Source organism: Chelmon rostratus, chromosome 15 (genome assembly GCF_017976325.1).
Source record: "Chelmon rostratus isolate fCheRos1 chromosome 15, fCheRos1.pri, whole genome shotgun sequence".
In the NCBI taxonomy this organism is placed as follows: Eukaryota; Metazoa; Chordata; class Actinopteri; order Chaetodontiformes; family Chaetodontidae; genus Chelmon; species Chelmon rostratus.
In genome coordinates this window covers 5,730,552-5,852,447 of record NC_055672.1, presented here as the reverse complement: position 1 = coordinate 5,852,447, position 121,896 = coordinate 5,730,552, and the positions used below count along the sequence as shown (strand labels likewise).

The 121,896-nt window shown below is 43.4% G+C and overlaps 6 protein-coding genes across 9 annotated transcripts; 2 read left to right on the top strand and 4 right to left on the bottom strand.

The window, feature by feature from the left end:
• Positions 1 to 684: 684 nt before the first annotated feature.
• stard9 (StAR-related lipid transfer (START) domain containing 9) lies at positions 685 to 41,529 on the bottom strand. Its single transcript, XM_041953993.1, has 32 exons — positions 41,332 to 41,529; positions 38,541 to 38,610; positions 35,429 to 35,545; positions 25,093 to 25,209; positions 24,863 to 24,895; positions 24,704 to 24,765; positions 23,938 to 24,050; positions 21,119 to 21,261; positions 20,936 to 21,003; positions 20,644 to 20,741; positions 20,273 to 20,476; positions 19,588 to 19,685; positions 19,421 to 19,498; positions 19,076 to 19,153; positions 18,350 to 18,529; positions 17,332 to 17,383; positions 16,812 to 16,937; positions 16,204 to 16,286; positions 15,923 to 15,984; positions 15,257 to 15,450; positions 14,642 to 15,122; positions 7,680 to 14,534; positions 7,329 to 7,532; positions 6,985 to 7,168; positions 5,991 to 6,137; positions 5,769 to 5,868; positions 5,396 to 5,562; positions 5,184 to 5,248; positions 4,811 to 5,013; positions 3,656 to 3,735; positions 3,085 to 3,243; positions 685 to 2,803 (listed from the first exon to the last, which is right to left on the bottom strand). The coding sequence occupies exons 1-32, from the start codon at positions 41,376 to 41,378 to the stop codon at positions 2,702 to 2,704; spliced, it is 10,770 nt and encodes a 3,589-aa protein (XP_041809927.1). The 5' UTR covers positions 41,379 to 41,529; the 3' UTR covers positions 685 to 2,701.
• Positions 41,530 to 41,877: 348 nt separating this feature from the next.
• On the bottom strand, positions 41,878 to 55,548 carry cdan1 (codanin 1). The gene is made up of 28 exons (XM_041953546.1): positions 55,456 to 55,548; positions 54,243 to 54,958; positions 53,956 to 54,156; positions 53,411 to 53,601; positions 52,989 to 53,108; positions 52,799 to 52,877; positions 52,560 to 52,680; positions 51,884 to 51,993; positions 51,588 to 51,677; positions 51,385 to 51,460; positions 50,972 to 51,177; positions 50,463 to 50,595; positions 50,077 to 50,220; positions 49,806 to 49,972; positions 48,343 to 48,424; positions 48,104 to 48,193; positions 47,956 to 48,010; positions 47,645 to 47,781; positions 47,446 to 47,549; positions 46,890 to 47,039; positions 46,136 to 46,199; positions 45,923 to 46,001; positions 44,830 to 45,056; positions 44,193 to 44,300; positions 44,029 to 44,092; positions 43,646 to 43,857; positions 42,952 to 43,059; positions 41,878 to 42,818 (listed from the first exon to the last, which is right to left on the bottom strand). The coding sequence occupies exons 1-28, from the start codon at positions 55,531 to 55,533 to the stop codon at positions 42,696 to 42,698; spliced, it is 4,035 nt and encodes a 1,344-aa protein (XP_041809480.1). The 5' UTR covers positions 55,534 to 55,548; the 3' UTR covers positions 41,878 to 42,695.
• Positions 55,549 to 56,607: 1,059 nt separating this feature from the next.
• Positions 56,608 to 72,109, bottom strand: ttbk2a (tau tubulin kinase 2a). The gene is made up of 15 exons (XM_041953992.1): positions 72,089 to 72,109; positions 70,312 to 70,459; positions 68,856 to 68,929; positions 67,706 to 67,846; positions 67,168 to 67,272; positions 66,349 to 66,414; positions 66,104 to 66,196; positions 65,868 to 65,993; positions 65,587 to 65,744; positions 65,259 to 65,466; positions 64,935 to 65,158; positions 64,281 to 64,827; positions 63,046 to 63,384; positions 61,296 to 62,260; positions 56,608 to 60,567 (listed from the first exon to the last, which is right to left on the bottom strand). The coding sequence occupies exons 1-15, from the start codon at positions 72,107 to 72,109 to the stop codon at positions 60,120 to 60,122; spliced, it is 3,663 nt and encodes a 1,220-aa protein (XP_041809926.1). The 3' UTR covers positions 56,608 to 60,119.
• Positions 72,110 to 78,945: 6,836 nt separating this feature from the next.
• tmem62 (transmembrane protein 62) lies at positions 78,946 to 89,143 on the top strand. The gene is made up of 14 exons (XM_041953833.1): positions 78,946 to 79,134; positions 79,290 to 79,494; positions 79,905 to 80,016; positions 80,181 to 80,318; positions 80,859 to 80,904; positions 81,374 to 81,515; positions 81,868 to 81,992; positions 82,342 to 82,464; positions 82,954 to 83,109; positions 83,380 to 83,539; positions 83,799 to 83,997; positions 84,228 to 84,323; positions 84,531 to 84,649; positions 85,530 to 89,143. The coding sequence occupies exons 1-14, from the start codon at positions 79,097 to 79,099 to the stop codon at positions 85,848 to 85,850; spliced, it is 1,980 nt and encodes a 659-aa protein (XP_041809767.1). The 5' UTR covers positions 78,946 to 79,096; the 3' UTR covers positions 85,851 to 89,143.
• Positions 88,121 to 92,193, bottom strand: ptgr2 (prostaglandin reductase 2). Its single transcript, XM_041953834.1, has 8 exons — positions 91,946 to 92,193; positions 91,708 to 91,826; positions 91,295 to 91,486; positions 90,937 to 91,107; positions 90,373 to 90,582; positions 89,927 to 90,136; positions 89,761 to 89,800; positions 88,121 to 89,668 (listed from the first exon to the last, which is right to left on the bottom strand). The coding sequence occupies exons 1-8, from the start codon at positions 91,980 to 91,982 to the stop codon at positions 89,604 to 89,606; spliced, it is 1,044 nt and encodes a 347-aa protein (XP_041809768.1). The 5' UTR covers positions 91,983 to 92,193; the 3' UTR covers positions 88,121 to 89,603.
• A 664-nt stretch (positions 92,194 to 92,857) lies between these two features.
• On the top strand, positions 92,858 to 120,055 carry mideasb (mitotic deacetylase associated SANT domain protein b). Of its 4 annotated transcripts, none has more exons than XM_041954354.1 (13): positions 92,858 to 92,877; positions 98,583 to 100,396; positions 102,575 to 102,847; positions 103,430 to 103,778; positions 103,990 to 104,056; positions 106,193 to 106,335; positions 107,307 to 107,410; positions 110,204 to 110,279; positions 111,528 to 111,616; positions 112,775 to 112,918; positions 113,394 to 113,513; positions 114,997 to 115,196; positions 116,625 to 120,055. In XM_041954354.1, exons 2-13 carry the CDS (start codon positions 98,849 to 98,851, stop codon positions 116,860 to 116,862), a joined length of 3,351 nt encoding a protein of 1,116 aa, XP_041810288.1. In that variant the 5' UTR covers positions 92,858 to 92,877; positions 98,583 to 98,848; the 3' UTR covers positions 116,863 to 120,055. The 4 variants fall into 4 exon arrangements, with proteins under 4 accessions (XP_041810288.1, XP_041810286.1, XP_041810287.1 ...); XM_041954352.1 differs by lacking the exon at positions 92,858 to 92,877 and adding an exon at positions 92,919 to 93,100; XM_041954353.1 differs by lacking the exon at positions 92,858 to 92,877 and adding an exon at positions 96,064 to 96,084.
• The last annotated feature ends 1,841 nt before the right edge of the window (positions 120,056 to 121,896 follow it).

The window sequence follows — 121,896 nt, the reverse complement described above, 5'->3', positions numbered from 1 at the left end:
AATTTCTCCATTGTGAGATTCATAAAGTCTTATCTTATCTTATATATTTCACAAAGAAGCAAAAATTAAAGTCCAAAAACTTGTAGCAGAACTTTTCACCCATTAAATCATCTCACAACCCCTCAGATTTACTTTGTGACCCTTTGTAGGAGCCCGACACCTGAGCTGGAAACCGCTTACACAGAACTGTATATAAAGTGGCTAAAACTAGCTCCAGCGCTCGACTAAAAACAGTAAAACAATGCTAACAAATGGATACCTAAGTATTAAGAGTATGACAATGAAATAATATATTTCTGTTGACACTTTAAGTGCATTTTGCTGATAACATTTCTGTACATGTAATAAAGGCAGGAGTTTTAATACAGTATTTTTACTTTTTACTGTATAAAGCCCTACATTTAATCACTTTAAGGAAATACTGCAGTACAATAGATAAGTTATATTTCTCTATTATTTGAGTTTGTTTTCGATAATAGTGCTGATGCAAAAATGTGATTTTAAACATCAAAAATGGAAAAGAAACTTTTTCCATACCTTTGAGGGAAGTTGATCCGGTTTTTTTTTTTTTGGTTTTTTTTTGGTTTTCTTTCCACTTTTTTTTGACACTTCAGGATACGTCTAGAACAGTCCTTCAGATAAATGATGAAGAATAAAAAGGGGAAAAACAACAACTCACTTAAAATTTGTGTATTTATATTTTAAAAAAAGGCCAAACACACGGTCCAAATGACATCGTATTAGCAACAGGAAGCAGGGTGTTTATAATAAAATACATTTAAGACTTATCGTCAAAACATAAATAACAAAGCTTTTTACACAATGAAATGAGCACTGAAAATATATATAGACAACAAGAAGTCAGTACAAAAAGTTGTCACTATGTTCCTTCACTCTGTGTCTTCAGTATTGTCGTCTCTTCTCTTTGGTTCCCCCGGGAACATCGTTAAACACAGTCCTGACCCTCAGCTACTGTAAATAATATGGCTTCATATCTGGATTGAGCTGATCCAGCTTTGACTGAGAACATTCTGCTTTTCATCAGCTTCTGCATAGTTTCAACACTGTACAAACAAACAAAAAAAAAACATCATTTTTTTTACTACGTAACATCAATGAATGCATCAACAGTGCAAGAAGCTGCAAAACACAGCCCCACGCTTTGTTCATTAAAAAAAAACAACAACTATAAAACACATTCAAGAGCATTTCAAACAGAAGGCAAGAGGAACAAAATAAATAGGACAGACTTCAGAAACAGGTGACAGCAAAAGGCCTTAAAACTGAGCTTATGCAGATTTGGGGTACCATACTGTGTCAATATCTTACCGCCGCTTTAATAATGGTATAAAGGGAGGTGAGAGGTCAGGGTGTGCTGCAGAGCCTCATCCCTGCAGCCGGTGGGACACTTCACTACCCGCCCTTTGACTTCTTGTATCCAAGAAGTCCTCGACTTTCACCCCCTCCCTGTTTCGCTACAAAACTTTTTCTGGACAAAGTGCAGCTGAGCCGTTTGAAAATGTGCCTACACAGACAAACAAAGTGTAACTAAAATATCTCATAGCTTTCCTTCAATACACGACCGTACTATGCCCAAACGAATGAAAAACGTATGAAAATGACTAGGGCTTCCCCTTTTCTGACCCCATCCCCCCTAAAAACTCTTACACAGTCTCTTACAAACTCATTTACTGCAGAAAAGATCTTTGAGTGGTTAAAACACGAAGTGCCTGAGGAATAACGTACGTACATGTACTCTAACAAATCAGGGCTGAACGGCATTTACAAATATTTCCTTCATATATGTTTAGATGTTTCTCATAAATAAACTCACCTTCAAGTAACTTTGTATGTTAAGTTGTGTCTCAATCTTCCAGCTTTCATTTAACTGTCATATCAGATATATCCGCCCCATCATCTACCTAAGCAGGCTAAAAAAAAACAAGGCATTTAAGTATTTGCAAAAACTGCTTGATGCAGATCCGGAACAAAGCGATGCTGCGTTCTGTATGTCGTCTGAGTCTCAGGGGTGTTTACATGTCCTTGTAGCTCCAAAACTGGCTGCATCTATCTATCTCTGATAGATAGAAAGTAAACACTGGCGAAAACACACATGCATACTAAATATACATCAAATCAGAGTAACCTTGGATTATCTATTGACCGACTTTAAAGTTTAATTCAAAGGTTCTCTAGCTATGATATTGACCTTGTTAACTAACATATTTGGCTGTCCTCATTACAATATGATAGAAATGAATAGACACCATATTTCCAACAGGCAGCTAAATGGCTGATACTTATCAGGTTAGAATGGAATAATTACCCTCTTTCATCAAATGAATAAATGGATAAGGTGGGAAACTTTGCCGCCTCTGATAGTTAATTATGAAGCTGTTTTAACCTAAGTGAAATACACTAAATGTGCCCAGTCGCTCACTTCGACTTCTAATCAATCTTTGGTAAAATAGGAGTATGATTGTTACAAGCATAAAAATATAAAAATACAGTTTCAATATCTTAGAAAAATACCTTCATACAAAAAAGCTGCTTCAGCTTTGTAACAATATAACAGTGCTCTTACAATGAAAAAGCAGTCAAGTACATACATTTCAGGTGCAAATTCAAAGGACAGACTAACTCCGTGCTGGATACAGGTCAGTCTAAGTGCTCACTGCTAATGCGTCGTCATCCTGTGGATTCACGGCGCGAGGAAGACGTCAAGATCGGCGATGACAGCTGCCTGTCGTCTGGCAACAGCGTTCAACAGGCGGTGGGGAAAAGATGGCGTTCCAACATCCACCTGGAGGAGAACAAAAAGGATGTGGCAAAGTCAAACATTGTTCATTACACTGTATACAGTGACAAGCACTGTGTGTACAGACGGATCCATGTTGAATCCAAGCAGAATTAAAGAAACCGCCATTACTATGATGGTAAATAATTCCTGATCACTGTGATGAAAGATTTGACTTTTTATCTGCTGTTGACTAAAAATACAAGCAGGAGATCCTGTCTGGCTGGCAGTTAAAATGTGCCAGTAACATCAGCCTGACAGATTCGTTTAAAGCAACCATATCTCACTTGTAGCAGGTAGATGACCCTGGTGACTTCCTGTCCACTACGTCTAATTGGCTGCAGGACCCAGCAACTGGGCATCATCTCCCCTCGGACGGCGTCCACACTGGGACGGGGCAGAGACTCCTCGAACACAGACTGCACCGCCAGCACGCGCAGGCCAGCCTGAGGCGGAGAGAGGGCGAGAAAATCATCAATAAAACAGGCAGTGCAGACTTTTGATCAGCCAAGAAGCAACAGTACACTGACGCTGATAACCAACAGCTGACAGGGTGTCTTCCACACCCACTGCCTCGGGGTCAGCCTCGTTTACTCTCAATGCTTTTTCTGTAGGCTTGAGTAGCGTCTAAATAGTATGTTCTACATTTTGTGGATGAAAAACTCCATGTCACGCTGTTCATCATAAATTGATCTTAAGTCTAAAAGACTGTCCGATCCTGCTTTCCTGCCGCACTAATGCAACAGCAAATGGAGTTTTTCGATTTTCCTAATATGTGTAACTATGCTGCAAGTGCTCAGTGGACCTTGCTAGCAGCAATCTTCACGACCGGCTGGATGACTTTGCAGCCGCGTTTACCTGTTTGGACTCCGTGCTGATGCAGCAGAAGTCTCGCGGCTGGCTGAGGTGGCAGGTGGACGGATCTGTCAGGATGTAAACTGAACAGAAATACAGACGGGATGTGTCAAATAGGAAAAACTGGTTGATGAAATCCTGCAAAGGGCGATGTAGCACTTCACTTTCCAACCTTCAGGCAAAAAGAAATCAAAATCCAACATATTTGTATAAAGATATGATCTGTTATAATGAGCTCTTTATCTGTGGGTGGACACAAATGGACAAAATGTAAACTAAAGCAGATAAAAAGCAGAGTAGATGTGGCCCAATGACGTTGCATCATCATCACACTGCAGGTGTTAGAATGGAGTTGGTCATGCAATACAATAAGCTGGCTAGTGATGGATGAGACTGTGCACTGTACTGTACTATACAAAACTGATGGATGCAGACTCATCATCTGAAGCAAATACATGTGCAGGGTCCTTAAGCGCCTTGCAGAAATATAAATAGTCTTGCAGCAAAGACAAAAATATAAATTTGTTTCTATATTTATGTTCCTTCAAAAATTCAAATATTATTTGCAAGGTGAACTCTTTCATCACATGAAGCTCACATTGCAAAAAAAAACTACAGCAGTATTTATCAGAATCTTATAAACTGCTATTCATCTTGATAAGTATCTCATCTTAATGTTTCAGGTCTACTGTTGGCTGAATACAACAATCAACTGGGATTTCAGAAAATTTGTACCATCTCACATTCGAGCCACCCTGTGGTAACCAGAGCTGGAGAAAGTATTCACATCCTTTGATTGAATAAAAGGAGCGACACCACAAAACAAATAACAAATACTCTGTTATAAGGAGGGCATCCAAAATAGTATATATATATATATATATATATATACGTATATATATATATATATATATATATACATACATCATATTATGAATTATTGCATATCAATTAATATGTTGGCAAGAATGGAGCTAATTTAAGCTATTTTATAACTACAATTACAATATGTATATTTATAATATGTATGTCTGTGGTGGAATTCCCTCTGAATTGTAGCAGAGTGAATTAAAGTACAGTTCTTGACTACATGTACTTCATTCCATCACTGGTAGAAACCACGTGAGGATTAAAACGAAGCAGAACACATTAGCTCACCCAGCTGAGTGCTGTCATCTAGTGGTCGTGTCCAGACAGAACGGACTGACTGATTATACATGTGGCTCTTGGACAGCTGGCATATTATGTTCCACAGACTGTCCAGTGGTCTGTCGAGCTCCCCGGCCCCGAGGAAACCATGGACAGATGGGCTGGAGGAGGGCTTGTAGTAAGCCTGGATACCTCGTTCTTCTCCCTGGTACCTAAATAAACACAGACTTAATGCATTAGCAAATGAATGATATTTACAAAGTCAAGCCTTCACTTTGCAGCTCATTAATCACCAAACGCAGACAGAGAGGAAGTCCTGAACCACACCACCTGAAGGCAGATGACTTTGGGTGAGTTTATTAAAGAGAATGACGGAGCTCACCTCCAGCCTGCTGTGGCCTTGCCCATTAGCAAGTTTCCCAAATCCCCAGAAGAAGCTAGTCGCACCTGTGGAGAAAGAAATTTACAATTCATCCTGCGACAAATGTCTGAAAGAGTAGATTAAATCAGGGATAATTATTCTAACAGTCAGCAACAAACAAAAGCAAAGAAACGTTTTCAGCTTTCGTATAATCAGCTCAGGTCTATTGTTACCTCAGCCAGAGCTCGACCGAGGAGACTAGATGTGATATCCTGATAGGTTGTTGATATGGAAGAGGAGGATCCAAAGGAGGCGGTGCGTTGACGTGTACAAGATGGGGGTGATGGAGATGAGGCCATCAGGGGCTCAAAGCCGGTGACAGGAAGGTCAAGGTGGACATCTAGTGAAACACAGGGATGGACTTTCAGCACAGAGGATGTAGAGGGGGGCGAAGCGGGAAAAAACACTTAAAACTAATTTATTGGGAATCAGGATAATAGCTTCTTCAAAATGAAGCCAGTGATTATTTGTATTCATCCGTTTTTTTTATTAGAGAACATGTGACCTTTTGAACACAGTGTTTGTGACTCACAGTCCAGTCCTTACCGTGGGCAGAAAGCCAGGCTCTCTGTGTCTTCACACTTTGAGGACCACATATAGGAGGACGTGCCCTGACCTTCAGCCCTTCATCCTGGAACCCAGCGATCTGAACAAAAACACGACTATTAGTGTGTTGCTCACACAAAAAGACAAATGGCAACAAATACATAAAGATGACCTATTTGCGCTATAAAAATAACCCAAAACATCCCACATTAGTGTACAGACCTGTCCAGCCAGAAGGGGTCTGTTGCCATGCTGATGCTGGGCGGTGTTGCCGCTGTTGTAGCCTGATGTCGGTCCAGAGGAAAGACTCAGGCTCGATCCTGTGCACAAGGTGCTGTTGCTGATCCTCGTCCGGTGCTTCAGGTCATCCTGTCCCACACAGGCATGGAGACATCAGCAAATCATTGTGATCAATTGCTCTCTGCACGTTAGAGTTGAAGATATGACTCTTCAGCGTCCTATGCTTCATCGTGCACCTTATTTATAGGCGGACTATCCAACTAGCCAATGCCCCCACTTACCCATTCATGAGTCTCTCTGCTCGTTCATCTCAGTGTCATCTTAGCTGTATTCATCTACCTACTGTTATTGTACTTGTACCTGTTGTCTTTGTATTTGTACCTGGCGTCATTTTATCTGCATCCTATTTTTTTTTTTATCCATCCATCTATTGGTGTTCAAAACCCTAAAAATCCACTTCTAATATTTTGTATTAAACATATTTATTTATTTTATATCAAATTAGTTGGACTCTTTAGTGATCATACGAAAAAAAAAACATTAGGATTGACAGGCCATCAAATCTATCTAAAATAACTTTAAATTCATTGCGTTTATTGAGTTTAAGTAATTTATAAAGAAAGAATTCCTGCTTCAAACTTGTCACAAGTGAGAATTTGCTGTTTGCTCTCTCTTTCATTTGATTGTTAGGTTGAATCTTTGGGGTTTTAAATGTGGGTCAGACACAGTCACACAGTCAGCTTCCTCTGGGAACTTGTTAAGGATATTTTTCACTATTTTCTGCTGTTTTATAATTGAAAAACTATTTAAACATATTAATCAATGATGAAAATGATTGTTAGTTGGAGCCCTTAACTGGTGCATTAAGTGAACTGACATGACCACAGAGATTTATCAGGCTCTTTCTGACACGGGTCTGAACTAAACTTCATGTTGCGGCACTTAGTTAAGATACTGCATTGACAGAAAAACCAACCCTGATGTCCTGAGACAGGGCCTGCTGCTGAAGCCTCCTCTTCTCCTGCTCCGTCCTCTCTCGCAATCGCTCTCGCGCCTTCGCAATCTCTGTCATGGCCTCCTCCCGGGCTCGACCATAGTCCCGCAACAGCTGCTCAATGTCAGATGGATACTGGTCCTCTCCTCGTGGAGGGTCTGGTATTCTGTCATTTACATAATTAACTGAGTTGCATTTAAACCAAAACTAAATCTGTTTTGTTTTCACACTTTTTCAACACTAAACCTAAAAACTCTTGCGTATTAAATTTAAGACTAATACGAGCAATTTCTTTTGCTCTTGGGAGAGAGCCAGTCACGTCTTACCTGGTGCTGTCTATCACCTCTTGGCGAAGCTGCTGTAGGTATTCTTTACGCCGACTGGGCATGGCGGCAGACACCTTGGAGGTCGAAATGGCCTCCTGAGGAGAGGAGCGAGGATGTTTGCTGGGACTCAGACTACGAGCTCTCCTGTAAGTCTGGAGACGTTCCTCCCTCTCCTGCCTCAGACCCTCGATACTCCTGCGGTGTCTGAGAGGAAAGATTCACAGAAATAGAAAGTAAAAAACACACTTTTTGTAATTTAGGTCAGGTCACCTCATTACATATTTGTATTTTCAGTTTAAGACCACTGTGTTATGTTAAAATAAGGAGTATTTGGGTCTTTTGTAATCTTACCTATCATACAGCTGCTGTTTGGTTGGCGCAGAGGTTGGTGGCTCCAGCTCTTCTTTGGACCTCGGGGTCAGCATCTTTAACAGCGTATCCGTCTCTCCGAGGCCGTAATGCAGCTTGGCTTCTGTCAGCTCTACGGTCAGCGGTGTTGGGTTCATGTTGAGGTTGACCGTCGCCATCACCTGCTCCCTCTCCTGTCGCAGCCTCTCTATCTCTCTCGCCCTTCTGTCGCTCTGTGCCATGGACTCTACATTCGAGCCGTAGCTCTCTAACTCGCCCCACTCAGCGCAGAGTCTGCTCTTGTTGTGGTCTTTGGTAGGAAATGTGGCCAGTTTGTTAGAGGGTTTTGATTGCTGATGGCTGATGCCAGTCCAGTTGGTGAACTTGTTGTGCATGGGCAGATCCTCTGGGACTACCCGGTGGTCTTGACATGGGGACACGTTGGTGACAGGTTTAATGTTCACGAGGACATCTGTGTTACACTCGCTCGGTGCCAGTGACACCATGTCGTCCTCTTGAAGCTGAACAGTCCTGTCACTGACCGGGGATGGATTGTAGGAACCAGCGCAAAAATCTATTGAATCAACTGCAGGTCTGGCGTAGCTTGCTGTTTTATCAGGTCTGGCTTTGGCCTGCTGTTTGTGCACATCAGCTGGTCTTAATATGGGAGAGATGTGGTCCTGCATAGTGAAAAGTTTTGTTGAAGTCCTCCACTGCTCAGAGGTCTTCTGCCATTTGGGCCCCTTGTCTTCATCTGCAAAATTTCTAATGTCAGTGTCTGTGTATCTATCCAATGATGAACTAAGGCTTATAGAACACTTATCAGAGCCTTTAGGGGTTGAGCAACTCATTTCACTCACCTTCTCAAGTGATACAGACTCTGATTTACAAGAAACATCGCAGTCCTCTCTGGACATTCGATCGTCCTCTGAAACAGCTGTGCATTCTGATTGTTTGCTAGAAGGCACAGTGAGGCTGTCTTTCTTTGAATTGTTGTCTTTATTTCTATCCTGATGTTTTCGAAAACACGATGTTGACTGGCTTCTTCTCTGATTCATGCGTAATCTTGCTCCCACAGTCAGAATTGGAGATGATGCCCGGTCTGTATATGTAGCTTGCTTCTTTAAAAGTGACAGGTCATTTCTTAAAGAGGGGCTGAGACTTTCTTGGTAGCCGTTTTTTGATGATCTGCAGGTGATTTCAGATACTGCAGCACCTTTGTGGGACAGTGCTTCCGGTGGACTTCGCTTTGAGCCTCTAGAGGATGCAGATCTTACACGTCTTTGACATTCACCGGCGGTCTTTAGAGGGCTTGTTTTAAGAGGGCCACTCTCTGCTCGGGACGCTGCAGCGGAGGTGTTAAACCTCAGGTCGGGCATGCTCTGCATCTTTTCATCTGCTGTCCTCTTCACAACACAGTGAACATTATTGTCTTGAGACACGCTGACCACCTCAGAACCGATCACTTTGACGATCACACTGACTTCATGAGACTTGGACCTTTCACCGGGTGTCTGATTAACAGCGACTTGATTCTCTGCTAGTACTGAAGGCCTTTCTGTCTGGATCCCAACATCTACTGCTGTTTGAGTTGAGCAGTCTCTCTTGGTGCAGTCATTAGAGTCACAATAAGAGGTGCTGATATTTGACACGTTGGCACTCCTCCTCGCACTGGACTTGAGGGCTTCGCCTGTTCTCATTTCCTGGACGTCCCCCAGCAGGTCTGAGGTGCTGTCGATCAGCTTTGACAGGTGAGCCGACATGCTTTCCATACTGGCCCACGTAGCAGATTCTTTTACGTCCACTTTGGTTTTCTGCGCTGTAGGAACATCAGTGACGCTCCTTCTGTGCCGCTCTTTCCTCTTTGGAGCACTACTTCCATTACGAATATTTACCATCTGAAGACCACGCTCAGTTTGCGTGCCCTCGTCACACGTCCTCCTCCTTTGGGTTTTGCTTTCCTGGGACTCTTGTTCAGACGAGTACACAAACATAATTTCGTCCACCTGACTGGAGCTGTTACCAAAGCCACCAGGAACATCGTTACTTGAAGAACTGCTGGTCACGGTCAGATTGGCTAGATGATTGTGAATATCAACAGATGCTGGTTGGCAGGGCGTAAGCTCAAATGTTTTCTTTACTTGTTCTTTATAATCCTCTACACTGCTAAGTGTACTGGAGAGGCCCTTGTTGGTGGCATAAGTGCTCAGATGGGAATTGAAAGGCGAATCCTGCCCGTTCAAACCATTGTCAACACTACAGCATCTTGTTATGCGTTTCTCAGTGCTGTTCAAAAGAGGAGATTTACAGGAGAGGTCAGCAGCACTTCCGAATGCTGGGTTCTTATAACAGTGTTGGTTTGGGTCATCGTCTTGCCACTGGTGAACAAAAGGGTTGATGTCACTGGAGGCAAAATGCATCATGGACTGAGACATCAGCGCATGTTGTTGTTCACCTTTCTTTGCATACGAGATGTATTTTTCAACATTTGTCTTTTGTGACGTTGATTGAGGGGGTAAAGAGTGTCTTTTCTGGGTGTGATCTCTAACTTTAAGCTCGCTTTTACCTTGAGTTCCAGCAGAGCAAGTCTTCATTTTAGATCTGCTCGCTGACATTGTAGTAGAGGTATCTGCAGCATTACTTCTAGCCTGTCTGGCCTCTTGTTTGCCATTACTCTGAGCGCCAAGCTTTACCCATTTCGATGAGAGCCGGCTATGATGCACTCTGGTGGTTTTGTCATCGTCCTCGTCCTCATCTGATGACTTAAGAGAAGACTCAGAGGAAGAGGTGGGATGAGTGTGGATCTTAGACCTTCTGAACCTCTTAGACTTGGCCTTCTTAGATATAGGAGAAGAATTATCCTGTTTATCACCAGATGTGTTTAGCGCAACCTGTTTGGACATCATTGATCCACAGCAACTTGCATTTCTGATGGCATTTCCAGGTGGTATTTTGTGTTGTGGCTGCACAGAACAAGAAACACTTGCTTCATATTTGGACGCTGCAGAAATCTCTGGAACTTGTGCTTCAGATTGGTGGGGCAATGTCTCTTTGTCATTTTTCATGTCACAATACTGGCATCTGTTGTTGTAATTCAAATTGACAACACAAGTCTGAGTCTGTGGAGAAGTGAACTGATCCTGGGCTGTGACACAAGGTTTACCTCCTGTTGAATTCTCTGTTTCACCATTTCCATCGCAGCCAGGAGTAACAACAAACCCTTTCACAGAGGCGTTCTCATCAGTGGGTGTGTTCTGTCCATGTGATCTGAATTGAAGACCTCCTCCATCAGATAATAATTCAATGACTCCAGATGTGTAAAGACTATTTTGGAAACGTTGTGTTGTCCCTGGCGAGTTTTGTTTGTACAAACAGTCTTCAGCAACACTGGATGTGGCATCCATGTCGACATCCTTTACATGATTACAGCCACAGTTTTTTTTTGTATCACCCAGGGTGAAAGGTGATTCATGGGGTATTTGGTGAAGTTGAGATAAATCAGGATTCACAGCAGGGACATCCAAACAGCTCTGAGTGTCCAATTCATTGAAACATGTATCATTGATGATCAGATTAAGATGAGATGTGACTTTTTGTTTACCTAAGTTATTCATTTTCTGAAATACAGCATCTTTCTCCACTGTGTTTAGAGAATCAATGCATTTTCTTCCTGAAGAGGAATCACTAGGAGAAAACGAACTGACTGGTAGCAGAATTGGGCTGCCAGAGTGCCCACACTTTCCATGACTCTCAAGTGGAAGATCTGATTGAAAGTCGCCGTTTCTGGCAGATTTCAATTTTATATCAGAAATGTTATGAGCATGGTCAATCTGCGTCGCCTCAGTAGATTTAAGCATGTTGCTCTCTTTGCTAGTCCTCAATTCTGCTGGCAGATCTGACGTCAGGTGCTCTTTTTTGTCCACTCTATTATCACTTGTCATCCTTTCCGGTGACAGGTGTTCCCCAAGGACTGGTCCATCTTTCACCTGAGCACTCATTTCCTCTCTCAGCTCTCTTTCTATCCACCTATTACAGCCAAAATGACATGCGGACGATGACAAGGTGCTCATGCTTTGACTCCTGCTCTTTTTGTCATCATCTCTGCTAATCACTGACAATCTCATGTGCTCTTTCACCACTTCTGAGATTCTCAGATCAATGGCGCTACATATGGCATCTGACCTGCATAAATGTTTTCTACTTTCTTGATGTTTTACGGGGATGTCATTTTGGGATTCCCCCCCTTTTGTTTCTGCGGCTACTACCTTTATTGTTACATCTCCCTTTTCAACTACTTTTCTCTTTCCCGCCGAGGTACCACTCTGAGAACTACAGTCATGATTTTCATAGTCCTCAAAGGTGTGACAGCTACCTCCAAGTTTCTTGCATATGGGATCAGAAACTGGCGATACCACTGAAGCCACTGTGTCGTGTCTAATGCTGCCATCAACACAAACAGAATCAAATCCGGGGCTGTCAGCTTCCACAGAAGATTGTTCCCCTTTTGAGTCACTCGTGTTATTATTGTCATCAGGCCAAGTGTCTTCCTGGCTGCCAACTGGTGCAGAGGGGAAAGTTACCAATTCTTTGCTGTTGCTCCTTTTTGGGATTTTCAGGCTGCCAATGAAAGCATCCTGGCGTTCTTTGTTCCTCTTCCTGGAATTTTTACAAGCAGACTTAACAAGCTCCTGTTGTAGTGCAATATACTGTTCAGTGCCTTTGGTTTCAATCTTATCTGACGTTCTGTCCCTTGTAAAAGATACATATTTGGTATTTCCAAACTCATACTGCTGTGTATTTTTCAACTTCTCTGTTGCACCATCAAGATTGCATAGTATTTCATTTTCAGTGGGAGGTCTGAGGGCACTTGCAGTGACACACATCTTGTTCAATACTTGGCCTTGGTTTGTAGGACTTATAGAGAACTGCATCAGTGATTGATGATGCGACGTACACATTTCAGTGTCACATGACTTTGTAATGTCAGCAGCCACCATGTCATGTACATCTGTGAACACCTGAAGCAATTGTCCTTGTGATGCTTGTTGTTTGGTGCGGTGGATTTCAGAGGGTGACACACAAGAGGTTTGATCTAAGGTCAGTAAGGATGGTGGACTTTTGTTGTTGCTGTAGCCTGGAGTGTCTATACCTGCCTTCCCCACATTTTCAATGTGTCCCTCTGATTGCTCACCACAACATCGTACATCCTTCAGGGATTCACCGGCTGTTTTTACAATCTGAGAGTCTTGAAAATCTAATGTTTCTGATGTGCCCCTTGAAAATTCAAGACTGTGTTCCTGCACTGTTACATTTACACCTTCGGTGCTGGTGGATGTTGAGCCACATCTTCCAGATCCAGTCTGAGGGTCTGAAAGGTTCATACTGGTTGGACTGGGACTGCTGCTGTTGCTGCTGCTCTCTATACCTCTGAACATCATTTTTCTTTGGAAAGGCAAAGAATCTCTGTGAATCCTGGGACTGTCTGCTGCATCAGTGGAGGACCAGGCATCTGTGAGCGCCAGGAAGTTTTCTGAGTCCCTCACACTGCAGCTGCTCAGAGAGCGTGGGCTGCTGGACGATGTGGTCTGCATGTTCCCAAACTCCTCAATCAATTTGTGTACAGCGTCTCTGCCTCTGGAATCTGCTACTAATGGGTTTTGGGAAGGAGGCCTCCTTGTTGCACCACTGTGTCTTGATTTTGGGGAGCTTTGCTGGCTCCAATACGCCTCTGCTGAGATTACCTGAGCTTTCTGACAGCTGTCCCAGTCTAAACTGATTTCTGCTGTTCTATTGTGCTGTGTGGACGAATGGGAGCAATCTGTCATCAGTGAGTAAGTTGGCACCAGTGTTTGGCTAAGCCTCTCCACTGCTGAGTATTTCCCACTGCTATCCACAGCCAATGAATCTTTCGACATCTGACTGTCTTCGCTCTCTGCTTCGCTCTGAGCTGCTTCCTCGTGTCTCAGCTGCTCTGCTAGGGCTGTCGCATAAGCAGAAGACAGGGAATCGAGAGAGAAAAGACTCTCACAGTCTGACATTCCTTCATTACCGCCTTCTTGCTCCTCCTCCCATCCCACCAATCCCTGCTGTCTCTCGACCCATCTGCTAGTCTTGTTCATCAGAGCCTCGGTACTATGCCACCGCCTCTGTCTAATGTCCTCAAACTGAGTCCTTTGGTCAAGCTCCTCACATGAGACGGCTGTTTTCACAACACATTTGCCTCGGCTCATCTTGGTATCTTTAAGGCTCCTGTCTCTTTGTCTCCAGCGAAATTTGCTTGCTATCCTCCCCAGAGGTTTGGGGCCTCGTCCTCCATTTGCAGCTGATGGTGGTTTTCTGAATACTTTGGACAGGGCTGTTTTTAACCTGGGCCCCACAGAACGAGAGAAAGTTTTCCTGATGGTTTCTAGTCTGTTGTTACCTGCATGGGGTTGACTTATCTCATTCATGCAAGGGACAATCTGAGAACTGGGGTTGTGTGTTGTGGGTCCTTGTATATTTTCTTTGCTGACTGGCTGCAAAAAAGTTCCAACTGGTGACTTGAGATTAACTGTTGGGCCCTGATCTGATCTTTTCCTAAAAGACAGGTCTCGGTTTGGCAGCAGGGGTTTTCTTTCTGGTCGTTCCCGGCAGGAGTGAACTTGAGGCTCCTCTCTGACAGCTTGTCTGATATTTTCAGAGGAGCTTACTCTACTCCTGCAGGCTTGACTTCGTCCTGAGATGAGTGTACCGGAACAACTCTGGGTTCTTTCCCGAGGAAGACACTCGTCCGACACCCACTTCCTGCTACCAATGGAATCTGAAATTGGGGAAGAATTTGACGTCAGCTCCGTGGATCGGTTTCTCTTGAGGAAGTGTCTGTCGAGGACATAAAAAGAAAGATTATTCAAGATATAAATTTGGGAAAATATTTAGATAAAAAATAAAACAGCTGAAAATTTTAGGTTTTATGACTGTGTGCTTACCTGAAGATAGGGGTGTTCTGTGGGTAGAGTCGGGACAGAAGATCTGCCGAGAATGAGTGTCTACGAGAAACAAATTGTCTTCCCCTGACCTTTGAGGGGGACCCCAGCTCAGGAGACTCTGGGCTGTCTGGTCCCGGAGGAAGGGCCCTTTCCAGCCGCTGCAATTCCCTCTTAGCCTCCAACAGATGCCGCTTGCGGGCAATTCTCTCCAGCTGGTAGTGCAGCTTTTTCCGACGGATGCGGCTCTCAGCACGGCAAAGGGCGTGATGCTTAAGCAGCTCCTCCTGCACAGCCTTCTTCCTTGCCCTTACAACTGGGGATGGATGATCCACTGTCCCACCTTTCTGGTCCTTAGAGGCTTGACTTGTCAGGCGTTCCAGAAGCGGTGCAGGGATAAGGTCTGTTTGGACTCCAGACTCTTGGGTGAATCTCTGCTCGACAGTCGATAGGCGCTGTTTTTCCTGCAAAATCCACTGCTGGACTGTTGGGAAAAGATTAACAGAAAATTTAATGTGGTTGTCCATTTTGCTACAAAACTTTCCAGAATTTGGGCTTGGATTTTGAACATTTCGAAAGCAACTGTATTTCTTTATGTGAGAGCGTGTGACTACTTACTCTCACTGTGCTGCTGTCGGAGGTGGGCCTGCTCCCTCTCAAGCTCTCTCTCAGCCCGTCTCTGTTCAGCCTGAATCTCCTGTCGCAAATTCTCCACGTAGCGCTGCTGCACCTCCAAGTGCTGCCTAGCAGGAGGTTCCTCACTGGGGGAGAGGCAGGCACCCAGCTGCCCTTGAAGCTTCACTTCTTCGACACTATAAACACAGACACAGATCCGGGATAAAATACAGACTGAAACACTGATGGAAGATAAGCAGAGACAACCAGAAAAAATAAAATAAATCATCTCACCTCACCTAGGTACAAATTCACTGCTATAATTTAGTAGTTTGGTGTTGGCAGGATTTAAGTAAAAGCTACTGTTGTTAGTCTGTGTCTCAGCAGTAACCAAGCAACAGCCGAGCCTATCCTGTAAACAGCTAACTGGGATTGTTCACGAGGGTGGGGGCTAATGGAAACACATGCCCTCTCCACCAACTGAATTGAAACATGCATGAAGCATTGCCCTATTTCTACAGCATGAACACTGGTACAACACATGTACCTCTTATTAAATATGCATGCTGTGAGTTGGCAGAATGAGCCCGCTGTACACCACACACATGTACACAGAGGGATGAATATTGTGTTGGTCTATGAATTTGTTCTTTTGGAGGCAATGCTTACCTGTGGTCAGGGGTCAAGGGGCAAAGGTCAATGTAGGTGCAGCTCATAGCACCTTCACTGGCCTGAGAACAGTAAAAGAAAAGATCAGTTTTATATTCACCAGAAATAAAAGTAAACAATCACAACTTTCACTATTCTCAGAACAGGTATACTATAGAAACTGATCAGAAATTATTTTGTGGATAACTTGCATTACAGTATATCAACCACAGCATCCCAGTCACCTGCTCATCATCAGTATTATCACGACTACTTTTCATTTTTGGCTGAGCAGCACCCACCCGTCTGCGTTCCCGGAGGACTGCTGCCTCTGCTGGGTGGTTGAAGCGGAACTTATGCACTCCTCCCAAGGTGATCACCGTCCCTGGAGACAGAGAGACATATCCTTCGTCACAAGCTGTACTCATCCTGCAACATTTTGTTGATGTAAGCTGAAGAAAGCTGGTGAATATGTTGCAGTGTATGAATGGGGCAGGCTGGGTGTGAGTGTGTATGTTTATCTTGTGAATAATTTATCTGTGCACTTTTAAGTGTGTGTGCATATACATATAATTGCACATTAACCCATGTATGTTATCACAACGTATCTGTGCATCTTTAAGTCAGTGTGTGTACATAATTGTACATTAACCTATATGTGACATATATTATAGTACAGCATAGTGCAACAATCACATGACAGGCTTTAATGCTCAGTGTCAAGTGTTGCTACAAAGACATCTTTGATAAACACAAATTTTATAGAAAAAATATTTTATCTTTACACTCTGTTTTATTTATGTTTTACAAAGCATCCCAACTTTTTTTGGAATTGAGGTTGTATTTTGCAGTGTGCATGATCACTTGCAGCGTCTGTGAACAAACTGTTTCGTTGAGGACAGGAGCTGACCTTGAGCCAGTCTGCAGGGCTCGGTGACCTCTCGGTCGTTGAGCAGGCAGACGCAGCCCGGCAGCGGCCTCAGCGTTACCACACCTCCACGGTTTTCAATCTCACAGCTGGCATTGCCCTGCAGAACTACAAACAGAACGCAGAAAAACAATTGCATATCGTGGATTTAGAAAGTTGTGCTGATGCAGCTATTGTACTGCTTAAATTCAGCACTCAATGCAGCATTTAATGAGACGTGAAGTCGATTTTAGGATGTTTTACTATGCATTCTCATTTAATAGTTACAATCTGCTGTTTTTTGTTGGATTTGTGTATCCTCCCCAATACTCCATGTTTTATGATGCATGTTTTGTCTATAACTTCCAGCATGCTACTCTGTGATAACACACGCTTGCAAGATACTTTGAGGAATTCCACTCCTATAAAGTGCAACAGTTGAGATAAAATCTTATTACACAGTTTGAAAAGGATTATTTGCTGCTGGAAATGGAAAAATGGAGATCAAATGACTAAATCATACCTATTTGTGGTTCTTCAAACTGTTCCTGAGGTCCAATGTGGGTAACTCCTTCCTGTGAGAAAAACCATTAAGTAAACATAGCAGCTATATTCAAAATCTACATAAACAAAAATATCAAAACAACTATTAAGCATAGTTAATGCTTATACTTAAGACACGAGCAATAGCGGATACAATGACTTTTACACAGTGATCTGAGAATTATTGCCCTTTCACATAGCTGACAGGAAAAACATCATTGTTTACTCTGAAGTCTTATCTAATGGGATTAAAGGCTTTCTTATATGGTGTCAAGACCACATGTGCTCTCAGGTGGGCTCAGCTCTTCACATGCAGGAAACAGTGTAATTGTCAGGCCTAAGGGTATGCTTGTCATTGTCAGAATCAGGACAGCTTTAGCTCCCCTGAGTCCTAGCCTCAGAACTAAGAGCCTCTTATCCAACCAAGCTTTAAGCATTGCAGAAGGCACACACACGCACACACGCACAACACACACACACAGAAACGAGAGATCGACAGGACAGTTGGAGGGTAGAGTGAAAATAAAAGACAGTAGAAACGCACCTTTTCTCAAGAGCTTTTCTAGCAGAAGAGAGAGAAAAAGTAAGAGGAGGAGAAGGAAGAATCTAGTAGGAAAAAAAGAGATGGTTTCAGTGAAGACAGATGACAAATCAGTGTCTTGGAAGTTGGGGAAAAGTAGAGCAAATGCAGAGAGTATCACTTTGTGGGATTTTGCATCATGTTGTTCATGCAAATGTGTATTTTTAGTGCACAGCATATGTTCAAATGAATAACACCAGGAAAATCAACTACCATGTATTACACTATTAATACTAACTTTTACACCTATTTAGTCATTCTGATACCTAACTAACATGCATTCTAACATTTACATTCATAACACTAAAAGTTCATAAAGAAAAGACTTCATGTAGGATGGTCCATTAAATAATACCAAAACACAACAACATTACTGTTTATGGACACGGCACATCTATTTTCCTTTTTCTCTTCATACCCTGAGGTGATAGAAGACGACCCCAGTGCTGAGAACGTCTCTATCCAGAGTAACCAGGTGTGGCTGGAGGGAACTGATGAGGAATCCAGCCCGGTCCCTGTTGATGTCCACACTGTACTGCTCCAACAGCTCCTTCTTGTCTCTCCAGCTCTCCGACCAGTCCTTCGTCAGCTGCTCCACCTGAGGAGGAGATGTGAATGAAGACGATGGAGGAAGGTAAGTAAGAGAAAAGGGCTGAAACCAGAGTGATGAATATCTGTGGTCAGGGAGATAAAGATGATACCAATAGCCAATACTATTACTTGTTACTTGTTGGAAAAAATGTCTAATGTAACTTGAGTTAACTGCTCCTTTAAGGGTATATCATGCACATTTACAAATAAATGACATACGTCTTTTTCTTTTTTTTTGTCTTGTGTTTCTCTTGTGACTTGACTGAAGTTTAAAATTCGAGACCTGTCACTTTAAATAATGCTTGGCCGCATTTGTGATGATGGACCAATCAATAGGTCAATGAGGTTAAAGATGTCAGAAGCAGTAGTTTTTGTGGGGTGAGGCTTTATGTCAGCCCGCCTTCTGATGACGTCTTGCCCTTCTTCTGTTGTGGTGAAACGTGTGTCAAACTGATGAAAAATGTTCAACTGATTATGAAAGCAGACTGGCTTGATGTGTTAAGATCTACTGTATCTGTCAGGCAGACGTGACCGTCTGTATCGACCCTGTTACCTTTAGTTCATTCTGCAGCACAATGTCAGAAAGGTTTCCATCCCTCTCATCGCTCAGGGATGGACTGGGATTACGCTGCTGTCAGTCAAGAGAGTAAAAAATGATCAGTCAATATACTGTGCAAGTGGAAAATGTCACGTTCGTTACAACGCAATTCAAGTCACCAAGGGGATTAAAAATGGCACCAAGACATATAGCACTGTATTAAGTCTTTGCTACAAAAACTTGTAATGTGAGAATCTCTTTCCTTTGAAGCTTTACAGTGCTGAGAGGGTAAACCCAGCAGTGTGTATCCCTGGGAGTGTTAGCGCTCGCTATGATGTAACGGTAAAAAGGTTAACATACCATTTCAAAGCTGAGCAGCATGCTCTTCAGCCTGTCAATCTCTTCCCTCAGTTCCCTGATCAGCCGAACATTGGCATCCTGTTCAGAAATTAAAGCACACATTAACCTACTAAACACATTGAGCTCAACTGTGACATCTAGCCATCAGACTCTAAACAGCCACTGACCTCATTAACCCGAGGCTTGTTGACAATATTTCTGGCATGGGCAGCGTAGCGCAGGGTGCTGAGGGTCTCGTTGTAACTGTTGGCGGAGGGTGAGACCGCTGCAACGCAAGCAAAAGACATACGTACAGCAATTAGCACTCACATTACAAGAAATATGCATGTAAGTTTCCTGAGTGAAACTGAAGGGACCATACCAGTGGTTTGGCCAGTGTGGTCACATTAGTGCAAATTATTTTCCAAAGCATGACCATTACTTTTTAAAATATCTTTTCCAACCTTCCAACCAGCCATTAGGTTTCATACAATATAAAAAACTAACTTGCCTGGGACAAAGTGCTTGTTCTCAATGAACATTAAGAAATCAGTGTCCACATACATTTATTTTCAATCAAAGTTGCATTATCTTGTTGTGACACTGCAGCAGCTACAACGAGCAGAGGCTGTTTTGAAAAGTCTTCAAAAGGATACTTAGGATAATTTTCATTTTCACAACCTATTTCCTTTTCCTGTGTTTGCCTTTAGGGTTTGATACTGATACAAAGCAGCTCGTGGCTGCAATATCATTCAGTAACCAACTCTAAACCTTCAGTTAAAGCTTATATAAGCATGTACAATTTATAATTGGTATGATGTGCAAAATCCAAAGCCACGGTGCTTCCACAATTTTGAAATCTGTTCAACTCACTTGCAATCATGATGGTCTTGGAGTTGCCGCCCAGGCTGTCTTTCAGTAGCCAGGTTAGTACAGAGTCTCTGTATGGGATGAAGCAGTGTCTCCTTCCTCCTCCTCCAGACAGGGAGCTGCTGTGGCTTCCCACCGTGCTGCCATCGCCCTCAGAGGCCATACTGTTGATACTCTGACAGCTGCTTGACATCTGGGAGTTCTGGGCTGTGGAGGCAGTGGGAAGAAGAGGCAGTTGAGAGATTTATGGAGAGAGTGAGGGGAATACTGTGAGGATAGAGGAAATGTGGAAGGAGAAACAGGAAGTTCACACTAGATTAAATTTCTTTTTCACCTCAACTTCAAACTGAATCATAAAGAGCATCTTCATTTACCAAGAGCAGATATGACGATGCCCAAAGTGACCAGCGACTTGTTGATGTTCGAGCCCTCTGTCAGTCTATCCCTGCAGTAGTGGGGGTCTGCTCGCTCACTGTCAGACACAACATAAGCACAACATGAGGTTGTGTCATTCGCAGTGATTAAAGACACAGATCATCTAAGAAAAAATGTGGAATTAAGAATTTAGAGAATGTCAGGGCAATAGCAAAGATCCACTAGGGGGCAGTTTTGTCAGTGGCTCGAAATATATTGAGAAAAAAAACTATAACACAAAGAAAGTCTTACCTCCCAGCCAAGTCCACCAAGTTAATCTTGCTAACAGTTTCTGAGGGGAGGTTATTTTCTAGGATTGCCTGTCAAAGACAAAATCAGTCAGACAACTTATTTGCAAAAATAAGACATTAAATGATTAGCAGATTGACTCGGTAACAGATGAGGGTAGCTTGGAGGGCTGAGACAGATGATGACCTGTGTGTACTGGATGGTGAAGATGGCGTGGGATCTGCTGCTGGCATCATGGTTGTGGGTTGCTGCCGTGATCCGGTTGGCAATGCCTTCCTCCAAAAGGTCCATGGCCTGCTTGCAGTCTGAGACCACATGCTGGGACAAGTCTGATTAGAGAGAAACAAACGGGAGGAAAATGCCGAGAAAACAAAAGAGTGCTGTGGTTTTACATGAACCACAAAATATTTATTTATTAATTGACCTAATTCTCACAGTGGGAAGTAATTCCCTGTGAGAGTTAGTACAGCACATTCAATTCAAGTTAAGTAGGGCTGTGCGATATGACCAAAATGTCCCAGTACAGGTAATTTCATATCCAGGTAACAATATATATCACGATATAGCAAATTTTCTGTAAAATCAATGAATAAATAGTTTATACAAAATGGAAAGGCCTATTTCTTATTATATTTTGAATGACATACTCAAATAAAAGTTTGATTTTGATTATTTTCAGCCTTTCATTTAGAAACTTTGCGCAAATTTTCAATTAGAAATGTAACAAAACATTAAATATTAATGTACAAAATACAAACAGCTAAATAGACAACACTTCTCAACTATAGTTGCAGACTAAATGACTACAGACCTAAAATGTGAACATGGTCTGACATGATGCTTGCCTAGGTGGTAAAAGAGGTTTGTGGTTGTAGTCTGTTGTGTGGACCGGTCTGAGACATAAAACTTAAAGTAAATAGTAAGTAAAGTACAGTTTTCTGATCCGTGTCAGACTTTTCATACACAAACCACATCCATGCAACAGAAGTAGCCCCCCTGTTAGGTACGAGATCCTCGTTTAGTCTACTAAGCTGGTCTGAGTCCTTCTCCTGTTTCCCGTTTTGTGTCAAGCTAACTCTCCTCCATGTTTGTTTGTGTCACCTTTGTGCAAATTTCCTGCCTCCACACGGGATTCACAACGAAATGAGCAATATAGCATAATATGAAACGAAGAAGAAGATCAAAGAGTAAGAAGGATAAATATTTACATTTAAGGTTATGTATGGCTGCCCTAGGTTAAACTCATATATTGAGTAAAAGTAAGACACTGATGACACTGCAGCAAACAAGTAAAAGAGATTCAGGCAAAGAAGTAGAGGGACAGAGATGTGAAAAAGACACAAACAGGAAATATGTCTCATCAATACTTGCTCACATGTTCTGTAATATTTTCCCACAGCATTTAGCAACAACAAAAAACCCTCTAACAATGGTCAACTTCCACTGTGTGTGGCTGTAAAACACACGCACACACAGATTACCATAAAGGCTCGTGGTGATATAACATGTGGATACTTTTTCCTTGTTTTGAATATAAACAATTAATACAAGTATTTGAATTATTTCTAAAGAAAATGGGTGACTGTTAGACACTGTTTGATGGACACGTGTAGATGGAGGAGACGCTGGGAGTCCTAAATGTGCTCTGTGTGTGTGGTAAAGTGTTCTCCTTGGAACCACAAGGAAATGACTTCACTTCCTCTGGTCAACTGGGATTTCTTCTGATACAGACAATGAGTGGATGTGGGGCTTTAAACAGAGAGAGGCGAGCAGATGAGAGGGAGAGAAAGAAAGAGCGGAAAAAAAGGATGAGGAGATGGAGGGAGAAAGAGAGAGATAAAGTAAGACAAGCTAAAAGAGGAGGCTGGATAAGAGCCAGGACGGGCAATTCTGGATCCGATCAAAAGCTTACAACGGAACAGAATTCCACCTCTGACCACACACCACAGTGACTTGTAAACGAAACTTACATGACTCAAAATACTGCAGGCCGTGTTTCACATCAAAGTCAGAACAGAACATGTTCCTCTGGTATCCACTCTCATCTTCATTCTCTTCATACTAAGCATTTTAGATTCTTTTTTACTGTACTGCATGTCTGTATACATTTCACGTTGGAGACATCTTATAGCTCTTTGAAAGCACCTAAACATAAGAGCATAAAATTCAAATACGCAAAATCCACTGAATGTCTGAGACATAAGGTCGCTGCTAGGCTATTTAAAAGGATGCTTTTCCTGCGCACAGATTTGGTGCTTTATTTTAATCTTGGGGAAATTATCCTAGCAGGGTAATGAGAATTTTCAGCCTCTAGACCTCGAGTTAAGTATTTAATCAGTAAGACAGAAAAAAGCAGAAATGATCTGTTGATTTTTTCAGCTTAACATTTTATATAATTACACCTGGAACTGTGGGGTCATGTTTGAATATTGAATTTAAATTAGAATTAATTTAATTGGTTTTACTTGCTTTGTGTGCTTAGGATATGTCTTTATACAAACCCATATCTCTCTATCATTCCTACACAGGTTTAGTTTATGTCTGTGTGTGTGTGTGTGCGCGCGCGCGCGCGCGTGCGTGTGCGTGTGTGTATGCACAACCTTAACTACTCCCAAAAAGTTGGTTATTCTGAATTTGATGCAGCAACACGTTTACAACAAGTTGGGACAGGAGCAACAAAAGACTGGGAAAGTTGTGGAACGCTCCAAAAACGCCTGTTTGGATCATTCCACAGGTAAACAGGTTGATTGGTAACAGGTGATAGTATCATGATTGGGTATGAAAGGAGCATCCTGGAAAGGCTCAGTCGCTCACAAGCAAGGATGGAGCGAGGTTAACCACTTGGCTTGGGAACACGTTGTAAAACTGTTATCAATGAAGACAGTTTGCTTGCTTTCACATCACTTGGGGGGAGCAAGAGTTGAGAATTAGCATCTCACGTATCCTATTGGTGCTGAAACGGCAACGAAAGGATGCCTTTCAAATTTAAATTGAGTTTCACTCACCTTGCACATAGGGTCCCTTCTCAGGGTGTTCTCGAACTCTCAGGGAGGCTCTCTTCTTCTGCTCTCCTCGTCTCAGCAGGTCTCGCACACGCTCGTTATAGATCTCCAGGAAGCTGCAGGGACAAAAGGATGAGACAACATCCTACATTGAAGACACACGCTCAATATAATGTCAGGACTGGATCATCTCAGGTCCATTTTATCCATCCATCAGTGAGATGCATACCACACAGTCCCATTACACACTATGTGAGCTGTTTCTGACAGTTCATCCTCTGTATTTTCCTCAACATGTCAGAAATTACCAATCTTGTGTTTACCTTTCTGGCATTTTGCCTATATTGGAAATTTGACAGTGCAGAGAGACTGTATTTTAACCAGGTTGTAGTCATGGGTACATGGTCTGCGTTTGGACTGCTTGTTCAACCAAACAACCCAGAAATAGAGTCTACGCTATGAAAATTATAAATTATGTATTTGAATTGCAAAAACACAATTTTTCTTCATAAATTACTGTCAGGCAGAACCCAGAAAATATAATAACTGCTTTGTCAAACTAGCATCATTTTCAAGAAGTTGTTATCATGTTTCCTCCAGCATCAACAAGAAAATCCAGTTTTTGACTTGCACTGTATTGCATTCAGCTTTGCAGCATAATTGTTCGGTATGTACCTGTCTATTTTTGAATTTCAGGAAGAGCCCTGATTGCACTGTTCCAAACAGTAAAGGTAACAACGCAGAGAGAGATAATACAGTGACACAGTACCTGATCTCCACTCTGCTTGAGTTTTGCGCGCCCGGGAAAGTATCCTCAGACCTAAAGAGACCCTGTAAGGAAAGGAGAGGTGCAATTTACTGCAAAATCGGATACTCCAACTTATCAGTGTGGTCACTATGTTCTGAATTTTACAATCCACTGACAAACCTGGCAGATCCGTGGTGTCAAACCAATGGAGTCCTGACAAAAAATAACATAGTTAGCGTACAGTAGCATTATTTGACAGGCTTGTCATGACAGAGTGCTCACATTTATTTATTTTCAGTGGAGCATGGTTTACGGGTTTATACTTCGTTTAAAAGTTTCCTTCAATGTGCCTGGTGAAATGCATACAAAACATATGTATTGCTATGCGGTGATTCTAGCGTCGTCCTCACCGGTGTTCCCATCATGGTGTATGTCTTCCCCGATCCCGTTTGGCCGTAAGCAAATAGGCACACATTGTAGCCCTCAGAGGCCCCCGACAGCACTGACACACCCAGGTCCTGGAACACCTGAGGAACATTAGCACACATACACACCCTAAATCACAAATACACAAAGAAAGATAGACTAAGAGATGACTATACATAACTGAGAATATATACGTTAACAATGAACACAGTTTGACAGTGTATTTTACTAAAAGGTAGCTTCTCTCCTAGGCTGATGAGGTGTTTACAGTGTAAGCCGATGTCCTTGATCTTAAACGCATTGTGTTTTTACATGAGTGTAGATTTACACCAAGGTTTCACTATCACAATGCTGTGGCAGCGGGCCAATGGTGGGGAGGTAACGTTGCTTCCTACTGAGGTGTTTGGGTAAGGAGCAGGGAGGTCAGCTAATACTCTGGGTAAACAACTTTGCAGAATGTGTATGTGAAAGAAACAAAAGTGAGTGTAAAAAGACTTTGAAAAGCGGCTGGGTCAGTAAAATAAACCTTGCCTAAAAGCTGAGTGGTGAGACGTGGGATCTAGGAGAGTCCCACTCAAAACAATCAACTGAGGCCTGTTGCTTCCCTTCTCGCTCTGTGTCTGCATCTCAGAGCTGGAGTCTGGAGATTATTAACACGAGGCCAAATCACAAACACTACAGAAGTTCGACTAGTATGAAACACATGCTGACAGTGTATGAAATCTGTCTGCATTCATATTTCATTCTGTTTTCAGGAAGCAATGGAATAGAAAGTAATTAGATCAAATAGACATGTCAACTTTGGTAAAGGCACTGTTGTGCTAAGCACTCCTGAGGGTTGTGATAATATCTGTAGTAAAACAATGAAAATCATTATAACTATCAAATCTGTTCCAGTGCTCTCATATATTATTGTATATATTACATTACGAGAGTCACTGAATAGGTGCGCACAGAAGCAGCAGTGAAATTAAAATTGTCACAGTGACCATACAATTACAATCAATATCATCAAAATATTATAGACAACTCATGATTGTCATCACTTATCCACTGCTACTGTCTCACACTCTTATCATAACATACATTACAATTACAATACATACAATTTATCAATTTTTTGAAGTTTTTTCCTGTAAATTATGTTGAAGTTTTGAAGTGCTGCACTTTTTAATGTAATTTTGCACAAACAATTACCAAGATGTAGTAAAAAAAAGTTTTTCTCAGCCAAGATAATTGTACAATTTATCAATTTTTTAACTGCCACACTACAATAACCCTACACTTGAATAGCAATAGAAGAAGACTAACATATACATACACTGGAATATATCGGTTCCCAATTTACGTCTAGTCACACTGAGTGCAGTTAGAGAGATGCTGATTGAACTTAATGATCTCTGTGGACGCTGCAGTTTGTGGTGCTGTTGAGTTGTTATAGAAAGAAGTGTGTATAATATTTAGTCTACTCTCACTGATGTAAACATGGTGGTTTTCCACCACATATCATTTATCATAGGTCAGCAGCGCCTATAGTACATTCTGTGTGTGCATGTGTTACTGGTTAGAGGTAGATGGACAAATGATCACTTTCTTTTCATTTGTTTATTTCTGATAAGCAAAAAGAAAATTCATCAAGTTTTCAGTGGCCTCAATTGCAATATAAATGCTGAGTCCAAGGGTAACACATGCCTCGTGGGGGGGCAGCAACCCGATCTAGATCAAACCTGAGACACAGCACATTCCCCCCCCAGAACCATAACACACCCTGGCGATCAATGAGGGGTCCCCTCCCATGGCCCCCGGGCTCAGGCCTGGACCACGTATACTGCTGGGTAAGTACACAGAGGAGAGAGGAGGAATGCTCACAGAGCTACCACAATCTTCAAGGATCAAACACAGCAATCATTTCAACATACCTCCTATGTGAACGACCACCAACCACTGTCAGGAGAAGAGAGAACCTGGAGCTAAGCCTGTGTATACTCCAGGCTTACAAAACGGTGGGAATAGGTTTAGGTTGGATGTGGCTGAAAGCTCTTGTGAAAGCTCCGGATCTTGTGAAAGCACCATGAAAGGATTCAGTGGTCATCTGGTTGCTCTTACGAGTGTGTGGATCTGTGTTAATATTCAGCAGCCTTGAGTGCTTTCTGAGAAAAGCGAAATGTTCAACACTGATAGGGTGGAGTGAGGCTCTAACCATGGTGACCAACTGATAGAGCTAAAACAACAGTGGGTAAACCACCCAAGGTTCAGACTGGGACTTAGTCACAGGTAACACAGAATACTGATTACCTGCTTGAAATGTTACTCAGCACAAGTACTGATACTTTCCAGTTACTCTGCTTTCAAAGCCCCAGAAGCAGATGCAGTTGAAAGTAGGGTTGGGTGATTGGACAAATATATCAAGTAATTAAGTAAGTAAGTTAAGTAAAAATACCAAACATCTCTAGTTCCAGCTTCTCAGATGTGAAGGTTTGCTACTTTTCTCTGCTTTATATCCATGTAAATTGATTATCTTTGTCTATTGGACTGTTAGAAGGACCTAACGAGACATTTGGAGATGCTGTTTAGCCTGTGGAAACTTGCGATGGCCTTTTTCACTGATATCTAACAGCATACAGACTAAACAATTTATCAAAAAAGGACTATACAGGTTAGTCAATAAAGAAGACACTTGTGTTAGCTGCAGCCCTGACCCCTACAACCATTTTTCATTTTAAAGTACTGCGGTGTAACCTAGCCAACCATGTGCAGACAAAAGCCACGTGTGACTTGTAAAAGTGCTGCCACAACTCAGTGACCTTATAAATCACCCAACAGGCACTGAGATATCTCACACTTCGTTATTCCTATGCATAGGAATCCATTGAACACTTGTGACTACAGACGCTTTTTTGGGCCTAGCTAGGGCTGCAACTAACAATCACTGTCAATATGAATTAAGATACTTAGTACTTAAGATTACTTTATTGATTACTCGGTTGTTATGCATGAGGAAAATGTCAGAAAATAGAGGAAAATGTCCATTTTAATTTCTCAGGGCCCAACATGACTTATTCAGATTGCTTATTTTATCAAACCAACAGTTGAAAACCCAAAGTTATTCAATTTACTGCCATACATGTCAAAGAAAAGCATAAAATCCCCACGTTGCAGGAGACAGAAAGAGAAAGTGGTTGTTTTTTTGTCAACCAGGTAATCAAGTAATAAATCAAGCAATATACTGTGCATAAATCTAGATAGAGGGACACCTGCATTTTAGCCAACAGATGGAATTACTTTTTAAATGTCATTTTATGTTAACAAGAAAAATGGCTGAGTTTCTTACGCAACTGTTGCCTGATAAATAGCAATGTGCCAACAAATGTCAAAGTGTGCAGTCCCCCTGGGGTCCAGACCACCAAGTGTTGCCCCCTGCCTCTTGGCTGAATGGAGGCTTAAACATGAAGACAAAAAGCAGTGCCGCCCCTGTCTTGTCCTCATCCTACTATTCAAAAACAGACACAGACACCCTCTCCTCCCTCAAACACAGACAATCAATACGGCTCTTGTTAAAGCTGACCCTCTTAAATTCACTCAGTGGGGGCTACGACAAGGCTGAGGGTCCCTCCAGGCTTTGCACAAAGAGCAGGAACTTCACTTCAACTGTGCGCTCCATCTCTGAACTTGACTCTCTATTTTCTCTCGGTACACTATTCCTTTTGTTTTCTCTGTTTCTACATTGTTTTGCCTGCTTGGTTTTTATCAAAAGTCTGCAAAACACTTTAAACGACCTCTGAACGAAACCACAAGAGGACGCGTAACCTTATTTCATCCTGAGAGAATTAAAACTGTGTGTATGAGTTTGTCTAGACAGGCCATGTTAGGCAACATTAAAACAATCCTGTTGTTTGTCATTATGGTTGTACCAAATTAAATCAGTAGGTTGTCATTTGTGCTATTGTGCTGTAGCTCTGCCACAACCTACTTTCACAGTTGGGCTGCAGCGCTGGGAGGTATTTTTGGCCCAACAAAGCAATTGAGGTAAGAGACAGGTTGTATTGTGGGAATGGAAATGCACTCCAGGATCAAATGAAGCAGGAGAAAAACAGCCCGGAGATGAAGTGACTGGGTCAGAGCCATAGTAAGTGTGCAGGCCAGTAGGTCGCCTCAAAAAACACAGGGGACAGACTAAACACCTCCATTGACAGGAAGGCAACTGTCACCAGCAGGCCGCTGCACGTGCGTGTGCGTGTGTCTGTGATTGGTTTACAGGAAACAGCATGCACAACAAGGTCAAAAGCCACAGAGTTTGCTTCCCTCTGTGAGAAGCAATGTACAAACAATCTAACAATGAAGGAGGAAAAGCAGAATATAGATTTCATTCTTGTAGAGGAAGTAGGTCAAATCCATCAGGTCAAAACAGAGAGACGGGAAGGAAGAATAAAACAAGGCTTTGGGGTTAGAAAATGTGGCAAAAGGGCCCTAGATATAGCAAAAGGCAATGAAAAGGAGAGTCTGCTTTGGCTAAAATTAACTACATAAGCTCTAAATCACATGAACGGAGGGTTATAATCCAAAAAATGACTTTTTGCACAAGTCACACACTCTCTCCCATCTTTACCTCCTCCCATTACAAACTACACAATGAAGTAGAAATGGTAGCTTTAAGGAAGAAGAGGTGTCACTCTATTTCATGCCTTCTTCTTTTCATTTCATTTTCTATCATCTAGTCATGCATGGATGCATTAATAATATCTATAGATATTTGCCTGCACAATAATCTGCAAATACAACTATCTCAAAATTAAATGCACTACCAGGCTCGAGCAAAATTTGCATTTCAAGCAATGTCAGGAGGTGGAAAGCGAGAGCAGGTGAGCATCCACACAGCTTTAAATTAATACCACCACATGATATGCATGATAGCCATTTTTAAATCAGGTGGTGACACACAGAGAGATGTTATCTTGCAAAATCTTTCTTTGGCAACAGGTCTCAAAGGGAAAGTTCAAATGTTGCGTGTGTGTCTAAGTTGGACCAGACCTCTCTGAAGAAAATGAGACCTCCTGAAAAAACAGCTGGTTTTCATGCCAGCAATGGAGACCACGATAAAAACTGTGTTCCATTCCATGTTGGTTTTGAAACATGGGAAACACTCTTTTTTTTTTCTAAAGTAGTAGCCTAGTTGGTGGCCTGGTAACAGAAAAAAAGCGGAGGACGGCAGCAAAGTGGGTGAGAAATGTAGAGTAAGAGTGGCAATAGTGAAAGAGAAAGACAGAATACTAAAGACAGGCTGACAAGAGTAAAAAAGTGATGGTGTAATGCTTCTGTAATGAGTTAAGTCCTGTAATCACTGGCTGTGGAAAACGCCAATTTCTGGTCTGGTTTTATGTGGCCTGCTCTACACTAAACCCTGGAGAAGTATTTATGTGTAGTGTGCATGTATGTGCATGTGTGTGTGTGTAAATGTGTGCAAGATGTCGTCAAGGGCGTTGGCAAAAGGCCAGACAAGCGAAGTGAAGCACTTTGCCACATTTAAAAACTCCAGCTTCTCAGTGCTTTTGCCAGGTTTGACGCAACCAAGAGGACCAAGATGAATTTTCCCTCCACAGCCGCTCTCTCTGGGAAGACGTCTCTGAGCTTGATGCAAATACATGAGACTGCAAGGAAGACAATAAATGCAAAAGGAGATGCAACTTTCTCCCAAACTCTCCATGTCCAGGACTGGACAGCTGCAGATGAAGTGAGGGTCCCTCGGTTCCCGTCCCACGCTCTCCAACTAGGTTACACAAACACAACAGCTGGGCCTTGAGCAAAAGCTAAATGCTTTTCTTTAGACACAGAGGAAGAAAAAAATCACTGGAGATCCTCGTCCTGACTTCCCGCTTGGAATCTGATTGAGAGAATCAGAGGTGAAAGAGGGAGGTTTGCGAAGAAAGAACCACAGCTAGGGAGGGAGGACACAAACAGGGAGACTGAGTCACATACAGTTAGAAGAGACAGAGAGGAAGCTGTTTGGCCGGAGTTCAGCAACGCTCTCGTTTGTCACACTTGGACAGAATTTGTAGGTCAAATTAGCATGAAGGGGCTGGGAGGCTGCAGCAGAGGGAGGAGGGAGAGACAGAGATGAGCAGGCCAAGCAGATAGGCTGTTCTTCTTCTCTGGGAATGAAGGACAGTGGGAAAAAGAGGAACAGCGGACAGGAAAGTCAAGTAAAAAAAGAAGGCATTGGGCTCTCTGGCAGTGCACTCCATTTTTCAGTGTATGCTCTTGTTTCAACTGAGACCGGGGCAAAGGCTAGACTTGAAACAAATAAATAAAACCATATCAGGAGAGAGTTTGGGGATTTGTTGCTCCTTCCCAAAGCACTGCCCTGCAGAGTGGAGCTGCATGTCACACTCTTCATAGCAGGCTGGAAATGACTTCTGCAGCCTTCAGACTGATGGGAGCCTTGTGTGATATCCATAAGGTACAGGGGGTGGTATAGGTTCCTTCGCTGGGGAATACAATATCACTAGAGTCTGAGTGAACTCAACTACTATTCTTTCACTATTTGATATATTTTGAGTGGTGGCTGATTTGAGAACTCACCCCCGTCTGTTAGGCCATGATTATTAAAACTAGGGCTGAGTGATACGGAGAAAACATCTTGGTTGATATCAGGTGTGATTAAACAAATACTTGGCCAACTGTCTATCTCCGTTTAAATTTTGTTTTTAATTGACATGCATTACTATTTCTGTTGCAAGGCGATGGCACAACTCACACAGCACATACACTGACAAAGGTCAGTGCATACACTGCAAAAAATCCTTTAAATTTGTTTTATATTTTAACAATATCAAAAATGCTGCTTCTGGATGTGCATCGAAAAATTGTCATGACATGCCAGATTTGTTTAATTTAAGTATATGTATCTATAAAGGGGGGAAAAATAGCAGGAAACTGTTAAAAATGCTCCAACCTGGAACCCAGCTTGCCAGTTATGTTGTCCTAATGAGTAATAATGTGCAGGCTCTGCTCGTCTGTCTAAAAGCTACTACATGCACCTTTCAGCTATCTAATCACTTTCAGTCTTCAGTCTTTTATTACAACTCCTCTTATCCTCTGCCTTCACTGACAAAAACAAAATGTCGGTGCATAAATCACAGGTGCTTTTCCTGTATCCATATGGCGTAGTCTGATATTTCTTTGTTGACGGCATGTTGTTTATTTGGTGTCCTGTTTGACGTTCATTCAAACCAGGCCGAACTGGACTGGACTGTGTTGAGGGGGAGTAAATGCTCACGTGTGTGTGTGGAGGATTCTTACACAGAGAAACTATTCTTTCAGTCTGCAGCACCACTGACACACAGACCTAGAAAGACTGCAGGCTTAATCGAATCACAAACTGCATCGACAGAGGCACAGAGAGAGAGGAGGAGGAGGAGGAGGAGGAAGAGGAGGAGGAGGAGGAGGAGGAGAGGGAAAAACCCCAGCAAGCCGACTCCTTTTGGCAATAAAAAACAGCATTGTGCTCTGAGACAAATCTTTAGCAGTGACGTCTTTGCCCTGAAATTTAACTGCGAAAAATCATTTTGAGAGGCAGCTGTGAGTTTGGCAGGCGAGAGCTAGGGGCTGCAGAGGCACAGTGGACCCCCTGCCCATTTCCCCTCCTGTCCTCCCCTCCTCCTGCTCCTCCTCCACCCAAGGAATTCACATTGCCACTTTCTCTTCGTCCCTAATCAGTTTCTCTTGCATTCCCTGCCTATATCCTCTGCCTTTTTCACTTTCCACTCCCAATGCTTCACACTGTCAGAAGCAATGAGCAAGCTGAGGGGTTTTTGCTATTAAATAGTGGGAAAAAACTATTTATTAGCTCAATATCTAAGCCCAAAACAAAGGCAGCATTTACACCAATAGTCCCAGTCCTCTCCTGCATTAAGTCAACAGCTGGCTCCCATTATGGATTATGGTTCCCTTTCAAAAACATACTTCTTCTCACCTGGCAGAGTCCTCCTCCCTCCTTTCTGCTCAACCTTCTTCTAGAAGGTTTTTTCACCCAAAAACACAACTTAAAAACTGTGCCTTCCTTCCTGTAAGACAAGCTTTTTTTCTTGTGGGGAGGCCTCAGTGACAAGAAAGCAACCACGTTTGCACGCCAACATATACTTTAAGATACCACATTACTGTCTGCTCTCTCCGCTGGGGACAGATACCAGCAAATGGATCTGGTGTAAACTATCTGTGATGCATGCAAACGGCACAGTGGTAGGTAGAGGGGCTGGGCGGCCAGTCTCTGAGGGGCCCTGGGTGGTGGGATAGTGCTGCACTGGAAAAGTAGGAGTTAAGATCCGCTTTGCCCTTGTCTCATTCCACCACGGGCTCAGATTGTCTCAGTCTCATGGGGACAACAGTGCAAGGCAAATTCAGAGCAAGTCCCTCTCTTCCTGCTCTTAAAAAAAGAAAAGCATGCCAAAATATATTTTTAAAGAGGAAACCATGAGAAAATCCAGAGCAAAAACAGCTTCACCTCATTAATGTGTTAAAAATGCATGCGGTAGGATGCCAGATAAGGGAGAAACTGAATCTATAACCTCACTTGAGAGCAATTAACTAAATGTAATGCCACTCAGTGAAATGAGGCGATACAACAGACTGGGAAATTAGTCCCAATGTTGTCCTAAAATTTTGGTTATGGATAACAAATGTACCTACTCAACCTGCCACTGAGACAGGCTCTTCTCTGTTCTAAAGAGCAATTTGTCTGGTAAAACAGTTAAGAGTGGCTCTTGAATTATAGAGTCCACCTGCCACTGTTGATCCATTAATCTGGCTTGCTGGCCTACAGCACAAACACAGCATTTTCTGCTTTCCACGTCAGGCACTGTGGCTTTAGATCCACCAGAGAAACGACCAATTCAAATATTTTCAACTGTGATGCGATCAGCAAACGGCTAACGTGGTTTGTTAAAGGGGCTATTCTTTGGATTCTGGGGCAGGAAAAGAGGTCAGATTTAAATCCAGCAGCTCTGTCCTTCAGTGGCGTCCTTTCGCCCACCACGGGTCAACAGAGGAATGTCTTGTGGCAACCAGGCCACTGTGACTGGACATGATTCTGCTGAGGAACCAGAGCCAGAGAGGGCAAAAAAGAGACGAAGAAGTGTTGTGTTGTCTGTTGCTCTGCGCAGCGTGTAGGCCGTCATCACAGCCCTGTCTTTCTCAAACACATACAAAGGCAGCTCTGACAAGAGGAAGACAGGCAGTGAGGGAGTGGCAGAGCGGAGAACCTCTGTGGTAAAAAGATAGAAGATTTAACTGAAAACCTAAAGGGTGCAGCTATTGTGCTGAACAATGAAAACTTGATGGAATTAGAAATTAATAACAAGACAGCTAATCTAAAAAAAAAGAACTATATGTATGAATAGGTTTTGGACAGATTTCCTGTAATGGAACTGGGCACCACTTCCTCTTGATCTGGAGCCCGTCTCATGTTGCTGCAACACCCTCCAATCAAAGCAACACAAAGATATCTAATCGTCCAATCAAAGCCGGGACATGAAAAGCGAGCTGACTTCAGCCAAGCCATGTCTGAGGAAAAGAGACTTCTGGATAACAGATGGAGCTGATATCATATCCCCCGAGTGGCCATCTGTGTAAAAGCATACAACACAACATACACACCGCTCTTGTTGTGGTTTGTTTACAAGGACACCGTTTCCTCTGGGCTCTTTGCTCGGTACAGATCTTGTGTTTGTCTAGTGTCAACTTGTGGCAAAAAGCCTGGACTGGCACGCACTTGGTGTCCACTCACGAGAGGGCACGTAACATGTAACAGAAACAAGGAAAATCTTTAGGTATGGCTAGATGTCAAACCAGATCCTTTGAGGACATAGACCATTGACTAATCTCACTTAATATACTATTACTGACGGCAATATTCCAGTATTCAATGCTCAAATTTAGAAACTGCCATCTTAACAGAAAATCTTCATTTTCTTTCCACGGGGGAACCCTCTTTGTGCTGGTTCTCCTGTCAGAATCTACTTGTGTATGTGTAAGAGAATCAGTCTACACTGTTTATTTTGCCATATTTCCATGAAGATAACCACAAGCATGAACCACAATAACAACATCAGAGGATAAGTGGGTTTGAGGCTGAATACTGTATGTAGACCGTGGTGGGGCCTTTTCAGGCATTATTCAGGCCATGTCTTATAGCATGTAAATGGGAAAATTGTGGGACTACTGCAGTGAGCAACCCGTGTTAAAACCCTAACATTTTAACGCTGACGTATTTCGAGTCGTGGTCGATAGCTGGACATTCCAGTTTACGTAAACACAGTCAGTCTTTACCTCCTCCTGCGATGCATAGTGAGGGTCTGCAGGGTCCACCGACCAGTAGCAGTAGTCAAAACAAAACTCCAGAAGCTTCTCCCTTGAATCCACAGCACCATCTGCACGTCCATCCAGCTTCAGAGAGGAAAAAAAGAAGAGTAAAGCACATAAGGTTGATATTTTACACTCCTTTTTTTATTTGATTTGAACCAGTAACAATCAACATCATTAAATAACAAAACAAGGAAGACAGCATGATCACTTGATTGGTTAAGAAGAATAAATAAACAGGAATTTGTCTTACAATACTGAATCGACACTGATACAGTATTAGACTGCATACTGAAAGTAGAAAGACAACATGTGCTTACATTTAATAACATAAAACGTTGAGCAAAAAGAAAAAGGAGCGATAGAAAAAAAGTCCTGGTTGTGAAAATCAGGTACTATAGCTTCTGTTTACGGGACCGCTATGGGGTGGAATTGCAAGCAAGCTGTTTCCATTCATTAGCAACACGTTCACTCCTGCTCCAGTTCTTTAGTCGCTTCACTGCATTAACACTAAACACCTTTCTGCTAACTGTGAATCCTGAACGGAGGAAAGACAGCAAAGCAGCATTTGGGCTTGTCCAGGCACAACGGTTGCACTTGAAAACAGCCGAGCATGGAAACGCTTCTTCTAAATCAATGCATTCAACCTGGAGAACCACATCGCTCTCTCTGATACTGTCATCTTCCACTTGCAACGTTCTATGTATTTCAGCGTTTTTGTTTGTCTGTTTTGTATTGTTTCTTTTTCTTAGAGGTGTTGTCTACAACCGGTTTGTTAGCACTAGAGTTGAACACCTTACTCTAAACACAACACGTCTTTCCGCTGCATTAAATCTTGGTCTGCTGAGGTAAACATCAATGGAGAAAGTGGCTCCTGGGGCTGATCTTTTAAAGGATGTCACCCTCCATGACTGTTAACAGAGCTGGGCATTATACTTATACTAATATATTATATTAGTTGGTTGTTTTAGCCAGGTTAAACAGCTTTGAATTTAAGTAATGATCTCCTCTTTGTGAAAAACGTGCATGAAAATTGGTACACATCAAAAACATTCATCTGTGCACACTACTTGTTCAGGTTAACCTGTGTACATGTTTCATGTGTATCCCATCATATTATCAGTGTCAAAGTATTGAGTCACAGAGCACCAAGAATGGTTATTCTTAAGCCCTCTCTCTTTAATTCTGAAGACGGACACCAAAACCTGACATTTCCCATTAGTTTTTGGCATGTGCGATTTTGTTTTACTGTCAGACTCCATTGCAATTGCACTGAAAATTTTCAGGGTATCATGTTTACATTTGGCAAGTGTGGGTACAGTTGCAGAAACAGCATCACTGAAGCTGGAGAGGGTGAAATGTCTCGCTAAAGGACACTTCAGCAGTAGATTGATGCCTCGGAGAGGGCTGGGAAGAGAGTCCTTTAGTCACTGTTGTACTTCAGACCAAAGAACAAAATCATTATTCAAATGATGAATCCACTCAAACATCTGTGTAAATAGCTTTTCCTTTCTCTGACTGCAGCATTAGGCCACACTGAGCTCTGGGCATCAATTTTGTTCACAGCAATTGGCTTGCCTGAAAGCAGGAGGGTTTAACCCCTCTGCACTTTTAAGAAATTCAACAATGGCCATGTAGTGTACAGGATTAGCCAATAGCAACACCGGCCACTGGCAACTCTCCTCGCTAACAGAGCTTCATCCTCTGATAAAAGCTTGTGTTTTAAAACTACGGCAGTTAGAGAAAACTGACTAGTAGTAAAAAAAAATACTCTTCTTCTTGTTTAATGCTTTTTAATTAAGTTCAGTAGGTCTTTATAGCTTGTATTACTTGGTGTTTGTTGGCTAGCCTTATGTTTATTGTCCTTTAAAATCCACAGCTTATTTTCTTTCTGTCTTAGATCCTCCAAAACTGTCCCACTTTCCAAAAATAATTATTCCCATGAGACCCGCATGAGCCTTGCAGTCTTGGTCCTTTTCCATGGTAGAGGGAGGCCATATGTGGTTTCTCTCTGTCACATCATTTGTAACAGATTTTCTCCTCCCCCACCCAACTCCCCTCTATACGTCAGCATTTAAAAATCCAAATGTAAACGAAAGGAGCAATTCTGTAACTGCCAATCTCATCAACAAAGCGTGGGACTATGTTGTTACTAAATGTGAGTGTTGAAGTTAATTCCAAGCTAAATTTCTTTTATATTTCTGTCAGTTTGTAAAATTTGTACACAAAGTGCAGACCTTTCGATATACGATTCTCAAGCAGGCTTTTGCATCTTCAAGCTAGATGCTTCACATACACAGAGTTTTAATCACTTCGATGTCAGCTAATGCAAAAACAGCAAAAGAAATAGTTTAACATGTTACACACTGAAAGTGTAGAGACAGCACCAGGCTGTCTGCAGGCAATGCAGCTCAACTAATCAGACAGGTCTACTCAGTCATGTGACACAGCAGGTTGGTAACAGTGTCAGCTTACAAGACTGCATAGCTCACACAATAATTGTTTCCAAATCTGCAGACCCTCTTTAAAAACAGAAATTAATGACGTAAGGAAAAAACAAACCAAAAATTACCTTTTTCAATCAGCATACAGTATAAATCAACATGGCTCACTCTTCTTGTCTTTAAAATAGGAATATTACTAATAAGACCTGTTACCAGATTACCTGTTAAATCAACTAATTTAACAACAAAGCTATTGTGCATTGTATTATTTTTGGGTAGTTATTATCTTGTATTGTCTCTTTTCAGACTCTCGGAGTATCTGAAGTATGTTGTAGTTGTGTTGCTGTTTGTACTGGTGTGCAGTGTCAGAGCATGTGTTTGACAGGAAGGGTCTCCCAGTCAGTGTGTGTGTGTGTGTGTGTGTGTGTGTGTGTGTGTGTGTGTGTGTGTACATGAACTCAACAAATATAATAAACAACAGTGACATCAAGCAGGAAAAGGCTGATCCAAGGCTGTAAACATCCTGACAGATACCATCTACACACTACTCCCAATTCTAAAAAGAACACAAATACGGATTCCATATTGGATGCAACTGTGCAGCAGTCGAGATATTTTTTTACTAGAATACTCACCTTTACATTTCGGATCTTCACAAACTTGTCCTCCACCTGTACAGCTAGTCTTCCTCCATCTGCGCTTTCCCTGTAAGCAAGAAGAGAAAGACTACTCCAGTCAGCTTAGTAAACATCCATATTTGGACGTGTAAATAAATATTATTAATGTTTACGCGACATGAGAGATCAGATCGGACAAAACATTAGCACAAGCTTCCAGTCAAGAGGAGTAGATCTAAGGGGCGCTATCAGTATTGATCACTGTCTCCTACTCCAAAGGCAAACTGAACAGAGATTTAACAGAGGTTTCACTTTGGATTCAACACCATACGGACAGATTTAAATAGGTTTAAAATCCTATTTTTGCTGATGCAGTTATAACTGAGAGGGTGTCCAGATACATTTAGGCTGGTTCCACTTGACTTGAGGCCATCACATGACAGTTAACACAAAGAATCTGTGTGTGTGTGTGTGTGTGTGTGTGTGTGTGTGTGTGTGTGTGTGTGTGTGTGTATGTGAGATCCATGAAATCGCAACCAGATTCAAATGAAAACAGACCCTCAGACACTCCAGAGACTTCCTCTGATGAGGCGGCTCGGGCAAATGGACAGCATGCACAACTGTTGTGTGAGTGTATAATGCAGACCAGTGTGTCTCCTCACATGTGTGTAAAACAAGGTCAACTCGGCTATGTGTGCTTCAGCAGCTGGTCTGAGCACATCTGATGCAACACACGGGAAACTGGAGGCAATCGCGACATGGAGCTGAGAGAATTTCGATCTCCAGGAGCGATAATGACGGCGAATACTGCCTGTAGTGCAAACACTCCGTCTTTGTGGTGGGTTAGGGGGCTGACCTCTCTCCCTGTGCTTCACCACGCGGGACTCATTTTGCCAACCCCAGCAATGGCCCAACCCAAAACCACCAACCTTCAATCTCAGGCTCAAACTAGCATGGAGGAAAGGAGGTTGGGGGATGGAAAACAGTAAACCTCATAAAAATGTGTTTTAATACAAGCCTGAGACAAGTAATTTCACAAATGGGCTGACATGTTTTTCGCACATGTGAGAGGCTGCTTGCATTCTAAAGGGGGGGGGGGGGGGGCAAATGAATCCCAATGGCCAACTAAAACAAAGCAACACACTTCTACGCCTGGCTGAATGAGGAATGCAGCTGACCAGCCTGGTGTTAATGTTATCTCTGTCACACAGCAGGCCCTTATTCAAATATATAAGTAAGGAAATACATCCTTCACTTAAAAAAAATTTAAGAGGAGACGATAGTGTGACTGTCAGAACCAGAAATGAGGAAGCACAGATTTGCATCATAGTTACCATTATGTATAAGAAATTCTTTTGTTATGCAAAACACCAGGAAGACTGGCTGAAAGCATCATTGTCAAGCCCTTCAGAGCCTGAATAATGCTTTGTTACGGTACTGTAGTGGCCTTCAGATTAAATACCCCTGCAAAACATCCTGCTGGAGTTCAATGCAATTCAATGTACCTCCACAGAGTTTATATGTACTATATCCAAAGACCCTGAAGATCTGTTATTCACCATCTTGTAGCAATTTAAACATTAATGTAAAGGGGTGCTCCAGCGGAGCAAAGTAACTTTACAACCTCCCCATGTAACTCTGCTACTACAACAGCAGATTTCACAGCACTGTAAAACAGAGGGAAAAACTTTAACCCATAAAAGCTTCTCACTGAATAAAGGGAATGTTTCACTTAGAAACATGGCTGATATTGTTGATTATTTGATGTGAACTACATGCAGACCTAGACAACATCAGTTGACTTCATCTTCTTTCCTTTGTTATGAAATTAAACTCTTAAACCCACTGTTGGACCGGTCCGCTAGACATTTTCTGCTCAGGAAAACAAAGGTGCCAATACCAGGATGAATTCTGGGGAAATGTGCATAAAATGGTGCACAATTCAACCGGCAGATCATGCCATTTGAGAAGCAGGCACCAGATAATGTTCAATACTGGTGCCTGCAAATAGCTAAGGCAAACGGTCGATTATGAAAATCTGTTGATTGACTCATTGATTAATCAACTATTTCTTGGAGCTCTAATGACTTTTGAAACCTTAAAGCGGATGGCAAACAAAATGAGAGAATTGGAAATTAAGGCATTTCTTGATCTCTTAAGTTAAAACATTATGTAACTTGTGATGGTGTTTCCATTATTTCTGTACAGGATTACTTCAGTTTTAAAAACATTGACTAAAACTTTTTCATCCCGAGAGCAGTCATGCACAAAGACGGCATAGCTGTTTTGAATACATCACAATTAAATTTCTAACTGTACACCATTAGCTTAATGTTTGCTGTGTATAGAGAATTGGCTGCAGCTACATTTAAAGCCAACCTAGCTCCAATGTTTGGTACATTACTCAGCACCGCACGTGCGCGCGCACACACACACACACACACACACACACACGATGCTTAGTCAGACAACAGCACTGACAGCCACAGTTGTCATTATTCACCATGTGCACCACTGCACAGTTTTATCGGCTAAGTTAGCTAACCAGCTAGCTTAACGCTTCTGTTATGACTTATCACAAAGCAAAATGGACAATAGTGCTAATACAAAACGCAACATGAGACGCGTAATGTTTTGGATGTTACTAGAATCAAAACAGCAGCCAAAGTCCCATGGCTGGCAACAGCAGTCTCACTACATGGAAGCAACAGCAATAAAGTCGGTCAAATAACGTTAATTTATCAAGTCGTTTAATTAGCCGTACATTAGCTAGCAGAGACAATTAACGCTAGCTAACATCAGAACTTACCTTGCGTTGGGAGGACGGACTCGTACGGCAACTTTAACGTTTGCCATGTTGCCTTTTAGGAGGATTTCACACTCAACTCAGCAGTTGCCTAACTCGGAGCCGGTGTAAGATAATGTTTCCCGTGTGAGCACATCGAGCCTTCTGGCATTTTACTCCGATAAAAGTTAGTGCGCGAGGAAACTCTTCTGCTATCCGCTGTTCAAGTCATCTCGCGCGGCTGGTCGCGGGTTCAACCGCCCGCCGCGTCGCTCCAAAACTCGAGAGCTGAAACTTCCTGCAGGACAGAGAGGGAGGGGATGCTGCTGGATACTCCCCTCCTACGCCATATTCATTTTTTTTTTTTTTTTTTTGCATGTCTGTTATTATTTAAATCCCCTGCTGTTTAAAGCGTTAAACTTGGGATTACACTTTATTTTATATTTACTCTTATTTGTGGGCTGTATATCTATAAGATCCTGGCCTTGGTCACAATGTGATTTTTCTAGTCACTATGAAACTCTCAAATCTGCACAACAATGACGACAACATGCCACACTTTAACCAGAATACATCTTTATTGTTAGATTTTTCAACTTTGTGGCAATATATAAAATATTTCAATTTAAAAGCAGCAGGGAGTACGGCGCTCGTTCAACATGAACATAAACAACCCATATGCAGTCTCGCATTCATGAAATGCACGTGCAGTCACTAGTTGTGGCGGTCAAAGGCAGTGTGTGAAAGTGCTGCATTAAAATCAAAACATTTATTTCTTCTGGTGGCTCTAAAATCCAACAAAAACACCTACATTTTTCAGCTCATTTGTGGCAAGTGTTTTCTGACAAACTATGGCTTGTTTGAAGGATTACTTTATGTAAAAATTGGGCCCACAGTTATGTTTTAATGAGCCGAGGTCTGAAGTTGCACAGTGCTGCCCCTTCTCGTGTCTTTGCGAACTCTTTTCTAAGCTCTTGAGTGTTTGAAATGCTTCATCTAATAGCATTTCCCTTCAAGTACAATCATCAACCAGGTTTGCTTGTAGGAAGGCTGAACAGACCATAGGTGTGAGATGGCATGGTCCCTGGCTACTTCTGACTGGCAGGGCTTTCTGGTTCTCAATGTGTCTTAGCAAAAGGGCAGAGGGATTCACGAAAGGCTGCTGTCACTTCACAGGTGCAGAACAAAAGTCTGAAGCTTGCAAAGTGCTGAGGCTGACTGTGGAGCAGCTTTGACGGGCTGCGCAGTGGCAACTCGAAAAATGGTCAACAACAAGAAGTCATCCAGAACGGTCTCTTTCTTGAACAGAACACATTGACAGATGTGGCATAAAACACTGTGGCGATCACACAAAAGATGCTGTGGGACACTGGGCAGTATCACAGCTGTCACGTAGCTCCCTCTACTGTCTGTTGAGAGACCTGCAGCATGTCCATGCGGCTTTGCAGCTCAGCCAGAGGCAAGGGAGGTTTAATGCTCTGTGACTGCAGCTGAAAATTTTCTATCAGCTTCTGAAATGACACAGAAATGAGAGAACAAAGTGAGTGCGAGAGAGAGGGGAAAAGATTCAAAAGAGGTCAAATCGCCAGGAAAAGAAATAATTGCCAAGGAATAAATGATGACAAGAACGCAGCGAACCCTCACCGCTGGCAAGGCCAAGCTTGTTAACTTCTTCCAATGAGATATGACCTCCTCCTCGCTCAGGACTCCTCTGTCAACCAGCCTTCTAACCAGGAACAGGTAGTTGTTCCACTAAAAAGGTTACAAAAGGTTAAAGACGATAGAGTCAAACAACTTTCAAAGAAATTAACAGTCACCGAAAAGGTTGAATTTAACAAAACATGTCATCAAACATCTGGATAGGAGAATTCAGGCCAGGCAAAGCTGAGCAAAACAGCGAAGAAATGAAACAGGATGTGAAATGCTGGAGCTAGCTGGTGGCCAAATGGTTCATGAAGCTCTCTTTCTTCCCTTCTTTCCTGGTTGTCAGGACTACTCTATCAGCTGTCCAATTAAGGCAAAAAAGCTCCTGCCCCTAACCCTAATTATCCAAAGTAGGAAATAAAGTAAAAATCTCAAGAAAAAACGAATATAACTGAGTCCAAAATATCTGTACAAAATTCAAGTTTCATATATTATAGAGGTGTTTTGTAGCATTTTAAATTAGTAATATTTGCACACCTGTTGCTTTAAAGCCTTGACCTACAGTCTATAGAGGGCCAAGCACACAAACAGTATGTTGTGAGGTATTTGAGGCAAATATCCTCTAAACAAATAGGAATAAAAGACAGAAATAGTGAGACTTCTGTGTCAGTCACGGCAGCAGTAGTAGACATACCTCAGCGTCGCCGGCCTTCAGCACAGCTGTGACGGTGAGTGGGGCGAAGAGCAGGTGGAGGGGTGTGGGGGAACAGCAGTCTCCTTCCCACAGCTCAGCAAGCTGCTCCAGCAGCGCTCTGACAGGAGGCTCTGACCCTGAACCAGGACCCACAACAACCCCGTCACCTCCACTGCGCCCTGATAGAGACAGCACGGGCAGCTCTGCAGACACTGAGCAGATACACACAACAGGCACTCAGGTCTGTTACACACTACATTACCTAGACTTTAAATAACATTGTTTAGGACACAGTGGCACTTATGGGAATTACGCTTGCAGTTATCACATTGCATGTCATGGAGAAATTAAGAGTCTATTATTCACAGCCTGGACTCTCTTACCCAGTTTGCAGGCCAACAGGACAGTAGAGTTCAGTAGCATCTGATCTGACAACACAGTTGAAAACTAAGAGCAGAGATAAGGAGAACAGAGCGTGATGAAAACTGGCAAAAAGCAGTAAATCCATCACAAGTGTTGTTCTGTTGCACACGAGTATCTTGTGTACCTTTCTGCAGGCCAGAGTGTCTCCCACTCTCTGCAGCAGCGTTTTGATCTGAGAGCCAGTCGGCAGCTCCTCGTCAGCCCTGGGGCCTACTGCAATGCTCAGCAACTCCTACATTAAAAGTTAAATTTAAGTAGTGGTTCAGACAGGCATCTTTCATCTTTACTTCAGCAAGAAGTACGGTTTATACTTTGAAGATGCAAGACGTTATTTCTACAACCCCGATTCCAAAAAAGTTGGGATGCCGAGCAAAACGTAAATAAAAACAGAACGCAACCATTTCAAAACAAACTGTTGACCAACAGCGGTTTTATGAAGTGTTCCTGAGCCCGTGTAGAAATCTCCTTTATACAATCATGTGTTCACAGAGTGGTGAACCCCGCTCCATTCTCGCTTGTGAGCGACTGAGCCTTTCCAGGATGCTCCTTTCATACCCAATCATGATACTATCACCTGTTACCAATCAACCTGTTTACCTGTGGAATGATCCAAACAGGTGTTTTTGGAGCGTTCCACATCTTTCCCAGTCTTTTGTTGCTCCTGTCCCATCAAATTCAGAATAGTTGAGACCTTGATGAAGTCAAACATTAAGCATATTTTCTCTGTAGTGTTTTTAATTGAGTCAAAAATGGAGGCATACCTTCATCTCAATGAGGACGTCAGAGGGCAATGAAGCGCTGTGGCTGCAGTGTGGAGGGCAGAACGCAACTCTCTCACTTCCTCGTTTCCTCTTGGGAGTAGTCGACTGCTCCGGGGTGACCAGCTCAATCACAGCCCCCTCCAAATCCCCCGAGTCTGGAGGCACTGGGCTTCCCACAGCCTTCATCACGCGATCACACCTGCTCTTCCACTCCCGTCTTATCAGGGCTGATGGTGAGAAAACAGAAAGTAAATCTCAGATGGATGTCCTCGGGGTGCCTTAAATCACAGCACTGGTTTTTCTTTTCTCTTCATCTACAATGGCAAAGATGTTCTGTAGCAATCCCAGCAGCACTGAGAGCTTTTAAAGACAGTTATACTAGTGTTTTTACATGTTTAAGCATGTTCAGTACATACAGCATCAGGTATCCTTACAAGGTTTTACTGTGTGCTTGCAGAATTTAATCAGTTCCTATCAATCACTGCAGCATAAAAATCAGCTTGCAGCAACGTGAAACAGGGACCCACTGATCCAATACACAAGATCATTACTGATAATGTTAGGGTTTTTTGTCAATGTTGTCATAAATTCAGTGTTTCTGGAGGCGTCTTAGTATCACAGAAATTGCTGGCTTCATGCTGCTGTATATCTATAAAAGAGTTCAAATTCTGATAATTATTATATTGCTGTGAAAAAGAGAGGCCTGGTATCACGTCACTATTTGGTTTCTGCAGATATCCAGAGTTGAAGAATCATAATCCACAGAAAAAAGGTGGATCTGTGCCTCCCTATATTAGGGTTACTTCACATGAATAATTCATCTCAATAATCATTCCAAGTATGTCTGCTTTCAAATTATAAGGCATATTCGCAGAAAAAATTGGAATACAAATAACAAGCCACAAGGACAATAATATCTCATTGGTTGCACATCTCAGACAAGTTTCATATTTTAATGTCACACTGAAAGGGGTGCGGACTGCAGACTGTGCCCTGCTTTGGGAAATGGAAACAATCAATTTAGAGTGCATGATTTAAATTTAATATACACAGAAACGCTCAAAAGCACAAGTATGGTGCATGAACCAGCTACCTGTGATGTTGGCAGAGAGCCAGCTGCAGGCTTTCTCTGTTGCGAGACGTTTGGTTATGTTTTCAGATGTGGTCAGGACCTGCAGGGAGAGAGTGAGTCGAAAACATGGCTCTGTAAAGTGCCGTGTGACAAACTTTGTTAGTTGTGCTTTGGGAATTATTTGGACATGGCACCATACCACCATTTTTGCATGGTGATCTTTACAGGACTTACGGCAGGGGAGGTCTCATCGGGGAGCAGGATTCGTATGGCCTCAGGACTCTTCTCACAGCAGAATCTGCAAAACCACATTAAACAGAGAAAACATTACCACAAAGAAGTGCAGTGAAATGCTAACGGTGCGCGATGAGCAGTTTCTTTTGCCTCAAAACAAAAGAAAAATCTTTTTCCAACAATCAAATGGCCGTTCACTCATACATGCCTATAGGCTGTTAAAAAGGAACCTGGTAAAAGCCTACAGGGTTCATACAGCTTCTTTAAAGTAGTAGTAGTAAAATTCAAGCACTTTCAAGGTACCTCAAACAACAATTTCTAGACTCTCAAAGCCTTTATCATCACATCTAAACTGTTAGTATAAAAGCAACTGTAAGTTTGCAGAATTCCTTTATACCCACAGCAATCAACATATATTGTCAGCTGTTTATTTTACCAGCTGTTCATATTAACTTTGATTGTATGTTACGATGGTGGTTATTCAATGTTCGCTAATTTCAACTCCAGGACAACAAATATCACCACAGGATTGTTTGGCTTCAAATATTAAAATATGTTTGGTTAAACAAGTGATCATGTAGACGAAACACCAGAGTATGTTGAAAATCCCAAAAATCCAAGGGGTGTATTTAAATTCAAGCATATTCCAAACCTCGAAAGCATAACAAGTAAAATGAGGCATTTTCCAAATTCTCCAGACTTTGCACCAAAAGTTAAAAGTTTTCCTGGCTGCTTGGAAAGGAGACTGTTTTACCTGGTGGCTTTGGCCAGGGCCTCCAATCCCGCGACACACAACTGAGCGCAGATGGAGTCATTCAGTTTTGAAGGGTTTGAGTTGGCAGACTCCAGTCCATCTCTCAGCATCTTCTCACCTCGCTCCACCAGCTCACTCACTAATGTGGCCCTGTTGAGTGATGTGAAGACACGAACATATGTACACAGACAAAAATCCCATACATAATGTACAGATTTCATTAAACATGGAGCTTTGATACACACATCTATAAAATACATCTACCCTGGGTGGTGGATTCACATCAGCCACCATCCAAGTGCTTGTAAATTCAGACTGTTTAACGGTCACTAGCCCCTTAGGTAGGCAACCAACCAAAGCAGCAGGCTGATTGATTGCTATTCTGAAAGTCCTTTTCAATTCTAAAACATAATTTGGTGGAAGGCTGGTGAAAGTCAAACAAACAAGTGTAAAAGATACAGCTGATTTAGAAGTTTGTGACTTGGAAATTCAGACATCCATGACTGCTTCTGTGCAGCTCTCAGACCCAACCGACCCCCTCCGCTCTGATACCAACTTCATATGCTTGACGGCGTTGGATCCGACTCTCTCAGCTACAAACTCCACGGTGCGGCGCAGCGAGGGAGGCTGGTTGTGAAAGAAGGCCTGCTCCAGGTCCACCTGTCACATTTAAGCGATTGGTTTAAACGCTCATGCACAGGCAACTCAGCGATGTCATTCCACATTTCACTTCACGACCTCTCCTGCTGACTCACCTGTAGTTTCTGCTGCGACCTGTGTGCAGCTGGCGTATCCCTCGGCTCAGCAGAAGTGGGAGTGATCTTGCGGATGATCCCTCCACTCTTGGCCGTGCTTCCGGACACAAAGGCAGCCAGGAGCTTACGGAACTCACCTGGACCGATAAAACAGGTGCAGGTTACTTTGTGCAGGCCCATTTGTGAACTTATATAGACTCAATGTGTTGTAAGCAATCCGGCTCCGGATTAACAGCCTTTTTCCTCTTCCTGTCACAATCCTACTTTATAATATACATGTAAAACATTTTTCCAATCCAAATTCCACTCACCAAGAAATGGACAACATGTATAGAGAAGCTGCTGATCCACCAGTGGAATGCAATCCTACAAAATAACAAGAAATCCCTCCGTATAAATGAAAAACCCGCAGCGGTCATTTTATGGACAAACAGCTACTTGACTGAATATTTTACTTACAAGCCCTGCAGCAGTCTTGCTGCTGTCCTCCAGCTTGGCCACCTCAGTGAACTCATTGGTGAAGAAAATGTCCTCAGGAATCACTGGGATCTACACAAGTTCAATACACCAAGTTTAATAACATGTAACTGAACGATAAAAATGAATATGACTTTAAGACGAACACAGAAGTGAGCACAGTAAGTTTTTTCCTACAATTATATACAAATAACACATAACATCCACACGTCATGTCTCACCTGGAAAAGCCAACCCAACACAGACACCATCAGCAGCTTGTTCAGGTAACACATTTCTCCACATCTGCCCAGCAGCATTCTCCTTCAAAAGACACAAAAGTAATATTTAACCCCATTTTCCAGCGTCAGACAAAAAGAAAGAAAAAAAACGTCGTTTCTTTCTGAGGTCTAATGGGCTGGAAAAGGACGATTTCTACAGATACCTACAGGTTAGAACCTATTTTAATCAGAATATACAGAAAACTTGGGATTCAGCAGAACCAGGATTTTTTAATGTGTTTCTGTCCTTGTTAAAGTCAGGCTCATGCACTAAAGTTGTTTCCAGGCTATATAATGGTATTCTACTATCTAAACAGGGTGACACAAACCATATTAGAAATAAATGGGAAAAAGATAGAAATTTACTTATTTCAACTGAAAGCTCGGAAAAGATCTGCAAATTACAATGGACAATCTCAAGTTCCAACACATGGAGGGAATTTTGTTGGAAGAACATTGTTCGATTTTTTGTGACTCCTGCCCAGAAATAACATCAGGGTAGTGGAGGCACCTGCTGGAGACTCTGTGGGACAAATAATGCAAATCACTACCATATTTTCTGGGACTGTCCAGTGATCAAATCATTCTGGGAGCAGCTGAGTGAACATATCGATAATATTTTTACTAAAAAAATCCCTTGTAAGTTTGAAGCTCTGTACTTAGGAGACATTTCAGTTGATAACTGGACCCGGAAAGATAAACTGCTGTTAACGCTTTTGGCTGCAGGCAAAAAGACGACCACTAGAAACTGGTTAAAACCCGAAGCACCTACAATTGAAGAATGGATCAATATTGTACAGGATATTTACACATTGGAGAAATTGACATTCACCCTCAAAGGCCAAAGGGAATCTTTTTTCAAGATCTGGTCAAAATGGACAGAATATATAAAACCTGTAACCTCTGTGAATTGAATTTGATTGTCATATGAAAGGTTGTCATGCCATACATTCTTGTTTTGGTTTGTGTTAACATACACACTTTAATGTGTTTTTTTTTTTTTCTTCTTCTTTTCCTGATGTGAATGATTGGAGACATATTTGTTCCGTTACGTTATTAAAAACCTGGATTAGCATTTAACGATCCTGCATCCACAACGCTGATGTGGACATTAAATTGTATCGAGAAGTGAAGTTCTGTACCATCTGCTTTTCCAAATAAAAAGTTGAATTTAAAAAAAAAAAAAAAAGGTTGTTTCTATGAGGTTCTTTAGACACATGAATTATTATTAGTTTTCAGGTTAGTTTGCTAAAGTTACATTTCATATCTTAATATTAAGGTTACAAAAATGGAAAAACACTATTTAGCGAAGAATATGAACAGAAAAGTAGCAGTGCAGTGTGCAATCAACATTTACTACTTAATGATAAGCTGAAGCAAAAACACTCTTTGCTAGCTGAATAGATGCAGAGATGGAGACAGACCTGTACAGGAGAAGCAATGTGCCCAATGCAGTTCTATAGCAGAGCAGCAGAGGACCAACGCAGTCCAGCATGGAGAGGAACTCCACCAGCCAGGGCACAGTCAGGATGGTGCGCCTCCTTCTCATGCTGTTACTCAGCACCGCACACACATCCAGGACGGGAACACTCTGCAGGAGGTTCATTAAATTAAATGCCTGTCAGCAAATATGCTTTTATAGCTGCACCGCCACAAAAAGGAGTTTTTATAATGAGATACAACTTTTTTTCCCACCTTGCTGCGCAGGGCTATAGCGGCTTCCTGTATCTCCCGCGATGGTCTCTCAGATGTTTGGTAAGGCAGAAAGGAAATGAATCCCAGAAACTTAGCCAAGAGACGAGCGAGGAGCAGCACGGAGGTGAAGCGCTGCTTCTCATCCTGATGAGGTGGATGGAGAGACAAAGGTTTGGATGATAATTAACAGCATGTCAGTCAGATTGGTCTTAGTCTGGCGTGATTGTAATTTTACAGACTATCCACGCTGAAATCTTCGGCCTACTGTAAAAAAGCTTGGGGAAAAAAATGGTTGTGAAACCTGCTTGATCCAAACTGACAGGCCACTTGAAGCAAAAATCGGTGATGCTGACATTTCATTACTTTGTCGGCCCCTGATAGTATACCTGCTGCTCCATGTCCCCGTCTCCCTCCTCCTCTCCCTCCCCAGTGGAAGCAGGAGGGCTCAGGATGGACACCTCATCCAGCTGGAGGAGCTGCTGACACAGGCTGTCCTGCAGGTGCTGGTTCAGCTGGCAGCTGGTACACAATATGTAAGACGTGTTAGATCACAGAGAGACAACAGACACTGTTTTAACACCAACGGCTCTCAGCTGCTGTCACGGAAACTGTTTCATTTGGTTCAAAAAGGATTTCTGCCAAATGAAAAACAACTTGCTCAGAAAGTAAAATTACTGCCATTACGAAAAGGAACTAATAAGTAAGTATCAAAGCAATTTTGGATTACTGATAAATAGAGGATAAAAAACACTAAAAAAAACCTTTCATGAACCTGATATTGAACCCTGACTGGTTTGTCAGGTTAAGTAGATCTGAAAATAACTTATATGTTTAATGCTATATATCAACTTTTGATTTTTGCTGTGATATAGTGTAATTGGACTTATTGCCTTACCAGCTAGCTATCTGCAGGAAGTCTCTGAAGAACTCCTGGTGACCAGGAAAGGATGGAGGAGGGCAGGGGCCAACGACTCCATGAGGCTGAATGAGACGCTCCTCAAGACGCTTCAGACGCCCCAGGCTGTCGGCTCCCAGCATGCCTAGCAGGTCAGCGTCGGGAGTATCCCCAGGAGAGCTGTTAACACGGGGGCCTTTACACATCTGAAAAAAAAGTGGATTCATTGTGCCTACCGTGTGCAATATGCCAGACTTCTGCTTAAAGGAGAAATGTCTCGTGGATGGGAAGATAACATCAGGAGGTTGGTGAGGTCTTTGTCTTGAAATGTAATCACAGTAGATAAATTTCACACACATTTAAAGTATGTGTTAAGATCTTCAGTGTAGAGTGAATGAGGAGCCGCAGTCTACCTGAACAAGCTGCTTCAGGAACAGACGGGCAAAATGGGAGTGGTTTCCTGCAGAGGTCAGCTGACTCATCATTCCTCTTAAAAAAAAAAAAGAAGACGATGGAACAATGAAATGCATAGGACAAAAGCAGATCAGATAGAATCTATTTTTTAAATTTCAAATTACACCTGGACCAAAAAATGTAAAAGGTTTATTGGACTTGCCTTATCCGACTCCCGAGAGCAGCGTCAAAGTTCCACCCTGGTTCCTTGTGAAAGTCCTCCCATTCTCTTAACACCTCATAGAAAATGTCTCTGAGAAAAGTGCACAAACATCAAAAGCAAAAGTGCAAGTGATGATAAAGTCTAGTTCAGCAGTTTAGTGAAGTGCGCAGCCTCTCCAAGTCAAGACGTTTGAAACAATCTGTTCCAAACTTTAACTGCCACAGAGGTGTTTTTTTTTTTACTGGACATGAAGTGAGAAAGCAGCTTTCCAAAAGAACAAAGAAACTGTGGTATACCTCTGTTTTTTAAAGGTGTGGAAGGCCTTGTCGCTACTGAAGTTGGACCGGTTGTCAGTAGCAGGCTGGAACGGGACTGAGTGGATGAAAGTGGAAACTGACGGAGAAAGCTGGAGCAGATACGGGAAATAAAAACAGATAAACAAGTAAAACCGATCAGTTTCAGTGATGAATTAAAACAAGGACTCTAAGGAGCAAAGAAAGTGGCATAAACAGTAGATTTATTCATTAATAGGGCTGCATCTAAAGATTATGTTTATTATCGATTAATCTGATGATTGTTTTCTCATTTAATTGATAAATCGTTTGGTCTACAAAGCATCGGAAAATTAAAAGAAAAGAAAAAAGCTTGCAAATGCTGGTGACAGAATTGTAGAGCTCAAGGTAAAAAATTGAGAAGTTGGAACAGTCAAATATTTGGTATTTTGGCATGAAAAATGACAGATCGTTAACTAACTATCAAATTACTTTAATTTAATGTCAATCAACTAATCAGTTAATCCACCAAATGATGCAGCTCTACACATTAAGTACACAATGTAATAAATATGTAAATACTATACAGGTACTGTCTGAAAAACAGCATGGTGTAATGGGGCCAATATTTAATTATATTCAGTAACACTCATGCAATAATAAGTGCTTGTAGCTGTAAAACAAAGCATGTAAGTGTTACCTTGGCTGAGCTTCTGTCCTGGGCCTGGGTCAGACGGTCCCTGAGATCCGGAGAGAAAGATGCCACCCTTTCGTTCTCTGCCAGTAGGCGCAAGGTACACTTGTCCAAATGAGCTACCAACCTGCCAAAAATACATTGTTATTAATCAGCTCAGGGAAACTGGAGGAGTAGTGTCTCTTAATTAGGGAAAAGCTGTGTACTGCTCCTAAAACTGTGACACAATATGTAAAATAACTCACTGAAACTGATTCTCCAGAACCTTCACAGCAAAATACACACAGTTGTGTACTTCTCTCAGGAAACATCTCTCCAGCACATCTGAAAATATATTGAAAAAAAGGGCTCAATGTCATCTTCGATTCAAACGGAAGATAACAATCGTGATCTTGATGTTATATGATGTAGGTGACACACAATCTAATTTCACACCTGAATTCGCTGCACACAAACTTTCCTGTTCATCATCATCATCATGAGTCTGAGGAGACTGTGACGTTAGCAACTGCATCACAAAGAAAAGCTCCAGGAAAATGTTTGGCACAAGATTTTCTGTAAGGCATGAAAACACAAACAAACTCATTTTCTTCATCTTTGGAGATCTTTAAAATCACAAACAATGATCAAACAATTATTTTGTTAATTTATTCCTAAAGCATTTCAACTTTAGGACAACAAATTATATATTTTAATGTTTTAAGCCTGACTTCTTAATTATCTTTTTTATTCTATTTGTTTACACTCTGTAAATGCCTTTAAATATCTTAAGTGATGCAAACAAATACATTTAATTCATATTTTTTCCTCTACTGTTTTTTCACTTAGTACATGAGCACCACCTTGTGGTCACTTACCAGATATGCAGGTACAGTACAGCTCTGCCAGAAGATCCAGTTCCAAAGAGAAGGTGACTTTGGTTGGTTCAGGACAGGGTGTTTGCAGATCTGGTGTAACTTTAGATCCCGTCCGAAGCCCTGACTTTGTGGGTGTGCAAGGGTCCAGAGCAGACGGCAGAGGAGAGCCAACCTGCTGTGCACGCTTTGTCCTAAAAGGCAGTGAGTTCAAACTATAAAACAGCTGAGATCAAGTGAGGTGAAGAGCAAGTAGATGCTGCAGTGGAGCCAAAAAAATCTGATATTGTGTCACATGCGGAGAAATGTGTAAAAGAGTGCTGGTACCATAATGAGCAGATGTAATATTAATTATGAAGTCTAGCTTACATTTCTACAAATCCTTCTAGAATTCAAGACACTACCTGTCTATAATGTAGAATGACACACAGTAGAAGGCATGTAGCACTGCCAAGGTCAAATGTTTTTTCTTTCACTCCTCAAACTGGTTCAGTAAAACATCAACTTTTGTGTCAGAACAAATTGAATCATTCCTTGTGTGCACTTACTTTTCCCTCTTCAGTAGCTCCCTCTCTTCCTGCAGGCTCAGAGGACTGCCCACTGTCCCTGACCCCTCAAGCACCTCTACAGCTAATGGGGGAGTAGAAGGTTTACTGAATGGGGTGGAGGTGAAGCAGGTCTTTGGTTTGGACTGCGGCCGCTCTGCACTGACTGGTGTTGGGTTTATTCTTCTTGATGGTTTGGATGCCCTGAAGGAAAATAAGTGTTACACAGATCTGAAAATCAATCATGGACTCAGTGGCAACTTTTGTTTAACTGAGTTTTGTGTACTCACGCAGGTGAAATGGGTGATGACCCAACAGGAGGGAAGTCCTCCAAGTTGCTGAAGTTGAGCTGCCCCACAGATGGAGGTGAAACCTGCTCACTTATCCTACCATGCCCTCCTCCTCCACCTCCTCCTCTACCTGACCTCCTCCCACTCTCCCACCGTCCAATCTCATCACTGTGATGTCCTCCACGCCCATGTCTTCCTTGTCCCCCCATCGGCATGCTGCCACCGCTTCTCCTGCGACTCTTCTGTGACTGTAAGTTGGGGCTGGGTTGGAGGTCAGGAGGAGAAACCATGTAGTCCCCCAGACTGATCCTCTGGCTAGTGCGGCGCTCAGAGCCTAAAGGCCTGGAGGCAGGACTCCATGATGTAGTAAAGGAGGGACTGCTGAAGGCTGTAACCCCACTCAGACTTCGGGACCCTGACTGACCAGACGCATCGCATTCACTTCCAGGTGACACAGTGGCGGCAGGAGAAAACAGCTGGACCCGGCTGGCACTCCGAGAACCAGCTCCACCACCAGCAGACCTGCAAGCCCTCCTGTCAGCGAAGCCCTGTGTCTGTGCAGCAGGTTTGGGGCGGCTGGGGGTCTTGGCTGGCGTGGCAGGGCCATGGGTTAGTGCTTTACTGCTCTGCTCTCTCAGGAAGTTTAAGAGAAATGGGACAAATTCTTGCTTGTGAACTGTCACCCCATGCTCACTGAGTGCCAGGCAGTCACCATCCTGTCGAAAAGAGATATAAATGTTGGAAAACAGAATGTAATAAGTAAAGAAATAGAAATAGCACGCATGAACGCCGCTATTTAATCCACGATGAACCCAAGATAGAGAGTAACTAGGTCAGTAAATGTTTTGCTGGACAGCTTCGGACATTTCTGGAGAAAATAGCCTGTTGACCTAGCTAACACCTGGCTAACCACAATCTGCTATACAGCACACCCCTCTTAAGATAGTAATAATGAAAGTGGTAAGCAGCAATGCTAAGTTATGATCTGTTTTAACCCTAAATTTTCTTTTGACTGGTAGGAAAGTTGACAACGTAGCGTCTCAACTGGAGTCCATCCCATCCCAGCTACAGCTAACCTAGCTCGCTAGCTCTACCAGCTAAAAGTTTTGTTTACAATCAGTTGTGAGCCATGTCACCTCACAAAACACGCTATACGGGGGCAAGCGCTGCTAGCGTGTCCAACCCATGTGGTTCAAAATCATTTCCGACCAACCTCAATATTCTTTAGCCAGTCCAAGACCCTATTAATATCCGCTTTCTTCGACAGAAGCGATTCCAAAAGAGCCGCCATTTCTGGGCAGGAGCTGCGCGGCTAAGGACTGAGGCGGGTGGGCGTGGCCAGCGTGTACGCAGACGCGCAATGCGTCTGACGTATGCTAACCACGTGTGTGGCTGACAGAAGTTCGCAGCATGGTTTGCAGTCCTCAGCGTGATCCTTTTAACCTTAAGAAAGATTTTACTTACTTGACTTAATACTTGGACAAAAATAGTTGTTTGTTTTTTTCTTGACAATAATTTGAATAAACTCTGAGGCAGCAGCTGTTCTTTCTCTCTTAGCTGTTTTGCTGTCACTAAATTAGGGTAATGCTCATCAGAAGTGTTTATATTGAAGAGTTTCACAGTTAGGTGCAGCTTGTTAAAGGTTTGATGTGAAATAAAAATGCCATCAAATGCAGAATTATGCTGGCCTCTAAAATAAAAACTTACCACACTTGCCATACCATACTACAACAAAATATTTTGGGGTCTTCTTAAATTGTTAAGATGGCCAGATCTGGCTTCTATGCCGGCAGTTCGAGACCTCTGATTCTGGAATACTTTACTTTTTTACTTTTTTAAACTTTTTTAGCAATTTAGCTTAGAGTACGCAGTTAAGTTGCAAAGACAGCTTTGCTTACTTTGATCGTAATGCTCCCACTCCAAAAGATGTGATTAATTTGATCAAATTTGGTGGAAAATTCCACATACATAAATCATTACTCTTTTTTGTGTGAATTTTCTTATTCTTAGAAGCAGAAACATACAAAAAAGGTTGAACTGCCAAACATGGCAAAAAGTCTTTTGTAACATTCTATTATTATCAATATATTTTTCTGTTTTTGCCAAGTTTAGTGGTACTTTGCTGGTACATTTCACATTCATTTTGAATTTCATTCCGATATTTAATTCCTCAAGCCTTTGTTCCATCTGTGATGTCTGTTACAAATTGCTTCTCATAGAAAAAGATGTTAAAGCACCAACTGTGACCACAAAAACCCAACTAAAACCTTTGTGTCCACGTCGAGCAACATTTCATGTTTAAAAACAGAAACCTTTCACAGGATTTTGTCTGCATGCGGAATGAGTATTTTATTTATAACCAGTTTATAAAAATAAAATACAAAATAATTTTAAAACAAAAAGAAAAAAACACTGTACAAGGCATTGATATGATACAAATGATAGAATAAACATAAATAATTACAGTTATATACAATGCAAAACTCCCACTTGTTACATTCTTTCCTTGAGACTGTACAGTTACATTTCAAAACCATGACATACATTACAACACAAAAATATCAACCATTAAAAAATCCCAACAACTGAAGTCAAACTGATAGATGGGCAAATTAGCAAATGTCACAATAAATAATTTCTGTCAAGTATTTATAAGTTATTGACAAGTATTCCAACGTTATGATATGAGAAGTGTATAGTGCACACCAAAGCTTTCATTAGTTTTCATCTCACCTTTCAAAATAAAAGAAAACAGCTGGGTTTGTTCTGTTGGCCTATGGGTATCTGTAACCACAAATACCTGCGAGCTACTATAAATATGACACCTTTCCATGAGCAGGTCACTTTTAAAAGTGACCAAAAAAAATCCTCATGTGGAAGGTATCACTAGTACTACAACTACACACCACTTATGTGCAATAATAATAATAATAATAATAAAAACATGAGAATAAATCTGATTATCTTTTAAAACCAGCAGCACTGTTTAGTGTCTGTTCCTCCCTTTCACTGAAGCCTGTTAGCATATAAGTTATGGTTTTACAATACTTATTTATTTAAATAATTAGTTTGAGTATTTTACAGGTATATATTAAAAGTCTGCACAACAGCGTTCTGAACTTTGAAAGCTTGAAATATCTTGAAATCTGTGAGCCTGAAATAGAGAGTTGAAAGAGGGAGAATCGAAAAGATTGATTGCTGGCGACATGTAGGAATTGCACGCTCCGGATCGAGAGCACACAGATATCACACGAACAAACACACCTTGAATACTGCACCCTGAAATTTTCCACCAGTCAGTCAATAAGTGGCCCAGGCACTCGCACAGAAACACAGGGAGCTCCGCAAGCACGAGAGCCTGACAGCACTGATTTCAGTGGCGATCCGTTGACCACGCTGTCAGGCATGGTTGCACACACACCGCTAACAGACGGGAGATAAGTGACAGCAAGGCTTGGCTTGGCCTAATAGTGGAATGATCTCCAACACAGACAAGGCTCAGTCATCCCTCGCTACGCACAGAGGGGCAGAGAAGAGACATTAAGGCGACTGACTGACTGAACGCTGTCTGCCTTCAGGATGAGTCATCATAGCTGCTCTGTGAGGCTAGCGTAGCTATCTGCAAGATCTGCATGAGTCAAACGCAACAGCACATTTGTTATCTACAAAGCAATGTGCCATTCAATCTCTCCACGCTCCCATGTTTATCATATCACAAGTCAAACCACATCTGGAAAATTTATCAAAATATTTGGCAAATTTTTTTGTTCTTGTGTGCAGCCATATTTTAAACGGACATTAATCTCTCAACTGGTGTATCTTTTAACTTCGGCTAGTTGCACTGATAAAAAATACAGTCTATCGTATTCCAGCGGCACACAGTCATCCCCTGTCAGCGCAGGAAGTGCAGAAAACTGGTCACACAGAAGTAACACTGCTCACCCAGCAGGTAATGAAAATCTTCATAAGACGGATGCTGTGCGATGGGAGGTGGTACGCAGCTTTTTACTCAGTAGTTGATTCAGTCTTTTCTCTGTTGAGCATGCAAAGAGTAGCGCTGGGAGGAAGCCGGAGTTATTTTACAGTATCTTACAAGCAGAGGAGTGGGAGGAGAGTTTCAGTGAGGAATCCTAACTAGCGTAAAGACAAACAACACTCTGATTCCGCTGCCTTGTGCACAAACACACCGTGTGTCATGATATAAAAAGACATTCTCCGGCGCAGGAGGATCAAAACAAAAACATTCTAGCACATGGAAGCATGGAATATCATTGTGGTGTGTACATATGTACATATGGCCTCTGTTTTTAGTAACATTTGACGAAATGCTGTTTGAGGTCGGAAATTCACATTTTTTCCAAAGTTTTATCTCTAACACTGCCCTGGAATATGCAGGACAGTTAAGACAGGTTTCACTTGAAGGATTTCCTCCTTGTCATCACAAATAACACGTCGCTACTCTGAGTAAACTGTTGCTCAAATTGGGTTTGACTTACAAACATTAGTGTTGCTACCTTTTCTACATAAAAGAATACTGGTGAAAAGGGTCGTCTTGTAACTGCTGGCACGGGTCTGTTATGGGCTCCTTTCTTTTTTTCTAATTACAAACAAGCCAAAGTGAATCCTCGAGCTGCCCGAAGTGCCAAGGCACACGCTGAGACAAACATCTGTGTCTGAACATTACTCATCAGTAATGTACCTTGTGTTGCTTAAGCTTACTACCGCTACTCCACATCCCAAAACACAAGTTCCGCTAAGTCTAACTTGTAATCCCTTCACTCAGTGCGACATTTTGATTTCCTCTCGGCAACACAGTAGGCACAAAAAGGTGTGTGTCCTCACGCACTTTACATGATTGATTGTATAAAAGGGGTCACGTCGGAGAGATCCCTTCGATTAAACATTTAAAACTAATGCGAGTGAGACGCCGTACATCCACTATCACACAGAAGAGGGTCGGAGTCGAAAGCGCCGCTAAGCATCAAAATAAATATCTCAATAAATACAACTGTACACAAATCTGGCCTTTATGCATTCACATATAGCATAAAGTAAATGTTTCTACCCTGCCTGCAATCTCCAAATACAGAGGAGATAACTGACCCCAGGCCAATATTTCATTTAGTTGTGACCAGCTATACTGATACTCCATCAGTATGATCCAAGTGCATTAATAGAGGGGATAAATAAGTTATATTGTGGTGCAGGATGGATGAAGATGAATAAACAGGAAATTGATTTATTCATGCGCCCACTGGCCCAACAAACAATTGATTTGTATTATGCCTGCGTTGAAAAATCATTGTTTAATTTTGTAGCTATTATTATTATTATGATAATATAAATAAAATAAATATCACTGGTCTGTGTTTATAAAGGGACACTCCACTGATTTTACACACAAAGCCCAAGAATGTAAGACTCAAGCTTGAGACTCACATTCTTGAGCAGAAAGCCTTCATTACAAACTGGAGGTGTGGGGTTTGAAAGAAGTGGGCACTCATGAGACAGACAGGGAGAAGCTACAGAATAGCATTATGGGAAATGTAGGATTTTTGGAGCTTAACAGACTAAAAGTCAGAAAATCACGGCTTCTGCCGCACAGATACTTAACGTTCTTTGTCAAATCTGTCTCTCACAAGTCAGACAACTTGGTGGAAGTGCAATACTATATCTCTGGAGTACTGCTGAAAAGCTGGGCACATAAATGGATGACAAACCCTGCGTGCAAATAGGAGTGAGGAGAACAGTGGGAAACGACAAGACAAGTTTAAGCTTCAGACTGACGGGGAGGTCGAATTGTACAGGAAGACTCAGGCTTTTATCCAGACTGCTGGAGTCTTCCCATCCTCTGCTGTGGCACAACCTGGTGGGCAACTACCTGCTCAGCTTGCTGGAGCACTTGCCCTCTCGGCTACAGCCTTTTCCTCTGGACAGGTGGAATGGGCCTGTGCGGGCCTGGCGGCTGCAGCAGGTCTCCTGGTGGTGCGGGTAGAAGCGGCGGGGAGGTGGCGAGCCAGAGAAGCTGGGAGGCGAGCGGCTGCGGCCCAGGCAGCCCCCTCCCCCGCCGCCACGGTGCTCGTGGCGGGAGGGCGAGGAGCTGACGGAGCGCTGCAGGGAGGAGGAGCTGCGCGGCGAGGCGCTAGAGCTGCGGTGGTGGTGCGGAGAGCTCGTTAGGCTGCAGATGCCCATCCTGGAGCCCCCGTGCTGGACTGAGGAGCGGTGGTGAAGGGGGGAGCCTCGGGAACCATGCATCAGCTGAGCAAGGCATGTCAGGAGGTCTGAGTCACTGGTGCTGCCAGCTCGAATGCGGTAACGCCTGAGCCTAAGTGGGTACAAAAAGCAGGGCAGGTAATGAATAACAGCCATATATTTCAAAGCAAAACCAGGAAACAGGGTGATGAATCAAATTTCTTGCCAAGAGTTAGATGAAAGGATCAGAATCACCATTGCTGGCAGGTGGTTAGCATAGCTTAGCATAAAGACTGGAAGCAAGGGGGCAAACAGCTAGCCTGACTCTGCACAAAGTCAAAAATAAATCTGCCAGTGCCTCTAAATCTTACTAATCAACACCTGTACACAGACAGAAATGTAATAAAAACAAGTTGTGGTTTTTTGCGAACATTGGGAGCTAACAGGAAGACTCCAGAAAGTCTTTGCACAAATTAAACAAGATGCAACATGTTAATTAATACAGGTTTGAGTTGCTGGTGGCAGATTTCTTTAGAACAGAACCAGGCTAGCTGCTTCCCCCTGCTTTAAGTCTTTATGCTAAGCTAAACTAATCACCTGCTTGATCATATTTAGCAAAAAACATGACAGTGGTATCAATCCTCTCATCTCACTATCAGCAAGAAAATGAATAAGTATGAAATAATATATTTAAATTTTTCTCACAAATATTAATCACCAAAGTAAATTAAGGTGCCTTTTTTTGTTTCTTTCATGTCTTTATGCTCTTTCGCTCATGCTGTTTATCAGAAATGCTTTTAGGTTGAGGTTAATTATTCAGTCTTGATATATGAAAGCAAAATATGCAGATCAGTGAGTTACCTGCCCTCCACTGTGGGGCGGCACGGTGGCTTTCCAGGAGGCGGGCGCGGCAGGAATTGGGCAGCCAGCTGCTCAGCAGAGGAAGCTGCGTGAACGGGACGGGGGATCCTGCTCTTGCGGGACAGAGGGCTGGAGGAGGAGGAGAGAGAGGGAGCATCATCTCCCTGGCGGTCAGACCGGGAGCCCATAAGAGAGTCCTCGTCCTGGGAGCGGTCAGAGGTGGAGGACAGCGGGTCTTTAGCGAGGGAGGCCACCATAGGGCCACGCCTATCAGAGAGGGAGGGTGAGGCAGTGGGAGAGGGCACTGGGCCCTGGTGGCTAGCTTTCTTCTGCAGGAGCTTCTCCTTAGCAGACCCCGGAGGAGGGAGCTCCAGCAGGCTAGAGGGCTCCAGGACTGGGATGCGGCTTTGCCTCCGGCTGGGGTCTTTGCGGGGGGCAGCTGGGGAGGAAGAGGCTGGGCCGCTGGTCTGATCTGGGGCCTGGTTCAATTCTCTGCTCTCCTCCCCCTTTGACCGAGGCTCTGTAGCACAGGGAGTGTGACCATAATCATTCTCAGGGTCCTTCAGCTTGGGGAATGCTCCATTACTTAAATCCCTTTGGCTGTTAGCAGGAGGGGACAAGTGACCATTGGCAAACAAAGGACTGCGAGGCGAGCGAGGAGAGCGTGGAGAGGAAGGTGAGCGCGGAGGAGGCGAGCGTGGCGAGTGCGGGGAAGACACGCGGCTTGGCACGGGGCTTTGAGCTTTGGTGTGGTTGTTTCCATTGACCAGCATCTCAGCCAGGGGGTCTGTGGGTGTCCCTGGATGGGTGGGCACATGGTCCTGGGGGGAGCTGATGTCCGCTGTGTGCTCCTGGACCTGGTGAGCCTCAGCTTCAGCTTCACCACGCCTCTCCAGCAGGAGGCACTGTGGGGCACTGTCTGATCCTGACTGGGAGGACAGCCCAGAGGGACGCTGAGCTGTCAACTAGAGGGGAGGGGGAGGTGGAGACATGGGAGGGAAGAGAAAGACACACAGGTGTTATTTGAAAAAATAAACCCCACCAAAAATGGGAATAATATTCTAATTGTCAAAGGCCTGTTGCTGATAGACTACAACATGTCGAGTTGTGCTGTAGTTCTGTAGCAAGAGCCTGATGCAGATGTGTGAAAAGAGAAGAATTGTATAATATGGGGTAATAAGTGGTGATTAGTTTGGCAACAGCATGCAATACCATAGCTACCATTATCAGACCGAAACACACAAGTGCTATGGCAGTGTCAGTCAAGCTGTGAGTACTAAACCAGCATGTGGACAGGAAACGTTCACGCAACTTCGCAGGGGGCTTCAGCGAAGAGAGGGTGAGGAACAAATACAGGGAGAGAGAGAGAAAGAGAAAGATAGAGAGGACAAAGACGATCTGAAACAAAAGAGACCATGCAACCTGTTGTAGTCATGACTCGACATTCCAAACACACATGCCACAATCAGACAAACACACACCCCTATTCAGATCACAAGAACACATGTCCAGACACAAGGACACATCTGACCCATGCTCTGTCTGGCCTGCACAATGCCCCTCATGGTTTCTGGAGAGAGCTGCCTGACAACAACACAAAAGCAAGCCAACTAAACAAAGAAGGCAAAATAAGCAACTTAAACAAAAAAGAAAAGAAAAGAAAAAAGAAAGAACAAAAAAGTTGACAGCCGGTGTGAGGAAGCTGAATGTTGTTTTTTTTTTTTTTACGGGGTTGTGATGGGCTCATCACCTGCTGAAGCTGGGCACGGGTGATGCGTATGACAGAGGGAAACTTGGTGTTGGCAGCACCCGCCGGGATGGCTGGCAGTTTCCTGCGACTGGGCGAGCGCGTGCCGGGGGCAGGGTTTGGTGGTAGTGGTAGGGAGGCGTGGCAGGAGGAGGAAGAAGAGGGGCGCTCCTGCTGCGGTTGGTCGGCGGACTGGCTGCGCCTCATGCCCGGTGGCTGGCGCTGGTGCAGGGGGTCCGACAGGGTGGTCAGGAGAGTGTGAGGGCTGGGAGAGCGCAGAGGGATGGGGCTGGACATCCGGGCCGCGACCTCCTCAGGCAGGGACGGAGGAGAGGTGGGGAGCTAAGAGACGGGAAGGAGAGAAGTGGGAGGTGGACAGAGGAGGGGTTGTGAGATTGGTGAGGGAGTGAGATGGAGGAAGTATGGTGGAGGTACTGTGAGGTAGAACAAGCAGGTTGCACCGGAGGGGAGCACGACGTAGAGTTGTCCTGAACAGGTAAAGCGACGGGAGGATTAGGAAGATAAGGGGATGATCTTAGGCTAGGGGAGGAAGACAGAGGCAAGGTAGGTGGATTTTGGGAAGGCAGTGTATATTTTCAGCTTGGGGGCAGTTGTTCTGGTTGTAGAAGAGAGTGAGGGGACATTTATTCTTCTTTTTAAGGAAAAAGATGCTGTACAGTCAAAAATCGGATATTGTTGAATTCGTAGATTGAGCACGATTTGGCATATGACTCGGTGGGCTGGTTGAGGTAATAATAATGATAATAAATAGCAAAGCAGTGAAAAAAAGTAATTTAAACTAAGCAAACCAAAGTGTATTTTGGAAATAAAGCATTTCATTTGCAAAATAAATAAATAAAACCAAACAAACACGCTTCGAATGTCTGAAAATAAGATAAAATTATGCATAATATCTAACGCAAATCAAAGTGCATTTCAAAGCCATGAGCTCTCTTTTTCCCCATGCTGTGGTCTGATAAAAAGCTCTGCAGCTGGGACACAAATATGTTTTTTCTAACAAATAAACACAAGCAAAGAAGCGAGAAAACACACAGCAGTAACATTTAGCTTCACACTATAGCAAGATGCAGCTGGTGGAACTCTGACTGTTGTATGATATTAGCATCATGGTTCTATAGCTAGAACTCTGTGCAGCTTTTTAACTTTGTAAAATGCTGACTAACAGTCAGTATCCTGAATGCCATGTTGTGAGATGGCCTTCAAATGAAAGGGCTTACCTGAGTGAGGACTCCCTCAGCCAGAGCTTCAGCTGGGCTGGTTGGAGTGACGGGGGGCAGAGCCCCTGCAGGGCCCACACTGAGCTCCAACTTGTCCACTTTTGCACTTCCCTTGGAGGAAGCCATACTTTCTTGTTTAGGTTTTCCAGAGCTAGGGCTAGGGCTGCCCTTTTCCCATCCAGGAGACTGTTCCCCTGGCTGGAGCACCTCTGGCTCCTCATCCTCCTCCGAAGGGCTGGTGGTAACCTTGGCTCCTGGAGAGCCACTGGGTCGTTCCACCATTACCCATTCCCTTGAGTCAATGTCCTGCCTCCCAGAGCTCAGATTGAGGGCCACAAAGCCCCCACTGCTGACTGCCCCCTCTCCCTGCTCCTGAGATCCAGAGGATGGTGGCTTAGGAGAACCACCACCAGAGCGGAACTCCTCGTCATAGTGCCAGACTCTATCAGGACGCTCCACAGCAGATACGGCTTGAGTCACTGGGATGATTGCAGCCACGTCAGGCTCCTTCTCCTGGTGCTGGGGGCCAAGCTGCTGCTTTGCTGAGCTGAACAGATACAAGACAGATCAACTCTTGACTCTTCTTAAGAAAAAACAACAACAACAAAAAAAAAGGATGTTAACGCAGACGGATCGGCTACTTGATGGACATACCTGGGCTCCAGGAAGCGCTCTGGGCTGGGCTTGGACTCTAGGCCAAGCCTCCTCTCCAGCTCAAAACTGTGAATGTTGCGGAGCTTCCTCAGCAGAGGGCCATCACGGTCTGAGGCCACCACCTCAGAGTGCAGCTTGACCGGGGAACCCAGGCTTGGCCCGGCATAGGGGCTCTGGTGTCCATGGTTACCCTGGTTGTTGCTGTGTTCCTCTTCTGTTGCCGCCTACGGAAACAAGTCAGTTTTGTTTAAGACTGATCAGTGATTAACTAAAACTGGATTTAAGGTATGAATTCAGTGTTGATAACACTATACTAAACTCTACCTTCCACACCGCCGTCCTGATGCGGTTACGGTTGCGGTCCAGCTCCTCCCAGACGTCAGCCTCCTGGTTGCGGTGTGGGTGGAGGGGAGAGCCCGGCAGGCGCTCCGGGGCGGGGTTGTTCTCCACGTCGCTGAGCTGCTCGTCCTGCAGAACCTCATCTGTGTTTTCCCTCAGCAGGTCGCCAGGGATCAGGGAGGCGTTCGCCATACTGGTGCAACAAGAAGGACATACAATTACTTCATGTTTGAGGCTATAAAAGACAGTCAAATCACTGCGTTTAATAACAATACAAGTCTTGAATATACTTCAAAATTTCAAACAAACGTACCCCATGTGTGCCGGAGTGAGGCGGGTGTGATGCTGCGGTGTTGTGGCCGCGGCGCTGATCGTCAAAGTGCCATCTGTGCCGGTCCGCTCCCAGTCATAAGGGTCATTCTCCACGACATTGTAGGTTTTCATGCTGTTGTCGAACACGGACATCAGCAGCTGCAACAACACAAAAGCACATAATTACCATTATTTATATTCCACAGAAAAAGAAACCGGCACTTTTAAGCAATCAGAAAAACCGACACTCTTTACTAAATCTAAATTAGAGCCATGTTTCACCTGGTAGTCAGGCTTAGTGAAGTAGTCAAGGCTGGAGATGTGTTCCAAGAACACGCCGAACTCTGCCGGCAGGTGTTTGAGCATCAGACGATGGTCGTAAGTCTCCTTCAGCTTCCCCACGTGTTCCTGGGAATGAACAAACACACACACTCACCTGTCACATCTCATCATTTACAGCTACTTTTACAGAGCTGTGCAGGTTCCAGGAAAAGACAATAATTATTGGCTGTCATTACTTTGTCCTTGATCTTCCTCCACGGCAGCTGACCGACCAGAAACTCCACCAGCATGTAGAACAGAGACCACAGGTCATCGTGACGACCCATTTCCTGCACAGTTACACCAGGGTTGAGTTCATCAATAATGCTTCATCATCAACAAACTATGACAAAAAGCAAACACTGTGTGTAGCACATACAGTAAATAGACAAGTGTGAGACAGCAGAGGCGGAGCTCCAGCACAGGATACACGTATACTAACCTTATTCTTGTGTGCATTGACAGACGCATAGCGGACAGTTCCCCTGAACCCTGCCACTGGACGAGGCTGACAAACAAAGGCAGAAACACCCCACAAATTAAATGCTATATAAATGTGATTAAATCATAGATTTTAAGGCAAAAATAACACAAAGTACATATAATTATCAATATTATTCTAGCTATCCTCGAAATCTCTCCAGTGATTTATATTTCTAGCATTATTCGATCACATTAAACCTGTATGAATTTGTTTTTTAGCTACTTGCGGGCAATTTAACACACAAACCAATTTTGACATATTATCACACACAGTTTTTATGGTGTACATGTTAGCAATTATTTGCCTATTTACACATCAAGCAGACACAGAGCAACATTAGCTTTCATTTGGAGTCATGTTGTTGGTAACCCGACGAATGCAAGCCCAATATTTGCTCTGTTTTTGTCCTTACCAGCTCCTGAGGGAAATACAGTTTCTAGACTCTTTAGCTGCTTAATCCTCAAGTAGGCTCACCAGCTACTCCCTGAATTTTGTCTGTCAGGCAGTTGGTGCAAGGCAGGCAGTGTTTCAGTGACTTTACCAAAGCTATTTTTTAGCTGCACTCAGCAGCTCTGTAGCTCACTCCGTCCCCACCCTTTGGCGGCTACAGTTTTCGCCCTAGGAGGCTGAAATTTGGCATCGAGGTCAAGTGTGTGTTTGTGTGTGAAGGCGAGCGTTTGTGTTCATGCCAATTGGCTTAAATATACCGATATAAAAATATTGGTGAGTGCAGCTTTATGCCCTGTATATATTCAGTGACAGAGGAGGGGCACTTACAGGTCGAACTTCCTGGCAAGAGTTGGTGAACTGGCGAGCTAAACCAAAGTCCAGCATGTAGCAGGTTCGACAGGTACTCGGGAAGCGGCCCATTGCGAAATTGGACTGGATCAGAAAAACGGGAAGCAATGGTTAAAAGAATAACAAAACCAATTATGTTTGAATACAACTGCAATTAAATGTAATGTTTATTCAAATTCACTATATCTAATGTGTTCCTATGGTGGAATATAATTTAGAATTAATACAGCAGCTCAGAAGACAGAAGATTTTTACTTTCTGCTAGATTTTGGGCATTCAGCCAACATTCATAGTGAGCCAACTTACTGTGGGTGCAGCAGTCAAAAAACAAAATACTGAATCAGCAACAATGCTAGCAGCCAATAATAAAAAGTGCAAGAGTCACAGACACTTCCCAGACAATAGAAATAAAAAAATCTATGTGTCTGGAATATATGGAAGCAGCATAAGTGTTAGGTAATAAAATAAGAGCCAAGCAGTAAATATCCTCTGCTGTACCCAGCGAGCCGTGACTCACCGGTTTGATGTCACGATGCAGGAAGCCAACAGAGTGGATGCTCTCTATGGCCTCCAGGATCTGGCGCCCCAGACGCAGGGTGGTGCTGATGCTGAAGGTTCCCCGGGTCATACTCCTCCTCAGGTCGGCCAGGTTACGACCCTGAGAGAGCACATGTCCGAGATCATCGTACTGATCGTGTACTGTGCAGCACATGACGACTGGTTGGAGTTCCATGACATTTAGCACAGATATTCATGTCCCACTCAGGATGAACTTAAGCAGTTTTGGTGATACATTAATGTTTAATTTCGTGCCATCGTCACATTAAATTTCAGTTTGTCCAACAGTTTGGTTTATGCTCAGATACTGGCAAAACTACTGACATTCCCATTAGCTTCAGCTGTAAAATGCTAGCATGCTAACATGGTAAACTAAGAAGATGAACATGGCAAACATTAGACCTGCTTAACATCAGCTTGTTAGGATTGTCACTGTGAGCATGTACATATGAAATGACAGAAATTTAAGAACGTATAGAAATAGTTAAGCGTGTGTTTTATTACTTATGAATTTAACTTTTCACTTGTAAGAGGAAGAATGTGCTAACATTAGCCAGCAAAAGCTAGCTAAAGTAAGGCTTTAGTAGCAAAACTCCTGAATGTACAGAAATGAGCGAGACCGTGTTTTATGACATGCTAATTTAGAATGGATAGAAATAAGCAAGAGCGTGTGTTATTTCTTATGAATTTAACTTTACGTCTGCAGGAGGAACAATGTGCTAACATTAGCCACCATAAGCTAGCTTAAGTAAGGCTTTAGCAGCAAAACTCCTGAATGTATAGAAATAAGTAAGAGTTTGTGCTATTACTCATGAATTTAACTTTACATCTGTATAAAAAAAGTCCTAAAAGCCCCCAAACCCTGCTTTAATCTGTTGATGAATTTGCTGATTAATCATTGTTCTTATTATTTATATTTTAATTATATATTAAATGACATCAATGATATAAAACAGAGAAAAACAGGAAATCCTCATTATGGGCACTGGAACCAGCGACTTCGCCATTTATGTGTTATAATTTACAATCAATCGATTATAAAAGTTGTTGATAATACTTGCTAAAAATTAGTGTTTGTGACGCATCGAGTCGTTTGCTTTTAGACCAACCTGCAGCTCCATCACCACGTAGTTAAATCGGTCGTTGCGGCCGCATCCCACGAAGCGACACACATGGTCTTTACCTGAGAAATAAAGGAGGACACGAGAGTTTCAGGATATTTTCAGAGGAGAAGATGAGGTCACTTCCCGGTCACCTGACGTCAGCTGCGTCATTTGAGCAGAAGATGCAGCATGATGTGTGAATCATGAAGACGTGTGCGTCTGTATTTCCCTGCAGTCGCTACAGCTCACTTTCCTCCCATCACCAGCTTCCATGTATGACTACCCTGCTGATTTACAGCCATAACACACAACACCCGGCCTGCACATGTGCATGAATGGCTTGTGTGTTTGTGTGTGTGTGTATGTATGGGTGTGTGAGCCAGTGTGTGTGTGCTCTCAAAGGACATTGCTGCACTGACCACACCCCAAACCCTCCAGCATGCAGTGAATGCCAACAGTTGCTAACAAAAGCTCCATGTTAAAAACCCCAACTTTTTAAAAGGCTTACTTTCATCATATTCTTATAAAATAAATCAAAACAATCCAATTAAAGGATCCAAATCATAAAGAAAAAACAAGTTAATAGCTCAACATGACCCATCAGTCATCTTATAAGGCCGCGGGTGGATGTTTACTCTTTGCAGCTGGGCTGGTCAGCAATGTTTGTGGGGCTGGAATTCAGCCCGTCTCAAGTTACATGCCGATTCCCTCAGGAAGCAACAGACCCATGATGCCCCAGGCTGCAGCCATTAGACAGCAAACATGATCCCAGCGCATTGATTTTCCTCTCAGAGGGGAGAAAGAACAAAAAGGCGTAGTGGTTAAAAGGCAGGAAGGAAGAGGGGAGGGAAAAGATATGGTTAAAAAAAGAGCGAAGAGGAGTGAAATTATACAAGCCCCCTGAAGGAGCTCGCTCGTGTTGATCCTGCGTGGAAGTGTCCACGCGCACAAACAAATACTTCCTCTCGTACTGGTCCTCACTTCTATTGCTGCAACTTGTACATTAAAATTCCCCAAAAAAACCACAACTGAAACAAACACGATGCAGAATGATTCATCGGCTGCTCCTGCTGAATTATGCCGTGTATTGCACTGCAGAGACTGAAGCAAACTGAGCTGAACCTTGGGCCAAATGGTGTTTTCAGACGACTCGGATGATCTATATCTGGTCTCAGAGGGAGAGATTATTACAGCTGCTATTGATGCACAAAGGCTATCCCTGTGTTTTCTACTAGTGTGACATTTCCTGGATTCCTTCTTCACATATATTTGGTTGTTTGCTCTGTCAATCCAGGAGAAATCACTGACAGAAAATGTTTCGCTTCTCTTAAGCGTTTTTCTTCCATGAATGCTAACAATACACACTGTAACCTCTTTAGGGGCAATCAATAAGTCACCCTGCCAGGGAGGATCAATCGGTTCCAGAAATGTAACCAAATCCACTGAATCCATTTCGACTCACCCTGGAGCTTCTTGAGCACGGCGACCTCCATCTTGAGCACCTGTTTGGGCTGCTGGGCCGACTCCACCTTCAGCGCCACGTTGATCCGCGTCAGCAGGTCCACCGCCTCGTAGATCTCCCCGAACCCGCCACCCCCAATCTTCTTCGCCTGGAGGAAGATGATGAAACATTGCTTAAGAACTTGAAAAAAAAAGCTACATTTTCAGTCTGTCTGTCTTATAAAAAGTGGGAAGACTGATAGAAGGAAACTTTTTGCTCTCTCTCCAGGGAGGTCAGGGGTCAAGGTCAGCAACAGAACGTCCTCCACAACATTTGTGGGATCTTGCTCAAAGACAATTCAGCAGAGGAAAAAGAAACTATCCATCTGACAATGAGGTTTGGTGTTGATTTTTAATTTTCCCTCTTTGGTCCGCATTGATTGGTGGCATGTGGGCACGAAGGGGTTAATTTAAATTACTATGCCAGAATAAAAAAATCTAACGTTTATATAAAACTTAGTATGTTTGAATTTTTAAAGCCTGCTCTACATACTACTGCATGGACACACTATGTGGAACAGACTGCCGGATAAAAACATGCACTATATGTGTTGATAGATTAGAAGTATCCTGAGTTCCCTTGATTAATAATTGGGGATTCTTCATACACATTAAGAGCATTTTTACCTCACTGGCAGGCCAAATGAAACCTTATGGCTGTCCAGCTTTAGCCCAGGGGCTACACTTTGGGCAGGCCCTGGATTAGACTCTTGTCTTTTCAGTCATTGTGGTCATTTTAAAAAAGAACATGTCCCTAAATTCAAACCTGGCAGTTTATCAGTGTAATAAATCCTTAATTTTCATGTCCAAATTCATTAAACATATTCCTGCTCAAATGCTGCAGGAATAACACAGCTCGGCACCAAAACATACGTGAACAAGTTTTAAATAAATCTTCAGAAGCTTTAAGATGGTTCAGGGTTGCCTTTCTTTCATGAGAGTGTGCATTTGTGAAATCCAGAAAAAAAATCTTGCAGCCTCTGTCTGGAATTGCAGCAAATACTGAAATATTATAGAGGCTACTGCAACAGGAAGTGGACGAATGAGCTTGTGCATTCCAGTTAAATGAGAATCTCCAGATTGTTTTTTTTTTTTTAAAGAAACAATAAAAGAGATTAATATAGACTGATGTATTTGAAGTTAAATGTAGGTTAAGGTTGTTCTTGGTTTAAACTTAAAATATCCTGGTGGGGAGCTTTGTTAATTAATTAATTTTTTTTTGGGTTGCCTTTGGTTTCCTTTGGCTGACAGTACAACAAACGATTATTGTCATGGAATTATTTTCTCCATGAGTCTTTTGAAAAGGTCAGAAAGAAGTGAAAAATGCTCAGCACAATCAGCAGGAGGTGGAGGTGGAGGTGGTGTATTCACATCACTTGTTCTGTCCCACAAACAGTCTGAAACCCCCAGAAATGTTCAAATAGAGGGATGAAAATCCTGAAAGGGGGCAGTGTTTGACATTTTAGCAGGAAAGACAACATGAGATAAATAAATGATCCAAATAGTTGTTGATCATCACTTCAGCTCTATCTGACAGGATTCATTGTAAATAGTGAATATAGCGGCTGTAAATAGTTGCTATACGTGGTGCTGAAAGCACGGCTGCACACTTTCCTCCATAAATATAAAGTGATTCGCCTCACTATGCTCTGCTCTTTGTTTCGCTCTGTCAAGCTGCCCCCAGCAGTGCTTCCATTTCACTCTCGCCTCTCAGTACTAGTCCAGCTCTCAGTACCCACGTGTCCTTCTCTGTCCTCCATGCACATACACACACACAGACTTGTGTCGCACTAGGAGCTAAAGTCGTGGGATTAGCTGCAGCATTCTTATGTAACTCTGCTCCTCAGAAGACAGGAAGTGGTGCCAGGCTTCCAGTAAGGAATAACAGCCTCACATGGCGCCCAGGCTGGCACAGCAGTGAGAGACACGGGCCCCCGGGGAACACTGCTGCTGCTGCCTATAGCACACACTGCACTGCCACAAATAGCTATACGGGCTATTTTTGGATCTCCCACACTGCAGCAGCCCTACCTGGACAGAGAGACACGACCCCAAACTGTCCAAGCCACAGGTGAGACACTTCAGAGGAAGGCAGAGGGACTCAAAGGCAGGAGAAAGTGTTGTTTGATGAACAAGGAGTTGTTGTTGTTTGTGGGACAGAGGGGGAGCTGGGGACAGGCGGCGATGGGGCTGGACAAACACGACGCCTATTGTCGCTGAGCGACACGCCACTTACCACTTTCCATCGTTCCTTGACCAGGGAGAGCACGCTTAGGATGTCAGCTTGCTCCGCTCCCCCGCTCATCCCGTCTGTGGACCAGGGACGCTGTCCTCAGTGCTTCCCCACCTCGACCAGCAGCCTCACACTGGGCCGGGCATTTGGGCCTTGATGGAGAACCCTACAGGAAAAACCAAGAGACACAAAACTATCAGACACTGAGGGACGAATCTGTGCAAACTTCAGCATCTCCAGCTAGTGTTCTTGGATGTTGAACAAGGAGGTTTCACAGTGTCGAGTGTGCAAAAGGCCTGTGTTTTCACTTCATGTGAAAGTCTCCCCAGCTGAGAGACAAAGTTAAACCCCCGGCTTAATGGCTGGAGTTTTCTGATACTCGACCGCGGCTGCAGCTGCCACACCTGCTGCCGGCAGCTGTCTTTCTGGACAAACTCACCCCACCAACTCGCAGGCAAAAGTCCTGCGACTTAAATTACAAAAAGGCCTCATCTTGGTGTCACTTTTCCAAGTCATTTATCTTCTGTGTCTGATGGCCAAGGAGCAGGTCTTCTGAAGAAAGCACTCCTCAGATATAATGAGACCGCTTAATCTGCCTGATTTTGCATCAGAACGCAACAGAGTTTTACTTTTATTCTTAATTCACGGCTCCAGAAATACACATCACAGTAGCTTCAATTCATCACAGTATGATGCTTTTAAGCAAGGTTACATTGTAATAGCAGATTTTTTTGTGCAAGCCAAAATCTTAATTCATACAAATACTGTCCTGGACCACATCCATACATAAATCTGATGTGTCAAGATAAATTAAAGGCTTTATTAAGGGTTAATAAATCCCTTAACGATGCTTTATAGATCAGTTATAAGCCATTGACAAACACAACATTTGGGTTGCCAGATTGTGGAAAATCTTCCCCGTCCTTTCTATTATTACCTGGAGGTTGCACACATTCAAAGAAGCCATCAATACCACAGTTATATGTGTAAATAAGTTGTTAATAAAATAATTTTAGTCCAGATTCTTTACATGTTTTTCCAGAGGGTGAGTTAATTGCAGAGCTAAAAAGACAAATGTCCTGCTGGAGGAATGTTAGGCTACCTGGCAACCCAAAAGTTGTTCATATCACTCACTTACAATTTACAAACCCTTAATGAAGGGTGACTTATTATAAAGTGGTACCAATTAATGTATTACAATGTAGCACAAGCTTCCTTTAATTAAAAGCAGAGAATCAGAAGGAGTTTCCCCTGAACAAGCTGTGTATCTTCTCCTGTCTTATACAACATCCATGTCACAGATAAGCATTTCTCAGGAGAGGCAACTTCCTTTAGTCTGGCTTCAAACACTCAAAGCAAACCAGACTTCGATTCATCATTCTGCGCACGGTGCGCAGGCATCTACGAGTTACGCAACCAGCCTTCAAAACACTATTTGGTTACAGGGCATGATCCTGACATCAAGGAGGCAATCAATCCCATCATGCACCGGGACGAGGCTGAGAGATGGAGGAGGGCAAAGCGTGGTTAGACGAGATAACTGTGAAATGACAAACATGAGAAGTGACCCAGGGTTGAGACTCAGGCGTAAGGTGGACTTGGTAGATGACTACTGGACACGATGTCTCAGGATTATAGATCTCACTGAGACATATTATTAGTCGAACAGCCTCTGAACTGTATTCTTTCAGTATGTAGTTACTGTTTATTACCATTGGCCAGTCTAATGGCTGGATTTATGTGAATTACCATGAACACTGTCAGTCCAAGAGTGAATAATCAATTAAATATAATTGATCCTAATGTATCTTTATATCTGTAATACAATTAGTGGGTGACTGATATGGGTCTTGGGATGCTGATATTTTGAGCGCAGGGCGGCCTGTAATGCCAATATCATGTTATTTTTTTGCATCTGATAAAATCCAACAATTCAATAATAACAACAAATGAGACACTACTGCTGAACTTAAATGAACATTTATCTAACACTAATGTTATTGTCCACATTGTCCCTGTTTACTTAAGTAGATTGCCCTCTACAAAAAATACAAATAAATAACGTTTCAGTGCATTTATCAGCAGACAGCAGCAAACTTACATTAATAAATAAAATATAAGTAAACAGTGTCAGCGTGCACAGCAGCACCCAGCAGCATCTCTTTCTCATTGGTCCCAGTGAACACGTATTTAACACAACACATATTACTCCCTTAACACAGAAAAATATGTGAAATAAAAAACGTAGTTCATCTCGGACACATCTCGACATTTTTGTTTAATCAGCCTCGTGAACACAGACAATGCAGATTATCTCAAAATGCAACATCAGCTCAGTCTGCTGCTACATACAACCTGTATTTATATTTTTACAAATAATAAAATGTTCCCTTTCTTGCAAAAATGTTTTGAAACTTTGTTAGGAAAATGCATTATATGGTCAATTAAGGTCATAATAGTGAAGTTTCAGATGAGACCTTGAGAACAGTAACTCCTTTATATTACAAACATTTCTTATAATGCTTAGAAATGAAGAATACTAATAGTTTGCAGCCATGCTAGCAGCTCTGTTAGACATGCTAATGTTCTCAATAATAACAATGCTAACATGCTGATGATTAGCAGCCAGGCTTATGTTTACCACAGACACCGTTCAGCTTGTTAGTATACTATCACAGTCACTGCCCGATCCGGTCCCAACGCCCGACTGATGGCTTATTCTAAGCCCAACAATTATGTTCTAGAGATGCATTTTCACAGATCAGGGTAGCAAATCAGGTTTCCAGTACAGATCCTGCAGTGGATGAACAGAAAGTTCAGCTGAGGCTGATGGGAAAGTCTTGCAGTTATTTTATAAACCAGAATTTTGGGAAAATTACAATTCTGACCTGATGGTGGCACTAGAGGAAAGGTCAGGGGATCATCAGTGTCATTAGGATTCATCCACTGGGGATAATGAATGTCTGTACAAACCGTCATGCCGATCCATCAAATAGTTGTTAAGATGTTTCAATTCTGGGTCAAAGGGTGGACAGTCCAGCAGAAGAAACAGAACTTCTATGAAAGTCTTATTTTGGCTGCAACTTGTGTCAACGTCAGGCACTAAAAACCTGCATTTTCCCCTCGTGGGCAACATCTGAGGGTCTGCAGATCGTTGCAGACACAGAGAAAGCGAGTGGAACATCAGTGGAATTCTTGATATCACACTAATCAGCGATGACGCAAAAGCACAGAGCACGCCATGAAAACCGCCGAAGAAACACGCTGTACAAAACCCCTTTTAACCCCGAGGGAGGAGAGACAGCCACTGTAAATAACCTCTGCTGTGAGTGCTGTGTCACAACTTCAAGGTCACCCCATGTTCCGGTGTTTTCCTTTAACACTTTTTCCGTCACATCTGGGCTCTCGTGCGCGAGACATCTCACTCTCTGAGTAAGTAAGTCAAAATTCATGAAGGGAGAGACGGCTGCTATGTGGCCCTTTAATGGCTGACAAAAACATGAGCATCTGACAGATAGCTGGACCATACAGAAGAGGGGACGGATGTTTTTTGAGGTCTCTGTTACCTAACATAACCTAGACTGTTAGGTCAAGAGCCTGGATGAATCTACGCCATCTTGTACCTTCTTTATTCCTCAAGAAACAGCCCAAGTGGGTGAGAGCTGCAGGAAAGATGCAGAGATGCGACCTGCCATTCATCCCATAGACTCCATGTAACAAGCTTAAGCCACTTCTCCAACACACACGCGCTCAAACACAAGCTCGTACACATATCGCACAAGTGCACACCTATGCACAAGGCCGGCTTCTTCACGCTGTGACTAATCTCACACTTCACAGAGAGGCACGGCTCTGCTCTTCCTCCTCCTCCTCCTCCTCCTCCTTCATGTGAGCCACCATCAATGAAAGCACAAAAAAAAGAAAGAAAAGAAAAACAGCCCGGGAGGAGCAGACCTTGGACCAAAAATTAAACCAATCAATGGCAGCTAGCTCCTCTCTCATCGTGAATCACGCTTCCTGACCCCCGCATCTCCATGGCGACGATGGTGCAGTGCCATTTTCATCTGCTGACTGCAGCTTGTCGTCGCCTCTGCCCTTTTTCGTCTGCTGGAAGCTGCAAGTTTACGGCTACATAAAGCATTAATGCAAATGAGCGATCACACCCCCAGGGGGTTCCTCCTGCTCCTCCACTTAAAGCTCAACTCTGGAGATGTCTGCTCAGTGAATATTGACAAAACGCACATACACTGTAACTCTACATGCCATCTGTGCATGCACATGCAGTAACACATGGCGCGAGGGAGAATAACTGGGCAAAAACTTGACTGAAAATCAAACGCCTGCTAAAGTCTTTCTCCAATATGAGTGTGGCCTGGTTGCTGATGGATGAAATTAGTGCCTGGTCTGACAACTTTGTGTGCAGGACAAGGTCCAGAGAGGAGCCAGCATGGACCGGCCCTCCACACTCTAGTTCCTCACAAGTCAGAGCGTGGATGCAACTGATCCACTCTGAAGAAACTGTAAAGGATGAGACACGGGACTGTGTTTATATGCCTTTACTATCAAGGATGCATTCACCCAAAGGCCAGTACTTGGTTTGTGTAACTACTAAAAATGAATCCTTCTTTTTAAGAGCCATTTGTGCAGAGCAGAGTTTGAGAAATGCAATAAGACAAACACAAATGCCTCTGGTGAGCAGCTTCCAGTGGGATGTGACAGGTAGCCAGCTGCAGCAATGTCACAATGCATCTCCAAGCCGGCTATCACGCGGGTCTGCAAAATGAAAGCACCTATCCTCCCTGCAGTGGACTGGCAGGCTTTGCTGTGGAGAGCTGTTGCATAGCGAGTTGGTTGCCACAGCAGATTTACTCAGGCGCGTCCACGCACAGTGGCCGTCCACAGGCCACGCAACCGCATCATGCCTGGCGTGTAGGAGGTTATACTGACAACATGCAGCACAACAAACCCAATGCATGCAGCCGCGGGCGACAAAGAGGGGGCGTTTGGGGTGGTGGAAAGGGGCGACAGCGAAGGGGGGAGGGAGCATAGCCCGGCCTCCGGATGCCTTACCTCGGGTCTTTGCTGCCAGCGCTTGATCCAAAGAAGAGCCGGGTGTGGTTAGGAAAAATCCTCTACGTTTGGAGGCGGCGGCGACGACATCGAGCGGAATCCCATCGCGGGCGAAGCGTCCATAGGAAGCGGCACGGTGTCGCGTCGGCGGTTAGAAGCAAACGAGCGGAGGGGAAATGTGTCTGTGCGTATTCGTCCCTTTTCTCCTTCTGCCTGTCACCTCAGCATCTCTATCGGTCGCTGCGGATCCGTGACGTGACGACTCTGTGATGATCATCAGGCTTTCCTGCGCGCGCGGCCCCGATTCGATCGCCCCTCGCAACAGCTCGGGCGCGCGCGCCGGGGTCCTTTAAAGCTCGTTCGCGGCTTAACAGTCGACGCGCGCGCTGGACACAACCGCCAGATCGGGGTTTTAGTACTTTTTCAGGTACATTTTGTCGAATAATATAATATATACACATTCAGCGATTAAAGACCGACATTTGCGAGTGTCAAAAGAAGCTGAAAAAAACTAGTAGTATCTCTGTAGTGTTTGAGGATACAGTGTAATTAGTTTTGAACGCGGCCACAAGGGGAAAAAAATCGCAAAGCCCACTGGGAGGCGGCATTCAGCCAAAGATGGTGAATGTGACTGATGACCTACACAGCGATTACAACAACAGTCCTCCACTTTGCAATGTAGACATTTTCTGTTCCTCAAGCAATTCAAAATACGTCGTTTCCTGCTTTTTTCCCCTAACACAGCAGTTAACAACAAATTCTGAAAAGTCTGCTCCAACTCTCAGTTCTTTTAAAATGAGTCTTAAAACTTCTGTCAGCAACTGCTTTTTATTTAATTATATTTTAGACAACTGATTCATATTTTGCCCTGCACTGTGACTGCACTGCACTTTTTTTTAACTCTTAATTAGGTTTTAATTTAATTTTATCCAATATTTTCTTTTACTTCCCAGCTTCCCTTGTCTTAGTTCAGTTTGGTGACATTTATGTTTAATATTGTTAAAAATAGAAAGAATAAATTCAGGTGATTTGGCTGCAGTTGTTCACTGGGATTAATAATTACTTTGCCAATCTATCTATCCACCAATAAGAGATTTTATTTGATTACAAAATTAAAAAAATATTGTATTATAATAAGAAAATCTAATCTTACTCATTGAAAAAGTAACTTTACCCTGGTTGGGACTGTTTTGTTATTCTCGAAATATCTCGCGATGGCAGGTGCAGTACGCTCCCGATCGATTGCGGTACCCGGAAAACAATGTCAGAGTGGGTGCTCTTTCTCATTACACTTCCTTTCATCTGATGGTGACGTTTCCCGATCCAACCGGTCAGTGTACTGTGTTGGTAGCTGGTGGGCAGCTAGCTGCTAGCTAACCCGCTGAGCTACCTCCTCCACCTCTGAAGGCAGCTGAACGGAGCCTTGAATGAACCCAGCACACCAATGCATCTCCACCGGCCGCGATGGCAGCGACAGAAACGGTCTGAGTGTGACATCTTAGCCATGTAGCTCAATGGTTCACTATATCTGTAGTTAATGTTAGTGTGATTCGTGTCCTTAGCTATTTCCACCAGTAGCTAGCTATTTTCTGTCCGGGACAGACGGCGGCAGCTAGCCCCCTCTCTCGCCACTACAGGAGGATGCTGAAGCTGTTCGGTGCGCTGGTTATCCTCGGACTGGCCCTGGCGTGCATCACCTCCTGGGTGCTGGACAGCTATGACACGGCTTGGCACCCGAAACGGAGCGTTCAGCACCCGACTATCGGTGATGGAGATGAGGCTAAGGGGAGTTCTCCACCATTTCCCGGCGGCGAGTTGAACAATATATTCTGGTTTATACAGGTGGGCTTTATTCCGTCTTGCTAGCTAGCTTTGTTCGGTCTAACAAGCCGTTAACCACAAACAGAGTGACGTTTACGTTCACCCATTATTTCCGTTTTTAATTTAATTGTGTTAGATACGTTTAACGTGAGTAGAATGTCTACCCATGGCTTCGTGGTGCTATCTGTGGTAGTTCACCCACTGAACCCTCTCTGAATGATTGACAGAATGGGATCACTGATCAAATAAGTGTGTCATTGTCAGATAAAAAGATGGTTCAGCAACTTAGTAAGTTGTCATCAGACTTTGCACCTTTTGTGCCTTACAGCCCTCATACTGCTGAGTTTAAAGGGGTAAACCAAACACAGGTTTAACACCATTTATTATCAATTTCTTATTTTATGTTTTTTTTTCTTCATGTCTTGTTGAAGGTGTCTGACATTCACATTAGCCGATTTCATGACCCCAGACGCATCCCAGATTTTGAAAAGTTCTGCACCGACACGATTGAAGTGATCAAGCCAGCTCTTGTGCTTGCAACAGGTACAGTGATCCTCCCCACCTTCCACTGGTTGGCATTTCTTGTAAAGTCCTTGTATTGTAATGAGGCTGCATGGGTGTGGCCCTCATGTTAATGCAGTCCAAAAAACATGCCGCTTCCCAGATGCCATGTTGTCTCTCATCCTGTATCGTCTTGCACTCCACAGGGGATCTGACTGATGCTAAAACAGAGAGCAAGGTGGGCTCCCTCCAGCACGAGGTGGAGTGGCAGGCCTACCACAACATCCTGAAGAGGTCCCGCGTGATGGAGCGCACTAGGTGGATAGACATCCGTGGAAATCATGGTGATTAAGCGCAGCAGTTTGTTATTGTAATGGGCTCTTTAAAGTCACTGGTCCAATTGAGGCATCCCAGAGTAGGGAGTGTCCAGTTTTTTGAAGAATCCATTAACTGCGGTGCATTTTAGCATCACACAGGAAGTCATCCTAACCCTTTCCGTCAATGCTGCTTTCCCCTCAGTTATTGGATTGCAAGCTATTAGATGTGAAACAAGATATCCTCATATTGTAACTGTCAAAAAGAAAGCTAGTTATTGGCTCTTGAGTTTCTCTGGTAGCTGTTCTGCTGTTATTGATTGCAGTTGTTGATGTGTGTCCTGTCAGTTTATCTGTTCGTGGGTCCCATGGTAACAGCAGATTTAGTTCGATATCTTGCTGTAACTTTAGCAAACCGGACTCCTGGATTAAATAATGTATGTGTCGTTCCACTGGGAATTTCATCAGGCATTGTAGTCCTTAGCAGTAAATCTTAAAAGCTGTTGTCTTGTTAGCAACCTCCTTTATAGTTTATATTATGCTAATTTCTGCTTTCATTTCTTCTGACAGATGCCTTCAATATTATTTCCCTGGACAGCATCAACAATTATTACCGGTCAGTATTAAATGGTCAATACTACAGTAAATGCCTGATTTAGAGTTTACTTCTTCATGTCCTATATTGGAAAGCTGAGTGTGAAGTCGATCAGAGCACGTAGTATCTTAAATGCCTCTGAAACATGAGTAGTTGCAGACCTACTTATTGACAATAATCCAAACTGTCTGAGCCTCCTGAGGACCAAAATAGAAGCAGAATCTACATGAGCAGACTGACTCCCTTGTATTTTTGACACAAATTATGTTTTATGTGACATTGCTGCTTCTGTTAATGCTGATTGATCTTTTATCTCCACAATATACTTAATGTTGCCGGCATCCTCTGCAAGTCTGTCTCTTGTGCAAGCCTAATTTATTTATTCAAAATCATTAAATTATCTCAGGATTCTATCAGGATCGGAGCAGCTGGCTCAGTCCCAGACCACAGTGTCTTGTTGCTCACGTTGACTTGTCTCAATTGTCCCTAGGAAATACTCGGCTAACCAGAAGGTCGGCTCTTTCCACTACGTTCACAAAACTCCCTTTGGAAACTACTCGTTTGTCTGTGCGGATGCCACTCTGACTCCAGGACCCAAGAGGCCGTACAATTTCTTTGGTATTCTCAACCAGGTACAGCTGTCCGGCACCTCCTCTTGATGGAGTAAAAACATTTGCTAAATTTGTGACAAACTTCAGAAAGAAGAGAAAATTTGAAAAGTGGTCCATTATTACACTTCGATTTTTGAAAGATTAGAGGAGCCTTAAGGCCACTGAGCAATAAACAGAAAAGAAAACTTAAGTTTATTTAACAAATAAGCAAATAAAAGCACAAAACATCCAGGATCCTCATACCTTAAGTTGTAAACACTGCTGTAAACATGGTTCACAATCATTCATTTGTCTTCAAAGGAGTAAAGAAAGTATTTACACATTGTGGATAATGGACGTAATGGATCATATTGTTATTATAATGCTTTGACAGACTCAAATGGACTTGCTGGACACGTTCAGAGCTGAGAGTCTGAAAAGCAACCAGTCGATCTGGTTTGGCCACTACACCACATCCACTGTCGTCTCACCCTCTCCAGGAGTTCGGGACATGATGAGGTAAGAATGTAACGGAGGTTAGCCGCTAAACCTGTTTTTTTTTTTTTTTTAACTGGGTGTGTAATGCATATTTTTACGTTAACTTAATGTGCAGACATTCAGTAGCATGCTGTTTTGACCAACAAGCTAGACTTTTATCAGTCAAAGGTTTGAAGCATTTGACTGGAAGCTAGTTCATCCTGTAAAATAGATTCACATTCAAGGGACGGTCGTGGTTACGTGTGACATGATGGAAAATTTCTTTTTTAGAATCATTTCTTTTGCATTTTCAGCAATATTCAAAGCAGTTGTTAGCATATTAAGACAGTGTTATTACAGTTTTTTCACATCTGGACTCATTGTGCTTCAGATCTGCTGTTGCGTATCTGTGTGGCCACCTGCACACACTGGGCGGCCTGATGCCCGTCCTCCACAGCCGACATCCACAAGGCACCCTGGAGCTGGAGCTGGGCGACTGGATGGACAACCGCAGGTACGCTAAAATATACACAGCTGTTCAGTCATCTCACTGGCTGTCTGCGGGTCTGGAAAAGTCAAAAAAGGGCCATGGAAAGTGTAAAAGGCCTTACATGTAATTTACAAAAAGCCTAAAGTGTTTTCTTTAGCCTGCTTTAGGAAGTAATGTCAGTTGTAAAATGTTTTTATGTCTGATTGGAGGCTTTTGGGAGAAGTCACATGCTAATAAACACCATCACTTCTGTTAGCTACTGTTAGCATGTAAGCTTATTGACTCATGTATACTAACATGTAACTTAAATGAATTAATCATTTTTAGTTGTGCCACTTATATCATTAGGAATTGTTGTTGAATACTTTTGGGAAGTGCAGAAAAAGAATAATCCTAATAAATAATTCTAGGCTGTTTTGTCCCTGGTTTTGCGTTCTGTGTGGTATTTAACAGGTCTTGAAAAGTCTTAACCTGGTGAACCCTGCTCAAACCCTGTCTCACATCTGTCTCCAGGTACAGGGTTCTGGCCTTTGACCACGACCTGCTGAGCTTCTCTGACCTGAGGTTTGAGCAGTGGCCTGCAGTGCTCATCACCAACCCAAAGGACGCACAGTACCTGCATCCCGGAGTGGAGCCGCTGGGTCGAATAGGCAGATCGACACACATCAGGTGTCTGTTCTTTGTGTGTGTGTTTGTTGAACCATAAACCCTTTATAGGCTCTATTATACATGTGTCCACAACACTGCACCCGCCCCTGATATTAATACACCCTGCCTGCAATATCGTTTATTACAACAGGGTAAACATTTTTTTTTTTTTCTTTGTTTTAGGTTGGTAGGAGGTTCATTTTTTTAGCACTGAGCCCCAAGTGAGCACAATAACACCACCTTTTATTTAACTTTAAATATTAAAACATTCATTTTCTTGGTTCTCACCAGGATCTTGGCCTTCTCCGAGGCTCCGATCACTGCGGTGCATGTGAGTGTAGATGGGGAACCTTTGGGGAAAGGCCACTCTGCTGGAGGTCCTCTCTATGTTCTGCTGTGGGATCCGTCTCTCTACCTCACTGGACTGCACACCATCAGAGTTAAAGTGGAGGTCAGTCCAGCATTCATGTGTCCTCCATTTAAAGTGTTTGTAGCCTTTTAAATATTTCACAGGTCTTGATTAAATTTGGTAGCTTTGTTTGCTTGAGTTGAATTAGGATTCAGTTGATCTGCTGTGTGGGAGTTAGTTCTGATACACAACTTTCTATTGATTACCAGCAATTCTGCTGCTATGCCGACTTTAATGTGCTCTGTCTTTATATTTATGGGCGTGGCACTTTGCTTCTTCCTTTTCGTTTTGTGTGAGCCAGGACTCGGCAGGCCGGTCGTCAGTGCGGGAGCAGCACTTTACTCTGGAGGACGACCTGACTCCCAGCTTCGGTTTCGTGCAGTCCTTCATTCTCCTCACAGACCATTACATCCTGGGCCGAGTGGCCTTCATATTCATGATGCTTCTGAATGTCGGTGTGCTGCTGGCCTTCAGGTTCCTGCGTGTTCCTTCTGGGAGAGGTGAGCTGGCACTGAGCAGCCCTTCAAATACATATATCATCATAACTTAAGTTCAGCAACTGAAGTGCGTTTAACTGATGTTAAAATCTGCTCTGACTGTGGACAGCAAAAAGGTTCACCATAAAAACAAGCAGATTGCATGTTAATTTAGTATTTAGATGCAATAACAATAACAACAATTCTGCTTTTTTTATGCATTCGTGTATTTTTGTTTTGTTTATCATCTACAGGATTGTCCTCTCAAGCGTGTATGTCGCTCCATCTGGTCAGTACAATGGACACCTTCTACTACTCTCTGCTGCTGTTCAACCTGTGTACAGCCTTAGGTGGGTCAACTGTTTTGTCCCCTCTGAACATGCATCTGTTTTCAAAATCTGTGATTTAAACCTTTAAATCTGCTGTCTAATAATAGTCTCACATTAACAGTAAAATAAACACAGATGAAAAGAAGACATCTTGCACATCCTGTATAAAATATCCTGTATAAATACTCTTATCAAAACAGAACACTTTCCACCTCTCCTCGTCCTCAGGTCCGTGGTTCATAGGAGAGCTGATAGATGGCCATAGCGGTGCCTGCTTTGCCTTTGGGGTCTTCATCGACGGACACTTCCTAGAGGGCAGTCTCACTTATGTTGTTGGAGTTGTTCAAGTAAGAACATTTTCTTCAACACGTCTACATCTCAGGAATGTCTGCACATATAGGGTTTATCAATATTTTTTTATTAGCAAAAGGTCACATGACTCCTTGTTTATGAAAGGGGACAGTCGTACTGATGAACCCTGAGAGAATTATTGCTTGCAGACGGACACAATTAGCGACTCGCTGGTTAACACAGTGAAGCATTTGGCAGCTAAAGAGCCAGTAAATTTCCTTTAGGAGCTGATAGAGACCATCGTCAGGAGAGTGGAAACACAACAGCAAAATGAATGTTAATGTTTCATATCTGTGTTATTAGGCAAGTGTTTGTGAACAAGATGGTAATATGTCAGTGTTGCGTTCACAGCTTGTTTCTGCTGCCCCCAAGTGGCCAAAAATTACATTACTGCTAACCTTTTTTTGTTTCTGGCATACTGTCATGTTAATGATGTTTTTTTTATTACATTTTTTAACTTAATATGTTTCGATTACCTACTAGTGCATTTTTGGCTCTGCTTGACATCTATACCTTAAACCAGTGGTTCCTGATGTGTGGTTTTGGACACCCAAGGGGTTCCAAAATAAAATCAAGGGGTCACAAGATAATTAAGGAAATCTCTTTAAAACATGTATATTTCTGCAACCTCATCACTAGATGCTACTAAATTCTTCACTGGTCCTTTAAACTATCTGACAAGGAAAAATCATCCTTTGTTTGAGCTGCACACGTCATGTCTTCATTTTTGCAAACCAGTTTTGTACTTCCTTTCATACATTTATCCAAATTAATTCATAAATTTGTACTTTGTACTCCTCATCGTATTATTAACATCATTTTCATGTTATTTTAAGAACTGATCAAATTTAACCTGAGTCATTTCCTCTCTGCCAGCTCCTGTTCTTCAACATGCCCCTCACCTCTTACCTGTGCTGGAGCCTCCATCACCGTTGCCGTGGCAACACCTTCCGATCCCACTTCCTGCGGCCGGGCTGCCGCTGGCGGACTCTGGCCGTTCACCTCTTCATGCTGCTGCTGCTCACTTGGCAGGCCCACTCCTGCTACTTTCTCCTGGAGACCTACGGCCCCATGGCCTTTATCCTGTCTCCTGTCCGCACATGGGCGTTAGGGCTCAGCCTGCTATTGGTCTACCGCGCCTGGACAGGCCCCGCCCCTCTCCTCCGTGACAACAGCAAGAGCGCCGCTTCCTCTTGACAGTAATTGCACTGTACCACCACGATTTCCCCCGAGCCTGACTCACAGATATATTTTGCTGTCTCTATCCACCCTGGAAGCCTCAATTTCCCCCTCACAGCAGCCCCCTTCCCCCTCCTTCCAAAGCCACTCACAGTCCATCACTCACTATCCTGTTTCTAGATAGTATTGTTTCCTTAATATGCATGTTATCGTAAAGCACCGGTGAGCACATTTATGGCCATATTCATAGCAATGTGTACAGTGTTAAAAAAAACAAAGCACCTTGGGTACACTGAGGGTAAAATAGCCACTTTAAGCTATGTGAGGACTAGTCCAATGTGTGCCGCAGTCGACAGTATAAGAGCTGTATTCTGCTGTGGTTTAAGCTGACTCATTTACTTGAGCTTTAGCACTTTTTGGAAGTGTTGCCTTGGCCGAACGCCACTTCACCACTGCCAAAGGATGAATAAGAACGATTTCACCTTTTATTCTCCCCTCTGAAAATCATTTTCATTCACTGACGAAGGCTGGACGTGCCAAACCGATCCTCATGTTTACCTTCTGACACACAAATCATGTGGTTAAGAATGGTGTACACATCATTTTGTATACTTAAGCTTCTCCCAACTTCCCGTGGCTGACCGAGCGTGGTACTTACAGTAGCTCTGGTGAAGATGATGCAGGTAACGCCGCCTAGACGACCATGTTTTCAAGTTTATTCTACACGTAATTACAGGAAATCAAAGGAAGAAAATGACAAATCAATCAAATGCTGTAGTTGATCTGTGTACAAGTAGTTGATGATTGGAAGTGCTTTTAAGTAAAATCGATTCCGTTGCACACGACTGCCACTAAAAACGTGTCAATAGTCGCATTGAACAGTCATATCAATACCTTCAATGCCAGTTTTCAGCAGAACACAAAAACGAGCCGGCCTGACTCCACGTGCTCCTTTAAACGTGACTACAGGAAGCAGCTGTTTGTTTCTCAGGAATGTGAGCACTTGAACAATAGCCTGGTCCCAGTAGAATTTCAGGACAATGTTTTTATACTCCATCGTAGCTCAGTGAACTAAAAACCATGTCAAACAATCGAGATGTGTGGTGGCTAGAAAAAAACAAAATGAATGTGTTATAGATGTGATGAAATGAGATGAACCAGTACTATGCTGTTTTTTTTTTCTTTTTTAATTTCATCTGATTGTATTGAGTGATTTCTTTTTCCCTTCATGTTATATATCTGCACTGGAAGTGGGTATTCTTTACCTCCCTCGTGGTCAGCGTGGCTAGGAAGATAAAGGAGCATCCCCTGCGTTGGAAGTTAATTTGACAGCTCTGTGCGTGAAAACTCGTTTGTCCGTATTGCTCAGAACTCCTTGTTTGTGAAGGTGTGAGAGCCGTCAGCCGTGTCTTTTGCACTCCAATTCAATCCCTTCTCGGCGGTAGTAGCAGGTGCTGGATTCCACAAGAACAACCTGATCAGGAAAAAAGAGACAAATAGAGTGAAGACCACATTTATCACATCTTTTAATAGAAGCGTGTTCCAGCAGTGTTTTTTTTTTCCAAACCATACCCAGCGTGAGTGCAGAGTAATTGCTCCGTGCTCTGATAAGACACGCGGTTTAATATTAGAACAGCTGCTAGACATTGAGAACACTGAGAAAATTAAATTATGTGCACTCTTGCTGGGAAGTGGTTTAATAACTCCCCCCCCCCCTTTGCATAGACAAGTCTTTTTGAATTGTATGGGAGCATTCCCAAGTATATAATTCCTGCATATAGATAGATATTTAAAATTGATGGACCTTTTGTTCCTTTCTATGATGCTCACTACTTCTCACGAGCTGTGTATTCTGTCCACAAGGAGGCAGTATTGAATGGATTTGGTGGGTAAAGAGAGATGACTGTATTTTACTTCCACCTCCAAATTATGCATGGGACTGTTTTGTTCGTTTGTTTGCTGAAAAGCACCAAAAGCTGATGTTGGTGAGACAGTTTTGCTAGTTTATTGACACTCACTGATTATGTTTAGCTACGAATCTGGTTGTGATTGTTCTGTACTGTACACTGATTTGACTGTTCACACGAAAAACAGACATGAGCTCCACCATCACCAAGAAATATACTGCAAGTGATGTGCTGGTGTTCACTTGACCTATTCTGCATCTCCTCCTATGTTCAAACACTTCAGTATATAAATGAAAAGATGATGATTTTACACCTGCCACATATTTTTCTCGTGACAACTGAAATTAGAGCCAACCACAATTTTATTTTATTAATGGTTTATAGTGCTGTGGAATAAAATGTTCATTACAGTAAATCATATAAGTTGCATCTCTCTTACATCATTGTCACATAATCTTACATGGGAGTGATCAAGACTATGGAGCACTAACAAAAGTCAAAAATATAACTGATTGTCTCAGTAATAATCTTAGCTAGCACTCATATTTGTTTTGTAGGTTCTGACAGGTTCTTTTTGTTTTTCTCATGTTTGCTTTTTGTGCACATTATTAATCTACCAGCACCAGCCTTTTCAGCTAGCTATAGCTCTTTGTAAAACTATACCAGCACTGCATGCAGTGTTTATCATCCATACAGCATTAGCGTCACCCTTGTAGGCTTTAACTAGCACTTTAGTTGGCTAGCTAATGCAAACAAAATTTGTTGGCAAATGCTACTTAAAAATCTTTAGAGATTTAAGTAGTATCTTAACTAAAAATGCTTTTCTGCTAACTACAGCTAACTTTCTTCATAAAGCTAAGCCAGCTGCAATGTTAATCATGTACATCCTGCATACTGTTTGTAGCTAAAGCACTTTAGCTAGCAAGCTACTGTAGCTACCTAAAGTTAGCTACCTAAAGCTACATGAAATTCATTCATTTAGTTTAATATTATGAGAGACATCAAATCACATGTATGCAATGCGAAGGATGACACAGTAACGTCCAACGGCTTCTTTCCACTGTGGCCCTCAGACATGACAATAATGTTACAATGCTAGAAACGTGTGCATCGCCAAGCAGTGTTAGCAAGCTAGTGTTTGGTGCTTTTAGCTTGCCAGGCTTTTGCGACTGCTACAAGCATTATGAAGTACAGTATATGGATGATTAACATTACATACACAGACTGATGTAGTTTAATGAAGAAAGTTGGCTCCAGCTAGTCTAGGCTAGCTAGCTGAGAAAGCTAGTGCTTTGTGTGTTAACCTGGCAGTGTTTTCATGTAGCCGCAGTCTTCTTCTTCCCATTGATATTAGTTATTTGACCTCCTAACAGTTGAAATAAAAACTAATTGGAAGTAAAAGGGAACAATTAAAAAGCTTTATATTTCTTTGTAAACTCCTTTTTATACAAACAGTATTTGTTTTCAACGTCGTCTGATATTCTCGTATTCTGATCTGGTATTTTATTTTGAAAAACCATGACATAGTGTTTCTGAATCTTTAATACATAGGTTAATATCATGAGGCTGTTTTACTATTAATTTATGTAACTGCTGCACCAGTTTCCAAAAGTTTAAATCAGTAAGTATTAGAATTCAGGACTCATCTAGCTTCCAGGACTCTTTACATTTCATTTTATTCTTCTTAAGAGCACTATTCCAGAGAATATTGTGTGGTTTTTCATTTATGGTTCATACGTAATCAACAAGCATCAGCTAATCAATGCAATATCGTAGAGTTCATTAGATTAGTGTGAGTGGCAATGGTTAATTTCCCAAGGCATCTGGTGAGAGCAGTCTCTAATGGCCGCCACGATGATTTTCTTCAATCTGATATCTTTATAATTTGCTTGCCAATGTTTCCCCCTTTCATCATAGAGCAAAATGCATCTGCAAGAAAATGAAAGAATGAATCAACTCCAGCCAAGTTAATAAAAAAAGTCATACAATACAGGAAAATGCTCAAATTATCATCCACATACCTCCCATGTTTTCAATGCCATTCACCACCGTTTCCAGCACCTGCACAGTGGAAGCAAAATTACAGCTCAACGATGCGAAGAGACAGATGGAGAAGAGGCATGCATTTTGCAAACAAGCAAGGACACCCACACAGTCAACCACACATCATCACCATTTCCTCCGTACCTTGATTTGGCCTGATTTAACGCACTGGCTGAGCTCACAGAGGGCAGCATCTGCTTTGTTCATGTAGTTAAGCACCATAAATCGCTCCCGGGTGATGTTCTTATTTTGAAGGGTGTCCTGTATCTCTGCGCTCAGGGGCGGAGGATATGGCACGTCCTTGTTGTACTGTGAGATCTGCCCACACAGGATCACGTGGCTGCCGTTGTTCATCTGGAGGTAAGAACAGGGCTGGAGGTCATTGTGCGTGAGATATAAGACAAAAAAACACTCACTGTTGAAGATCAGGAGGAAGCGCTTCTAATTTTGCAAATGTTGGCAGTACAATTAGGCAAAGAAAAGCCAGCAAACACCTTAGAATTAACACATTTTCCAGCCAAAAAAACAATACAGGAAAGTAAAACATGCACTGGATTATGCTCTGTACACACAAACAATACAAGCAGTACCTGAGCGATTACACTGTCACTGATGGCACCTCCAACATTGTCAAAGTAAACATCTATCCCATCTGGGCAGCACTCTTTGAGCCTTGCAGGGACGTCCTCTAGGCGGTAGTTGATGGCTGCAGAAAAGGCCAGGTCTTCTACTAAAACTCTGCACTTCTCACCAGAACCACAAATGCCAACCACTCTCACACAACCATCCAGCCTGCCAATCTGGAAAAATAAAACAGGGTTATGTATTCAGGATGTCACTTCCTTTTCTTTGCAGTCTACTCTGTGTTTATGTGGTCAGCTAGATTTGATTCCCTGAGTGTGGTTTCTGAGATATAATAGTTGAAGTTTCAACCAACCATTAACGCATTAAAAATCGGAACGATTTTAATTCATGCCAATTATCTCTTTGCATTTTCAGAAATTACAGGATCTAACTGAAAATCAGCATGAGAGTGGAGAAACTCTACAATTAGAATGTTGTTTCTGTACATTTTGTCAGTATTTCAGATAGATACAGCTGTATATAAGACTTTAAAGCATTTACAGACCTAGTCTGAAATTTGCTGTATTTACCTGTCCAGCGATGGAGCCACAGGCCCCAGCTGCTCCACTCACCACCATGGTCTGATTGGCCCCTTTGGTGATATTACCCTTCTCCCTTATGCCCATCAGTGCAGTGAGGCCTGTTAAGCCAATTGCACCCAAAACGTAGGACAAGTGCCCATCAACCAACTGTGGATCAACCTGCAATAAATAGAAGGTAATATCACAACTGCTGATATTAAATGATATCAATATTTGTGTAAGCAGAGGACTTTTAGTCCATGCATGCATTTTAAAGGCATTCTCCTTTCTGCAAGTGAAAAGAAGGACAGATCCACCCATCACGATGGACTACATCCTAATGTTGACGCACAGCAATATGCCGCACCTTCTGTAAGTCACTTCCTTTCATAACAGCATGGGTCTGCCAAGGCCAGCTGAATGAAGTGACCACATCTCCCTCGGCGCAAGCACTGCAGCGGCTGGACTCCACCACGCCGACACCTGCACCGTCAACACACTCAGACAGCCGCCATGGAGTTATGTAGTCAGCACCGGTGTCTTCATTCATTCTGCATCGCTGCAAAGCAAAGACAGATAGTATGTAGGAGGGATTGGGAAGCATTGCCATTGGTCTTATGGTTGAGTCTTTGACACTGGCTGCCGTAACCTTTCTCGAGATGACCTTGGTGGACTGTAAGATTTAACTATGATGCATATTAAGAACTGCAACCTTTTTTTTTTGTACCATGTATTTATCTTAATGTGCAGCTGATACAACTTGAATGACTTTATCAGTACCATATAAGGGTCGACTGACAGGTGAAGCGTCCGAACCAGGATCTCTCCATCTTTCAGATCAGGTGCTAAAGTCGTCTCCTCGAGGCGGAAATTCTCAGGAACTGGCACCCCATTTTTACCTTAACGTAAGAGTTGTTTGAGTAAACGTTAGCCACACGCCTGCAGTAATGATGTAGCACATGAGTCAAGAAAATAGGTCGTCTTCTGTCATGAAAACAATAAACATTAAGTTTCCTACCTGGCCTTGAGCTGAGGACGACTCTCTGCACCTGCATTTTTGAAAAGTTACCCTTGATATCTAACTTACACTAAGTGGTGCTTGGGATGACGACCCGACCTGGCAACAAACGCCGAGCTGCTACGTGCACAAGGGTCACAGTGCTAAAAGGTGTGCGTGTTTTACAATGAATAACAACACAAGAAAACGAGTAATTACTAATAACAAAGCCTATTGCCGAACAGATTCCTTCTGTTCTGTGAGTCGGTTAGCCGCTCGCAGCAGAAAGTCAACAGACCATTGAGAAACTCTCGTTAGGTTCATAGCAAGAGCATTCCCTGCTACCAACTTCCGTCTTTGCTTAAATCCCGTTAGGCAGTTAATGGATTTTTTTTTTTTTTTTTTTTTTTTTTTTTTAGCTGGGAGTCAGCTAGCATCTCATGTTTAAGTCCGCATCCATAGTTTATTCAACAGTTAACTGTTGTCATCGCCATGTGTCACGCGGGGCTGACAATATGTCCAAAATGTCTTCATATTCTTTTTTAATGTTTAACAGGCAGCCGTTTGATTTTGCGCACTTCTTAATATGACATGTGTCTGTCGATTTAACGTATTAGCTATTTTAGCTAGCGGTCTATCAAACAGTTTTAATAATCTAGATGCTGATGTGAGGTAGTTATGCGAAAGTGCGACATTATTTCCCCAACGTTCCGGTGTAGTAGATGGTCATTATCTTGCCAGACATTGGTGGTCTTTTTCTAGGTCCCGTTGAGCCGATAAGACAGCTCCGGCAACTAGAAACGGTACGCGCCCTCAACAATCCATTTTATTATTCCAGCTCATCAATACTGCAGCTATTGAACACGTTCATTTGTGAATGTAACTACATTTCCCGTTACAGTCGACGTTGCCAATGCAATCCGTCCGTTTCTCATCAACGATTATAAGCGCGGGTAGGTCCCATAGCTGGATGACATTATCGATTGCTAGCTAAACTGTTTGAAAGTAGAACTGGGAAGTGACGCCTTGTGGAGGAATCTGAAAAGAAAAGTTTATGGGGTTTCAGTTGAAGTCGCTGCCTCAACGCTCGGTTACCGTCAACTTTAGCTGCAGCAGGGCACCGTGAAAACAGGGAAATGAAGACTGATAATGTGCCATGGAGGGACAGTCTTTAATGTGAGTACTGCAAGGCTGTTAGCTTATGCATGCCAGCTCGTGCTAAGTGCTTTGTTACTGGGCAACGGAAGGTTGAATATGTTGTTATTAGCCTCGTTAACGTGTGGTTTCTATACAGTTAGCCGCAAGTAGCCGCCGTGAATAGAACTGGCTTCACTTGACATGACGGTCCCCCCGCCTCACTTTCACTCTCTCTTACACACGCACACACACACAAACTGTGAAAGTCCCAGAAAGTTCTAGAAGACAGTGTTTCATTCTTATTATATTGCTTCAAAATTTGCATACATATATTTGTATATATAAACTCACCTGCTGTGCACTGGATTTTTTAAAACTTATATTCATTAATTGGGGAAAATACAGGATATTGGTGTCCAGGGCAGCAGTTATTGATAAATTAAATTGGCAAATTAATCTGCCCATTAATTTCTTGATTTATTTTGGTTTGAGCAGAGAAATGTCAGAAATGTCATTTCCCAGAGCCTCTTTGAATCGCTTGTTTTGTCAGACCAACAGTCAAAATCCCAAAGATACTGTCCTGGCATTTCCAGAGCAACAGCAAATCTGTCCTTTTGAGGAGCTGCAACCATCAAATATTTGGCATTTTTGCTTGAAAAGTTGCTTTAACATTATTTGATAATCTAATCAGCTGCTGACTCATCTTCTGTCAGTCAGCTAATTAATAATCAGCTCATCATGTCATCCCACTGCAGTCACAGTGTCATCGGAGGCAGGCGTGTCAAGTCTGACTTGACTTCTTGTCAACTGCATCTGTGAATGTTTTCAGACTTTGTAGGTTATTTTGAGGGCCAGAGAGCAGAGAGAGAGACTACAACCCTGCAGAGTCTGACTGGCACATGCCTGGTCATGTCCAGTGCTGGTGCTCAATGTCTCCAGCATCAGTTACTGATAGACAGGCACTAAGTGTCAATAATAACAGCAACAATGGTTCAGTTTGATTTAAATGTCCAAGTAACTGAGTGTGCAATACCAGGACCCTGACACTGTACCAGCTAAATGGAATTCAGCCATGATTGATTTTATTATTTACACCTGTGCTTGTACTTTAATGGCATATGCTGATAAATTTTCTGTTGAACGACTTATCAATAAATTGACCAATTGTTTCAGCGTTAGAATAAATGATTGATATTGATTCATTTTACGCTGGTAGCTGCCTAGTTGACTTATTAATCTGTCAGGCGAGTGTTTCATGGCTGCCCTGCACAGACGGGTGTTTGCCTCGTGGTGATCGGGGTCACGTTTTATCTAAGGTAACGTTTTGTTTGACATTACGTCAGTGAGTAGGTCACAGATCGCCTTGCAACATGTTGGCCTGGTTAAGGAGTCACTCGGTATGATTTCGTACTGATATGAAACTCATATGAACACAGCTGAAAACTGATGCTGAACAGCTGACACCTATTTTGACAGCACAGCATTGTCCTCAATGGCAGCTCACAACAAAGGCTAGCTAAACGTCTCAGGGCAGAGTAATTCACTCGTCATCCCAGGAAAAGCACAGGTGTAACTGATAACAATAGTGGCTGCTCTGTTGGGCAGCTTTCACAGTACCAGCCCCCTGACCTGGCATACCTGAATGAAACACAGCCATTATTAGTATTATTAATCTCCTGATATTAATTCATTGCCTGAGATGTCAAAATTCCTGCTGTGAAAAAAGCCAGTTTTGCCAGTTAAACACTAAGATAACACTGTTTTTAACCATCATAAATGAGACTTTATGTCGTTGTACTTGTACATTTACAGAATCCTGCAGGGTTGGGCTAAATGACGCTATGTAGCATGCAACGGTAGACACGTGTCCACCAGTAGAGATCTGGCAATACCGTTTCCCCCGCAGGAGCTATCCCTCAGTGTCACTGCTATATCAGTATTCGGGGCAAATCAGGGCTGGATTCTCCTTTCAGCTGCCTTGCAAGATAACGCGATTTGAGCAGCAGGACTGCTCACCACATCCTCACGTGACGTGAGAGCGACAGTTGGTGGCAGTAATGCACCTCTAAACTGGTTCACCAACCACGGCAGAAGAAGAGAGTGAACATGTAAATACGGAGCAGGAGGCATCCCAGCCAAGCCAAGATCAGGGAGAAGAACCTGTTACCAAAAGGGGTGCGACTTCTGTCGCGTGGACATTGTTTGGTTTTAGAAAATGACATATTATGTTAAACCACGGCCTAACTGAATTTGCAGAACAATTACTGTATTGTGATATAAAATGACATACGCAGTGATAGAAGTTTTCAGCCATATTGCCCACTCCTGATATCCCGTGCTTGGGTTTTTGTGCAGCAGTAGTTTACTTCATCTGGCCCCCTCCTTACAAACTCAGGTTCTTCCTGTTCTTTGGCTCAATATGAATTGAATTCGCTATGAATTTTGGCTGCTGGTAAGACCAAAAAAGTTCCATTTTACTTCAGTTCACCGTCGGTTAATGCATGATGGATATGCAGTTGTGTTTCACTGTTTTAGAATTTTCCACGATTTCATGGAAAAACTGATTTCATTCTGAAAATATTGGCTGCTGCTCTAATACAAACAAACACTTGTTTTTACCCTCCACACTCTCTGGGGCCTCTCTGCAGCTCCCATTTATAAGCTTCTCCATGCTGTGTCATGTGCATCCACCTCTCATGCATTTCAAGAAGAGCCTCGCCAGTAAAGAGATAAGAGGAGAAGAAAGTGTGCGAAAAGGGAAGAAAAGGGAATTTAAACGGAGAGCAGCCGGGTGTGCCCTTCCCCTCCGTCCCCGCGGTCCTCCCATGTGTGTTGGAATTTCCCGCATAGACTGAGAGGGATCTTGCTCCGTAAATTACAGCGCCTTGCACGTTGGAGGAAGGCCTTATATGGGCATGGAAGTAGGTGTGGCCAGCGAGCTGGTGGCTGGGGAGGGGAGGGGGTCACAAGACAAGCAGAGACACGGAGACAGTCGATGTACAGCAAAAGGCCGCATTGCCTGTGTGAGTATTTTGTGCAATCCTAGTGCAATAATGTGCAACAGACAGCGGCGGCATTGCGCCCGCGTTTCTGCAGACTAGCGCTCCGCTTCCGACCGGGAAGGACTCTGCTTACGCCCCGACGTCGTCCCCCTTTTCCTCTTGACTTTTCAAACCAAGCGGGGGGGCGAAGGGGAAAAAAGTGGCAGTGAGTGAGGTCAGCAGCGTAGCATGAGTCAACCTCGGGGATGTATGCAGTCATCATCGCAGGTCTGTATCGCGCGGGCCCGCTGCCGCTGCTGGCCGCGCAGAGCTGCGAGTGCGCCGCGATCCTGCGGGCTGAGCCGCCGCTAGTAGCAGCTTTCACGACAGACACAGTAAGTATCGGGGCTGCCGGAGCCGCCGTGGCGATGACTGTGGCGTTGTTGTTGTGGGCGACAGTGCGTGTTATTGTGGGCTGCTTGCTGACAAAGTTTTGTTTACCTCGCTGAGACGAGCTGGGCGCGCATTGCCCGCGACCAGGCGCTCGTCTGAAGGATGTTTTTAATGTCTCAGTCCAGGCAGATTGACCGCGCGCAGACACCCATGTGACGTATTCACCCTGTTGACAAGCTGAATAGATCCGTGGTGTTTGCTGGTCAGCTGTGCCGCCACACTGATCATACAGGCTGCGTTGGGGGCTCGGTTTGTTGCAGCGGGACATGGTACCAGTGTCCGGACGATCCGTTTCCTGCAACAAAGGGTTTCTCGTAAATAGCGCTGAGCTGGCCGGCTACAGAAAGTGATGTGGAGGGAGGGGGGGTGTCCTGTCGTGGAAGGACTCAGCATGTTTCCTCCTCAGATTTTCTTTATGTGCCGTCCCTTGCACGCTGCAGGCCTCGCACGTCCGCTCGTGTGCGAGCCGCACCGCACGGACTCGTGTAAATTAGGAAACGGCGATGGATTAGGGCGGCTAATGGTGCTTGACGTTCATTTTAAGCCAATTTAACGTGTTACTTTGTTATTGGGCTAAACCCCGGGCTTGTGTAAGGTTGCACTCGTGATGCGTCACGATGATCCCTCACCTCAGGTGGCGTGCGCGTTTGTTTAATGCACAGGGGCTGCTCACACAGCGGCGTGGCCGCTCGCTGATCAGCAGGTCGGTTTCTGCTCCAAAGCAGGGGCTCTCTGCAAGGAAAGTCATTTATGTGCACATTTTCACCAAGGATGCATCATAGGATTTGACAACATGGCTATAGGCGCGTGCAACATCACAAGGCATTGCTGCTGCACACACACACGCACAGTTTGCTCGCCACATTGCCTGGTCATTCAGTTTCCTCAGTCAGTGGTGCCCCTGAGCCAGTGCAGGATCTGAACAGCTGCAGCTGTCTATTTTAAGAAGCTTGTGTTTTACTAGGCCACCAGGGTAAAGGGTGTACAATTGTCAGTCACTTCCTAGGTTGTCAAAGATGGCCTTTGGCAGGTCCTTGTTGTAGAGATTCTAGTATTAATTTATGTAATCGGTTTGTAACATGAGCCCTGCGGCAGTCAAGTGCTTTGATTATGGTGATTCTCACAGAGATAAAGAGTCTCAGTAGTTTTCTTTTTAGAAGGCTGACGGCTGCACAAGAGTGCCACATTTTTTATTTTATACAGATGGAGCAAGGACTGAATTTTTAACAGAAACAGCCGGGATCTGTGGGCCACTGCCTCTTAAAATTTGGCAGGCTGCACTGTGTCAAAGTCTGCTCCAAAACCTTGCCATCGGATGATATTTTTGATAATCATCACGCGTTCCCATTGCAGTTGTCAAGACATCCTACAAGCTATCAAAGCTTGCAAGGTCATTTTGACTTTTTCCCCTCGCTCTCCCGTTCCCTCATGCAGCTCGTGTCATCATGACTCACGCTTGCTCACTTTCAGTTGTGCTTCCGTTTTGTGTGTGCAGCCACAGTTCAAAGGGCACAGCTTCCCTTTTTTTCACCCCTGATGAATCACACTGTTGTAAAAAGTGTGGTTTCTATCACGTTCAAACCGCTGGTAGTTTGGCGGGAAAGGGAGCTCGCTTTCTGTTGCAGGGCAGTCGAGCCATGTGGGGTTCGTGTCCTGAGTTGAAGGTGAGCGTCGGGGATGAGCATTTTTTTTTCAGTGTGTGCATCTCCTCCAGCGCTGATGTCATTGCCCATCATTGAACGTGGCGCAGTAATATCCTGTAATGACATTTCCAGGAACTATTGATTGAGCTTTCTGTATCAGCTACCTTCCTATGGTTCCTGTAGTGTTTGCAGGTCTGGTGTTCTCCTGCATGCAGGACCTTATCCCTGTGTCATGTGAGCTGAGCGAATAATGACACAGTTTCGACTAACCCTCCCCTCCTCTGTTCTCACACCCGATACCTTTCAGTGGAGGTCTATTGTTGAAAAAGCAAACAGCGGGTTTTTACATGGCTGAGGCGGGGATGATAATGAGACCCCCCTGTGGGGACCCCTTTAGTCTGATGGCTCGAAGCTTGACCTTTCTCTCTCATTTTCTCTATACAGGGTGTTGTCCACGAATGAGAGAGAGGCGCAGACTTCTTCAGATCTGCTCACCCCAGGCCGGCGACCTCCGAGTCACTCACAAAGAACTTCAGAGGGGGCGAGAAGATTATCTTGGTTGACTTTGCTCCCTCTCATACTGATGTCAATGTAGTTTCACAGCTTCATTTTACTGCGGGAGCCCTTTGATTTTTGATTTCTCAAGGTGACATCCAGTAGAGCATTAATAGCTGGTTTGGTTGGAAATATTCACCTAGCTCGGCTTATTCATGCCCGTCATGAGTGTACCAGCCCAGCAGAAACCCAGCGCCAAAAGAACAGGCAAACGCATCACATTTTTCAACGAACAAAGCATAGCAATGAAGGAGACTTCCCAGCACCCCGAGGGGTCCTACTATGTCCCAGGTGGCACTGCCTCAGACCCTGGACAGAGCGAGGCTGCGAGTACTGTGACCTCCAATCCAGAGGGCCCTCACATGTACCTCAACTCTGTCATATTCAGCCCAGATAAGGGTGACCAGAACAGGGGTCATTATCAGCAGACTGTGCCTATGAAGTGGGCCCACCAGGAGCCCAGTCAGCAGCAGCCATCTTTGTCCCAGCAGCAGAGAGCTGCGTCCTGGAATACCATGACCAACTGGGGACAAAACATTGCTAATTACATTGGAGGAGTTAATGTAACGGACTCACGGACCCAGAATGCATTTTCAAAGTCGATGCATGAGACTTCTGGCTTACAGCCACATCAACAGCCCCCTAACAGAGCTGCAGACAAGCTGCCTAACCCTGCAGTTGAAGCGTACAGGGATGCAGTCAAGGCTCGGGGACTGGAATGGGAGCAGCAGCAGCAGTCCCAGGCCTTTCAGGAGACCCTGAAACCCGGGGCGTTAAACACCCAGCAGCACAGCTCGTCCCACCCAGGAGGAAGCTCAGTCTTGCAGCCCTTCCAGTTAGCATTTGGTCAGCCCAAGCAGCACCTGCCGGCCTACTACCAGACTTTTCAAGGCAACAGGACAACCCTACCTAACCCACCAATCTACTCAACGCAAACAAAACCCCCGCACCAGTTGCAGCAGCTGCAGAAGCAAGAGCAAATGCAACGCCAGCAGCAACAGCATCACATAATCCAGCAGCAAATTCAGCAGCAGCACCATCAACAAATGCAGCAACAACAAATCATTCAGCATCAACAGCATGTACAGCAACAGCTACAGCAGCAGCAACAAATACAGCACGAGCAGCAACAAAAGATACAGCAGCAGCAGCAACAACAGCAGCAACAGCTCCAAATTCAGCAGCAAATGCAACATCAGCAGTTGCCACAACAAAACCCTCATGTGCTTGACTATTACCCCGCTGCACAAAATGCACATCCTCACCCACATCCACAGCCGGTGGTGGTACACTCCCAGGAGTCCTCTGCTCCAGCTCCCCCAAAGATCCAGGAGCCAATTATCCAGGATATCACCCCAGAACCCCAGCAGCCTTCAGATCCGCTGCAGCCCCCTCTTTTGCCTGAGCCCCTGTCCCAGTCACAACCCCAGACACAACTCCAGTCCCAAACACAGCTTCGCAGATCACGACGGCTCTCCAAGGAAGGCGGGGCGCCGTCCGACAACCCTTTTCTCTCCGTCACCTCGGATCAGGCTGCCCCAGGGCCGCAGGGGTCCCAGAACGGGGCCCGCGACATCCAGGCAGCCCCAACAGGTGTCATTCAGAGCACCCGCAGGAAACGCAGGGTGTCCCAGGAGGTCAACCTGGAGACCCTTGCTCAGAAGGCCTCAGAAATGGAGTCCCTACCATCACATGTTGTAAAGGTAAGTGATCAGTTCAATTTAAAGACAAGACAAAATGTTCATTCTTTCATATCCTTTGCTTTTTCTTTCCGTGCCTTCCCTTTTCTGCACCGCTGTGCTTTCCTTGTTCTTTTGCTCACTCATCTGTTTCTCAGCTGTTTCCTCTCAAGCAAAAGAACCACAGAAATAACTTAGAACAGTAGAGGAACTGAGTGTTCTGAATCCGATGATTGCCTTGCAGTTTATATCTTAACTCGTCTCTGCAAGATGGAATCCTTAGTTGTGAATACCTCGGCGAGAGCTAAAAATCTATTTTCCTGGTGTTATCCCAGGGTGTAATTTCAGTGGGACTTCAGCTCTCTGTGCAAGAGCGGGAACTGGAACAAACAGCCTAACGCAACTGCCAGGAAAACTGTGCCAGAACTTGTGTTGTTTGTGATTAACATGTTGCTGGAAGAGGTGCTGAATGTAATCAACGCCCAAGAAGTATATGCCACATGACTGAGCTGCTCAGCTCTGCCTTGTGGGAAAAATCTGTAGCTAAAACAAGGCTTTGCTTTGTGAATATTGCCACAGGGTAAATATAGTATACTTCACAAGCAGCTTCATGTGTGAGCTTTCAGCTTTCACTAAGTGTCCGTGAACAAACCTGATAAATTACACTGTGTAACACGTGAAGTCATACCCTAATCTATGTTTATGTGCTGAATGCCTTGATTGTGCAACAGGTTCTGTTGCCAAACAGCACTGAGTCAGTATGTCTGTAGTTCAGCACGGCTGTGCCCTGGTTTCGCCTCACGGGTAGCCGATCACACTGTCGGTGTGTTTTGGTTATGTGCCTGCACACCTCCCCCCATCCCATCAAAGGAGAGAAACTCCAGCCTGGCCTCGCCTGCCCTGCCCCCTCTATACAGGGAGGGGTGCAGGGTTGTCCTGCTTGCAGTGCTCAGCAGAATATCTCTAGTGTAGGGGCTGGAGTTTTCCACCAGCAGAAATGAGCACATATCCAGTGTAGCCACACTGCTGCATGCCTCTGCCCATGAAGATGCAGCGTGCAGCGACTGTCTGTCTTCCTATGATGCGGTTGTTTCGATGGCTTTGAAGTTGCGCTAAAGTGCACAGGCCCACTCATTATGTTTTTCTCAGAGAAGAAATGTCAGGAATGCTTTTGGGGGACAGTTCCTTTGTCATGTATGTACGATCCGATACTGAAGTGCTGCACCTAACTGCACTGTATCAAGGTGCAGACGTGCAAAGTGCTTGTTCCCCGAAACATCCAAAACACGGTGGCATTTAAATTCTGTCTTTTTTTTGTTTTTGTTTTTCACAGCAGTTCATTGTTTGTGTTTGGATTCTGTCACTTAGAGCATTAAACAAGCCTGAGGTTTATTCCTATCGACCTAACTGTTAATGCTCCATTTGAGTATTGACATCATTTTCTCTTCATATTGTGCTTTTGCATGAGTTAGTAACAAGGTTTCAGGGTTCCTCATTTACTATATTGATTATAATTTAGCAGCCTGCCCATGTCAATTAACAGACATCCAAGTAAATTTAGCTCAAGATTGATTTTGCTGTGGTGTGCTAAGCTGGAAAGCTAACATACATTTCACTTAAACTGCTGGAGGTTGTGGTTCTTCGCACCTGTAGCAAAGCGCACTGTATCAGCCACACGAGTAGATCTTACTAGTTCACGTGCATATTTGAAAATGCATCACCAGATATTGACGGTGTGAACTGCAGTGTCATGTGTTGGAACAAGTGCCTCTCTCGCAAGCAAGATGAAGCTGGTGAGGGTAGGGCTTCAGCAAACCATCACCTATATTATTTATTGTTTTCTGGATGAATCGTTTCAGCCATTACCATTCCCTTAAGGCCAAGTAATCATACTCATATAGCTTGTTTTTTCTGACCAACAGTCCGAAACTCAAAGGTATTCAGGTTTCAATCATAGATAACAGCAAATATTTACATTTAAGAAACGTGAACATAGAATATTTGCTCAATATTGACTCGATCATCAATATAGCTGTTTAATTTTCTGTGCATTGATTAATCGAAACTTCACTAGATTTGAAATTGATTTTCACCTCTAGTTTACAGTGTGTAAGCAGTAACTTTGCACATGCTCTTGATGTTGTATGTTAAGGAGAAATACATTTCTATTTAGTATCACACTTCATCCACCATCTTCTTTAGGAGCCCCGCAGGCCGTGGAGTCCCACAGACTCAGAGGGTCTGAACGCCAAGCGGCCTCGAGACGACAGCCTCCTTCCGCTTGTCATCCCCGTGTCTGTTCCGGTGCGAAGGCAGGAACCCTCCTCCCCTGACGGAGACGACGAGGCCCTGGCTTCCAGCTGGCCCCCGAGGCCCTCAAACCCCCAAGACCTCGGCCGCGCCGACCACAAGCCCTCGGTCATCGTCACCCGGAGACGCTCACTCAGGAACTCCTTGTCAGAGAGCTCAGATCAGGTGGGGACACGTTCATCCCACACTTTCTTTTCTTTTTTGCTGCTCTTGTACTTTAACGACATTTCTGAACTGGTAGATTTTCAGACTGTAACACTTTATTTGTCAGGATAGGTGTACAGAGAATGAAGAGTTAACAGGGTGGTGTTTCACTGTCTTCCTCAGTCTGTTCTCAGTCTGTCTAAACTCCAGCTATTAAATCCCTGCATTTATGCCACAGCGCCCCGCCAACACACACTCCCTTCCCCCCATCCACACTCCATGTCTCCCCTGCCCCCATTTCAGTCTACCATACTTTTCTCCCTTTCCCTGTTTCATCTGGGGGGATTTGGTGAACTGGTTGCCCTGTCCCAGATCAGGCAGATTATCAGGGTTTAGCAATGCCATACTGTACATGATGTACTGTATATTTGAAGGTTGGGGTGCCTTGTTCTTTCTCTGTAGGATTTCTCTGGATAAAAGTCTAAAAAACCAACTGTATGAGCATGCACATCTATTGTTGAGTTTTTTTCCCCCCCGCAGTCTTGTTTTAAATTAAAAATTTCAGAGATGAATTTAACTCTTATAATTATTTTTCCTCACCAGAATGGAGGAGCTGAGGGAGAGAAAGACGAGGATGGCAAAAAGTCCAAGAGGCGCCCCCGGCCCGAGCCTCTTTTCATCCCGCCGCCTAAACCTGGTTTATTCATCGCCCCTCCTGTCTACTCCAGCATCACACCCTACCAGAGCCACCTGCGTTCCCCCGTTCGCCTCGCCGACAACCCCCTCACCATACCCCCCTACACGCCGCCGCCAATCCTCAGCCCCGTTCGCGAGGGCTCTGGCCTCTACTTCTCCACCTTCCTGTCCTCCGCTGCTGCCGCTGCAGCCGGCAGCCAGGGCCTGCCTCCGCCTGCAACCCCCAAGTCTGCAACACGCAGCCTGCTGCGCTCCAGTAAGTAGAAAAGATGAAGTTCATAAAACCTCCCTGAATTAACTACAGGACATCTAAACTGTGGGAAGCTTTGGACACATGTAAAAAGCATCTGGCAATAATTCCCCATCGGTAATAGCAGACTATATGAATGATCCGTGTGACTCCTGTGATAATGACAGAAGCCTTTTCGATGTATCACTGAGTGCATTTTGTGTTGCTGCTCCTCCAGACAGCTGCGACATCACACCACCAGTTCTGTCTGCTATGAGCGAGGCCACTCCCGTCAGCATAGAGCCGTGAGTATTCCCCTCCCAACATCCCCAAGTCATCATCTCCCGTCATGGAAAGGGTGGGTTTGGGGTTTGTGCTTCATTTTCAGAGAAATACTCTGGCCACTCAGCGGCATGCATTATCATAGATGCAGTAGTAGCAATCAGTTATTCAAACCATAACACTGGGCTGAATCATGAAATGTCTTGGACGGGAACACAGACTTCTTGAAATTCTAAACCCATCCTTTCTAGCGGCCCTCCTCTCCGCCACCGTTACCACTGGAATCTTTTGCCCTGTCATCCACAGCTAGCATTAGTGCCAGCATTCGCCTTCTGATCTGGCTATGCAGGCTAATGTCTCTCTCAATAAAAGTGCATCCTGTCATAACAACTCCATGTTAGCTGTCAAACGGAAGCCTTAAAGGCCTTTTGAGAACTGACAGCAGTAAGTACACCCGAGGCCTGAGTCTGTGCTCTGAAACGGACACGAACAGAGAATTACAGAGCAGTGTGGTTTGATATGCAAATGTCGGCTGATGTTATAGCATGATTGGACACGTATTAGAATGGACAGCTAGCAATGCACCGCGCTGTAGATGCTGTTATCGATATTAAAGTTTTAATCCTTAAGATTTCAGTCCTGGCTGATTTGGGGACACACGTGGTTACTGTGGCAACATTAAGTGCAATTTGATTTTGCAGCATCTATTTGATTCCAGTGCAACCAGTTTTAATAAGGAAATCGATCAATAATAATTGCAGCAGCAATCCGATACCTGTCACCTCGCAGAGGAGCGGAGGAGTGTGGTAATCGCTTACCTTGATGACAAATATACTGCGTCTCCTGCTTCACAATAAAAGCCACCCTATTTCACAACCCGAACGCTCTTAATGTGAAGCAGCGGCTGGAGGTTGATCTGTTTGCCGTAGCAGAAACTTGACACCGCTGCTGATACCAATGAGGTAAAATTACGCTGGATTATATGCTGTATTGTGAAGCCTCAATCCTGCGTGGGAATGGTGAACTCCACCACTGACAATAAAAACTACTATACAGAGAGACAATTACTGAACGTAAATACATAGAATTACTATTGCAGAAAAGTGACCATAAATAGTATCGTGGGATTTGATTTCTGAAAATTAAGGCTGATAACATCAAACTTATTCTCAGTTAAACTCTAATACAGTCTATCTGCAGTGAATGTAAGCAACTTGAAACAAATAAGACCTTCAGTAGAACATGGCCAACAGCCAAGTTACCCTATAAATGTAAACATAGCAACTGATAGCTTGGATGTTTATGAAATTGAGAGCGACGGAGAAAGGGGAGCTTTCACGACCGTGAGACTCATTTCAGTTTAACCTTTAAACTATTGCTGGAGGAGTCTGTCGTGCAGTTGCATCGACAGCGAGGTGCAGTTTATGGGGGTGCATTGTGCAAGCTGCAAGGCTTCCCATAAATCACGCTTTCAGCCGGGCTCGGTGTACTCCCAAACACACCAGAGCCATCGCAGCTGAACTTTTAGCAGCCCACCTTCCCTGGGGGAGGCTGCCAGAATACACACACGTACACACACTCAGCTGGAAATACTGCAGGCCCACTGGAAATGCAGGGGAGGGAGGGGGCACGCTTGGACAGGATTGTCTGTTAATACAACACAGCATGATTCTCACAACTATAGCACCGAGGTATCTGGTTTCAGTTGTCGTGTAGAGATACATGCATTTGCTGGGTTATGAGCCTTTCTTCCTCCTTGAACATGACCTTTGTCCCACACCAGGATGAGGATCCGTTGACTTTCGGTTCAGTGAATCTATGAAGTGCACTCTATTTAAAATACAAATTTTGAAAGGGATTTGCATTTTATTCATTACGCTGAGAGCACAAGAGAGCTGCGTAACAAGCTTGAATTCAAAACAGTGCATGAATTGCGGTGCTCAGAGCTCAGAGAGCCTCAACAAACCTTCCTGTGACTATTTAAAGACCATGACGTGAAGAAAAGCCAAGAAATCAAAACATGATCTCATAAATAAAACAAGAGCTTTACTCTTAAAGAGATCGGATGCGGACACATGTCTCGGCTGAAATATTCAAGAGTGAATTAAAAACCTTTTGAATGGATCAAATTCAAAGCCTACACGATGTCCTGTTCCCAGGCGGATAAATATTGGGTCGCGGTACCAGGCCGAGGTGCCAGAGCTGAGGCAGCGGTCAGCTGTCGAGCTGGATCATCATCGAGCGGAGCTGGTCTGGGCCCCGCTGACTGAACAGGAGGAAAAACCTGATTTCCACGAGAAAGGTCAGAAATATACCAGATTTCACAATTATTACATCAACTGGAACTGAGTAAAACTGCATAGAACTGCGTAAATAATGACAGATTGTTGGTGCCGGAGCAGCATTTTTTGGTTGTTTTTTAATGATTTTTTTGCATATAAATCAGGAAAAAACTGACTCCCCTTTGTTTTTTAATAAGTATTAAGCTGAGGTCTGTCATTACGCTGTCATTTAAACTGAAATACAGAAGTAACTTGCTGTTATCACTGTGAATACAGTGTGTACAGTCATTCACCATGAGGCTGTTGCAATTTAGGATGCCTCAGGCAGCAAATTAAGTTTTCCTATATTACACTAAGATACTTTTCAGTGAGAAGGTGCAAGCATATACAGGTACTACTGTATATGAGGCAATTTAATATAGCAAAATGTGCTTAATTGTCAGTGTGGGGAAATTTGTTATGGACTCAGATGCTGCAGATCCTGCATAATAGAAAAACAACACAATGATAATAATAACTTACAGCTTTATATTGCACCTGTCAAAAACAAGTTACAAAGTGCTTTACAGAAAGAATAAGACCCAGAACTTAAGATAGAAACAAGATGAAGTAATTTAAGTGATTACAGCAAATACCATCAGTAACGAAAAAGCCATACAATACAAGAGATTCCTAAGAAGAGATTTAAAGCAGGATAATGAGTCTTGGTTACAAGACGAGGAGCAGTGATCAGACTCAAAGGGAGTTAGCAAGTCACAGATTTAGCAGCTTTAAGAATAATCTGGAAACTCTTCTTCGCATGTTGAAGCAAATAAATAAAACAATAAAACTACACACACGTTAACACTGAATATTTTAATCTATTGTCTTCTTGCAGGTTTATGAGGTTCATTCTCTCCCTTAAAGCTTATGACAGTCCTGTCAGCCCTACATTCAAAAAAAGGTGTAGTTTTTCTCTGCTGCTCACAATCGCAGCCTCTGTCTCTTTCAGTGGAGGACCTAATGCACCTGGCCTGCTCCAGCGTTTTCTGTGGAGGAGGCACCAACCAGGAGTTAGCCCACCATTGTTTGTACGAGTGCAAAGGGGACATAATGGTGAGCGCAACAGAACAATCCGGTGCATCTGGTGTCACACAGACCGTTTTAAAAGATTTTGAGTTATCCACCAGCTTACTTCTGTGCATCAGTCGGGATTTAGCACCAGTCAGATCAGGGTCTGATGACGGCTGGTGCGAGTTTTGGTCGCTGTCAATGAAATCTGATCAAATCACATCTGCACACTGCTTAACTCTGCTTTTAAGTGGTAAATTCTTAATATATAATACATAATGATGTTTTATGTAGTCATTAATATTTAATATTATCGATAAATACTTTAGATTTGAAGCCAAGTTTTCAGGGGCTTTAAGGAATGGATGAAAGAAGAAAATTACAATAGATAATAGCCGTTTTTAGGAAATAGTGGGTTCATTTTAATTTTTCCAAAGTCAGAAATGATTCACACAATTGCACAGTTATGCACATTATTTCCAGTCTTTGTTACTGCACAGAAGAGCAAGTCACCAATCAGATAATTTATATGCAGGGTTATTATGGGCTTCATGTCATATAAATGAGAAGGCTGGTTTACTTAATTGGGGCAGAGGAAAAAACCTGACTGACAGTTTTTTTCCTGCTTTCTTGGCCTTGTAAACCCTTAATCTCGGTCAAACCTGGTTTTTGCACACGGGCGAGTGCTTGACAAAGACTCCACGTGGTGTTGTTGTGACAGTCGTGAGGTGGAATGAAAGAAGAGGTTGTCATTGATAACAGTGCATCCCTGTATCCCTGTAAACTAATCAAATCCAACCAGGATAAAAGCATGTCACGGTAGAAGTGGAAATGGAAGTCCAGAGCAGGTTCAAGGGTAAAAATCTGATTACTGACCAGCTGTATGGAAACACCAGGTTTAGAGTAATCAGGTTGTCGCAGTGCATGTACACGAGTCCTCCAACTTCCTGCCTTAACTTGATCTTTTCCACTAACCTGGTTTCTTGTGTGCATGTGAATGTAGTGATCGAATGCCTTCATCTTTGCTCTCAATGATTACTGAACGGAAGTGACTGATCTGCGGACTTTCTGTATGCTTCATACGGAAACCCTGCGGTGGCCTGAGATGACTGAGATAGTGAAACCGTTCGGTTATGTAGCCAGACTGATGCCGCTGCGTAGAGCAGAAGAGCTGCACATGCTGGGTTTTCGGCGCATTGGCAGACAAAACAAGACATTTGAACACATTGCCTCAGGCTTTAGGAAATCTTGATGGGTATTTGGTTTCATTTTGTGCGCCCAAAGATGAATTGATAAATGAAACCGAATCTTTGTTGCAGCCTGATTTGAGTGTTATAGGGCTGTAGTTGTGTTCCACTTTGAGATATTTGCAAATAAAGAAAGCAAAGGCCAGTTTTTTACTGAACATGATGACGAAGGGAAAGAGTTCCACCTTCATTTTTAAACACTATCTTCCCATTTTTGTAATAATATAAGTTTGCATACACATACACAGGTTTACACATGTTTCTTAGCTGTACTTGTATATTTATGACTTCGACAAAATATCCAAGTCATAAATATGCCAGAGGAAGGTCAGAAAAAGTCATGAAGAAATCTGATTGGTCAGATTGGAGCTCCACCTATACTGTAGCAATGATATTTCCTGTGTCTCATACCAATCGCATCACTGTCAGACCACTAATAACTCATCAGGGCTGGTTCCGCTTGCAGTGCAGATATTCAAGGATGTAATCCTAACAAAAAAAGAAACGGTGTGATCTGCCCTGGTTGTGATAATGAGGCTAAATAGCGTTCACTGTTGACTCTTTCCTGGTCACGCCACCCCAATTGAAATACTAACTGCTGAGGATACACTCTCGTATTATTATTAAAGATCATTAAATTGGCAGAGAGAGGGTTAGATCGCACACATGGATGCCGGGATATTAAAAGGAAAAATAAAAGCATCTCAGAGTAGCCTTGCTGCACGACTCTTAATTGTGAGTGAAATGAATTTCGTTTAATTTAAAGTGATGACAGTAATTGTTGCAGCTTTATTAATAATAATAATACACTTTATTCATACAGTAGTGTTGGAAGTATTGGAACAAAATTACAATGAGCTTTTACATATTGGCAAAAAACATGTTTAGATATCTGTGGCACCTAATCTTTCTCAGTGTTAGCTTTGGAAAACAAATGAAGTCACTTTTTTAAACCATCTTTCTAACCTATAGACCGTTTTTGTTGCAGTGGATCTGATTGCAGGTGAATTATTTGAGGATGATAAGAGAGAAAGACCCTCCACGCTCTTACAGTGTAGAGACTTAAGCATGATCCTAAATCAACACTTCCGTTATTGAAGATGTACAAGCTGGAGGTGGCTCGCAGCCTGTAATGGTAGTACTGGTGGAGATTTCAGGCCCCAGCGACCAGCACTGGTCCAACGTTGTCAAGGAAACTACGAGGGGGGGGGGGTGTCAAATCGCCCACTCTCTGCAGCAGTCCGGCTCAAACCGCCGTCCTTCAACAGTCAGACGGTTTCTTCTCAACGAGCGCAAAGTTGATTCTTATTTTTACAAGACGAGGGAGAGTGTAATCATGGAGTGCACTCAGGTGCTTGATCCACGCAGGAGAAATGAGCCCGATGCTTATCCCCCTCCCCGGCTACCTGTGAGCACGTTGCTTGGCTCTGTGCTTTTACGAGTTTAGAAAGCACAAACGGAGCGCCTAATAGAGCAAGAGTCAGCTCGCTTGGCCTGCTGTACAAAGTCTCATAACATTCACTGCTGTGCAGCTTAATGTGCGATGTTTGTTCACTTTCCAGCAATGATGCAAGGTTTATTTGTTCTTCAGGCTGCGCTGTCCCTCCTGATGCTGAGGAATCCAATTTTCCCCAAGTCTCATCATCTGGCAAACTACCACTACTCAGGTATTTAAAAATAGCATTTATTCATATTTCATTACCTTTGTTTTAATCTAACATAATAAATTTATTTGATATAAGCCCCTTTCACACATGCTCAGGAACATATCATACGTGGAGTGAGCAAACCAATCACAAGACTCCACTGATGAAGTATTTGAATCTGTGACTAGTCGTAATAAAAAAGCATCACTTGTCTTGCAGATTTTTTGAGCATTGAATATATTAGAGGAGCATTTATTCTGTTCCACTGCGTGTGTTATCATCTGTTCCATTCGATGCTATGTCCCGTGTGAAAAGGCACAAGATGGAAATGTTCCTGAATGTAGCCGCATGTGTGATTAGTCCGTCCACAGAAACTTAACAATTTCGATAATCCATCACTTGTTTGAGTCATTCAAACAAAAATACCAAACAAAGCTTCCAGTTGTGAGGATTTGCTGTTTTCGTGATATTTAATTTAAATTTGGGTTTTAGCCTGTTGAGCAGACATAACAAGATATGTGCCAATAACAGCTTCTTCTTTAGGAAATGATCAATAGGCAGCAGCTATTTTGCCACTATTTTCTGACATTTTCTGGACCAAATGGTTAATTGGTCAAATGGGAAAATAGGTTGGCAGGTCAATAATGAACATAATCGTCGATTGCAGCCTAGATTTGCTGCACCAGCATTGTTCTGTCACAGAAAATTGACTAAATTGATTCTGAAATAACGGTCTGGCGTCCATTATTGTCTTATGTGATAAACTCTACACAGATGGTGTTCATACGCTCAGAACAAATGCTCATAATCAGCTGAAAAGTCCTTGTTTCAGCCCAGATGAACTCTGGATATTTGTCTGTTCGTGCTGCAGCTTTTCCTCTGGATGTATCAAAGATTTCCCCTCTTCTGCTCCTTCCCACCGTCGAACGGTGACTCGCGCAGCCTGCAGCCTTTCCTCAGGGCGATGGCAGCTGCAGCAGTGACAGTGTCAGGGTTGTGGCGGTGGGGGTGGGGGGGTGACTGTGGAGGTTTGTCGGGGTCAACGTGATGAGGGAAGGAGGGGAGTAGGGAGGGGTTTTACAGCATGTGGTTAATCCCAAGCAGAAGACAGGAGAGCCATTGTTTATGGAGCGATGTGTGTGCAGGGTGGGGGTGGGTTTGAACTTGTCAGGGTCTCCACACATGCCGAACATCGTCTGGAAGCAGATACTGGTGGAGCGTTCTCTTAAACTGCCCATTAACATGCTGCACCTTCATCTGCATCCTCAGGATCAGACAACTGGACCGCGGCGGAGAGACGCCAGTTCAACAAAGGCATCACTGCATACAAGAAGGACTTCTTCATGGTGCAGAAACAGGTATGTTGTGGTTTTGCACATAAGAACGGGAAAATAAAAAACTCTAACTCCTTGTCTAGTCCACAAAGAAGCTGTGGGAGTGCTGATTCGATTTCCTCTACCAACAGTTTACAAACCCTCCCAAAAAAAGACCTGCCTCTGGGTGGGCGGGGGAAAGGAAATACAGTCACTCTGGAACAATGTTTCCTCCTTGTTTAATTATCTGCAGTGTCACAGTCAATTATTGCTTCTCCACAAGACTGCGAAACTATTTAATTTTCGTGTCTAAACCACTTCAGTGATCAAGGGTGAGAGTTTTTCCAGTGTTCATTGGCCAAACCACCAGATTAAAGGCTTTTAAAATTTGATTTATGAATGTGCTTTAGGCCTTTGTTGTTGAGACTGTTGCATTAGCCGCAATGAAGCTTCTGGAAACAAATCTAATATAAATTTATTACAACACAGATACCAAAAAGACACTGTGTAAAACAGAAATAAAAACACTATTTAATCATTTACAGTTACAATCAAGTGTTCACAAAGTGGTGAACCTCGCTCTGTTCCTGCTTGTGAGCGACTGAGCCTTTCCAGGATGCACCTTTCATACCCAATCATGATGCTATCACCTGTTACCAATCAACCTGTTTACCTGTGGAATGATCCAAACAGGTTTTTTTGGAGCGTTCCACATCTTTCCCAGTCTTTTGTTCCTCCTGTCCCAACTAGTTTGAAACATGTTGCTGCATCAAATAAAAAAAGCAGATATTTACAAAAATCAATAAAGCAAACATTAAATATATCGTCTTTGTGCTGTTTTCAGTTAAGTGTATGTCAAGAAGGATTGGCAAATGATCACATTCTGTTCTGTTTTACGCAGCATCCTTACTTGTTTGGAATCATTGTATCTAAAAAAGACCATTTATTCATCTGAGGTGCCAAAAATACTGAAAACAATACAAAAACATGCTGAATGAAAACAGACAATGCATGGCACAAGCTGCACTTCATCTGAGGTTGCTCGGTCTTGTGTATTCCCTCTTCCCAGCAGCATGGAGCTGTGCTTCAACAACCCTGAAATGAGGCCACGTGCTGAATAACATGCGCTGACATTTAAGAAATAAAAAAGAGAGAAATGAAAACGCCATTAACAGGAAGTGTGTGTGTGTGTCTGGTGCACAGGTGATCACCAAGTCAGTGGCCCAGTGTGTGGAGTTTTACTACACGTATAAGAAACATGTCAAGATCGGCCGCAACGGGACACTGACCTACGGCGAGGCAGAGCCCCTTGAGAGCAGGACCACCGAGGAGGAGATGGACCACAAGGTCAGTTACACGTTTAGTATCTGGACTGCAGGGGGACAGTTGTGTTTTTGCTGCTGATGTTTAGACGTAAAGCTGGTCGTTTTAGGGAATTCAGCCTCAACTGAGAGGCTCAAGAACCTGGAACAGACGGCCTTGTCTAGGAAGCAGCCACAGGACACAAAATATAATAATAAATGATTTGCTGAAAGATGAAACAGTTTATTAGCTTCTGCAAAAAAAGGTTCAGGAGCTTTGTCTCAAGTCTGCAGGCGCTTATAAACCAGGACCCTCAGGTTAGCCTGGTTAGAAATGAATGCGACTGCAGAAACTACACCGTTTCACTTCAGAAATAACATCCCAGAATATCTTCATTGATCACTTGTGTCTTAAATGAACTGTGTGAACACCATACGCTCCGCCCACCAGCATCCAGCTGTAAATCTCTCTCCTGGAGGCCTGTGTCTGACACGTACACTCTTCTTCCTCGGGCCAGCAGGGCTCTCACAGATTGGAGCCGCAGCGGGAGGAGGACAGCAGGAAGTGGGAAGGGTCAGCTGACAGGAAACAGGAAGTCGGCCCCACAAGGGTGACACACACGCTGCAGTCCACTGACAATGTGAGTGTGAAATTGATTATCAGTGCTGCATGGGAAAGGAACTCCTGGCTGAATGACTAGAGAAAATAATAGAAGAGAAAGAGAAAATAGAATAAGAAGAATCATTTCAGCCCAGATCTCCCTCCCTTTGAAGATAAAATACAGTTTCAGACTTTCTCTTTGGGGAACTTTCCCAGAGATACTGAGTTTAAGGATAAGATCCTCATCTTTTCAGTCTTTCTCCTCTAATCGTTAGTGAAACATGAAATACATGTGCACATTTGTGCATCTTGTCCAAGTATCTATAGTCACACACACACACACACACTCTCTCTCTCTCTGTCTCTCTCTCTCTCTCCTGTCAGGCTCTTGGAAGTGATGGGAGGGATTTATTTATTTTTTTTTAGCTGTTTCAAACTGTCTGTTTGAGCTCCTCATCGTGACATTCAGCGACGGCGGTAATTCTTGGCAGCTTGACAGATAATTTGGTTCCTGGTGTGTTTCTGCAGCTAAGAGTTGCTTTTTTTTTTTTTTTTTTAGTTTTCCCACATGAAGACTTAATTTCAAAGCCGTCACAAAATCCCATAGCTTCGATTCTGGGTTTCCATAACACCATCAGGACTAACTCACTAAAAATGGACCTGACAAAACTTGCTAATCTAGCATCAGTATGGCTACAAACAACCCATAATGCAACAGTCTCTGCGGGAGACGGCACATGCCATTTAAAAAATAATATCTGATGCTATGAACCTGAAAGTCGGATTTCCAGAAAAATGTTGTCCTATACATGTCTCAGTATGGCATCATTGATAAAAAATACAAACAGCAAAACAGAACAGAAGGAGACCAGAAGGATGGATGATGATAGAAAAGATGTGATATGTAAACAAGTACATTCATATGCATGAATGCAGACACTCTTAAACCTGCGGATGCTCACACATGCGTGAATGTAAAGAAAACAACAGCCTGTGCAGGAGAGGGAAAAACTCGAGGCACCATGAACAAGATTACACCAAATACAATAGGACATACTCCTGGAACAAACTTCCTCATGTTTTTGTGGTTAGAAACCTCAGCTTGCCTCCTCAGACTTCAGACGTTTGTCCTTTTGAACTCTGCCTGACTTGTCCTGGTGGATGGGTGTTGGGTTTGCTGCCCCCTGCTGGACATTTCAGGGGTGATAACTTGGCTGATATCCGCCTGTGTGGATTGTGTAACTCCATAATGTCTGTCAGCAAACAATGACTTGACAAGAAACACTTGTTGTTGTGGCCGTTACTTCCATCACATCTTAGAATTTAGCAAACATAATAAGCTGTTCATTAAAGTGACAGACTGTGTTTGTTTTCTGAAACTGTGTCCACATGTATGTTAACTGGCACATATTTGGGGGCCTCTGTAACACTATCCTCCATTAAAGGTGCTCGTAAAGTAGCTTCAAGCTCATTACTACACATTTGAGCCTTTATGTTCCTCACACCTCTCACTGTGCGTGCAGCCTGGAACCGTCCTGATCATGAAGGGCCAGGAGGACGCGGGGAGGGATCAGCCGCTGTCCCGGGTCATCCACCCCCCTCATCCGCCCCCTCCCAGCTCCAAACCACGCTACGATGACCACGCGCGCAGGAGCAGCCCGTCAACAGGCAACAAAGGCACAGCTGGTCAGGAGGGAGAGTTCCCCTGCAAGAAATGTGGCAGGTCAGTGATCAGAAATATCACACCGGCCACTGATGTTGTTGGAGACGTTGGCATGGCTCTGTTTACTTATGCAGAGCTGACAGCAGCAGCCAGTTGAGTTGCGTAATTGGCCTTAGACTGAACTAGCTAGATATAAAATACAGAATTTGTGCAGGAAATATTGCCACTGCAATTGCCCATTTGGAATACGTGTTGGTAAACAGAGGCAAGTGTCTCGTGGTGTTTGAAAGGACCGAACCATCCTGCCACGTTTTGGTTAAATAACAGTCCGTCCTCTGGCAACACCGGGCCTGTTATTGCCAACTGTGTCCTAGCAACTGAAACACAGAGGAGATACGGCACATTGCACCTCTTGTCAATGCAGCTTTAGCCAGTGATACGACAAGAGCTTCACTCACCCTTTTAAATACTCACCCTGCTCAAAGTGTGCTCGTTATAGCTTAGACACCACTACACAGGCTGCTAGATGACGGTACAGCAAATCCAACCGGGCTCATTAGCCACTGACAGTCATTGAAAAGATTTTGAAAATTGCATAATTTGGGAAAGGTTTCAGTCCCCGTGCAGATGGCTGCACATTTCATGCAGCTACAGACCCACATGCTGTGATATTCATCATTTTAATATCACCCAGCCCTTATTTCCATGCATCATGACCACAGAACCACAGACGAGACAAAACCACTGACTTGCAACACAGAAAATGTGTAAGAACCCTGTGCCTGTAGTGTTGAACGATGAACATGAGTTGCCTGTTTTAGCACCCAATTAAACCCAGAGTATTATTGCAATATATCTTAAATAAACATGATGAGTTTGTATCTGTTGGTTCTTTATGTTTATGCTAAATTAGTCAGCCAGTCGAGTCTTTTTGAATTCACATTCAAACATTCTTGTGAGTTCATGGACTTTTTTCTTGAAGTGTCTTTGCTTTTTCATTCAAACTTTTATGCAACCTCAACAATAATCAGACCAGCTGTTTCTGCCCTTTTATATTTTAAATGTACATCAATGCAAACTGTATGGAATAACTGGAATTTCCAGTAAAATGTTGCAGATACAGCTTGTGAGCAAATAAGACTGATGTGAGAGTCACAAGTTAGCATGTTGTCATCGTGTCTTAACACCTTGTCATTTTCTGCTTGTGCGTAAAAAAATAGGCAGCAGGATTTTCCATCTAATAGATTATTAAACTGATGAGAGTTTAAATGGTGATCGCACAGTGGGAAGCGAGGAAAGCTTCCCAGTGCTCTTTAATTAATTATTAATTTCTAACAGCTTTAAGATAAGTGTTCAAATCCATCACTGATGCAGCCTGAACAGACAACACTCATGGTCAGCAGCGTCGCCGCTGCGTACGGCTGTAAGTGACATTCATGTGACGGACTCCTGTATCTCTGACAACACGCCCCTCCCTCTCTCCTGCAGGATTTTCTACAAGGTGAAGAGCCGCAGCGCCCACATGAAGAGCCATGCCGAGCAGGAGAAGAAGGCCGCCGCGCTGCGCCAGAAGGAGGCCGAGGAACGGGCTGCGGCGAAAGCGGCCGCGGAGGCCGCCGCCCTCCTCGCCGCGCGGCAGCAGAACGGCACGCGGCAAGCGGGCGGGGACAGCACCAACGACGACTCGTCGGACGGGGAGGACGAGGACGACGAGGACTGGCAGTAAGCGAGAGGACGCGCACGCACTGACTGCAGCGCGCGGCGTGGCGTTCTCTCTGGGGTGGAAGGAGGAAGGTTTGAAGAAGAGAAGAATCGCTCCCATGAACTCCCTGTATATTTTGTGGAACAAGAAGACTTCCGTTGCTTGGCACATTCAGGGACAGATTTACTCCCACGTATGTGTTTGTGACTGACTGACTGTGTGTGTGTGTGTGTGTGTGTGTGTGTGTGTGTGTGTGTGTGTGTGTGTGTGTGTGTGTGTGTGTGTGTGTGTGTGGCAATGGGTGCGTATGTGCTTTCCACAACTCGCCAACGGCCCTTTACTCTGCTTGAAAAGCTTTTCAAGAGTTACCTCTCTTGGTCACAGGGCTCGGTCAAATCAAAGCCATGCCGCCTCTCTCGGCGCTGTCCTGCTCTCCACGCCAGGCCGCGGCCCTCCTCAGCACTTCGAGTCTCGCCCCCCCCCCCCCCCCCCCCCCCCCCCCCCCTCCCAAAGCGGAACTCGTCGGACCCCCTTTTTTCTCGCTCGATGAGCCACGGCACGCGCTCGCTTAAGCCGCGCTCCCGACTGGATGACGTTTTTGCGATACGAAGGCTGAAATCTGACAGCTGGGGCGAGCGCGCGAGGCGAACAAATGGAGGGACGTGCTGTTAGTTTCTCTGCTCTAGGATGGATGGATGGGTGGATGGATGGACGGACGGATGGATGGCATGTGCAAACTGTTGCCTTTGTTTCGCCGCTCTTCTGCACTCAAGGCTGCCAAAAGCTTTCTCAGACGCATGTTGTGCACCAAATGGGTTCCCTCTCTCTGTGAGCGTTGTTCATTTGGGCTTTAGTTCTGTGAATCCCTCTTCAGTCACTTTTTATAGTTCCCAGTTTGTTCCTCACTGTTGATGCCTTGGATGTTTTGATGCTTTTTATCTTGAAATGACAATCAATTTTACACTGTTGTTGTTGTTGTTGCTTTTTTTTTTATAAATATATATATACAGGTAAACGTTACTTTCTCTGCCTGTGTAGCTATATATGGTTGTTGTTGTTTTTGTGAATATTCTTGTTGATGATTATTAATATTATTATTGTTATTATTATTATTATTATTATATCCTGGTTTTGGCTGCAATTTAATTGAGCGCTTTTCTGTACTTGTCCATAGCTTCTTCTTTTTTTTTTTTTTTTTTTTTTAATTATTATTTAAACAAAAAACAGAAATAATGCTACTTGCTGCCTGTTTTAACTGTGAGATTTTTTTGGAAGCCAGAAATGAAGAAAAGGCAGAAACACGTGCAATAGAACAAGATGACCCCCCCCTCCGTTACCAGAGCGTCCAAGCCCTCCCTCCCCTCTGTGTCATGCTTATGACTGACTGCTCTGGATGCCTCTCGGTCAGCCCTGTAACTGATAGGAGGTGGTGACTGACTGTTGAAACTGCAGGTCGCTGTAGATACACACAACAAAGCGGGAGAGACAAACAAACAGCACAAGCGAATAATGGAAATCAGCGATTTTGGCAAGCTCACCGCTCTGAAATTCTAGTTTTCCTGCTAGCTTTTCACATTGGCCACATTCTCTCGATGACTGTGAATAATTTGCTGGTACAAACAGACGCATAGAGAAGCAGAAACAGTCTTAACTGTAAACCAAACCCAAGCCACATTTTGCAGGTGTTAACGGGAGATTTTAAACGCCAACATGAGACGTTTTAAAACCAGATATCAACAGCTGATGCTTCCCGCTAAGACATTTCAGCCAGAGTCTACTTTTTTTTTACACTTCACACAGACTTAAACATGTCAGTAAATAATTTACTGTCATCAACAAACTAGCTGTAAGAGAGCCAGAAGCGTTCTTTTCTGCACACCATACTTAACTCAAATTGTGCAGGTTTTTACGGAGGATTGTGAGTGCGTTTATTACACCTGCTTTCACACTAAAGCCCCTGCTGACATTTGGACTCTAAATTGGAAGGCAGAAAATTTTGAAGGCTGGATTCTGTCTTTTGCCAGCTTGGAAAAGTGTCTCAAACTGTGTTCAGATCATTGTGACACTGACACGCTCTGTTCATACCTTGTCTATGTGGGTCAGGGCAGCGTGACACAGCTCACGAATGCATAGGGGGAAGTATTGGAAGATGTCACGAGAATAATACTGATAATAATATTGTGGAATTATAGTAAAATTTAAATGTGAATTTGACTGTTAGCCAGAATATAACAGTGGATGGGGAAGAATTCAAAACATGTGAGGTGCACAAACTGCCTGGCTGTTATTAAAGGCTAAACATCTTCTTGTACCACCCTGACGTGTGTGTCTGTGGTCGACTTTTTCTGTTTACCTTGTCGCTGATAGCAGGCACTGAATTGGACCATGGAAACCGTATGTTTTGATCCGTCTGTCTCTACATATCTCTGTTAAGCCCTTCGGCCCCGAGCCAGCTTCTGTTGCCATAGCAACAGATGGGTTAAAGGGTTATTTTCCTTTAAAGGACAAACCACAGTGGGGAGTTGGGGGAGCGGGGAGAAATGGCTCCAATTACCAGTTACTCCACAAGTTAATCCTGGGTCTATGCACAGACTGTTTGTGTGTGTGTGTGTGTGTGTGTGTGTGTGTGTGTGTGTGTGTGTGTGTGTGTGTGTGTGTGTGTGTGTGTGTGTGTGTGTGTGTGTGTGGACATACTGTTAAAAGTGTGTGCGTGAGTGTGCTTTGAGGTCAAATGTTAAACTGTACGCCAGTCAATGGAAAAAAACAAGTTTTTTGCAGACTGTTCACATGTTTGGTATGTTAATTTATATATTTCCTTTTTATTTGGGCTTGTCTTGAGGTTCTCACCGGGAGGAAGTTGTTGTCCACGAAAAGGTTTTCAAGATGTTTTTAAAAGAGGAAATCCAAGATGAAATCGAGGCCACGACACACAAACACAGAGCTGTAAACTTTCCTCATTTCATCCAGTTGGTTAAGGGAATTTTAAAGGGGACAAAAGGTTTATTTAGCTAAAGATTAGAAAATATATATGAATGAAATTCTATGTTTGCATACTTTCTATGCTATTTTCATATGGGGTTCACACTAACGATGAAAACAGAAAGGAATCTCAAGTGCTTTTTACTACAGTGTAACTTATTTGTTTCGATTTGATTTTTACCACCTGTGTTTTTAGTAATGATTTATGAAGCACTGTATATTAAAGTTTTAAAATATTCATGAAGCTCTTGAGTCTGCTGTTTTTATTCCTCTCCGTTATCTTCCGCCCAGCGACACCTTTAAGAAAGATCACCTTGACGGCGGTGTTGTTGTTGATGGTAACATGTCAGAGAAGAAGCTGCACAAGGGGGCAGCATTGCTGCAGAAGTTCATGCACCAGAGTGCCCACAAAGAGCAGAGGAGGGCGTTGTTACACCAGCCGAGAGCCGAGCTGTGCTGCACAGTGACGGATGTCTGACAGCATCTGCTCTCATTGTGTTTGTTTGGAGACAATAATTTACATTCATAAAGCTACAGTGTCACAGTTGTGTGCATCCTCTGTAGTTTAGTGTCTTGTGGCCTCATAACTTTGAATTATTTGATTTTACATATCTGTTGAATAGGTGCCATGCTTATAATGGCTTGGCCTCATTACATCTCATTGCCTTGATTTATAAGAACAACGCACATTAATCCACGTTTTCATGAATGTGCCAGTGTTAGCCTGCTAATTTCCATATGCTGTGCTTACGTTTCATCTCTGTTGTACTCATGTTGTGGCCCAGTAGCCTCATGCAAATCATTCAGGACGTTTTAGGCCAGATTTTAACTTCAAATGCACCCATCACATCGGCTTAAATCGCAGTCTGGAGCTGCCACCATCTGCCCTGCTTGAGACCTAATAAATTTGCTTAAATTAATCACTCAAAGCAAGTTTAAATGACTCCTTGGAAGTTTTAATGAAGTTCTTGTTTGACATGCTGAGTTGAGCACGAGTTTGGCCTCATGCAATGCTGACATTAAATACACAGGTCACAGCGCTGAACATCAAGCTGATGAGTTCATGGGATTTTGCATATTTTCTTGCCAAATTGTGCTGTTTATAAATGTTGAAACAATGCACTTATTACAATACACAGATCTACACACGTGCTTGTCCACATGCCAACATGCAAAGTCGCTTTGTGCACTTATAGAATATGGATCAGGTTTGTTCATGGCAGCATAGAAAGGAGTTAGTCTGCTAAAGTCCCCTCCCATGCTGCAAGCACTGTCATGGCTTTCTTTTTATTTGGACCCATCTCCATATTTTATACTCACTGGTGTGTTTTTACTTTCTTGATGAGCAAGAAAACAGCAGTTACAGTATGGAAAAAGTAAAATAACTGCAGTGTGTGTGTGAGTGTGTGTGTGACTGTGGCCGTGTAGGATGGTTAAGAGATAGCTGTAGGATCTGACGGTGGAGATAAAATGATGAGGGGAACCGCCAACTCCCACCAGCACCAGGGCGAGCAGCAGGGCAATCTGGGAAAGCCAAACAAGAACAGCATGCGGCTCAGTGTGTCCTCGTGTACTCTTTTTGCCTGTGCCAAACCGTGGGAGGTGGAGGAGGAGGAGGAGGAAGACAAATGAGAGGGATGGGAGTCAAAGAAGGGAGGAGAAGAATCCCGAGTGCAAGAACACAACTTTATCTGACTATCTAACAGCTGGAGAAAATTAGACATGAGAGCGAGGTCTTGGAGGATTTCAATGGGAAACACTGAATCACAGAATTGCACGAAAGCTCATTCGCGTCCGTCTCTCAGTGTCATCTGAAACCACACTTCTGAGAAATTCCCTCAGCTTAATGGTAGCTTATATTTGCACTGGTATTGCAGAGCATCAATCTCATGGACACAGAGAGGACAGGTTGTTTATCACAGAACTCGAACAATCAAACTGTCTCCGTATCCATGGAGGCTCAGACAGCACGGGGAAAGAAAACCCTGCGAGCATGGCCAGGTGTGGCCTCCTGGTATGTGAGGACGAGAGCGTGTGAAGGAGTCAGACGAAAACGAAACGAAGGCCCTCATCACCGCC

Excerpts from the sequence above, each read along its gene's own strand:
- stard9 (XM_041953993.1), bottom strand. The coding sequence starts at position 41,378 with ATGGCAAACGTTAAAGTTGCCGTACGAGTCCGTCCTCCCAACGCAAG. Across the intron at positions 35,546-38,540 it reads TGAAGATCCGAAATGTAAAG|CTGGATGGACGTGCAGATGG; the intron begins GTGAGTATTCTA and ends TCCTCTCTGAAG. Across the intron at positions 5,014-5,183 it reads AAGGCCACAGCAGGCTGGAG|GTACCAGGGAGAAGAACGAG; the intron begins GTGAGCTCCGTC and ends GTGTTTATTTAG.
- cdan1 (XM_041953546.1), bottom strand. The coding sequence starts at position 55,533 with ATGGCGGCTCTTTTGGAATCGCTTCTGTCGAAGAAAGCGGATATTAAT. Across the intron at positions 54,959-55,455 it reads ACTGGCTAAAGAATATTGAG|GATGGTGACTGCCTGGCACT; the intron begins GTTGGTCGGAAA and ends TCTTTTCGACAG. Across the intron at positions 54,157-54,242 it reads TCATCACCCATTTCACCTGC|GGCATCCAAACCATCAAGAA; the intron begins GTGAGTACACAA and ends ATTTTCCTTCAG.
- ttbk2a (XM_041953992.1), bottom strand. The coding sequence starts at position 72,109 with ATGGAGGACAGAGAAGGACAC. Across the intron at positions 65,467-65,586 it reads CTCACTCCGGCACACATGGG|TATGGCGAACGCCTCCCTGA; the intron begins GTACGTTTGTTT and ends TTGTTGCACCAG. Across the intron at positions 64,828-64,934 it reads GAGCGCTTCCTGGAGCCCAG|CTCAGCAAAGCAGCAGCTTG; the intron begins GTATGTCCATCA and ends GTATCTGTTCAG.
- tmem62 (XM_041953833.1), top strand. The coding sequence starts at position 79,097 with ATGCATCTCCACCGGCCGCGATGGCAGCGACAGAAACG. Across the intron at positions 80,319-80,858 it reads AGACATCCGTGGAAATCATG|ATGCCTTCAATATTATTTCC; the intron begins GTGATTAAGCGC and ends TTCTTCTGACAG. Across the intron at positions 83,110-83,379 it reads GGCAGATCGACACACATCAG|GATCTTGGCCTTCTCCGAGG; the intron begins GTGTCTGTTCTT and ends GGTTCTCACCAG.
- ptgr2 (XM_041953834.1), bottom strand. The coding sequence starts at position 91,982 with ATGCAGGTGCAGAGAGTCGTCCTCAGCTCAAGGCCAG. Across the intron at positions 91,487-91,707 it reads TGTCAGTCGACCCTTATATG|CGATGCAGAATGAATGAAGA; the intron begins GTACTGATAAAG and ends TTTGCTTTGCAG. Across the intron at positions 90,137-90,372 it reads GTGACAGTGTAATCGCTCAG|ATGAACAACGGCAGCCACGT; the intron begins GTACTGCTTGTA and ends TCTTACCTCCAG.
- mideasb (XM_041954354.1), top strand. The coding sequence starts at position 98,849 with ATGCCCGTCATGAGTGTACCAGCCCAGCAGAAACCCAGCGCCAAAAGA. Across the intron at positions 100,397-102,574 it reads TACCATCACATGTTGTAAAG|GAGCCCCGCAGGCCGTGGAG; the intron begins GTAAGTGATCAG and ends CATCTTCTTTAG. Across the intron at positions 113,514-114,996 it reads CGCTGCAGTCCACTGACAAT|CCTGGAACCGTCCTGATCAT; the intron begins GTGAGTGTGAAA and ends CTGTGCGTGCAG.